This window comes from Lutra lutra, chromosome 8, assembly GCF_902655055.1.
Source record: "Lutra lutra chromosome 8, mLutLut1.2, whole genome shotgun sequence".
NCBI lineage: Eukaryota > Metazoa > Chordata > Mammalia > Carnivora > Mustelidae > Lutra > Lutra lutra.
The window spans coordinates 13,144,064-13,277,079 of NC_062285.1; the positions used below are offsets into that span (position 1 = coordinate 13,144,064).

Sequence of the window (133,016 nt, forward strand, 5' to 3'; positions counted from 1 at the left end):
AAAGGAAACTTTGACTTGAGAAACGCTTACTTAACAACTTACTTTCTCCCCCCTGGGACTTGGAAAGATCAGCCTCCAACTGGTTGCAATTTTAGGCAATGTTGGCCACAGTAAATCCGTTTTCCAGGCGGAGAGTCCCTTACTAGACCATCTCCCTGGTCGCCTGCAGCTGCGAGTGTCCAGGATCCTCTGGTGACAGCCTCCTCGTCCTCCACGGGAGAGCCCCGGGGAGGCCAGCTGCTGAAGTCACCCCGACTACGACAGCGTGGGGCCCTGAGGCCAGGCTGCTTCCTCGGGAGCCGAATGGCTTTATTTTATTTCAGTTCATGAATTCAATAAGGTTCCCGCTCAGGGGGCTTCCCACAGATTGCTTATTGAAAACTACCAGCTGCGCTCCTCCGCGAACGTGAGGGAAGCCGAAGGAGAGTGTAGAAGGATCACTTAGATGTCTCAGCCTCAGAATCGAAATATGTGGGAGGACACAGACATGAATGAGCATTCCTTAGAAAGCAAAGCAAGAAGGATGAATTGGCGACTTAACTTCCCTCGCATCGCATCCCTCCTTTGTCTCCTACCAATCGTAGAAAGCCCGATGCATGTAGTTACCGGGTCAGCCTCTAGATGGCAGTCAAGGAAAGGAAAGAGAAAATTCTCCCATCTAATGGGGGAGACCTGTAGAAAAGAATAAAGGCGGGATTCAAGCTACAAAACCCAGTATCATTTTTAAAAATACGGCATCATAAGAGCAAAGAGGTAAAATGCGTAAAAAAACTAGAACAGGGAATTCTTGCTTATAATACATATCCAGTTATTGAGGAGAGATCCCATTCAAATCTACTAGAACTCTAAAACCGGAGGAAATACAGAGCTTACTAGGGATACATGTTTGATACTTCACAGTTACATTGACAATATTTAGGCGTCACTTTATGCAATAAATGCCCTTCCGCTAGGTGACTCTGAAAGTCCCTCTAAACTCTAATATTCCCTGAAGATACTCCTGAAAACCATACGCAAGTCAGTTTTCACAACTTGATTTGCGTTTTCTGATGGGTTTTAATGCAGCCTTCTTGTTGATCTTTCTGCTTTGCCTAGCCATCTGTAACCCTCTGGAACTAGTATCTGAAATAAGATCTGTGATATTTCCTCCATCCATCCCTGTGTGGGAGAACCTGTTGGAGTCGGTCTCCTTCCTTGTTCTGTGGCTGCTCCAGACACTGTGCCCTTAAGACACAGACAAAGTAGGGCTTCCCCAGGTGCTGAGTGGACTGTGTTCATTGCGATGAGGGGTCTGTGTGCCACGGCTCCTTAAATGGGGCTGCAGATGTGCAAGGATGGGTCCCAGGAGGCTCAGATGCAGAGGGCGTGAGCGTCGGCTTGCTGCCCAGCCCCCCACCACCCACATCTACTTCCCCAGACTCCTGGAGTGCAGGTGGTGACGCTTGGTGGTGACAAGGCGCTAAGGCCAAATGGCTCTTGGAACCAACATCCAAAGAGAAGGAGGCAGACCTCCCATCCAAGGACAGCCAAAATCGAGACAACCCAACTGCAGTCATGGGATCTGGCAAACATAGGGTCAACTATCCAAAGGACCAACTTCCAGTTTATACGGATGAATTTCTTCCTGGCAGTGTGCCCACTTAAAATTTGACTGATATGGGGGAAAAAAAAAGTGTGCTTGACCATCCAAAGTGTTTATTATTGAAAATTCTTTTCTAAAAATAATTAAGGCTCTTTGTCACAAAGATGTAAATTCACAGGGTTGGAACAGACCCCAGAAATCACCTGGTCTACTCCAAACCTCCAGGCAGAGCCATTCTTTTTTTTTTTTTTTTTTTAAGATTTTATTTATTTGACAGAGAGAGAGAGAGAGATCACAAGTAGGCAGAGAGGCAGGTGGGAGGGGGGGAACAGCCTCCCCCCCCCCCCGAGCAGAGAGCCTGATGTGGGGCTCAATCCCAGGACCCTGGGATCATGACCTGAGCCTAAGGCAGAGGCTTAACCCACTGAGCCACCCAGGCGCCCCCGGGCAGAGCCATTTTTAAGCCAGGCCAAAACCAATTGTCCCGTGTTCCCCTGTCCTTTTCACCGGGTTTCCAGAGCAGATTCGACCGAAGTCTCTTGCTTCTTTTCCTTAACCCTTAGCACCTTCTTGTTAAAGCTCAACCGTGATTTAAGACAGATGTAGATTCAAACAGCGATGTGAGAGGAAGCAAGCTACCTTGCCTCTCAGATCTGTGCTTTCTGCGTTTGTAACATGAGTATTAGAATACACACCCATTAGAGGTGTTGCAAGGCTTGTATGAAATATATGTCGGCAACTACACATGTTGCTTGGCCATTAGCTAATCAATAAATATCTAGTTCCTTCTCTTCCTTCCTTCTGGTGGGGGAATGGCTGGGTTTTCCTAATAACAGTACTATTGAAATTTAATGGTCTGGGTGATAGGTCTGTTATCAAACGAACGAGACTGAGACAAGGTGAAAGTGATTTAAAGCTTTATTCTATGCCAAGCATTAGAAGTCAGACTGACCGGCCAGGGCCCCCTCCGAAGAGAGCGACCACCCCCAGTCTCACAGACTAACTTTTATAGAGCAAAAGCCTGGCCACACATAGGTGGCCAATGAGATTGTAACATAACATAGAAAGTCGCAAAGCCATGTTGGGCCCCATGCAGGTGGCCAATTGAATTACAATTTACCCTATAGTAGCTGTTTGAACTAACCTATCATTCTGGTCAGAATTGGCGCTCAAGTTTGGCGCCCAAAAGGCGGGGTTTACATTTTTTGGTGGTTAGGGAGACGTATGTGTACTTTTACTGATTGGATGTCTCCACCTGGCCTGACTTGTCCTTGTATTCTGGGCTCTGTTATTAGAAACTAGCCGACCATATTTTACTGCTTTCCCAGACTTGCTTCTAAGTAAGTTCCTCTGGGGGTGTGGGGGGCAGGGTCAGTTTAAGTTTTACTGCACAAACAACAAAATGGCTTTTTAACCAAGATGGAGTCACTCTGGCTAAATAGGTCCTTACACTGGGCATTACCAACATGGTGTCCCTGTGCCAGCCCACGTTGCAGATGTTCGATCCTGCGGGCTCCAAGCAGAGGGCTGTGTGATCCACCCATCCATTAGGTCAGGTCACAGTTGCAGCATTCTGGGGATTTAAAAATAAACTGTGGGCACACCCCTTTGCTCAGAGGGTCCCAGCAGCTGCGGGGACTCTCTCAATGCACCCCGGGTGTCAGGTCTGGGTTCTTCACAGCAACCAGCTTTGAGCGAGGTCCAGATGTACGATGTTCCCCACTGGGCCCCAGGGGAACCCCCTAGCGTCCCCCGCTCACCTGAACTGTCTTTCCTTCCAGCTGCAGGCCTTTAGGGAAGCCAGTCTTCTGTCTCCCACTTCCTCTACTAGAGAGGGAAAGACCACTGGGCAGCCCCTGGCAGAGTTCCAAGCTGCCCGGGGACAGTCCCAGCACAGTGCTCACTTCCCCATTCACTCCTTTCCAATCCCCTCCCTACAACAGCTGTCAAGCTTAGCAGATAACTCTGTAATGGTGGGGATATAATTATACTGAACCACACAGGATTTGGGACATACTTATTCTGAAAAAATGATATACTCTTTATTTGAATTTCCAATTTCATCAGACCCTGTTTCATCTGGCTGCCCTAGTCCTGACGCCCCCCACACTCTTTCCATACCCCAAGTGAGCAGTGAGAGGAAAGTCAGGGAGGCCGTGGAGAAGGAGAGGTGGTGGGATAACGTGACTCAGAGTGTGGCCAACTGTAGGGGGCTCGCTATTCTTTGATCCCCAGGACAAAGCATGCCCCTCCCTCTGAGTGTTAGAAGTTAAGAAAATATTTAGAGTTAAGGGGCGCCTGGGTGGCTCAGTGGGTTAAAGCCTCTGCCTTTGGCTCAGGTCATGATCCCAGGGTCCTGGGATCGAGCCCCACATTGGGCTCTCTGCTCAGCAGGGAGCCTGCTTCCCTTCCTCTCTCTCTGCCTGTTTCTCTACCTACTTATAATTTCTGTCTGTCAAAGAAATAAAATCTTTTTTTAAAAAAAGATTATATTTTTAAAAAAATGTAAATATGTCTTTCTACACTGATGGTCATCGTCCAGGGTCATCCCATTTTAAAGTGAAAGAAACAGAGGGAGGCACACCACCCTTCTGACTCCAAGATAATGCTTGCATTAAGCCTTGGAGCTCTCCGGGAACCATAAATGGTCACAGAATCAGAGTTAACAGGAGCTTAGAGGTCACCTGTGGGACCATCTCATGTTCCAGGTGAACAAGTCCAGGCCAGAGAAGCAATGAACTTGCTCTTGACCCCCAGAGCATTGTTCTCTCCAGGCTGCTGTATCAGGAAGACAGCAGGAAAGGAGGTCCAGACCATAGCTATGATCTGTAGCCCCTACATTTCCTGAGAACTCAGTCACCCTGAGCAGTTATGGGGTGGGGTATCACCAAGAAACAGTGTACTGGGCAGTAATGTCACCCGCAAATCTTGATCTCTTGAAGGTGGAACCCGGGGTTGTGAGAAGAGATGAAAGTCTTTGACTTTCAGGCATTCTCGAAGCCAAGGGTCTTGTGACTTAAAGGTGTAAGGCTTGTGTGCAATATTTATGACATGGCTTGTATACCCTCTTGTGAAATAATAGAAAATATATGTGTGTATTGGCCTTTGTGCTCCCCCCGCCCCTGCACCGGGTCCTAGCACAGGGCTCCTAAAACCCTAGTAAGGTTCTAAGTGATAAGAATACCCAGAGCATTTTTAGTTCTACTATTTGGTCTTTGACCCTGATTCCTGACATAGGACTTCTAAATCCCTTGTGATTCCCTGGGTGGTAGTGGTGACTTTTGTTCTAATGAGGTGACTCTTGATGGGCCCCTGGATGGGAGCTACTCACCAGAAAATCCAAACCATGTTTGGAAGCTTAGAACTTTCGGCCCCACACCCCCTCCCATTTTCCAGACAGGGGAGAGGGGCTGGAAATGGAGCTCATCGTCAATCATGCCTATGTGATGAAGCCTCCATAAAATCCCCAAAGTACAGGGTTCAGAGAGCTTCTGGAAGCTGGAAGAACAATGTGTCTGGCCAGGACATGGAAGCTCTCACCCTTTCCCACACACCTTACCCTATGCGTCTCTTCTGTCTGAACTTTCATCTGTATCCTTTACCATATCCTTTCATCATAAACAGGTGAATAGTCAGTAAACTGCTTCCCTGAGTTCTTTGAGCCATTATAGCAAGTTCACCAAACTCCAGGGAGGGTGTGTGGGAACCTCCAACCCATAGCCGGTCAGTCAGCAGCACAGGGGACCCCCGGATCTGTGACGGGTCTCTGAAGTGGGCAGACAGGAGAGTCCTGTGGGACTGAGCCCTCACCCTGTGGGATCTTACCCTGTGTCCGGGTGGATAGTGTCAGAACTGATTTAAACTGTGGGACACTCAACTCGTGTTACAGAATTGCTTGGAGTGGGGGAAAAAGAAAAACAAAACAAAACACCATGTGGTATCAGAGTATTGAGTGTGACAGTAATGTGAGAGTTAAGGAAAAATGCAGGAGGAAGCATTTTCATGTCTGCTAGCAATAGTCAGGGTCCCCTCAACCTTGAATTAGTCCCTAGAGGGGCTGAGCACTCTCCTGGTGGTGAACTTACTGTCCTGCCCATTTTAGGATGTTTGAGAGCATCTCTGCCTATTCAAAGCTGGTGGCAACCCCCTCCCACATGTGACAATGAAAAATGTCTCCAGATATTGCCAGATGTCCCCAGGGACCAAATCACCTCCCCACATAGCTAAGGAGCCTGGATCTACAGCACCAGACCCTGACGTCCCCAGGCTGGTGTCTGCAACTTTCCTGCCTCAGGTCCTTTAATCACCGACCCTACACACTGGGTCGAATCCCATCAAGGAGTGGGACAGTGATATTCTTCCGCCAACACTCAAGCCCAAATACTCCAGTTCCCAGGACCAACCCCCAGATGCGACTGATGAGACAAGATTCTCTCAATGGATGTGTCTGCGTACACCCCCAAAACTTTAAGCCGGCTTGCTTCCCTCTGGCTTCTGTTCCCCTTTAGCTCAGGTGACAGACTCCTTGCTCCAATCTGACCCGGCCTCTTACAGCTCCCCAGAGAGGCAGGGGTCCCTGGGGATTCAGATAGTTTCAGGACCCATCAAGACTACATTGTTCGGAGCGCCTGGGTGGCTCAGTGGGTTAAGCCGCTGCCTTCGGCTCAGGTCATGATCTCAGGGTCCTGGGATCGAGTCCCGCATCGGGCTCTCTGCTCGACAGGGAGCCTGCTTCCCTCTCTCTCTCTCTCTCTCCGCCTGCCTGCCTCTCTGTCTACTTGTGATCTCTCTCTGTCAAAATAAATAATAAATAAAATCTTTAAAAAAAAAAAAAAAAGACTACACTGTTCGCCCAGAAGTTCCCATTTCTGATCACCAGGTGAATGAATCCAGAAGAACCTTCCAAGCCTGTTTCTTAGCCTCTTCTCACTCAGAGCCAAGGAAGAGGAAAGCAGCTAGCAGAGGAAGAATGGGGGAGTAGAGCATGAAAGGAATCTTTGTGTTGTTCTGTGTTCCACCAAGACCCATTAAGGTGAGCAGTAACCCAGGCTAATGGGCCTTAGTCATGAAAGCAGTACTTGCCTGAGGACAGGGAAACTAAAAGAAAAATAAGCAGAGGTTTCGTGGAAAGTCCATGGATGAGAATAGATTCAGTGGATATGGTGCGAACTGTCTCCCAGGCCCTGTTTCTTTTCTCCTGGGTGGCAGGGGGAAGTCACACGCGGGCAGAAACCTGCCCCGTCCCCGCTGCAGGGGTTTTTGAGGGCCGCAGGCGGAGGCAGAGAGCAGGAAAGGGAAGGCGGCTGCCCCCAGCGGGGAGGGTGGGGCAAATCGGAACCTTGGAGTTGGTGAGATGGAACGTCTGTCGCCTGAAACAATTTGAAGATGTTTTTGCAGAGCTGGTGTACTTCGTTGGTGGTGGGAGACACAGAGCCTTTCTGACTCATACAAATTCTACCCGGGTTGGGTGACCTGATTGTTAAAAGAAATCTCAGTGAAGACAAACGAGAAAGTTCCAAGAGTTAATCACTCACAAGGCTCCCCAAGGGCCAGGCTGCCTGATGAGCACACACACTGTCTTGGCCTGATGGCCTCATTTGTCATAAAGCTCTGGAGCAAGAGCCACGACAATTTGATTTTAGATACGTCTGTCTGTTGACGGGAGCTCGAACAGTGAAGGGGTTTCCTGCGTCAGCAGCCACCACCTCAGGCCTTCAGAAATATGGCCGTTCCGTGGCCTGAGGAATGCAATCTGTCTTAGTTTGTCTGGGCTGCCCTAATAAGAGGAATGTAATCCAGATGGTCTAAACCATGCACATTTCTTTCTCACAGTCCTGGAAGCTAGGAAGTTCGAGACCGGAGCACGGACAGACTCAGTGCCTGAGGACAAGGACAACCGGCTTCCTGGATCACAGATGCTGTCTTATTTCCATGTCCTCATGCAGTAGACCAGGGAAAGAGTTCTCTGGGGTCTCTTTCACGAGAGTGCTGGTCCCATTCGTGAGGACCTCACAAAGGCCCCACATCTCAATATCACTGCATTGGGGATTTTAACAATTAAAATTGAGGATTTTAACAATGAATTTGGGGGGATCAAAATATTCAGTCCTTTGTACCATCCTACTTTTATTTCCACACACTGTCCTGAGTAAGGTCGGTCATCCTTGGGTACAAGGAAATGTCCATTAAATTTGGGGAGGCTACCAGAAGTATCCTGAAGGTTCAGATGTTTCTGATTTCTACGTCCACACCTGCACTGTGATGCAGAATCTAGGGAGAAGGCCTCCCTTCTTTCTGTCTTCAGAAAGGCTGTCCCTCCCCCTTCCCTTCCCCCACTCTTCTGTCCACACTAATGCTGCCCCCGTTCCTGACTGAGAGCCTTTGCTTGCTGGAACATTCCTCCTCCAGATAGCCCCAGGGTCACTCCCATAAATTCTGATTTTGTTCAATGAGGCCTCCTCTGGACACTCTTTCATCCGTTTCTCTCCCCTAATAGAACACAAGTTCAATAAGGGAACCAGTTTTTGTCTCTTTCATTCACTATTAGGACCATGCCTGGTACAGACTAAGTGTTAATAGACATTTGTTGTATGACTCAATGTCCTTCTGTCACTCAGTCATTGTTCCTTCGGATGACAGGATTCTGATAAAATTTCCTCTACCTACTTTCCCAAGGGCACCGCTGTTTCTCAAGAAAGGAAAATAAGTTACTACTACACAGGTGGAATTTTCTCTAATTTCCTGCACGGCTCTGGAGTGTTTTCTGTTTATCATATTTCCTCATCCTTTCATTAGAGAACCAGAAACTCAGTGCCTGAAGATATCAATTTACTCAGAAAGGGGGTCTTTTTATCTTTGACCAAAATTCCTCTCCTGACTGTTTGCATCTACACAGAACTCAAACACAGGCTCTATACGGTTGCTAAGATGCCAAGCTTATGGCGAATCTACTAGATGACTGATTCTGAACTTAAGCCATTGCTTGTTAGAAAAGGGAAGTGTCCAGCTTGCCTCAATATTTGATACCAGACTCAGTAGGAGGAAGAGAGCTGGTAGGCACCAAAACTGACATAAAACTAAAATTCATCATTAATGTCCATCACATGATATCTGAAACCACAGTTTTCTTACTAGGAGAAATGAAATGTAAATAGTTGAAGAAGTCATAAGAGTGAGCTGGTTCTAAAACTCCACCTGTGAGGAAAAGGGAGTGTTAGAAACATGATTATTGTGTTGCATTGAATAGTACTTTTTCTTTTTGTCAAGAAGACTGCCTACTCAAATTCTTTTTACCAGAAGAAAAAGAGAATATGCAGAGGGAGAGCTAAGAACAGAGAAGTCACTTGACTAGGTTTCCAGTGTCCTTGAGTAAAAAGATCTGCTCTCCGGAACTGGCTGTGTCCCTGTGGATATTTTCTTTAAAATCTGTGGGACTCTGGGGAATCCTCTTACACTGTTGGTGGGAATGCAGACTGGTTTACCCACTCTGGAAAACAGTATGGAGGTTTCTCAAGAAGTTAAAAATAGAACTACCCTACAACCCAGAAATTGCTCTGCTAGGTATTTACCCCGGTGATTCAAATGTAGCAGTCTGAAGTGCCACCTCTACCCCAGGGTTTATAGCAGGAATGTCCACAATAGCCAAACTAGGGAAAGGGCCCAGATGTTCATCAACAGAGGAATGGATAAAGAAGATGTGGTATATAGATATAGACATAAATATAGATAGATATAGATATAGATATATAATGGAATACTATGCAGCCATCAAAACCCCCAAATCTTGCCATTTGCAACAATGTGGATGGAACTGGAGGGTATATATGCTGAGTGAAATAAGTCAATCAGAGAAAGACAATTATCATATGATTTTACTGTATGTGGAATACAAGAAACAGTGCAGAGGATCATAGGGGAAGGGAGGGAAAACTGGGGAAAAAAATCAGAGAAGGAGACAAATCATGAGAGACTCTTAACTATAGGAAACAAAGTGAGGGCTGCTGAGGGGATGTGGGTGGGGGAATGGGGTAACTGGAGAATGGGCATTTAAGGAGGGCATGTGATATTATGAGCACTAGGTGTTATATGCAACTAACGGGTTACTGAACTCTACATCTGAAACTAATGATATACTATATCTTGTCTAATCGAATTTAAATTTTAAAAAATCTATGAGCCTCAGTTTCCTCATTTGTAAAATGTGGGGACTGGATCTCTAAGGTCCTCTTAAGTCTACAAGTTTTTATTCTGAATTTCTCTCTATCACTGATACTAGAACAACCTCCCCTTTCCCCAATGTGCACACGCGCACACACACACAACAGATGTTCTGCATCTCACCCCACTCCTCCTTGGATTCCTAGTCATCCTACAGAATTTGCAGACATCATTGGTTCTCACATGCTTACTGCAGTTTGGTGTCCCAGGCATGAATGCTGCAAGGTTTCCAGCTCTAGTTCACAGGAATAAGTCTGTCCCTACCATGTATATAGTTTAAGTCCTTCTTCACATTACCAATTCATTCACAATCCCCTCCCTTCCCAGTTTGGCTTCACTGTGTATAGCCCTCCCCACCTGGATAGGCAGAGAGGTGTAAGCAGTGAAACTCTGATGCTCGTCCTGGGAGGAGTGCCATCTGGTTGCCCTTTTTTTGAGGGCACCCGCAGAATGGCACCTACACTGGCCAATCAGTAACTGCAGCTCTCAGCATCATGACAGGGATTCTGCTGGAGCCTCCTTGAGGGTGGGTACTGTTATGCCCCAATAATGGGTCCGTGATTAAAGGAGCGAGACTGATATAAAGCGAAGGTTAAGCAAAGCTTTATTTCTCACCAAGCATCAAGAATCTAACCGAATATTCAGGGATGCACCTCTTACAAGAGAGGGCAACCCTTCTCTGTTTCACAGAGTAGCTTTTAAGGGCAAAGGCCATGTGGTCAGGCCTGGCCATGCACAGGTGGCCAATGAGATTGTAACACACACGGGAAACTCCACAGTGATGCTAGGTGACCAATTGATTTACAATTTACCCTAGTAGACATTTGAACCAGCCTATTACACCTTGATTAGGATTGGCGCCAAAAGGCTCCCAAAGGGTGGGGGTCCATACTCCTTGGTAGCTAGGGAGACAGTATGCAACCCCCCACTGATCAGATGTCTCCACCTGGCCTGACCCACCCTTGTATCTGGACTTTGTTACCTGGAGCTGGTTTCAGGGACTTGTTTTTAAGTAGGTCCCTTGGGGGAAGGGGAGCAGGAACAGTTTAAGGGTTAAACAATAAAGTTATTGTTTAACCTCAATGGAAGCCTCTGGCTAAAATAAAAATATAAAATAGGTCCTTACAGGTATCAATATTTTAGGAGAAGGTGCCAGACTAAGCTTCTAGGGAAACCACCTTGGAAACATGGAAGGTAAGATTTGCATCCCTAATCACAGAAATGGCTGTCATATGTTCTAACATGCAAAGAAAATGCCATCATGTAGGCCAAACTGGTGCGGCAGATCAGAGACATCCAAGGCTACAGGAAGCTCGTCTGAGAACCTCCTTTGTACTTCCTTTTTTCCCATTCCCAAATCCAATCTCAGTGCTATAGAGGCCAAGGGCAGGTAGCCCCAAGAAGGGCCACTTTGACATGAACATAATTTTGAATAAAAAGCAATCCAGACCTATCAGATTCAGGAAAAGCTCTTTACCTCCCCCCAACTGCCTGCTTGAACCACCAGGAAGAGAGCTATTAACAGAGATTCCTCTTTACCTAAGAAACTTATCTACATAGGAAGGCAAGCTTTGTTTGCCAAACATCTCCTCTCACCTTCTTGCTAATGGTCCATCTCCCCTTTGTATTCTCAGACCCTACCCCTCTCCTCAGCTCATATAAGCATGTTGCCTCTCTGTCCTTAGAATTTCCACGTCTGTGTTGATCCTCTGTACGTTCACTATTAAATCTGATTTTCTCCTGTAAATCTGTCTCATATCAATTTGATTCTTAGTGCAGCTAAAAGAACCTTGCAGAGTAGAGGAAATTCTTCCTTCCCAACAACCCTAAAAATGCTTGGAAACCTAAAGTCATTTCTGTACCAGCATATCAACACTAATGGCTAAACTCATACACACCAGCTAAATACTCTGTTGTATTTTCCAGAACCACTTACATTCACAGAACATTGAGGCATTTTCAGGAAAAGATACATTTTTCTCCTCTAGTAATTATATGTCATCCTAACCCCACATGCCTTCATGAACAAGATTTTATTTGGTTCCATAGAAATTCATTTCAAGAAACAAAACACTCAAGCACCTTGTATATATTCAAGCCACATTCATTCCCCTTTCACATCAGATTGGTCTATTAGAACTGGGTTTCTCAAACTTTAATGTAACTCGATATCACCTGAGATCATGTTCAGATGTGGATTCTGGTGGTGCCTGGGTGTCTCAGTGGGTTAAAGCCTCTGCCTTCGGCTCAGGTCATGATCTCAGGGTCCTGGGATCAAGCCCCGCATCAGGCTCTCTGCACAGCAGGGAGCCTGCTTCCTCCTCTCTCTCTGCCTGCCTCTCTGCCTACTTGTGATCTCTGTCAAATAAATAAAGAAAAATCTTTATTTAAAAAAAAAAAGATGTATATTCTGATTCCATGGGTCTGGGAGTGGGCACAAGATTCTGCATTTCTACCAAACTCCCAGATGATGTCGATGCTCTTGGTCCCTTGCTCTGCACAGAGAATAGTAGAGTCTGATTGTGCCTATGTAATTTGATGTGATCTTAGGTGTTAAAAAGAAAACCACAGGCCCACAAGAAATCACATAGGCCAAGTCACCAAACAGGGGTTTAATATTTAACAAAATAGCAGTTTCAATGTCTCGCAGACACGTAGTCTTACCAGTCCATCAGCAATTCTCTGCTTGACACCAATGAGGTCATCTGCCACATGGCCCCACCATCCCCCCCAGGAAGATGGAAGATGAGGTGATCTATATGACAAGACCCACAGCACCCCAAAGGTAAGTGACCTTACCTCAAACAAGCTTTTCTTTCCTTTGCTAATAACTTCCTTGCCCCATTCTCCCTCCTATAAAACACTTATCATTTTGTATAACTCCACAGAACCTCTTTGGTTGCTAGATGGGATGATGCCCAATTCCTGAATCACTTAATAAAACCATTTAGATCTCTAAATGTAATCTCTTGAATTATGTGTTTTAACATAGGTCTTGCCCAGTTGCTGTCAGTTTGGGTTAAGATCTTAGCACAAGTTTTGAGTGGTCCCCACTAACTAGTCTAATTGGCCAGTTAGCTAGAAATTGCTAATAGAGTCCTGTCAGGGAGGTCTTCATTTCTGGACATAAATGTGACCTTATCCAAACACCCAAGAGGAGAATGGGTTCAGCCCTGGTTCAGTGAGACCCCTTTGTCCACAGAGGTGCTCTGCCCTTGAAAGTGGTGAAAGCAGCCCCATCAGGAAGTAGGATGTTACAGAATTGACCTTCCCATAATTCATCCCAGATCTTCTCTCCAGCCTCTGATTTTTACTGAGACCCACAATCCTCAAAGAACACAAGCTCTCTTACCCCCAACCCACAGTAGCTGGAATTCAGAAATCCTTAAGGTGCCTAAGAGGCATGAGTTTAATTTTACTTGATTTATTTGGTTTTGAAATTTTTTGAAAGTTAAAATAATTTTAATTTCCTATGCCAGACAAAAGGAATCATTAGATATAAACCAGGGCAAACTCCTTGCTCCAAGAAGTAAGGAAAACTCAAAGAATGATGGCAATATATTAAAAGGATATAGGAGCTAGTTTGGGGCTTTCTATAGTAACCCCATTTCCTAGATTCTCTATTTGATGATTCGACATATGGGGCCTTTCTGACCCTGGAGGGACTGTCCCTCTGGGGGGTTAGCTAATCCCTAAAGATAGTCCTTGACTCGTCTTTTCACATGCAAACCAAGCATTCCAGAGCACAGACCCTAACCTCTTCCTCTATTGGGCTGCCATACTCGAGGTCATTCTTCCCCTGTCCTAATTATCACAGGACCAAGTATTAAACAACTAGGGACAGCCTCTTTGCCCCAGGACCTGCTGAAATTATTCAAAGTAGCCAATCTTAAGCCTGCCTACCCTTCTTCACCCATTCTATCCTATGGAAACTACAATAAAGGCCCCACATTTTCCCCTCACTTCCTCTGCCTCCTGACTGACCCTTGTGCTTCCCCATGTGAACCTGTGTAGCATGCTCTGCCTCTTGTTTCTAGGCATCTGTGCATATAAAAAATATCTTCCTGTATGACAGTCATTTTTGTGTGTGATGTTTTATATATCTGACTAAAGCCATCCTTAAAACACTTTCACTGGCCAAAGTGGGGACAATTTGAACATCATAGTAAGGAACGATAGTAATATATAACCCATTATATACACCCCATTTGTTCATATTGATAATAATGAATAAATGAACGAAGAAGTTATTGGGGAAAAGGGAAAGCTCTTCCTTACCTTAGAGTGCCAACCAATGAATGGAAAAGGGATGGGGAAATCAAAAATGCACTAACACTAAATGCTGAAGCTAGCGTGTGAAGGTCTGATAGGACCAGGGTATTGATATGGTCTCAAAGTATGTCCACATAAGCTGCCTTTTAATTAGTAACATTATAGAAGAGAAACAGGCAGATACCACCTTAACTCAGAAGGTTGTTTAAAACGGTAGACACTGATGAAGCAAGAGACCATAAGAAGCTTAGAAAAATCTACAAGAAAGGGTACATCAATAAGAACATTATAAAAAAATATGTATTTATTTATTTCAGAGAGAGAGAGCAAGAGGGAATGCCAAGCAGACCCCATGCTGAGCACAGAGCTTGATCTTACCACCCTGAGATTCATGACCTGAGCCTAAATCAAGAGTGGGATATTCAACCGACTCGGCCACTCAGGTGGCTCTCCATAAGGACTTTTTTTTTTTAATGGATTTCTATTTTTTTTAAAAGATTTTATTTACTTATTTGACAGACAGAGATCACAAGTAGGCAGAGAGACAAGCAGAGAGAGAGGAGGAAGCAAGCTCCCCGCAGAGCAGAAAGCCCGACACGGGGCTCGATCCCAGGACCCCGGGATCATGACCTGAGCTGAAGGCAGAGGCTTTAACCCACTGAGCCACCCAGGTGCCCCTCTCCATAAGAACTTTTAAACTAAACTTTCAAAAAGGGCAGAAAATCAAATTAAACAGAGGATCTCTTCCCCTGAAACTCTTGCTGGTTGAATGTTGATTCCCAAGGAAGTTGCAATAGGGTGGTATGAGCTAAAATTACTTGTCATTTGGGTAATTCTGTCATTTCCAAAATACTTGCCCAAGTATGATCTCACTTGACACTATTTTTCACAACAATTCTGGGATCAAGTTATTGTTATCTACTATTTTACATATGAGCAAACTAAACCCAGAGGCTAAGTGACTTGCTCAAGGTCCTAAAACAGAGCTGCGACCTGACGGGTGCTCTTGGCATCCCTCCCACACTGCACGGTCATTTGTACCCCCTAGCACCATCCCTGTCCTTTGAAAAATGCCAGTGACTCCACATTATAAAGGGAAGAGTCCTTGAGGGGGTAAGAAGAACATTTTCATATTTCTTTTGAATCTCATTTCGTACGTACACTTAACCTGGATCACTGTGCTCCTTTTGGTAAAATTCTGGAAAATAGAAACAAATTTCAGAAAAGTGAATTACATTAACAGAGTTGTGTGTATGTGTGTGTTGTGTATGTGTGTATCTGTGTGTGTGTGTTTTAATGCTTGTCAAGTGAAATGTGGAAGAGTAAAACACAAAAGAGATAAATTTCCATCCATCTGGAAAGGCCAAGGAGACAAATATCATTATCCCCTCCACCACCACTTCTGTCCTCGTGTGCACAAAAGTCTTCATCAGAGGTGTTTTCCACAGCTTCTGCTCCATGTACATGGAAAGAGTTGGTGGAAAATAAATACTCCTGGAATGCTATCTTAGTCTCTTCAGATTGCTGTAACAGAATACCGGAAACTGGGTTTACAAAAACAGAGACTTATTCCTCCCAGTTATGGAGGCTGGCAAATCCAAGATCAAGGCACCAGCAGATTTGGAAGGAGAATCACTTGCTCATAAATGGCCCTCTTCTCTTTGTCCTCACATGGCGGAAGGGACAGGGGAACTCTCTGAGGTCTCTTTCTTAAGGGCACTAATCTCACTTAGGAGAGTTTCATGCACATAACTTAATCACCTCCCAGGGGCCCACATCCAGAAATCATCACCCTGGGGATTAGGTTTCAACACGTGAATTTTGGTAAGACTCCATTCAGTCCACAGCAGATGATTTTCCTGGTTGTCCTCATGGTTCCTATCGATCACAGAGCCATCACTTGTTTTCCAGAATTCATACCTTGGTCTCTTTCATTTCTTTTAAACACTCTGTACTTGTAACTTTGAGAAATCCAAAAAACACCAGAAAAGCCAAAATAATCATTTAATAAACATCCTTAAGCCTATTTACCCAGAACAGACTACTGTTAAATTGTTGATATATCAATCTTTCTTTTTTATAAAAAAAAGTAAAATAAAATAACAATACCATAGATAAAACAAAAGTTCCTTTTGTTGTTCTCCAGCTAAACTTCCTTGCCTTCACCTACAAAAAGCAAATCTCGCATGAATTAATTTATAAAATATTGTACATACATATTTATGTGCTTAAACAGCATCTATTATTGTTTACTGTCCACTATTTTATCAAGAAAAGATAAAGAAGAATAAATCTTTGCAGTTCTGAAATCTTTCTGGCTAAAATTGAATTCTCTTATTTCTTCTCAACATAAATAAAACTCCATTAGGTGAGTAATGGTGATAATCACATGTGGGTGTTTGTATGAATTGTATATGTACTTACAATGTGTGTATATATTTATATATATTTATTTATTTATAATATATTGTATATTATAATCATATATTATGTATTGTATATTATGTTGTATATTATGCATATAAATCAATACCTTTGCTCTCTCTTTCCCCTGGGAACACCAATTTCTCTTCCTGTCTCCATAGATCTTTAATTCAGGACTCCCTGGCTACCTTCTTGAACTTTCTGCCTGTTAAAGCAAATAGATTCACCTGCTTCTGATAGTACGGTGCTGCACTTGGCCTCTGCTCCTGTATCCTTTTTCCCTAGTGTTATTGGAGACTCTAATTCTGTGACAGCATCTCCTACCACCAACTCTGGCCCACATCCCCCTCTGCACATGTCAATAGTATTGGTGCTCCCTGGAGGTTATCCCCAGTCGCCTTGCTAAATTAGTCCCCTGGTGCTGCTGAGGGACAGGTCTGACAGAGAAACAGACCCCTCTAATGTGCTCAGCTCTCTGCGTCTTCCTTCACAATCTGCCTTGAGAGTTTCAGATATCTGTGTTGACCTAAATAGGCCCATCACTTTTTCCAAGCTACCAATAGTCACATTCTCATGTGGATCCAAGGAACATAGAAAAGATCTTTAAAAGGTTTCAGAGAGAGGGGGGAAAAAAAAAAGGTTATATGCAAACCAGAAATCTGAATGGCATCAGATTTTTTAACAGCCAAACTCTGGAAGTTAGATTCTAAGCAATGCCTTCAAACTTCTGAGGGAAAAAAAAAACAAAAAACAAAAAAACTTTTCAATATAGAATTCTAAACTCAGCAAAACTGTGAATTAAATGTGAAGACCTCTTCAGACATGTAAAAGCTCAAAATTTACTCTTTTTAAAGAAGCTACCTATTATGAATCGGACGTTTGTATCCAACATCCCAAAATTCATCTTTGAAGCCCTAACTCCCCAGGGTCCTAGTACTTAGAGGTGAGACCTTTGGGAGGTGATTAGGTTTAGATGAGATCCTGAGGATGGAGTGCCCACAATGGGATTAGTGTAAGACCAGAGTGCCCTCTCTCCTGTGCTTTTTCTCTGTCTCTCTCCCCAACTCCTATGTCAGGACACAGTAAGAAGGCAGCCATAGACAAACCAAGAAGAGGGCCCTCACCGAGAACCAAATCTGCTAGCACCTTGATCTTGGATTTCCAACTTCCAGAATTATGAGAAATGAATGTTTGTTGTTTAAGCCACCCAGTCTATGGCATTTTATTATGGCAGTCCGAGATAAAACATTACCCCAGTACGTGCTCTACTGTGATGAGAGACTATGCCAAGAAAGAGGAAGATGGTGGCATTCAGGAGATAAGGAATCCATTCCAGGAAATAAGGCATGGAGTTCCCAAAGAGCTTTGGAGGGCTCCAGGACGGATGTGTACAGAGGACTGGACTATTTGAAAGGATTGACTATTTGAGAGGATTGACCAGGTAGAAACTGTTTTTGAGAAGCCTTTTATCGAGTTGCTCAAGTGTACTGTAAGACTTAACCAAGGAGGCAAAGAAACACATGCAATTATTTTTAACTGAGTCAATTATTAACTCCAAGAAAAACAAAAATTACATAAAAGATTAGCTTGACTTATATGAAATTGCCATTTTCGTAGGTCAAAATGAACAGATATTGAAAGACTTAACTTGACATAATCAGAGGGAATTACTCAGCTATCCAGAGATCAGCTTTAACTTATTTAAATTTTTGAAAAAAATCAACATGTTGATTTAAACAAAAATTGTGATATAACTATGTGGAGAATAGAAGGGAATAGAAAAATGACTCAAATCCCCAACCATCACGACTCAAAGTCAGAACAATGCATAATGTCTAAAATCTATGAATCAATAAGGAAAAAGCAGAAAATAAATTCAGAGGTTTTAACGTTTGAATATGAGTTGACTTTTTTTTAAATTTTTTTTTATTTTTTCAGCATAACAGTATTCATTATTTTTGCACCACACCCAGTGCTCCATGTAATCCGTGCCCTCTACAATACCCACCACCTGGTGCCCCCAACCTCCCACCCCCCACCCCCTCAAAATTCTCAGATCGTTTTTCAGAGTCCATAGTCTCTCATGGTTCACCTCCCCTTCCAATTTCCCTCAACTCCCTTCTCCTCTCCATCTCCCCTTGTCCTCCCTGCTATTTGTTATGCTCCACAAATAAGTGAAACCATATGATAATTGACTCTCTCTGCTTGACTTATTTCACTCAGCATCATCTCTTCCAGTCCCGTCCATGTTGCTACAAAACTTGGGTATTCATCCTTTCTTTTTTCTTTTCTTTTTTTTTTTTTTACAGCTTTATAAACATATATTTTTATCCCCAGGGGTACAGGTCTGCGAATCGCCAGGTTTACACACTTCACAGCAATGAGTTGACTTTTTAATTATGTGCATGTATTGCTGTGATCAAAATAGACTTTCTAAAAAGAAATGACCATCTCATAGTTGGGCTAAGATAAACACATCAGTACTTCCCACCACAGGACAGAAGAGGTTGTGTCTCACACACCAAGGGTCTCATGCTAGGAAGTTCAGAGGCAGGAGAGCACCCACAGCATCCCCACCCCACCCTGGGCTCAATTCCACAACCAGATTCAAGCCTCAGCCGCTCTGCTCCCCATCACAGCTTGGCCATAAACCAACAAAGTGGTTTTTCTATTGAATTGGGAGGGTTTCTCTTGAGTGACCAGAAGGTTCTCATAAGACCAGCATCTAACAGCTGACGTCAAGTGATATTTCATCTTAACTCCATCTCTGAATGAAAGATGCTTCCAACCTTTGGGGGAGATAGTTTGCTGTCATTCTGAAAATTGAAGAAGCTCATCGGTATGGTAGGGAGCTCCCCCCATTCATGGTTTCCCTTTCCGCTGTTTCAGTCCTCCATGGTCAACTCCGGTCTGGAAGCAGATGATCCTCCTCCTGAGGGATGATGGGAAGGTCACTAGTAGCCTGACACTACACTCTTCACCTCACTTCCTCTCATCACATAGGCATTTTATCATCTCACTTCATGCTGAGAAGGGTGAGTATAAGACGATAAGATATTTTGAAAGAGAGAGACTACGTTCACCTAACTTTCATTTCAGGATATTCTTATAATTGCTCTACTTTATTATCAGTTATTGTTAATAGCTCACCTTGACTAATTTATAAATTGAGCTTTATTACAGGTATGTATGTATATGAAAGAACACATGTATGGGAGCTTTGGTATTATCCTTGGTTTCAGGCATCTCCTGGGGTCTTAGAAAGTATCCTGCACAGATAACGGGGGACTACCCTAATGAATGATCTTCCTTTAAGTAATTCATGCATCATTCACCAGCAGAGGCAGGCTTTACCCCTTGTATAGGACACTAGGTTTCTGATGTATCTGGTGTAAGGTATGGAGACAGTAGACAGGTTTCCTTTGAGGAACTGGAAGGTGAGCTAGATGCGTATTGACCCAGATCAGTGTGCAAACCCTTTGCCCAGCCAGCAAGGTCTGCTTTCTGTCCCTGAGCCTACCACAGTGGTGTTGCTGCTCACCGCCCCTTTACGTCTGTGCTGCCTCCCTGGAGCTTCAATTTCCTCCTTCATAAAATGGTGATAATAATTGGAGCTACATCGTTTGGTTATTCCATCATTGAGTAATATATGGGCTGGATCCAGGAAGTGCTCAATAAACAGAAGCTACTTTTAAGTGAATCTTACTTTATAGAAGTTGAGAAAGAAAACAAACCTTAGGGAGACCATCCTCCCTAGATTGTAGGTGAAGAAATTGAAGGCTAGAGGTTTAAATGGTTCGCCCAGCACAACTAGCCCTAGAGTCGGATCCAGTGGCACCCAGTGCCACCTCTGCTTCTCCCCAAGCAGTGCCGCTCCTTCTCCATGAAGAGGCCTCTATTCCCTTCATGATGAAGGAGCATCCCTCCTCTGAAATCTGAGCATACCAACTACACCACTATGAGTAACTGAATTAATCTTTGTATATGCTTATGCATCTTTCCAGATGGATCCAAAGTTCCTTAAGAGTATGATGTGACATTAAGTCTATGTCTGATTACTTTTGTATCCTCCCACAGTGCCTAGGTAAGGCTGGCAGCTAAAAGGACATCAGTAACTTCTTCCTGTGCCTGAGAAAGTAAAGCTGTGAAATCATTCTGAGAGCAGAATCTGGTTCCTCCATTTCCTCAAGGTCATGGCTAGGCCCACTTCTCTATAATGGCATGTGCCATTTTGAAAGGTCTCTGTTTATTTGACACATTGAAACAACATGGAGATCATTTCCTTCCTTGGAAGCCAATATTGGTGGTTCTCTTCAGCTTTTTGTATTTATATTTCATGGCCGGTACCTCCACCACTAAGGGTCTGTGTCTTTCTTCTGGCCTTCACAGTGATGGTTGTAATACTAAATTTTCCAGAACTCCATTTTTAGAAACATTATTTCCAGTGTTACTTGCATGAACTTTCTTCACAGTCTTCTTATGTCCATGTCTTAAATTAAAAGAAGGAAGCTCAGAAGCCTACCAGATATTGGCATTTCCACATCTGTGCAGAGAGATAACATGACCAAGACAAAGGTTCAAGGGTACGTTTGTGGCAAACATGTGGAAGCCCCATGTACAGAAAGGCCAACTAAAGTGGCCAGAGGGGGCCACTGGCCAGACCTGGCCAATCTCCTTAAAACTTACTTGGATGATGAATTATTTTACCTCCTGGTCGAAAGCTATTTACCTGGGAAGAAAACATCTTATTATAGGGCCATGATTTCTCTATAACCATTTTTCAGCTGAAGTAAATAATTTACCATGGTGGTGCTTCTTTAAAACTATTATCTCAGCAAACTGCAGGGTGTTCAGTCCTCATATATGTAATGACAAGGCAGTAGAATGGAACGCTTTAGTGCATGGGCCCTCGCCAAACAAACCTGCATTCAACTCTTAGCTTCAATACTTATTTCTGGGGAGGGCTTGAAGGGTTATTTAATCTCTCAAAGATTCAGCTAATTCATCTATAAAATAGAAATATTAATACCATCTACCTCATAGAGTTGTGAGAACTAAAGGTGATATTAAGGCCATGACACAGTGTCCTACACACAGTGAGCATGGGACAGATGGCACCTATTGTGGTGATGGTAATGATGATGATGATGATTTTCTTTGCCTAAACAGAATGATACAACCTACCATCAGTAGGGCATGTTTCTAGCTATTGTGGTAGCAATGGTGAATCCCACTGAGTTATGGCCACCTTCCTTACCCAGTAACTACCCTTGTGCGTGTTCACAAGAGAATCACTGGCAGGAGTTGAAGAGTCAGTGACCCAACACAAGACAGCATACCTTCATGCTTAACTGCCATCCATTCTTTCTAACTTGAGTCCTATTTTGCTTACATCGCAAAGACACTTTTCTGTGGTAGACTGGATAAGCTATCATGGGATGATCAAACAGCTCTAGGTAAGGAGTACATGTATGCATCAGCTCCAGGCTTTATCCACTCCATTACAAGACAATTTTATTCAGTAAAAATATTGACCCACACAAAATATTCATTCCCTTTGACCTATATCTGTAAAATTGAGTCTAAAGAAATCAATACAAAGAAAAGAGTTGAATGCATGAAAATATTTCCAGCAGGAGTCCATTTATAATCATGAAGAACTTGTAAACAACATATAAACCTAACAGCAGAGAAGATTAAGGAAATTATGGAATATTGTTTGATGGAATTGTGTACAACCATTAAAATGGCTGCATAAAAAATGGAATAGTCGGGGTGCAAGATTAAGATGCAGAAATCAATTGTATTTCTCTACATTTGCAATGAACAATCCGAAAAAAATGAAACTTAAAAAAGTAACTCCATCAGAAACAAAGAAAGGATGTCCTTTACCACTCCTTTCCAACATCATACTGGAAGTCCAAGGTAATGTAATAAGATAAAAAAATAAATAAATAAATAAAATATGCAGGTTCAGCAGGAGAAAATAAAACTTTGTTTGTAGATGACATGATGGTCTTTGTAGAAAATACAGAAGAATCAATAACCAAAAAACTACTGAAGCTAATAAATAATTATAGCAAGGTTATAAGGCACACGATTAATATATAAAAGTCAGTTGCTTTCCTTTATATAAGCAACAAGCAAACGGAATTTGAAAATAAAAATAATGCCATTCACGTTAGCATCCTAAAAATGAAATTAATTAGATATAAATCTAACAATACATACAAAATCTATATAAGAAAAACTAGAAAACTCTGATTAAAGATGCCAAAGAATAAATAAATGGAGAGATATTCTATGTTCATGAACAAGAAAACTCAACATTGTCAAGATGTCTATTTTTCCCAACTTGATTTATGAAGTCAATGCCATCTCAGTCAAAATCTCAGTGAGTTATGTTGTGGATATTGATGAACTTATTCTAAACTTTATATGGACAGGCAAAAGATTCAGAATAGCCAACACAATATTGAAGGAGAAAAAAGTTGGAAGACTGTCACTACCTGACTTCAAGACTTACCATAAAGCTACAATTATCAAGACAGTGAAAGAATAAAAAAATAGATCAATGGAACAGAAGACAGAACACAGAAATAGATCCACATAACTACAGTCAACTGTTCTTTGACAAAGGAGTAAAGGCAATACAATGGAGTAAGGGTAGTTTTTTCAACAAATGATGCTGAAACAATTGGACATTCAATGCAAAAAAAAAAAAAAAAAGAATCTAGATCTGTGTCACATCCTTACACCTTTTACAAAAATTAACTCAAATGGATCACAGTCCTAAATGTGAAAGGCACAATTATAACACTAGGAAAAACTCTGGATGACCTTCAGTATGGTGATGACTTTTTAGTTACAACAGCAAAGGCCTAGTCCATGAAAGAAATCATTCATAAGATGGACCCCATCAGAATTAAAAACCTCTTCTCTAAGAAAGACACTGTCAAGAGAATAAAAAGACAATCCACAGACTGGGACAAAAATATCTGCAAAAGACACGATAAAGTATACGAAAAGAGTCCAACACCATATGTCATCACAAAATTGCAAATTACAATAACAATGAGATACTACTACATACTTATTATGAGAGCCAAAACTGGGAACACTGACAACACAAGATGTTGACAAAGATACAGAACAACAGTAACTAAGTATGATCCCAACTCTACGACATTCTGGAAAAGAAAAACTGTGAAGACAGTAAAAATACCTGTGCTTGCCAGGAGTTGCGGTTGGGGCATAGGGGGATGTGTAAACAGAACACAGAGGATTTGGAGGCAATGAAAATACTCTGCATGATACTATAATAAGAAATACATGTAATTAAACATCTTTACAAACCTACCCAATGTACAAGAGTGAATCCTAATATAAACTGGACTTTGGATAATTATGGGTGTTGATGTAGGTTCATAGATTATAACAAATATAACATTCTGATGTCAAACGTTGTTAGTGGGGGTGGCTGTGCATGTGGAGGAGTGTGAAGTTATTAGGACCCTCTCTACTTTCTGCTCAACTTTTCTGTGAACCTAAAACTACTCTAAATATAAAATCTATTAAAAACAATTTCTATTTACAATAGCTGGAAAGAATAAAATATTTAGGAATGAATCTAACAAAAGAAGTTAAAAAACTTACACTCTAAAAACTACAAAATATCATTGAAAGAAATTAAAGACAACTTACATAAGTGGAAAGACATTCCATGTTCATGGATTGGAAGACAATATCATTAAGACAGCAATACTGCCCAAATTCATGTATACATTCAGTGCAATCTCCAAATGCCTTTTTTTTTTCAGAAAGTAACAAAATGATTTTAAGATGGAAACGGATAGAACTCAAAATAGCCAAAACAATTTTGAAAAAGCAGAGCAGACTTGGAAGACTCACACTCACACTACCCAATTTCGAAATGAACCAGAAAGTTACAGCAATCAAGACAGTGCAGTACGGAATAAGGACAGATATAGAGATCAATGGAATAGAATTGAGAGCCCAGAAATAAACTCCAAGATCTACGGTCAACTCGTTTTCAAAAAAAAGTGCCAACACAATTCCATGGGGAAGACACAGTCTTTTTAACAAACAGTGCTTGGACAACTGGTAAATCACACATACAAACACACGCACAAAGGAAATCACACTCCTTCCTTAAACCGTACCCAAAATTAAGTCAAACTGAATGATAGGCCTAGATATAAGAGCTAGAACCATAAGACTCTCAAGAGAAAACATAGCTGTCAATCTTCATGACCTTGTGTTAAACAGGGATTTCTAAGGTATGACACCAAAGAAAAAAGTAAACTAGCCTTGTCAAAATTAAAAACTTTTGTGCTTCAAGGAACACCATCAAGAAAGCACTAGGATAACCCAGAAAATGGGAGAAAATATTTGCAAATCCTACATCTATTAGGGGACTTCTATCCAGCACACATCAAGAACTCAAATGAAAAATGAACAGACTGAACAGACGTTTCACCAAAGAAGGTAAACAGATGGCCAAAAACACATAAAAAGATACTTGACATCAGTAGCCATCCGGAAAACACAAATCAAAACTACAGGGAAGTACTGTTTCACACTGCTGGGATGACTAAAATCAAAAGATAAATAACACAGGACACCTGGGTGGCTCAGTGGGTTAAGTGTCTGCCTTTGGCTCCAGTCATGATCTCGGGGTTCTGGGATCTAGCCCTGCATCAGGCTCCCTGTTCATTCAAGAGTCTGCTTCTCCCTCTTCTTCTGCCCTGCTTGTGCTCGCTCTCTCTCTTGCTCTCTCTCTCCCCCACAGTCTTTCTGTCTCTCAAATAAATAAGTAAAATCTTAAAAAAAAAAAAAAAGATAAATAACATGTTCGCAAAGATAGGGAGAGAGTGGACCCTTCCTCCGCTGCTGGTAGGGACGAAAATGGTGCAGCTGCTTTGGAAAACAGGTGAAACAGACCTCCTGTGTGACCCAGCAACTACTCTGCAAGGTACTACCCAAGAGGAAGGAAAACACATGTTCATAAAAAAAAATGTGTGCACAAATATTCAGAAAGGCATTATTCATATCAGCCAAAAAGTGTGACGACCCCAAATGTCCAGCAACTGATGAATGGATGATAAAATGCGGTCTGTCCACTCAATGAAATATCACTCAACAATAATCAGGTATGAAGGACCCTCCCCAAGCTCCAATGTGATGAGGCGTACACATTTATTCCAAGTAAAAGAAACTGAGCACGAAAGGCCACATAGCATATGACTCCATTTGCATGAAATGCCCAGAATAGGCAAATAGAGAGAGATAGAAAGTAGAGCAGTGGTTGCCTGGACCTGGGGGAGCCAGGGGGACATGGGAGTGACCACTAATACATCCAGGGTTTCTTGTGGAGCAGTGAAATTTTCTAAAATTGATTGCAGTGACAGTGGCATAACTCGGGGAATATACTAAAAACCATTTAAATTGCACATTTAAAACCATGTGAAGTGGAATTATATTCAATGAAGCTGTTATTAAGCAAAGGAGATGTATCCTAAATTTTAAAAACATATAAATTACACTAATGATACAACAATTAATGTAAAAATTCGACAAAGCCCATGAGATAGAGGAAGAACGGAACACGTGGTGAAGTCTGAACGCTTTATAGCACTCAAGGGGAGGATTGTGGGTGTAGTTACTTCCAAGATTTTTTTTAAAATAATTGTTATTTTCAGATGGTCAGCAGGTGGGGGAAGAAGGGATAATATTTTCTTTTCTTTTCTTTTCTTTTAAGATTTTTTAAATTTATTCACTTGAGAGAAGCAAGAGAGAGAGCACAAGCAGGGGGAGCAGCAGGCAAAGGGAAAAGTAGACTCTCCACTGAGCAGAGAGCCTGACGTGGGGCTTGATCCTAGGATGCCTCCTAGGACTCTGAGATCATGACCTGAGCCAAAAGCAGCCACTTAACCAACTGAGCCACCCAGGACCCCTCTCATTTTCTTTTTATTATTCCAATAAAAATGGGCAGTAGCAGGCTGAAAAGCAGAAAAGGGGCCACTTCTGTCTCACTTCATGATTTACTTCCTCTTGGCACTCATCAGCTATGTTGGGCATCTACTTACCAAACCTTCCCCAAGCTGGCCTTCTTTGTTTCCTTTGTTTTTCTTCTTTCTTCATTCTTTCTTCATTCTCTTCTTTCTGCTAATCTGCCTGCCTTCCCTCAATAAGTGATTATTAAGTCTCTGCCATGAGGCAGGCCTTGTGCTTTGTCCTGACCTATAAAAATGGAGTTGGGGGGCGCCTGGGTGGCTCAGTGGGTTAAGCCGCTGCCTTCGGCTCAGGTCATGATCCCCAGGGTCCTGGGATTGAGACCCGCATCGGGCTCTCTGCTCAGCAGGGAGCCTGCTTCCCTTCCTCTCTCTGCCTGCCTCTCTGCCTACTTGTGATCTCTGTCTGTCAAATAAATAAAATCTTAAAAAAAAAAAAAATGGAGTTGGACATTCCCAGACCCACACCATCTACCTGAACACAGCCCTATGCCCCGGCCACACAGGATCATGACATGATCACATTCTTGTGCTTCTCCTATGCCAATGTCTTAATTTGGGATACACTTCTTTCCCTTTTTTAGCCTATCAAAGTCCTACTTGTCTTTTAAGGCATGACTTAAAAAAAAATCACCTCTTCCATGAAGTCCTCCCTGATTTCGCTAAGCAAAATTACTTCCTCCTGAATTTACATTCCTTCGTAAATTTGCTGATATCATTTGCTCTATCATTTTGTTATTTTTTATGAATATGTGTTCATAAAGCTTTATTAAATCATATATATTTGGGTCCTAATTTTTCTGGTTTTAATTTTGCCACTGTATTCCTGGCAAATTTTTTAAGTGATGTAAAGTCTTTTGAGATTCAGTTATCAGTTTGCTGTGACATAGCTAAGGTTATTTTTTCAATTTGAGTGCAGAGTTTCTATGACCCAGAATACTGTCTACCTTGGTGAATACTCCATGTGTACCTTTACCTTATGGTTCAGCATTTATTTTATTCTGTTTGGTATTATAATATGTTGTGCAACTGTCTTTGACTCTCATTAGGTATTAAATTCCTTGAAAGCGGTAACCTCATCTTATTGATTTTTTTTTTATTTTCCCAAACCTACCATAGTGCTGACACAGGAACTGCCCAGTAAATGTTTCTAGATTTTTCCTGCTATTTTATCTTTAATACTTTTTGCATGATTATTAAATGTGCCCCAATGCCAAACGTTTTTTAACATTTTAACATTTATTCCTGTTAAAAGGCACATGAACTGTGTTCTTACTTTTGAATGTTTTTAAAAAATAGAAATTGAAAAATTAAAAGCCCAAAAGGAAATTTCAATTTCTCAAAATTGTGTGCCACGTGAGAAATAGTTACTCCCTTTAGCTCGGGAAGCAACTGGCATAGAGGTGTCGGGGAATTGGAGAGAGGAGGAGATATTCAAATAATCACAAGGGAAGAAACAACCTGAGGTAAATGAAAGTACCGGCCAAGGATTTCTTGCAGGTGATCTCAATGTATATTCAACCATGTATCAGAGTCTACAGTGAAGCCTCTTACCAATTTGTGGACTACAGCAGCGGGGATAAAAGAGAGAGAGAATACGGCTTTTCCTTTGGCCTTTTGACAAGTCATCCAGGGCTAGAGTGACAGAGACTTCTCTCTCTCTCTCTCTCTCTCTCGCAGTAGGGGCAGTCCTGGGCTAGGTGCGGGGACCCCACTTGGTACCACACCAGAGACCGCAGGGTGAATCAGGGAAGCCCAAGTGCAGACAGCCCAGGCCGAGTGAGCACACTGCCACCTCCTGGTAGGAAGAGATAATGCAGATATCCGGTCCTGACCACAGTCACCCCGAAGCGACCAGCGACAGGGATCCCCAGGTGGCCGCCTGTGGGTTAGGCCCGTCTCCAAGGCACAGAGGCAGCAAACAACCCGGAAGCCTGGGTCTGCAGCTCTGAGGGGAGTCTTACCAACCACCCTTCGTGTGCTCTGAGGCACTATTCTAGACACTGAGACAAAGCAGGGAACGAAACAGACCAAATTCCTGCCCCCAGGGGTTTAAATTATAACGGGGAGACAGATAAACAAAATAAAAATGCAAATTATGGGGGCACCTGGGTGGCTCAGTGGGTTAAGCCTCTGCCTTCAGCTCAGGTCATGATCCCAGTGTCCTGGGATTGAGCCCCGCATGGGGCCCCGCATCGCCCCCCCCCCCCCCCCCCCCCCCCCCCCCCGCATCGGGCTCTGCTCAGCGGGGAGCCTGCTTCCTCCTCTCTCTTTGCCTGCCTCTCTGCCTACTTGTGATCTCTGTCAAAGAAATAAATAAAATTTTAAAAATTTTTAAAAATTAAAAAAAATGCAAATTATGGATGGGGAAGAAGGTACTAGTGCTTTGGGCAAAACAAAACTGGGGGCGGGGGACTAGAGACCGCTCTGGGGGGTGGAGCAGGAGGTGCTGCAATTTTAGTCAGGGGTCTGAGAAGGCCTCCTGCAGCCTGGAAGACACCGGCCCCTTCAGTGGCCCTGTGGAACAGCAGGCCTGCGGCTGGCATCCTCAGAGAGCAGGCAGGAGCTTGGGGCGGGGAGCGGTGGAGATCCACCTGGCCTCACGTAAGGATTTTTTTATTTTGCCCGCTGAGTTGGGCCCTTGGACAGTGATCTGACTTGCATCTTCCAAAGGTTCCCTCTGCCTGTGCCTTGTAAAGAAACTCTAGAGAGAATCAAGAGGCCAAGAGGAGGCTACGGTATTAAGGCAGAGGAGAATGGATCCCGCAGCATGGGGCCAGGGGCAGCAGCGGGTCAAGAGGAAGCCTGCAAGGTCAAGGAGCTAATCCTCCAAGAGGGTCCCGGATGCTTCATGGGGGGCTAGCAGGGCGCAGGTGCTCCAGAAAGCCCAGCAGTGGGCTGGGAGTAGGAGGATCAGTGCCCACCTGGGCCCAGAAGTCCCCGAGACCTAGATGAGAAGCTCTGCTAGGTTCTGACCAACTACCTAATCTAAACAAGCACTAGGCCTCTCTAAGCCTCATTTTCTTTATCTATAAAAAGGGGATCAGAGTTCACATCATCATGGTGTTTGGGGAACAAGTACATTATATAAGATAAAAGCATACTGTTGGCGCCCAGGAAATCATAGCATTCTTTAAAACAAACTCTCTCTTCGACCAACATGTCCTCATCATGCTCTCTCCTTGCAGGGCAGGAAGGGAAACCTGCCTTTGGGATCCAAAGGGGCAGACTGATGATGACTTCAGAAATGTAGCTTCACAGCCCTCCAGCTGCACGAGATCCCCCTGGGGAAACTCTTGCTAAGGAAAAAGCCCACTAACCCGAATGTCCCTGCCAACCAGAAGCTGAAGGGGATGCCCAGGTTGGGGGCGGGGGTGGGGAACGTGCCAGATGGGCCAATTTGTGCTCAGCCTATACTCACACTTGGGGCCTGAGCTTGTCGCACGGCAGTCAGCTAGACTTTTCCCAGACTTATTTTGAATCGAGTTTCACTACCTTAATACATTTTGCATGACATGCTGTGTACACTCTGACATAATTTCTTACTTAAAAGACAGAGATTCTACAGAGTTAGTAACAGCTCTGGAATTCTTCCCTTCTGTGGTTCCTTGCTCAGGTTCACACACTGAGCCTTGTGTGGCAAGCCACCAGGTCACCTTAACAAGTCTCCTCTCGAGCAAGGGGTGCTTTGGGTCTAAGGTCTGCCTTAGTAAGAGGTACATTCTGATGTCTCTTTCCTAAACAAAAAGGCTCCTGAGTGGATTTTGCTCCTGTTGTCTTCACAGAGAGGGATGGTGAGTTCTCACATTTAAAATCAGAGGCCCTGTCTCCCCATTCAGATGCTTTATTACATAAACAGCATTAGGTGCTGCATTATCTGATAACTTGGGGGAGAGAATGGGGGGTAGGTCCATTCCACGTGAGGCCACTTAAATGTGAGATCAAACTGTCCTAGTAAAAATGTACTAAAGCATGACAAGAGATCAAGAGATCACTTAAAATGGAAAAGAAAAAGAAGAAGAAAATACTCAGTAGTCACTTCTTGAGGATTCTAGGGAAGCTACTCACTTTTATTTAACTATGAATAAAGGGAAATCACTGAGTATTTATTCTGTATTCCTTATATAAACTGTCCCTTGAGGTAGCCAGATAAGGATGGTGAGGGAAGTTTCTAGAAGTATTGAGTCTAAGACAAAAAGAAGTCATGACTGCACACCGTCGTGTTCCAAATCCATGAGGACTTTGATGGATCTGAGCGATGACTATAGCTCACGAGAGCCAACCAGAAAGATGGGCTTCTGAAGGGTCTCACTCCACCTGTGAGGCATTCTCACCAAAATATCAAACCTGAATCTGATCAAAATTCTGAACCTAAGGGAGGAGTCAAGATGGTGGAGAAGTAGCAGGCTGAGACTACTTCGGGTAGCGGGAGATCAGCTAAATAGCTTATCTAAAGATTGCAAACACCTACAAATCCAACGGGAGATTGAAGAGAAGAAGAACAGCAATTCTAGAAACAGAAAATCAACCACTATCTGAAAGGTAGGACTGGCCGGAGAAGTGAATCCAAAGCGACGGGAAGATAGATCGCGGGGGGAGGGGCCGGCTCCCGGCAACCGGCGGAGCAACGGAGCACAAAACCAAGACTTTTAAAAGTCTGTTCCTCTGAGGGACATCGCTCCAGAAGCTTAACTGGGGTGAAGCCCAGGCGGGGTCAGCGCGGGCTCAGGTCCCGCAGGGTCGAAGAAGGATCGGGGGTGTCTGAGTGTCGCAGAGCTTACCGGTATTAGAACGGGGAAGCCGGCTACAGAGACAGAGCCGAGGAGTGAGCTCTCAGCTCAGGGTTGCCTTGAACCGGTCGCAGACTCGGTCAGCTCGGAGCGTGGCCGGAGGCCAGGGTGACGGGAGTCATTGGGCGCTGTTCTCTGAGGGCGCACTGAGGAGTGCGGCCCCGGGCTCTCGGCTCCTCCGGGCCGAAGACCAGGAGGCCGCCATCTTCATTCCCATCTTCCGGAACTCTACGGAAAGCGCTCAGGGAATAAAAGCTCCCGAAAGCAAACCCAGCAAACCCGAGCGGATTACTCAGCCCGGCCCGGGTAAGGGCGGTGTAACTCCGCCTGGGGCAAAGACGCTTGAGAATCACTACAACAGGCTCCTCCCCCAGAAGATCAACGGGAAACCCAGCCAGGACCAAGTTCACCTACCAAGGAGTGCAGTTTCAATACCAAGGAGAGGGGCAGAATTCCAGAGGAGAAGAAAGCAAAGCACGGAACTCATGGCTTTCTCCCCATGATTTTTTAGCCTTGCAGTTAATTTAATTTTTTTTCTTTTTTCTTTTTTTTCTTTTTCTCTTCTTCTGCTAAATTTTTTTAACTTTTACCGTTTTCTTTTTTAACATTTTTTAAATAGTTTATCTAATATATATATATATTTTTCCTCTTTTTATATTTTTTCTTTATCGGCTTTCTTTTTTTAATAGTTTCTTTTTTTTTTTTTTTCTTTCTGAACCCTTTTTTATCCCCTTTCTCCCCCGTCACGATTTGGGATCTCTTCTGATTTGGCTAAAGCATATTTTCCTGGGGTTGTTGCCACCCTTTTAGTATTTTACTTGCTCCTTCATATACTCTTATCTGGACAAAATGACAAGGCGGAAAAATTCACAACAAAAAAAAGAACAAGAAGCAGTACCAAAGGCTAGGGACCTAATCAATACAGACATTGGTAATATGTCAGATCTAGAGTTCAGAATGACGATTCTCAAGGTTCTAGCCGGGCTTGAAAAAGGCATGGGAGATATTAAAGCAACCCTCTCAGGAGATATAAAAGCCCTTTCTGGAGAAATAAAAGAACTAAAATCTAACCAAGTTGAAATCAAAAAAGCTATTAATGAGGTGCAATCAAAAATGGAGGCTCTCACTGCTAGGATAAATGAGGCAGAAGAAAGAATTAGCGATATAGAAGACCAAATGACAGAGAATAAAGAAGCTGAGCAAAAGAGGGACAAACAGCTACTGGACCACGAGGGGGAGAATTCAAGAGATAAGTGACACCATAAGACGAAACAACATTAGAATAATTGGGATTCCAGAAGAAGAGGAAACGGAGAGGGGAGCAGAAGGTATATTGGAGAGAATTATTGGAGAGAATTTCCCCAATATGGCAAAGGGAACAAGCATCAAAATCCAGGAGGTTCAGAGAACCCCCCTCAAAATCAATAAGAATAGGTCCACACCCCGTCACCTAGTAGTAAAATTGACAAGTCTTAGTGACAAAGAAAAGATCCTGAAAGCAGCCCGGGAAAAGAAGTCTGTAACGTACAATGGTAAAAATATTAGATTGGCAGCAGACTTATCCACAGAGACCTGGCAGGCCAGAAAGAGCCGGCATGATATATTCAGAGTACTAAATGAGAAAAACATGCAGCCAAGAATACTATATCCAGCTAGGCTATCATTGAAAATAGACGGAGAGATTAAAAGCTTCCAGGACAAACAAAAACTGAAAGAATTTGCAAACACCAAACCAGCTCTACAGGAAATATTGAAAGGGGTCCTCTAAGCAAAGAGAGACCCTCAAAGTAGTAGATCAGAAAGAAACAGAGACAATATACAATAACAGTCACCTTACAGGCAATACAATGGCACTAAATTCATATTTCTCAATACTTACCCTGAATGTTAATGGGCTAAATGCCCCAATCAAAAGACACAGGGTATCAGAATGGATAAAAAAACAAAACCCTTCTATATGTTGCCTACAAGAAACTCATCTTAAACCCGAAGACACCTCCAGGTTTAAAGTGAGGGGGTGGAAAAGAATCTACCATGCTAATGGACATCAGAAGAAAGCAGGAGTGGCAATCCTTATATCAGATCAATTAGATTTTAAGCCAAAGACTATAATAAGAGATGAGGAAGGACACTATATCATACTCAAAGGAACTATCCAACAAGAAGATCTAACAATTTTAAATATCTATGCCCCTAACGTGGGAGCAGCCAACTATATAAACCAATTAATAACAAAATCAAAGAAACACATCGACAAGAATACAATAATAGTAGAGGATTTTAACACTCCCCTCACTGAAATGGACAGATCATCCAAGCAAAAGATCAACAAGGAAATCAAGGCCTTAAATGACACACTGGACCAGATGGACATCACAGATATATTCAGAACATTTCATCCCAAAGCAACAGAATACACATTCTTCTCTAGTGCACATGGAACATTCTCCAGAATAGATCACATTCTTGGTCCTAAATCAAGTCTCAACCGGTATCAAAAGATTGGGATCATTCCCTGCATATTTTCAGACCACAATGCTCTAAAGCTAGAACTCAATCACAAGAGGAAATTTGGAAAGAACCCAAATACATGGAGACTAAACAGCATCCTTCTAAAGAATGAATGGGTCAACCAGGATATTAAAGAAGAATTGAAAATATTTATGGAAACAAATGATAATGAAAACACAACGGTTCAGAATCTGTGGGACACAACAAAGGCAGTCCTGAGAGGAAAATATATAGCGGTACAAGTCTTTCTCAAGAAAGAAGAAAGGTCTCAGGTACACAACCTAACCCTACACCTAAAGGAGCTGGAGAAAGAACAAGAAAGAAACCCTAAACCCAGCAGGAGAAGAGAAATCATAAAGATCAGAGCAGAAATCAATGAAATAGAAACCAAAAAAACAATAGAACAAATCAATGAAACTAGGAGCTGGTTCTTTGAAAGAATTAATAAGATTGATAAACCCCTGGCCAGACTTATCAAAAAGAAAAGAGAAAGGAAAATAAATAAAATCATGAATGAAAGAGGAGAGATCACAACGAACACCAAAGAAATACAGACAATTATAAGAACATACTATGAGCAACTCTACGCCAACAAATTTGACAATCTGGAAGAAATGGATGCATTCCTAGAGACATATAAACTACCACAACTGAACCAGGAAGAAATAGAAAGCCTCAACAGACCCATAACCAGTAAGGAGATTGAAACAGTCATCAAAAATCTCCAAACAAACAAAAGCCCAGGGCCAGACGGCTTCCCGGGGGAATGCTACCAAACATTTAAAGAAGAACTAATTCCTATTCTCCTGAAACTGTTCCAAAAAATAGAAATGGAAGGAAAACTTCCAAACTCATTCTATGAGGCCAGCATCACCTTGATCCCAAAACCAGACAAGTATCCCATCAAAAAAGAGAACTACAGACCAATATCCTTGATGAACACAGATGCAAAAATTCTCGCCAAAATACTAGCCAATAGGATTCAACAGTACATTAAAAGGATTATTCACCACGACCAAGTGGGATTTATTCCAGGGCTGCAAGGTTGGTTCAACATCCGCAAATCAATCAATGTGATACAACACATTAATAAAAGAAAGAACAAGAATCATATGATACTCTCCATAGATGCTGAAAAAGCATTTGACAAAGTACAGCATCCCTTCCTGATCAAAACTCTTCAAAGTGTAGGGATAGACGGCACATACCTCAATATTATCAAAGCCATCTATGAAAAACCCACCACAAATATCATTCTCAATGGAGAAAAACTCAAAGCTTTTCCGCTAAGGTCAGGAACATGGCAGGGATGTCCGTTATCACCACTGCTATTCAACATAGTACAAGAAGTCCTAGCCTCAGCAATCAGACAACAAAAGGAAATTAAAGGCATCCAAATCGGCAAAGAAGAAGTCAAACTATCACTCTTTGCAGATGATATGATACTATATGTGGAAAACCCAAAAGACTCCACTCCAAAACTGCTAGAACTTGTACAGGAATTCAGTAAAGTGTCAGGATATAAAATCAATGCACAGAAATCAGTTGGATTTCTCTACATCAACAACAAGACAGAAGAAAGAGAAATTAAGGAGTCCATCCTTAATTGCACCCAAAACTATAAGATACCTAGGAATAAACCTAACCAAAGAGACTAAGAATCTATACTCAGAAAACTATAAAGTACTCATGAAAGAAATTGAGGAAGACACAAAGAAATGGAAACATGTTCCATGCTCCTGGATTGGAAGAATAAATATTGTGAAAATGTCTATGCTACCTAAAGCAATCTACACATTTAATGCAATTCCTATCAAAGTACCATCCATTTTTTTCAAAGAAATGGAACAAATAATCCTAAAATTTATATGGAACCAGAAAAGACCTCGAATAGCCAAAGGAATATTGAAAAAGAAAGCCAAAGTTGGTGGCATCACAATTCCGGACTTCAAGCTCTATTACAAAGCTGTCATCATCAAGACAGCATGGTACTGGCACAAAAACAGACACATAGATCAATGGAACAGAATAGAGAGCCCAGAAATGGACCCTCAACTCTATGGTCAACTCATCTTCGACAAAGCAGGAAAGAATGTCCAATGGAACAAAGACAGCCTCTTCAATAAATGGTGTTGGGAAAATTGGACAGCCACATGCAGAAAAATGAAATTGGATCATTTCCTTACACCACACATGAAAACAGACTCAAAATGGATGAAGGATCTCAATGTGAGAAAGGAATCCATCAAAATCCTCGAGGAGAACACAGGCAGCAACCTCTTCGACCTCAGCCGCAGCAACATCTTCCTAGGAACATCGCCAAAAGCAAGGGAAGCAAGGGCAAAAATGAACTATTGGGATTTTATCAAGATCAAAAGCTTTTGCACAGCAAAGGAAACAGTGAACAAAACCAAAAGACAACTGACAGAATGGGAGAAGATATTTGCAAATGACATATCAGATAAAGGGCTAGTGTCCAAAATCTATAAAGAACTTAGCAAACTCAACACCCAAAGAACAAATAATCCAATCAAGAAATGGGCAGAGGACATGAACAGACATTTCTGCAAAGAAGACATCCAGATGGCCAACAGACACATGAAAAAGTGCTCCATATCACTCGGCATCAGGGAAATACAAATGAAAACCACCATGAGATATCACCTCACACCAGTCAGAATGGCTAAAATTAACAAGTCAGGAAATGACAGATGCTGGCGAGGATGTGGAGAAAGGGGAACCCTCCTACACTGTTGGTGGGAATGCAAGCTGGTGCAACCACTCTGGAAAACAGCATGGAGGTTCCTCAAAAGGTTGAAAATAGAACTACCCTATGACCCAGCAATTGCACTGCTGGGTATTTACCCTAAAGATACAAACGTAATGATACGAAGGGGCACGTGCACCCGAATGTTTATAGCAGCAATGTCTACAATAGCCAAACTATGGAAAGAACCTAGATGTCCATCAACAGACGAATGGATAAAGAAGATGTGGTATATATACACAATGGAATACTATGCAGCCATCAAAAGAAATGAAATCTTGCCATTTGCGACGACGTGGATGGAACTAGAGGGTATCATGCTTAGCGAAACAAGTCAATTGGAGAAAGACAACTATCATATGATCTCCTTGATATGAAGGAGAGGAGATGCAACATGGGGGGTTGAGGGGGTAGGAGAAGAGTAAATGAAACAAGATGGGATTGGGAGGGAGACAAACCATAAGTGACTCTTAATCTCACAAAACAAACTGAGGGTTGATGGGGGGAGGGCGTTGGGAGAGGGGGGTGGGGTTATGGATATTGGGGAGGGTATGTGCTATGGCGAGTGCTGTGAAGTGTGTAAACCTGGCGATTCGCAGACCTGTACCCCTGGGGATAAAAATATATGTTTATAAAAAATAAAAAAATTATAAAAAAAAAATTCTGGACCTAACCACCAATTTACAGAATACACATGAGACAAATAAAAAGATGTTATACATATCACCATAGCGGTGATAAAAATCAGCCCATGAGGAATTCCGCACAACAAATGTCCAGTCTCTGCAACAACGGCAGAAATTATCATGAGGGAGAGAAGAGAAGGATGTGGTGGTAGGAATGGGAAGGGGGCAGACAGAGAGAGAGAGGGAACGTACGGATTAAAAGAAGTTAAGAAACCTTTTTATTTAGATGGTGATTGGAACAACTTGTAAAATTTTAAACTTAGGAGACAGAGAAATGTACACATTCAGGATATCTGTTGACATTCAGCTATTATGGCTAATTTTTAAAATGTGATTATGGGATTATTGTTATTTTATTTTATTTACCTATTTTGGAGAAGACAGGCTGTGTGCAGCTGGTCTATGGTGTTACAAGTCAGGATGGTCACTATCTGAGTAGTGGCTGGAAGGGAGACTCCCGGGACCTGGTGACCTTGTATCTTCAATCTCCTTGCGGACTTAATTGAGTTTTAAGTTTGAGAAAATTTACAAGCTGTGCTTTGAGTGACGTTGTGCTCTTCTATATCTATATATTTTTGTTTTTATTCAATAAAAGTCTTTTCAAAAAAAATTGACCAGGAGTTAACAATTGTTCAAACTTGGTAACAGGTACATAGGAGTTTATTACAGAGTTATCTATGTTTCTGTTTTAGATTTTCTATCATAAACTAGAATCATTATAGCAACTAGACCAAAACTAAGATTCAACTCAAGCTTTATCTTGAAAACCCAAACTAACCCAACCCCAAAACAAGTTTGTCCAACATTTCACATAATGCAGGTTAAAATCGTATCCATGCACCAATTCTTAGAAGGAACAAAGTGAACCCTGAGTAGATCAATGACATCTTTGGCGGCACTGAGTTTCACAACGAATCTATAAACCGGGTCATGTTTTGTTCCCTTATGGTCTTCATCCACTTCCCTAGGGGCCTCCCCTAATCCTTCGATAGTAAACTCACACTCTGCCCCAGCATGGGGCATCATTCTTGGTGAGTGTCTTTCCTATGGTTGACTGTCCCAGTGCAGCCAGATCCTCATTTGTCAATGACTTTGCAGATGTTCTGAGCTGTTCTCCAGTATCTATTTCAACACTGTCATGAAATCCCACCTCTTTCGCAAGATTTGAAATTCACTATGCAGTAATATGCAGTCTGTTTGGGCTGTTGTCATTCAAGCTTACCACATGAATCAACACAGAAAGGGTGACCAATAAAACAGTGGCCAGAGACCAATTCTGCTTCTTCACTTTAGATTAGATTAAAAAACACAATATACAATATACTATATACAAATACTCTATATTTTATATACACAATATACTATACACAACATACGATATACTGTATACAATATACTATAATTTAGGAGGAAGAAATGGGGAGAGATGATTTAGCACTGACTGAGTGCCACTATGTGGTCAGCCCATTCGTGAATGTTTTTATGCTAGTTAACTTGGGCTTCCCTCAATAAACTGGAAGTGGGGCCTTTCAAATAGTGCAAAGTCCAGTAGCAAGAACTCCTGTGTCCGAAGGGTCAGAATCTATCACTCCTAACATAAGCAAGTGTTGAAGAATTTCCTGACATTTTTGAACCCTCCCAGAAGAGGCTTACATATCTCACATATCCCATATTATTTTAGTATATGTGCTGCCGAAGCGAGCACTCACATATCCCATATTAAACAAGTTAAGACGTTCTTCTTCGACCCTGCCAACCCCAGGAGTTACTCTTATCTACCTGTCCCTCGTGTCCTGTCTACCTCTCTCTTGATCCCCTTTTCCTCCCTCTAGCTTATCATCTTGCCTCCCCCCAAAAATAAAACAAAATCCTCCCCCTTCTTTTACATAGAGGGGTTCAGCTTGGGCCCAGCCTTGATCCTCAACCTGTGTTCCCCACTCATCACAACTCAAAGCACAAGATGACCCCACAGCCACCCAAATGTCTGTCCTTAGAGGGACATTCAGGAAACTGGGGTTTTTATCTGAGTTTTTCTTTTGTGGCCTTTGCCGACCAAAACTTCAGGATGTTCCTCCCAGACCCAGACAGCGTTCTCCCCAGGACAAACCCTGGCCAATACAGCTCTGTTCATGCTGAGTACAAGGAAAGAAAACTGAAAAGCTACTTTAACATAGGTTATCTCAGAATGGTGTAACTGTGAAAGCCTTGTACTTTCTTTTTTTGTGCTTATCTGTGTTGTTAAAATGGCCTGGAATATAAACCTCTATTTAAAGCATTTTATCTTTTTTTAAAAAGATTGCATGGAGCACGAGAAGTTAACATGTGTGTAATAATTCATGTGTGATTATACTTTGATTTCTGAATCAGAGACAGATCTTAATTCTGAATGCTAAGGTAAGGCATTCATGGAAAAGAGCTTTAAAACATTTTTTTTTAGGTTTCATGGTAATCATCTTTGAGAGATTTGAGAGATTATTCCAAGCACTGGAAACAACATATGATTGGATTTTTTAAGAGTCCATGAAAGTATAGGTTGACTTCCAGAAAACATAATGCCATGAGAAGTGTTAAAATCCTTCTTCCCAGAAATGTCTGGAGTGACCAAAGAAATATGATGAGCGTGAGCTAAAATGTCATCCCAAATGCCCCACATCTTATAGACTAAAGGAAGATGCCATGAGCTAACTAACAAGCATCCTTACTTTGAATACAAAATGGTGCCAAGCAGAAGCAGACCTTCTTCTGCATTATAAAGGCATTCCCGTACTTCACACCTGTCCATGAACACTAAAGGGATATCCCCATAAGTAATAACATTTGGGTGGTCTGCATTTATACTAACATATAGGACCTCCTGGTATAAGTTGATACAGTAATTTAAATAGTTTATGTTTAAATTTAATAATAAACCTCAATAAGAAACATGTTTGTGGGCACCTAGGTGGCTCAGTCATTAAGCATCCACCTTTGGCTCAGGTCATGAATCCAGGGTCCTGGGATGGAGCCCCTCTTCAGGCTCCCTGCTCTTTGGGAAGCCTGCTTCTCCCTCTCCCACTTCGCCTGCTTGTGTTCCTGCTCTTGCTGTCCCTCTCAGTCAAATAAATGAATAAATAAATAAATAAATAAATAAATAAAATCTTAAAAAAAGAAAAAAGAAGAAACACATTTGTACTTTATAGGACTAGAAAGTAAATATACAGGAGAGCCTGCATGGCTCAGTTAGTTAAGCATCTGCCTTTAGCTCAGGTCATGATCTCAGGGTCCTAGGATCTAGCCCCACATTGGGCTCCCTGCTCAATCAGGAGCCTGCTTCTCCCTCTCCCTTGGCCCAACCCCCACCACTCATGTGCTCTCTTTCTCTCTCTCAAATAAATAAACAGAATCTTTTTTTTAAAGTAAACATACAAATCTGCACTATTTACCTGATGGAAGTTATTGATAGGAACAATTAGAATAGAAATAGTAGCAGACTTAGAGGATGATTGTGGAGCTGACCAGAGCAAGAAGAAAAGAAAAAAAGTGAAGAATGAAAGAGCCAGGTTGGGCAGAGAGAAGGAGAGCAAAAAGGTATTACATAAGCACAGGGTAAAATCGTTGAGCGATGATCACATGTGGCTGAGCAAATTAAAGAGTAGTAACAATAAAAGCCAACATTTGTTGAACACTCACCATATGCCAGGTAGAATGTGAAATTCTGACTGTGTAATATTTAATCATCTTTGAAAAAGAAAAAAAAAAAGTAGGTGAGCTTCCTAACACTACTAGAATTAGACGGTTAGATGGGATATTTTGCAGAACTTTTCTCTAACTTCAAAATTCCAGAGATGGCTTTTAATGTATATGACATTCTGCTTCAGAACCTTGCATGGTGTCCGTACATTAAATAAAAAAATATGCCAGACTTTTTTTAAAGAAGACACTGAAACATTTTTAAATATTCTAAAGTCAGGATAAAATGGCCATATACTCACAAATTTTTGAAATCTCTCTCTTTCTTTAAAGATTTATTTATTTATTTTAGAGAGAGAGAGCATGCGTGCAAGCAGGAGAAGGGGCAGAAGGAGAAGAAAGGAGAGAGAGAATCTCAAGCAGACTTCCCACTGAGCGTGGAGCCTGACATGGAGCCCAATTCCACAACCCATGAGATCACAACCCATGCATGACCACCTGAGCTGAAATCAAGAGTCAAATGCTTAACCAGCTGAGCCACCCAGGTGCCCTTCTTGAAATCCCTTTCGAAATCACTCTTGAAAGTGAATGACATGCACTTAAAAAATAAAAACAGTAAAGAACAGGTCTTTCATGATGAAACAAACAAACAAAAGGTCCAATCTTATACCACAACCTTGCACCAAATTCAGATATAATGTCAGGAATGGAAAAGTGACTCCCTTTCCAGAGAAGAGTATGCAAAGTAGCAGCAAGTGGGAAAATTCTGGAAAACCCACAGTGCTGACAGGTCAGGGGCAGAAAGGGCATAGCTGGCTTCCAGCCTCTTTCCATGCTGGCAGGAAAGGGCTCAAGGCCCATACTTGGAAGAACGGCCAAATTTATCTTCCACTTTGGCCCAAGGAGAAAAAACTGAAGGGCCAAAGTGCAATCACCATTTTTACACTCCTGGCAGTGGAAGTAGCAGTGATTCAGGTAAGAGAGGAAAATACAGAACTATCTTTTTTTTTCACATGTGAATGTCTCTGTCATCTAACTGCTTAAAAAATCTACAGCAAAAGAAATTTTCCATCTCCCAGATGGAAGAGTAAGTGATAATACAATCATCATTCCTTGTATTTTCCTTTACCTTTGCATAGAAGAGTTATCTTGTGCTGCGTTTTTTAAAAATTTTATTCTAAATGTAGGTCTCTGATTTTTTTTAGATATTTTCTAAAAATTAGTCTATGAGGCATTATTAGCATAGAACTAATATGCGTTTACCATAGTGAAGAAAATATTTGTTATAAGAAAATAACAGCCCTTCCATACTCGTTTGTGGATCTCTCTGGGACTTTCTAGGACCTTTCTTACTGCTAATAGAATTAGATTTTGCTCTAGGCTCTGAAATGGGACAGAATGGTATATTAATTGAATGATCTCAGTGGCCATTCTGAATTTAAAGATGAACATTCACTTCTGTTCTATTTCCTACTCCAAATTTTGTCCAGCTATATTGCCCAACATAGCCTCTCAGAGTTTCTGCAATGAGGTTAAATAACAACACTAAAACATTTAAAATGAAATCAAATCTTCCAAATTAAATTAAAATATTCTAAAAATCATATATCGACATACTGTGATACTCCTAAATCCAATAAAAAAACCCTCCCATTGTTAATTTCCCATTGATATAATTAAGATATAAATCTCAAAAAATTAAAATCCAAAATCTTTTAGTTGAAGTCCCAAAGGACTAAAGTGTGAAAAAATTCTGCTGTCCCTGTGCATTACGAACCCAAGAAATTAAAGTCTCCAATTTCAGTTTAAAGTCTAAATAATCATTCTCCTCAACTGCTCATTTGCTCAATTTCAGTTAGATGAATTTTTCATGTCTTCATTCTTTAAGTAGCTGCAGCCTGGACTGTCTTTCTCTAGAGTGGCTGCAGTTCAGGACCTTAGATTTTGTCTGTTTGCTTGCCACACAGCTCAGCAGCCTCACTATGAAGGGTCTAAAGCATATAAAATTACACAGCAATTGTTTTTCACACCTACACATTAACAAAAATAAAACAATCCCCAAATCTTAGGATAGTTAACCCAAACAAAATTATTTTCCAAATCTCAGCAATTAGTGTCATCAAAAGTCATAATAGAAACTCAAAAGTATCTGAAAAATATTTTTCAACTTTACTAGTCAACCTATGTTGCTTGTCTGGGGCCCATGATCATAACCCCCAAAACGAGTTAGGATTGCCCAAGAATGTCCATAGCAGCGCACCTGGGTATCTGTTTGTTGGGCGACTGCGTTCGGCTCAGGTCATGATCCTGGAACCCCAGGATTGAGTACAGCAGGTTCACTGCTCAGTGAGGAGTCTGCTTCTCCTGCAGACCTCTTTCCTCTCATGCTCTCTCTCTCTCTCATTCGTTCTCTCTCTCTCTCAAATAAATAAATGAAATCTTTGAAAAAAAAAAGTTCATAACATTATGCATAACAGCCAAAAAAAAAAAAATGCAAACAATCCAGGGGTGCCTGGGTGGCTCAGTTGAGTACCCAACTCTTGCTTTCGGCTAAGGTCCTGGTCTCAGGGTCACTACACTGAGCTCTGCTAGGCTATGCACTCAGCAGGGAGTCTGCTTCTCTCCTTCCCCCTCTCCCTCTGCCCCTCCCCACTGCTGTCTCTCTCTTTCTCAAATAAATAAATAAATAAATAAAAGTCTAAAAATAAATGATATTATGCTGAGTGAAATAAGTCAAGCAGAGAGAGTCAATTATCATATGGTTTCGCTTTTTTTGTGGAGCACAACAAATAACACGGAGGACATGGGGAGATGGAGAGGAGAAGGGAGTTGAGGGAAATTGGAAGGGGAGGTGAACCATGAAAGACTATGGACTCTGAAAAACAACCTGAGGGTTTTGAAGGGGTGGGGGGGTGGGAGGGTGGGGGATGCTGGTGGTGGGTATTATGGAGGGCACGGATTGCATGGAGCACTGGGTGTGGTGCATAAACAATGAATTCTGTTACACTGGAAAGAAATTAAATTTAAAAAAAATAAAAAATAAAAATAAACAATCCAATGCCATCAACTGATGAATAGATAAACAAATGTAGCTCATCTATGCAATGAAAAATTATTCTGCTAAAAACTAATGGGAGTTGCTACATGCTACGATATGGATGAACCTTGAAAACATTATGCTGAAGTGAAAGATGTTAGTCACAAAGGCTACACACTGTATGATTCCGTTTACATGAACTATCCAGAATCGGCAAATCTGTAGAGATAAAAAGTAGATTAGTGATTACCAGGTGGTAGAGATGGAGAGAACCGTGACCGACTGCTAATAGATGTGGGCTTTCTTTTTGGTGTGATGGAAATATTCTGGAATTTGTTACTGGTTTTAGTTACTGGTAAACTGGCAATAGTGATAGTTAATATGCCAAAAATTACTGATATGCACATTTTTAAACCATGAATTTTATTTATATATATATTTATTCATTCATTCATTCATTCATTTTTAATTGAGGTGCCTGGGTGGCTCAGTCATGTTTAATTTCAATCATTTTATTTTTTTAATTTTAATGCCAGTGTAATTAACATAGTGTTAAATTAGTTTCAGGTGTACAAGATAGTGATTCAACATTTCTCAGTGCTCAAAATAGGGGCACTCTTTCTTTTCTTTTCTTTTCTTTTTTTTTATTTTATAAGTGCACTCTTAATCCCCTTCATCTATTTCACCCATCTCCCATCTGGTAACCATCTGATTGCTCTCTATAGTTCAGAGCCTGGTTTTTGTAAACGAGTCCTTTTATATCTCAATTTTTAAATCCCTTGGGAGAACATCTCAAAAGAAGTTAAATTTGATACTATGAGATTTACCACTTTTGTGGGACGAGGATGTGGTAGGGGCTGGGAGTCACTCATTTCTTTTCTCAGGGATTGTCATTTGAGATATTCATTTGACACATGTCATTTGAGATATTGTCTCTCTCTCTTTCTCTCTCTCTCTTTTTTTTTTCTTTAAACTAGTGAGGGAAGCAGTTGGCATCAGACCCTGAGAAGCAGCTCTTCCCGTTCAGTTTCCACTTCCCCTTGAGGGCCATCTTTCTGCTCGGTGTGGGCTCCCACGTGGTGACAGGGCCTGCACTCTCTCTCAGGAACCGGTGTTTTTGGTCCCGAGCCACAATGGAGACTGCCCCTTGTTGTGGAACATCTTAGGTCTATGAACCCAGCTTCCCAGGGAATGTTCATCCCCAGAACTATTTCAGCAGGAGAACCACTTTCAGCAAGTTCCTGAAATAAAGGGGCTTTTGGTGAAGTGCGCCTCTAGAGGCCTTGTGGGACAAATCCCTGTGTCATTTCTATTGGAGACCGCGCATCCTAGGGTTTGAGATGTTACAGGCTCTGGATGTCAAAGTGGGGAATGAATCTTAAAGACTCTTATAAACCATGCATATCCATGGCTTAGTCCCTTCATAGATTCCTCCCTTGGCTCTGAATTCAGTTCAAACACTATTAACTGGGGCACCTGGGTGGCTCAGTCGCTTATGCATTTGCCTTTGGCTCAGGTCAGGATCCCAGGGTCCTGGGATTGAGTCCCTGCTCAGCTGACCCCAGCTTCTCCCCCTCCCTTCCCCTCTGCCAGCTGCTCCACCTGCTTGTGCTCTCCCTCTGTCAAACAAATAAAATCTTAGCAAATACAATCTAAAGAAGAAAAAAAAGGCACAAAAAGACAGCAGCCAACCCACTCCTGCACAAGCCCTTTACTTGCACGCTAGTTATCAAGCTCATACACATGATTTAGCTGCATTAAATTCTTGCCCTGTGGACCTGGTTGAAAATCAGATTGTAAAAGTGCAAATAATTATCCCCAATCAAGATGCTCTTGTCCTTTTGAGTGAATCCTTACCTCAGATGCACTTGTTACTGAGGTTCTGATGGCCCCCTGTCTGCAGGCAGTGAGACCCTGTAAAGCTATTAAATACCAGTGTCATTCAAAATAAAACTGTCGTAATTCAAATTCTAAAGCCAGCCCCTGCTAGGCACCATGACCACCCACCATTAGTTCAAGACCAACATCTAAAACAACCATTTCCTTGGGTCAGAGTGGCCAAAAATTACAGTGACTCATCAAAGTCAAAATCTCAGGTTGCCTAAGACTTTAAGTGTTTGCCAGGGGCCATAAGAAGTTAGAAAGCAAAAAATTATTACAATCTCACTGCACAAAATAGGCCACTGCAAACTCCTAAGGACATAAATCCTCATGGCCTGGCTCTAGAGAAACCAGTCTGATCATCATTGTGTTCCTGATTCACAAACAGAAATGGATAGATTATCTGTAACTTCCTACATAACCCAAAGCCCTCAAACCTTAACCAAACACAAAGCTCTCTCTATATAATGATCTCAATGGCTTTAAAAATAAGCATCAAAATCCTACGCTCCAAAACAGAATATACAAAAATGATAATAACAACTGTCTTCAAGTGATTGGATGGCGAATGATTTCTATTTTCTAATTTTAATCTCCAAGATTTTTCTATAAAAGTTTCAATTATTTACACAATGAGAAAATTCCCTAACTGCCTCTGTGTCATGGAAGGGCCACATTTCCTGCTCTCACCTCCAGAAGCCAAGGGCTGATTAGAATTCTGACACTTCCTAGAAACTGCTGCAGCCTCCTGACATTGGAATGAGTCTGGATCTCACAGTTGTGTCACCGCTAGCCCAGGAGTCTCTATTTCTCCCATGAAGTTATGGGGTTTAACACAGAATCTCTGAAATTATAAGCAAAACAAAAATAAAGCAAAGTGACTAAATGTTTGGATTAGTCTTCAGATAGCCAGTAAGCTCACAAAAGCCTTGACTGTTTTCCAGAGAGAGTTGTAGAGAATAGAGAACAGGACACAGTTGTACCTTCACTAGCTGAACAAGTCCACAAGATGGGGCTATGATCATTTTCAATTTAGAATATTAGCTGAACTAGAAGAAATCTCAGCAGGCAATAAACAGATGTCTACTGTCATGGTGAAGTCTATAAAGATACATTTTAAAGTTAAAAAAATATTTGATCAGGGGTGCCTGGGTGGCTCAGTGGGTTAAAGTCTTGGCCTTCGGCTCAGGTCATGATCCCAGGGACCTGGGATGGAGTACCGCGTTAGGCTCTCTGCTCAGTGGGGAGCTTGCTTTCTCCTCTCCTTCTCTCTCTGCCTGCCTCTCTGCCTACTTGCGATCTCTGTCAAATAAATAAATAAATAAATCTTTTTTAAAAAGGGGGGATCCAGGTGGTGGGTATTAAGGAGGGCACGTATTGCACGGAGCACTGGGTGTGGTGCAAAAACAATGAATACTGTTACGCTGGAAAAAAAAAAAAGAACATAAAAAAATGTAAATAAAAAAAAAGCATTGAAGGTAATATAAGCAAGATTTCTATGACCAGAGTTCAAATAAAGCTCAAATGGTTTTGCAGCTTTCATTTAAGTATTTTTTTAAAGATTTTATTTTTTATTTTTTTATTTTTATTTTTATTTATTTTTTTTATTTTCAGCATAACAGTACTCATTGTTTTTGCACCACACCCAGTGCTCCATGCAATCCGTGCCCTCTCCAATACCACAACTGGGTCCCTGCTTCTCCCTCTCCTCTCTGCCTATGCTCTCACTATCTCTCTCTTTCAAAAACATAAATAAAATCTTAAAAAAAATCTTTCAGTGACATCCTATCATACTTAAAACACACATTTTTAAAGATAGCCTACAAAACACCCTGTATGATCTTGTTTACAATTTCATCTTCTACTATATATCCATATATTTGATTTTTTTCTATTTCTTTGTTACCTCAGATCTTTGCACTTTCCCCTTTTACTTTTGTGCTACAACTGAAGACTTTTTAAATAAGTCTTAAGATTCTTTTGATCAAACCAATATTTTAGATAACCTATCGGAGTTGTTTTCAAACCTTCATAAAAGTATGGCCAATTAAGGATGTATCCAAATTCTCTGGCCCAGATAATAAGCCATGTCTTCCATTGGGAGCCATGTAGGGACTTCCTGGAACCTGCAACCTGTAGAAATGTTTCATTTAGCCTCCTAAGATTCTGGCATTACTATTTCAACCGTCTAATGACAACATGAACATTGGTTCCCCCCAAATCCAAACTTGTTAACCCTAGCTCCCCTGATAAATTCTTGGGATTCTTTGCAAGCCTCCAGGCTTGCTGGAATGTACAGATTCAACCTCTTAGTGTTGAGGCTGTTTACACAGTCTAAATAGTGCAAATATGGAAGGATCTCTACATAGTACAGCTTAATGAGGCCTACTATTTCCCCTGCAGATTCAGTGTGGCCACTGCTGCCTTTCACTGACCAACCTTCAGAGCAGCAGTCCCCGGTTGCTTATTTCTTCCAATGGTGTTTGCCAAGGTCTCCACTTTAGTGGGATCTCCAGCAGACATTCCCATGCTGTGAGTCTTGTACTGTACTCTTAATGGGTCAACATGAGTCAAACAGATGCTCTGTAAGGGCCTCTCCTGCTCTTCTGAGATGATCTGGTGATGAGAGTAGCTGACTTTGATGGACAGCGATGGCACTGATGACTCCCCAGACTGTGGTATGGCCTTCTAGAGCTTGATAAAGAAAATAATAAAAATGTTATAGCTTTAATTTCCAAAATTAATTCTAAGGGTAACAGTGATGATAAGTAAATAAGATAAATTTAAATGACTGTCAATATAAGGAATTGTGCTGACCCGGGATCAATAAAGCATGGTTCTTGACTTCTCCCTCCTTTACTATCTTGCACAATGATTCACAAATTTTGGAGTGCATTTAAAAATCTGGGAAAGGTGGGAGTGACATCACCAAAATAATGATGTAGGAGACCTCCATCCCTTCACAAAGATCAATAATCAGAAAGCTACCCATGAACAAAAATGGCTCTGGAAGAGCTTAGGAGTCCTCTTAAGAAACCTTAGCGACACAGTGAAACAAAAAAACTTGAGAATAATTGCACAAGAAAAGAAGAACGTTTCATTTTGCCTGTATCATCTTCCCCCTCAAGCTAGCACTGCTCAGTGCCAAGAGTCCCCAACCAGAAAGAGTTTCACTTACCAGAAAAGGAAAAGCAGAGTGAGGGACCAGTATTCTCCATTCTTCTCCAGTATCCTGCAGTTCAGGATAATGCACAAAGATCCCAATTCAGTTTTACCCCACCCAGAGACCAACAAAAGTGAGATATTCAGAGATGGCTAGGAACAACAAGAAACATAATAGCTACTAATAGCAGCCACGGAGCAGGACCCACTGCAGTGAAGCCCAGCAGGTTTTGCCAGTGCAGAAATCAATCGCCAACTTAGCCTCCATGGAAATAAGTTTCACTAAATTTCACTAAGGTGAAAACCTGCAGTTTTCATCAGTTTTCAGGTATTGGCATTTGCTGAGACCCATTGTCGGAGTCTCTTCCCTCTAATTCCCCTCTCTGGATGCAAAAAGAGCCTGGAAACTGCACCAGCAGCCAGCCCAGGCCTCTGTTGTTGCACAAGTGTAAGATGCCAGTCCAGACCCTGAAGCTGACCCCACCACCATGTGTGCACTTGGGGCTAGCCCAACTACCTGTGCACTTGCACGCTGCAAGCCTGGCAAGCCTGACAATTGTCACTGGCCTCTGCTAAAGTGTGTAGGCCTTGGAGTAAGATTGTGGAGGCATAGGGGAGCACACCAACAGCCAGGGATTCTGTAATTGCTTGTGGGCCTGGATTAGACCCTGAATTCTGTCACTAGCCCCACCAGCTGTGCACCCACACATCCCAGGTTTGAATCCTATCAACAGTCTACTCTACTGTGCACCCATGGCAATACCCAACAGCCACAGTAGTGCATGCCAGTAAGCCTGTAGCTGGGCCTGTCCTTTGCTGCCTTCCATGACCCCACCACTGCATGATGTGCCCAACTGACACATGACATGACACAGGCAACTGAAGCTAGACTCTGCATCCAAGTATGCCACCACGAGCTCTGGCCACCACCACTACATGCCTGGTCCCTAGCCATTGTACCTGGAAGTGTCACTGAGGACCCCAACTACCCTTGAAGCCACTATGGACCCCTTGAATGCTTACCAAGGACAACAGTGTTGTCCATGCTATGGACCCTAGTCGCCTTAGCCAAAGAGAACCATGCCACCCACACCCCACACTAGGTGCCCTGCATCAGCATGCCCCCACTCTGAGGTCAAAGTCTTATATTACCCAAGTCAGGCCATAAAGTTTAGGTGACTACTTCAAATGCACAGACCTACAAAAGGCTATTGGAATTACAAAGAATTAGGAAAACATGACTCCACCAAAGGAATAGAGTAAACCTCCAGTAACTGGCCCCAAAGAAATGGAGATCCAAGAATTGCTCAACAAATAATTCAAAACAGTTGTTCTAAAGATGTTCAGGAAACTATTTAAAAAACACATATAAACAACTTAACAAAGTCAGGAAGACAATACAAGAGAAGAATGAAAAGTTCAACCAAGAGAAAACATTTTTTAAAAACACCAAACAGAAATTTTGGACCTGAAGAATACAGTAATTGAATAGTTCAATAGAGAGCTTCAGTATCAGACTTGACAAAACAGAATAAGGAATCAGTGACATAAAAGAGAGATTAACTGAAATTATCCAAATAGGGGAGCAAGAAGGAAAAAGAATGAAAAAGAATAAAGAAAACTTATGAAAATTATGGGGCACCATCAAAGCAAAGCAAAACAAAACAAAAACAATGTAAGGATCACTGGAGTCCCAGAAGGAGGAGAGAAAAATGTGGGAAAGAGCTTAGTTAAAGAAATAATGGCCGAGACTTCCCAAACCTGGGGGAGAGATTTGGAGATCCAAGTTAATGAAGGTAATAAGTCACCACAAAATTTCAACCCAAAATGATCTTCTATAAGATGCATTATAATGTAACTCACTAAATCAAAGACAAAGAAAGAATTTCAAAAGCAACAAGAGAAAAAAACTCTCTCATACAAGGTAAGCCCCATAAGGCTACAGCAGATTTCTGAGCAGGGACCTTGCAGGCCAGGAGAGAATGGAATGATATATTCAAAATCCTGTGAGAAAGAAACTGCCAACCAAGAATACTTAATCTGGCAAAGTTGCCTTCAGAAAGGAAGGCAAAATGAAGACTTTCCCCCCAAAAAGGAAGGTGATGGAGCTTACTACCAGTAGAACTGCCTTCCAAGAAATGCTGAAAGGAGTACTTGAAACTGAAGTGAAAGGATGATAATTAGAAACATGAAAACACATGAAAATTCACAACACTGGTATGTTAACAATTTAACTCTAGTTTAACAGTTAAAGGACAAAAGTTTTTTTTGTTTATTTGTTTTTTTAAAGATTTTATTTATTTATTTGACAGAGAGAGATCACAAGTAGATGGAGAGGCAGGGAGAGAGAGAAAGAGGGAAGCAGGACCCCTGCCGAGCAAAGAACCCGATGCGGGACTCGATCCCAGGACCCTGAGATCATGACCTGAGCCGAAGGCAGCGGCTTAACCCACTGAGCCACCCAGGCGCCCAAGGACAAAAGTTTTTAAAAATAACTACAGGTATGTATCGCCTGGAGCACTGGGTCTGGTGCATAGACAGTGAATCTTGGAACACTGAAAAAAAGTAAAATAAAATAAAAAACTATAGCTACAATGATTTATTAATGGATGCGCAATATAAAAAGAAATAAACTGTGACATCAAAAATATAAAAGGGTAGTATATAATATAAAATATATATATACACTATATGATATATGCAGTATATAATATAAAATATTATATATTTATATATATTTATGTTTATAATATAAAAATATAAAAGGGAGTAAAAGGGTAGAGTTTTCATGTGATTGAAGTTTAATTGTTATCAGTATGAAATAGACCACTATACATATAAGATGTTTCATGTAAGCCTCATGGTAACCAAAAAGCAGAAACCTACAATAGATTCACAAATGATACGTGGAAGAGAATCAAAGTGTACCACTACAGAAAATCATCAATTCAGAACAGAAGGCAGTCAAAGAGGAAGAAAGGTATAAGGGAACTATAAAACAGCTAGAAAACAATGAGATGGCATAAGTAAATCTTTACCTATTAATAATTACTGTAAATGAAAATGCACTGATTTCTCCCAGGAAAAAAACACAGAGTGGCTGAACAGATAAAATATATAAGACCCCCATATATGCTGCCTACAAAAGACTCACCTCAGCTTTAATACACATAGGCTAAAAGTGAATGGATGGAAAAAGCTATTCCATGCAAGTGAAAACCGAAAGAGAGCAGGAGTAGCTTTACTTACATTAGACAAAAGAGACTTTAAGCCAAAAATAGTTAAAAAAAAAAAAAAGACAAAGAAGGCCATTATAGAATGATGCAAGAGTCAACTGATCAAGAAGATACCACAATCATAAATACATATATGCATCTTACACGAGAGAACCGAAATATACTAAGCAAATACAACTAGATCTGAAGAGTGGGATGCCTGGCTGGCACAGGTGGTAGAGGATCCAGATTTGGGTTTTGGCTTAGGTCATGATCAATGTCATGAGATGGAGCCCCACATCATGTTCTGCACTCAATGCAGAGTCTTCTCAAGACTCCCTGTCCTGGGGGGAAAACAATTTACCATGCTAATGGACATCAAAAGAAAGCTGGGGTGGCAATCCTTATATCAGATCAATTAGATTTTAAGCCAAAGACTATAATAAGAGATGAGGAAGGACACTATATCATGCTCAAAGGGTCTGTCCAACAAGAAGATCTAACAATTTTAAATATCTATGCCCCTAACATAGGAACAGCCAACTATGTAAACCAATTAATAAAATCAAAGAAACACATTGACAATAATACAATAATAATAGGAGACTTTAACACCCCCCTCACTGAAATGGACAGATCATCCAAGCAAAAGATCAACAAGGAAATAAAGGCCTTAAATGACACACTGGACCAGATGGACCTCACAGATGAATTCAGAACATTCCATCCCAAAGAAACAGAATACACATTCTTCTCTAGTGCACATGGAACATTCTCCAGAATAGATCACATCCTGGGTCATAAATCAGGTCTCAACCCGTATCAAAAGATTGGGATAATTCCCTGCACATTTTCAGACCACAATTCTCTGAAGCTAAAATTCAATCACAAGAGGAAATTTGGAAAGAATCCAAATACATGGAGACTAAACAGTATCCTTCTAAAGAATGAATGGGTCAAGAAGGAAATGGAAGAAGAATTGAAAAATTCAAGGAAACAAATGATAATGAAAACACAATGGTTCAAAATCTATGGGACACAGCAAAGGCAGTCCTGAGAGGAAAATATATAGCGATACAAGCCTTTCTCAAGAAAAAAGAAAGATCTCAAATATACAACCTAATCCTACACCTAAAGGAGCTGGAAAAAGAACAAGAAAGAAACCCTAAACACAGCAGGAGAAGAGTAATCATAAAGATCAGAGCAGAAATCAATGAAATAGAAACCAAAAAAACAATAGAACAAATCAACGAAACTAGGAGCTGGTTCTTTGAAAGAATTAATAAGATGGATAAACCCCTGGCCAGACTTATCAAAAAGAAAAGAGAAAGGACCCAAATAAATAAAATCATAAATGAAAAAGGAGAGATCACAACCAACACCAAAGAAATTCAAACAATTATAAGAACAGATTATGAGAAACTCTACACCCACAAATTTGACAATCTGGAAGAAATGAATGCATTCCTAGAGACATATAAACTACCACAACTGAACCAGGAAGAAATAGAAAACCTGAACAGACCCATAACCAGCAAGGAGATTGAAACAGTCGCCAAAAATCTCCAAAGAAACAAAATCCCAGGGCCAGACAGCTGTCCAGGGGAATTCTACTAAACATTTAAAGAATAATTAATTCCTGTTCTCCTGAAACAGTTCCAAAAAAATAGAAATGGAAGGAAAACTTCCAAACTCATTTTATGATGCCAGCATCACCTTGATCCCAAAACCAGACAAGGATCCCATCAAAAAAGAGAATTACAGACCAATATCCTTGATGAACACAGATGAGAAAATTCTCACCAAAATACTAGCCAATAGGATCCAGCAGTATATTAAAAGGATTATTCACCATGACCAAGTGGGATTTATTCCAGGGCTGCAAGTTTGGTTCAACATCTACAAATCAATCAATGTGATGCAATACATTAATAAAAGAAAGGACAAGAACCATATGATACTCTCAATAGATGCTGAAAAAGCATTTGACAAAGTACAGCATCTCTTCCTGATCAAAACTCTTCAAAGTGTAGGGATAGAGGGTACATACCTAAGTATCATCAAAGCCATCTATGAAAATCCCACAGCAAATATCATTCTCAATGGAGAAAAACTGAGAGCTTTTCCGCTAAGGTCGGGAACACGGCAGGGATGTCCATTATCACCACTACTATTCAACATAGTACTAGAAGTCCTAGCCTCAGCAATCAGACAATAAAAAGAAATTAAAGGCATCCAAATTGGCAAAGAAGTCAAACTATCACTCTGTGAAGATGATATGATACTATATGTAGAAAACCCAAAAGACTCCACTCCAAATCTGCTAGAACTTGTATAGGAATTCAGTAAAGTATCAGGATATAAAATCAGTTGCATTTCTTTACACCAACAAGACAGAAGAAAGAGAAATTAAGGAGTCAATCCCACTTACAATTGCACCCCAAATCATAAGATACCTAGGAATAAACCTAACCAAAGAGATGAAGAATCTAAACTCAGAAAACTATAAAGTATGCATGAAAGAAATCGAGGAAGACACAAAGAAATGGAAAAATATTCCATGCTCATGGATTGGAAGAACAAATATTGTGAAAATGTCTATGCTACCTCAAGCAATCTACACATTTAATGCAATCCCTATCAAAATACCATCCATTTTTTTTTTCAAAGAAATGGAACAAATAATCCTAAAATTTATATGGAACCAGAAAAGACCTCAAATAGCCAAAGGAATATTGAAAAAGAAAGCCAAAGTTGGTGGCATCACGATTCCACACTTCAAGCTCTATTGCAAAGCTGTCATCATCGAGACAGTATGGTACTGGCACTAAAACAAACACATAGATCAATGGAACAGAATAGGGAGCCCAGAAATAGACCCTCAATTCTATGGTCAACTAATCTTCGACAAAGCAGGAAAGAATGTCCACCGGAAAAAAGACAGCCTCTTCAACAAACGGTGTAGAAAAATAGGATAGCCACATGCAGAAAAATGAAACTGGACCATTTCCTTACACCACACATGAAAATAGACTCACAATGGATGAAGGACCTCAATGTGAGAAAGGAATCCATCCAAATCCTTGAGGAGAACAGAGGCAGCAACCTCTTCGACCTCAGCTGTAGCAACTTCTTCCTAGGAACATCGCCATAGGCAAGGGAAGCAACAGCAAAATTGAACTATTGGGACTTCATCAAGATCAAAAGCTTTTGCACAGCAAAGGAAAGAGTCAACAAAACCAAAAGACAACTGACAGAATGGGAGAAAATATTTGCAAAGGACATATCAGATAAAGGGCTAGTATCCAAAATCTATAAAGAACTTAGCAAACAACACCCAAAGAACAAATAATCCAATCAAGAAATGGACAGAGGACATGATCAGACATTTCTGCAATGAAGACATCCAGATGGCCAACAGACACATGAAAAAATGCTCCACATCACTCGGCATCAGGGAAATACAAATCAAAACCACAATGAGATACCACCTCACACCAGTTAGAATGGCTGAAATTAACAAGTCAGGAAATGACAGATGCTGGCAAGGATGTGGAGAAAGGGGAACCTTATTACACTGTTGGTGGGAATGCAAGCTGGTGCAACCACTCTGGAAAACAGCGTGGAGGTTTCTCAAAAAGTTGAAAATAGAGCTACCTTACAACCCAGGAATTGCACTACTGGGTATTTACCCTAAAGACACAAACGTAGTGATCGGAGGGGCATGTGCACCCGAATGTTTATAGCAGCAATGTCCACAATAGCCAAACAATGGGAAGATCCTAGATGTCCATCCACAGATGGATAGATAAGGAAGATGTGGTATATATATACAATGGACTACTACGTAGCATCAAAAGTAATGAAATCTTGCCATTTGCGACGACGTGGATGGAACTAGAGGGTATTATGGTGAGGGAAATAAGTCAATTGGAGAAAGACAACTATCATATGATCTCCCTGATATGAAGAAGTAGAGATGCATCATGGGGGGTTTGGGGGGTAGGAAAAGAATAAATGAAACAAGATGGGATCTGGGGGGAGATAAACATAAGAGACTCTTAATGTCACAAAACAAACTGAGGGGGCTAGGGGGAGGGGGGTAGGGAGAGGGTGGTGGGGTTATGGACATTGGGGAGGGTATGTGCTAATGTGAGTGCTGTGAAGTGTGTAAACCTGGCGATTCACAGACTTGTACCCTGGGCTAATAATACATTATATGTTTATTTAAAAAAATAAAAAGACTCCCTGTCCCCTCTGCCTTTGCCCCTACCCCATGCTCTCTCTCTAAAATAAATAAATCTTTAAAAAATGTCTGAAGAGAGAAACAGACAAAACAATCAGAGTAGAAGACTTTAATACCCTATTTTCAATAGTAGATAAACCATCCAGTTAGAAAATCAACAAATGAATAAATTTTGGGGTAAAATGGGCAATAATAAATACCAGAGCAGAAATAATAAAACAGAGACCAGAAAAATAACAGGTAAGATTAACAAAACTAAACCAGGGGTGCCTGAGTGGCTCAGTGGGTTAAGCTTCTGCCTTCTGTTCAGATCATGATCCCGGAGTCCTGGGATCGAGCCCTGCATCAGGCTCTATGCTTGGCAGGGAGCCTGCTCCCCCCATCCAGCTCTCTGCCTGCTTCTCTGCCTGCTTGTGAAGTCTCTCTGTCAAATAAATAAAAATAAGAATAAAATAAAAATAAAAAACTAAATAAAAGTTTGGCTACACTAAGACTAAAAGAGAAGTCTCAAATAAAATCAGAAATGATTTTCTATTTCTTCCTGATTCAGTTTTAAAAGATTATATGTTCCTAGGATTTTATCCATTTCTTCTAGGTTGTCCAATTTGTTGGCATATAATTTTTCACAGTATTCTCTTATAATACTTTGTATTTCTGTGGTATCCATTGTTACTTCTCTTCTTCCATTTCTGTTTTTGTTTATTTGGGTCCTTTCTCTTTTTTTCTTGGTCACAAAATACCTCAAATAGACATAGCAATCTTGAGAAAGAAAAACAAAGCTGGAGATATCACCATTCCAGATTTCCATAATCAAAACATTATAGTACTGTCACAAAAATAGACACACAGATCAGTGGAACAGAAGAGAGCTCCAACATAGACCTATACTCATTAGTCAATTAACCTATGACAAAGGAGGCAAGACTAAAAAATGGGGAAAAGACAGTCTCTTTTATAAATGATATAGGAAAACAGGACAGCTATATAAAAGAATAAAAATGGACCACTTTCTAAAACCATACACAAAAATAAACTCAGAATGGCTTAAAGTCCTAGATATGAGACCTGAAACCATAAAAATCGTAGAAAAGAACACAGGCAGTAATTTCTCTGATATCATTCATATCAACATTTTTTTAGATATGTTTTCAATATGTTCCCTAGGGCAAGGGAAACAAAAGCAAAAATAGACTATGTCAAAATAAAGAGATTTTGCACAGCAAAGTAAACCATAAACAAAACAAGAAGACAACCTACAGAATAAGAGAAGATATTTCCAAGAGACATATCCAATAAAGGGTTAGTATATCATAATTAATGATTAACTAATAATTAATAATTAATATCTAATAATAATACATAAAGAACTTCTATGACTTAACACTTTAAAAAATGCCAGTTTAAAAAATGGGTAAAAGACCCAAAAAGGACTTTTTCAAAGAATACATACAGATGACCAAAGAGCCTGAAATGATGCTCAACATCACCCATCACCAGGGAAATGCAAATCAAAATGACAATGATTTATCATCTTAAACTTGTCAGAATTGGTACAATCAAAAACACAAGGAATAACAAGTGTTGTCAAGGATGTGAAGAAAAGGGAATTCTTGGGTAGTGTTGGTGAGAGTGCACATTGGTACAGACACTGTTGAAAACAATATGGAGGTTCCACCAAAAATTAAAAATAAAAATACCATATGACCCAATAATTCCTCTGCTATATATCCAAGAAAATGAAAACACTAATTTTGAAAAGACATATACATCCCTATATTTATTGCAGCACTATTGACAATAGCCAAGATATGAAAGCATCCTAAATTTCTATCAATAGACAAATGGATAAGGAGGAAGTAGAAAACGGAACAAACTGAGGGTTTTAGAGGAGAGGTGGGTGGGGGATGGTGATAGGTATTAAGGAGGACACTGGGTGTTACACACAAACAATGAATTATGGAATACTACATCAAAAACTAATGATGTACTGTATGGTGACTAACACAACATAATAGGAAGGAAGGAAGGAAGGACAGACAAGAAAAGAAAAGAATGAAAGAAAAAAGGAAGGAAGGAAGGAAGGAAAGAAAGAAAAAAAGGAAGAAAGAAAGAGAGGGAGGGAGGGAGGAAAGAAAAGAGGAAGGAAGGGAGGGAAGGAGGGAGAAAGAAAGGGAGGGAGGAAGAAAGAAAGGCAGAAAATGGAATTTTATGCAGCCTTAAAAAGGATGAGATCCTGCCATATGCAACAAAATGGATGGACCTGGATGGTATTATGCACAGTGAATTAAGTCATACTGAGAAAGACAAATGTGGGATCTACAAAACTCAAATGAATAAACAGACCAAATGCAGAATCAGACCTATAAATACAGAGGATAACCTGATGGCTGCCAGGGGAGTAGGAGTGAAGGGATGGGCAGAAACGTATGAAGGGGAGTGGAAGATATAGACTTCTAGCTATGGAACAAATCAGTCATGGAAATAAAAGCCACAACATAGGGAATATAGTCAATGTTATTGTAATAATATTGTAGAGTGAATCATGGAAGTTACAGGGGCACCAAGGTGACTTGATCAGTTAAGCATCTGTTTTCCCCTCAGATCATGATCTCAGGGTCCTGGGATTGAGACCTGCATTGGGCTCCCTTACTCAGCAGGGAGTCTCCTTCCCTCTCTCCCTTTGCCCCTCCCTCCTGGCTTGTGCTCTCTCTCTCTCTCTCAAATAAATAAATAATGTTTTCTTTTTTAAGTGGTTTAAAAAAAAAACATGGTAGCTACACTTGTGGTGAGTATAGCATAACATATAGAGAAATTGAATGACTATATTGCGCACCTGAAACTAATGGAACATTGTGTTAACTCTACTCAACCAGAAAAAAACAATTAAATAAAATCAGAAATGCAAAAGGAGACATAACTGACACCACGACTATACAAATATCATAAAAGATTACTGTGAACCATTACATGGCAATAATTGGAAACCAAAAAGAAATATATAAATTTGTAGAAACATATAACCTGTAAAGACTGAATCATGAAGAAATAGAAAATATGAACAGACCAATAATGCGTAAAGTCATTGAATCATTAATCAAAAACCTCTCAATGACAGGACCAGATAATTATATTGGTTGAATTCTACCAAACATTAAAGAAGCATTAACGACAATCCTTATCAAACTCTTCCAAAAAATTGAAGAGGAAGGAACATTCCCAAATTCATTTTACATGGCCAACACTGCCCTGATACCAAAGCCAGATAAGGACACTACAAGGAAAAACAAAACAAAACAAAACAAAGAAACCAAAAAGCCACAGACCAATATCCTCTCTGAACATAGGTGAAAAATTCTCAATAAATATTAGCAAACCAAATTCAAATCACAATAAAAGTACCATACACTATGATCAGGCAGGATTCATCCTTGTGATACAGGGTTGGTTCAACACATACAAATCAATAAAAAACATAATAATAAGAAGAATAGGTAAAAAGAACATCTTTAATAGAATAAAAGATAAAAATCATATGATAATCTCAGTAGATGCATAAAAAGCAATTGACAGAATTCAACATCCATTCATGATAAACTACCTCAACAAATTAGATAAAGAAACATACCTCAACATAATAATAAAAGCCATATGGGATAAGCACCCATATATCATACTCAATGAAGAAAGCTTGACAGCTTTTCTCCAAGCTCAGGAACAAGACAAGGATGCCCACTCTCACCACACCGACTGCAATCAGGCAAGAAAAAAAAAAACCCCAAAGTTTTCTAAATCAGAAAGGAAAAAGTAAGTTATCTCTGTTTGCAGATGACATGATTTTATATACAGAAAATCCAAAACATTCCACCAAAAAACTGTTAGATGTAACTAACAAATTCAGGAAAGTTGCAGGATACAATATCAACATACTGATATCAGTAGTGTTTCTATACAATAACAACAAATTATCTGAAAAAGAAATGAAAAATCCCACTTACAATAACATCAAGCACAATAAAATACTTAGAAATATAATTAACTAAGGAGGTGAAAAGATTGTGAATAGCCAAAGCAATCCTGAGAAAGAACAAAGCTGGAGACATCATACTTTCTTATTTTAAACTATATGTAGTAATAGAGCTTTAGTAATCACACAGTATAGTATTGTCATAAAAACGGGCATTTAAATGGAAGAGAAAAGAGTCCCCAGAAATAAACCCCTACACTTAGCGTCAGCTAACTTTAACAAAACATCAAGAATATACAATAGGGAAAAATGGTCTCTTCAATAAATGATACTGGGAAAACTGGATATCCATATGCAAAAGAATGGAACTAGACTCATTTCATCATACACAAAAGTCAACTCAAAATACATTGAGGACTTGAAGGTAAGACCTGAAACAACAAAATTCTTGGAAGGAAATATAAGAGGTAAGCTCTTTAATGTCTTGGCAATTACTTTTTTTTTTTTTTTGATACCAAAAGCAAAGGCAACAAATGAAAAATACATGTATGGGACTGCATCACACTAAAAATCTCTGTGCAAGGGAGCCTGGCTAGCTTGGTCTGTAGAGCATGCAACTCTTGATCTTGGGGTTGTAGGTTTGAGCCCCATTTGGGGTGTAGAGATTACTTAAAAATAAAATATTTTCTAAAAAATTAAAAAAGAAAAAGCTCTATGCAGCAGAGAAAACCACAACAAAAGCAAAAGGCAAGCTATGAAACAAGACAAGGATGTCCATTCACCACCTTTATTCCACATATTATTGGAAGTTCTCCCCACAGCAATCAGACAACAAAAACATATAAAAGGTATCCAAATTGGTAAGGGAGAAGTAAAACATTCACTATTGGGGGATGACGTGATACTATATATAGAAAACCAAAAAGACTCCCCACAAAACTGCTAGCACTGATAAACAAATTCAGTAAAGTTGCAGGATACAAAATTAATGCACAAAAACCTGTTGTATTTCTATACACCAAAAATAAAGCAACAGAAAGAGAAATTTAAAAACAATCCCATTTACAGCTGCAACAAAAACAAGAAGATACCTAGAAATAAACCAAAGAGATGAAAGGTCTGTACTCTGAAAACTATAAAAAACTGATGAAAGAAACTGAAGATGACACAAAGAGATGGAAAGACATTCCATGCTCATGGATTGGAAGAAAAAATATTGTTAAAATGCCTTTGATACCCAAGACAATCTACACATTTAACACAATCCTATCAAAAAAACAGTAGTATTATTCACAGAACCAGAACAAACAGGTCTAAAATTTGTATGAGATCACAAAAGACCTCAAATAACTAATGCAATCTTGAAAAAGAAAAGCAAATCTGGAGGCGTCACAATTCTGAAATGCAAGTTTTATTACAAAGCTGTAGTAATCCAAACAGTATGGTACTGGCACAAAAATAGACACAGAGATCAACTGAACAGAGTAGAAAACACAGAAATAAACCCACAGTTGTATGGCCAATTAAATTATTTCTGACAATTCAGGAAAGAATACCAATGGGTAAAAGTCCTTTCAACAAATGGTGTTGGGAAAACTGACAGCAACATGCAAAAGAATGAAATTAGACTACTTTCTTTCAACATACACAGAAATAAATTCAAATTCAAAATGGATTAAAGACCTAAATGTGAGACCCAAAACCACAAAAATCATAGAAAAGAGCAAAGACAGTAATTCCTCTGGCATTGGCTATTGCAACTTTTTTTTCTAGATAGGTCCCTGAAACAAGGGAAACAAAAGCAAAAATAAACTATGGGAACTACATCAAAATAAAAGGCATCTGTGCAGTGACAGAAACAATCAACAGAACTAAATGGCAAACTATGGAATAGGAGAAATTTACAAATAACACAGCTAATAAAGGGTTGACATACCTAATAAAGGGTTAGAATCCAAAATCTATAAAGAACTTACAAAGTTGAACACACACAAAATGAATAATCTAATTTTAAAATGTGCAGAAGACACAGACATTTTTCCAAAGAAGACTTACAGATGGTCAACACACACATTTGAAAAGATGCTCATTATCATATATCATCAGGGAAATGCAAATCAAAGCTACAATGAGATATCACCTCATACCTGTCAGAATGGCTAAAATAAAAAACACCAGATATCAGGAGTGGTGAGGATGTGGAAAAAAAGGAACTCTTGCAATGTTGGTGGTGGGAATGCAAACTGGTACAGTCAGTGTGGAAAACATTATGGAGGTTCCTCAAAAAGTTAAAAATAGAAATACCCTACAATCTAGTAATTGCACTACTGGGGTTTTTCTTGCGGGGGGGGGGGGGTTGTTCTTGTTTTTGTTTTTGCACTACTGAGTTTTTAACCAAAGATTACAAAAACACTAATTCAAAGGGATCCATGCACCCCTATATTTACTGCAGAATTACTTAACAACAGCCAAGATATGGAAGCAACCCAAGTGACCATTGATAGATGAATGGATAAAGAAGATGTGGTATAGGGGGCACCTGGGTGGCTCAGTGGTTAAAGCCTCTGCCTTCAGCTCAGGTCATGATCTCAGGGTCCTGGGATCGAGCCCCACATCGGGCTCTCTGCTCACAGCAGGGAGCCTGCCTCCTCCTCCTCTCTCTCTCTGCCTGCCTCTCTGCCTACTCATGATCTGTCTGTCAAATAAAAAAAAAAAAAATCTTAAAAAAAAAAGAAGATGTGGTATATATAAAACGGAATATTTTTCAGCCATTAAAAAAAAGAACAAACGTGGTTAAAACTAGATAGTATAAGGGTGTATAGAGGGAGAAGGAGCAAGATGGCAGAGGAGGAGGGACCTAAATATCATCAGGTCCCAGGAGTTCAGCTAGATAGTTATGAAATCATTCTGAACACCTACAAACTCAACAGGAGATCAAAGAGAAGAGCAACAATTCTAGGAACAGAAGAGCAACCACTTTCTGGAAGGTAGGATGTATGGGGAAGTGAATCCGAGGTTATATACAGGAAGATAGACTGTGGGGGGAGGGGCCGGCTCCCAGCAAGTGGTGGAGCAACAGAGCACAAAATCAGAACTTTTAGAAGTCAGCTCCACTGAGGGACCTCACACCAGAGGCTAAGCAGAAGTTAGAGCCCTCGCAGGAACAGTGTGGTCACAGAAAGACCAGGGGTGTCTGAGTGTGGCAGAGCTCCCAGGTATCAGAGCAGGGAAGCTGGCAGCAGAGAAGGAGCTGAGGAGGGTGCTCTCAGCTCGGGGTTACCTTAAACTATGATCTCAAAGAGCAGGGACCCCTCAAATGGCTGATCCGGCGAGACACACCTTCGCCTTCTGGGAGGAACAGCATGGCAAGAATGTGCTGGGATTGAAGACTCCAAACACAGCCCTGCGCTAGAGATAGAAATGCTCAGACACAGGCTGGATGAACTTAGAGTGCAGCCGGAGACCAGGGAGATGGGAGAGATTGACTGCTTTTCTCTCGGGGCGCACTGAGAAGTGGGGCCCTGAGCTCTTGGCTCCTCCAGCCAGAGATTGGGAGACCAGCATCATTATTGCCATCCTCCAAAGCTCTACATAAAGCGATCGGGGAACAAAATTTCCTGAGACCAAACCTGAGCAGATTAGTTAGCTTGGCCCCTGGCAAAGGCAGTGCAATTCCGCCTCAGGCAAAGACATTTGAGAATCACGGCTACAGGCCCCTCCCGCAGAAGATCAGCAAGAACATCCAGCCAAGACCATGTTAACAGATCCATGAGAACTGCAGAACTCCAGAGCTAGGGAATGCAACACATAGAATTCATGGCTTTTCCCCCATGATTCTTTAGTCTTTCAAAGTTAAATATTTTTAATTTTTTTTCTTCTTATTTGGTTTTTAAAATTTTTCCTCTTTCCTATTTTAACCCTTTTAAACTATTTTATCTTATCAATACCTTTTTTAAAAATCTTTTTTAATTTTCATTGTTATATTCTATCCCTTCATTGTATTTAACCTTACTTTTTGTATACATATAGGCTTTTCTTTCTTCTGGGATACAGTTTCTTCTAACAGATCAAAATATACCTTAAATCTAGTCCATGGCTTTGTTTTAGTCTCCAGCCTGCTCACATTCTTTTCTCTTTTTTTTTTTAACCAACTTATCTTATCAATTCCTTTTTTTTTAAATCACTCAACATCAGGGAAATATAAATCAAAACCTCACACCAGTCAGAATGGCTAAAATTAACAAGTCAGGAAATGGCAGATGCTGACGAGGATGTGGAGGAAGGGGAACCTTCCTACACTGTTGTTGGGAATTACAGCTGGTGCAAACACTATGGAAAACAACATGGAGGTTCCTCAAAAAGTGGAAAATAGAGCTACCCTATGACCGAGCAATCACAGTACTGGGTATTTACCCTAAAGATACAAATGTAGTGATCAGAAGGGGCACGTGCATCTGAATGTTTATAGCAGCAATGTCTACAATAGCCAAAAGATGGAAAGAACCTAGATGTCCATCAACAGATGAATTTATAAAGAAGATGTGGTATATATTATATATTATATATATATATTGTTCTGAGAGAATTAAGTCAATCAGAGAAAGACAATAATCATATGATATGAAGAAGTTGAGAGGCAGGGCAGGGGGTCATGGGGGGTAGGGAGGGAAAAAAGAAACAAGGTGGGATTGGGAGGGAGACAAACCATAAGAGACTCTTAATCTCAGGAAACAAACAGGGTTGCTGGGGGGTGGAGGGGAGGGATAGGGTAGCTTGGTTATGGACATTGGGGAGGGTATGTGCTATGGTGAGTGCTGTGAATTACGTAAGACAGATGATTCCCAGACCTGTACCCCTGAAGCAAATAATACATTATATGTAAAACAAAACAAAACAAAACCAAAAAAACTAGAGAATGTAAAGCTAAGTGAAATAAGCCAGTCAGAGAAATACAAATACCATATGATTTTACTCATATTTGGACTTAAGAAACAAAACAAATGAACAAAGAGGGAAAAAAGAGAGAGACAGACAAACCAAGAAACAGACTCTTAACTGGAGAAAAGAAATTGATGGCTACCAGAGGGGAGGTCGGTGGGGAGATGGGTGAAATAGGTGATGGGAATTTAAGAGGGACCTTGTGATGAGCACTGGGTGATTACATTTTTTTTAAAAAAAAGACAACCTATGAAATGGGGAAAACATATTTTCAAACCATAATCAATAAGTCGTTAATATCTAAAATATGCAAGGAACTCATGCAACTCAATAGATAGCTAGATAACCTAATTGAAATATGGTCAAAAGACCTGAACATTTTTCCAAGATAAAAACACATACATGAAAACATGCTCAACATCACTAATCACCAGAGCAACAAAATCAAAACTATAGTGAGAAATAACTTTATACTCGTTAGAATGTCTAGTACCAAAGGAAAAAAAAAAAAAAACCCAAGAGGTACCAAATGCTGCTGAGAATATGGAGGAAAGGAACCCTAATATACACTTGGTGGGAATGTAAACTGGTACAGCTACCACTGAAAACCGTATGGAGGTTCCTCAAGAAATTAAAAATAGAATTACCATAGGATCCATGAGTCCCACTTCTGGTATATGTATCCAAAGAAAATTAAATTATCTCAAAAAGATATCTATTCACCTATGTTCACAGCAGTATTCACAACAGCCAAGGTACAGGAAAAAGCCCGTTTTCATTGATGGATGAATGGATAAAGTAAATATATATATATATATGAATGGAAATTAGCCTTTGAAGTAAGGAAATCCTACCATTTGCAAGAACATGAATAGACTCGGAAGGCATTATGCTAAATAAAGCAAGCAAGAGAAAGATAAATACTTCATGATATCGTGTATATGTGGAATCTACAAAAGTTTTTTTTTTTTTAAGTTGAACTCATAGAATCAGAGCAGAATGGTTGTTGCAGAGGCTGGAGAGTGGGGAAAATGTGTAGAGGTTGAGAGAAGGACATAAGCTTTTAGTTATAACATGAATATGGTTTGAAGATCTAATGTGTAACATGGTGGCTATAGTTGATAATTCTGTGTTGTATAATTGAAATTTGCTAAGAAACTAAAACAACTGTTCTCACTAAATAAATAAATAAATATGTGGGGGGTAGAATGCATTAATTAACTAGATTGTGAGAATCCTTTCACAATGTATACGTATATCAACCCGTCACACTGCACATTTTATTTTATTTTTTTAGAGTTTTTGTTTGAATTCTAGTCAGTTAACATGCAGTGCAATATTGATTTCAGGAGTAGAATTCAGTGATTTATCACTTACATACAACACCCAGTGCTCATCACAACAAGTGCTCTCTTTAATACCCATCATCCATCTAGCCCATCCCCTACGCACCTCCCTCCATCACCACTGTGTTTGTTCTCTATAGTTAAGGGTCTCTTATGGTTTGAGGTGCACCTGGGTGGCTCAGTCGGTTAAGTAACTGGCTTCAGCTCCAGTCATGATCTCAGGGTCCTGGGATGGAGTACCACATTGGGCTCCCTGCCCAGCAGGGAGCCTGGTTCTCCTTGTCCCTCTGCCTCCTTCCCTCTGCTCATGCTCTGTCTCTCTCTCTCAAAGAAAGAAATAAAATCTTTAATTTAAAAAAAAGAGTCTCTTATGGTTTGGTTCCCTCTCTTCTTTCCCCTCCCATATGTTCATCTGTTTTGTTTCCTAAATTCCACATATGAGTGAAATCATATGGTTTCATTTGTCTTTTTCTGACTGACTTATTTTGCTTAGCATAATACACACTAGTTCCATCCACATCTGTGCAAAAGGTAAGATTTTATTCTTTTTAATGACTGAGTAATATTCCATTATACATACATACTACATCTTCTCTATCCATTCATCAGGCAATGGACATTTGGGTTCTTTCCATAGTTTGCCTATTGTTGATAAAGCTGCTATAAACATCAGGAGAACTATACCTCTTCGAATCTGTAGTTTTGTATCCTTTGGGTAAATAACAAGTAGTACAATTGCTGGATCATAGGGTAGTTCTACTTTTAACTTTCTGAGGTAACTCCATACTGTTTTCCAGAGTAGCTGCACCAGTTTTCATTCCCACCAAAAGTGCAAGGGGGTTCCCCTTTCTCCACATCCTTGCCAACACCTGTTATTTTGTCTGTTGTTAATTTTAGCCATTCTGGCAGGTATGAGGTGGTATCTCACTGTGGTTTTGATTTGCATTTCCTTGATGGTGAATGATGTTGAATATCTTTTCATATGTCTGTTAGCCATGCAGATGTCTCTGTAAAGGTGTCTATTCATATCTTCCTCCCATTTCTTAACTGGATTATTTGTTTTCTGGGTGTTGAGTTTGGTAAGTTCCTTATAGATTTTGGATACTAACCCTTTATCAGATATGCCATTTGCAAATATCTTCTCCCATTCCATAGGCTGCCTTTTAGTTTCATAGTTTCCTTCACTGTGCACAAGCTTTTTATCTTGATGAAGTCCCAACAGTTCATTTTTGGTTTTGTTTACCTTGCCTCTGGTGATGTGTCTAGTAAGAAGCTGCTCTGGCCAAGATCGAAGAGGTTCCTGCCTATGTTCTTCTCCAGGGGTTTGATGGTTTCCTATTTCATATTTCAGTCCTTCAACCATTTTGAATTAACTTTCATATATGGCATAAGAAAGTGCTCCAGTTTCATTCTTCTGCATGTTGTTATCCAGTTTTTCCAAACCATTTGTTGAATATCCATTGGATATTCTTTCCTGCATTATTGAAGCTTAGTTGACCACGTAGTTGTAGATCCATTTCTGGGTTTTCTCTTCTGTTCCATTGATCAACATATCTGTTTTTGTGCCAGTAGTATACAGTCTTCATGACTACAGTTCTGTAATATAGCTTGATATCTGGAATCATGATGCCTCAAGCTTTCCTTTTCCTTGTTCAGGAGTGCTTTGGCTACTCAAGGTCTTTTGTGGTTTCATATGCATTTTAGGATTGTTTGTTCTAGTTCTATGAAAAACACAGGTGGCATTTTGATAGGGATTGTGTTAAATTTGTAGATTGTTTTTGGTAGCATAGACATTTTAACAACATTTGTTCCAATCCACGAGCATGGAATGTTTTTCCAATTCTTTTTGTCTTCTTCAATTTCTTGCATTAAGTGTTCTGTAGTTTTCTGAATACAGACATTTTACCTCTTTGTTTAGGTTTATTCCTAAGTATCTAATTATGTTTTACGCAATTGAAAATCATATCAATTCCTTGATTTCTTTTTCTGCTGCTTCATTATTGGTGTATAGAAATACCACAGATTTCTGTATATTGATTTTATGTCCTGTGCCTTTGCTGAATTCAAGTATTAGTTCTTGCAATTTTTTTAATGGAGTCTTCCAGGTTTTCTACATAGGGTATCATGTCATCTGCAAATAGTGAAAGCTTGATTTCTTCCTTGACAATTTGGATGCATTTTATTTCTTTTTGTTGTCTGATTGCTGAGGCTAAGACTGCTAGTACTGTGTTAAATAGTAATGGTGAGAGTAGATATCCATCTTGTTCCTGACCATAGGGGGAAAGCTCAGTTTTTCCCAATTCAGGATGATATTAGCTGTGGGTCTTTCTTATATGACTTTTATGACATTATGGTTGGTTCCATCTATCTCTACTTTGTTGAGGGTTTTTATCAAGAACAGATGCTGTATTTTGTCAAGTGTTTTTTCTGCCTCCATTTAGAGGATCATATGGTTCTTATCCTTTTATTAATGTGGTGTATCACACTGATTTGTGAATATTGAACCACTCCTGCAACATAGGAACAAAACCCACTTGATCATGGTCAATACTTCTTTTAATGTATAATTCAATTTGATTTGCTAGTCATGTTCATCAGAGACACTGGCCTGTAGTTCTCCTTTTTAGTGGGGTGTTTGTCTGGCTTTCATATTGTACATTTTACAGCTAAAAATTAAAAAAAAAAAAAAGAACAAAAATGTAGTCATTCCCATTGTCTGATCAGTGGTCCCTAACCTTAACCTTTATTTCTTTTTAAAAGCAGATCCTTGGGCGCCTCGATGGCTCAGTCATTGAGCATCTGCCTTCAGCTCAGGTCATGATCCCAAGGTCCTGGAATCAAGTCCCACGTTAGGCTCCCCACTCTGCGGGAAGCCCACTTCTCCTTCTCCCACTCCCCGTGCTTGTGTTCCCCCTCTCACTGTGTCTGTCTCTGTCAAATAAATATATAAAACCTTAAAAAAGAAAACCCTCAGTTAATGAATAAAAAAACCCATATTCTCAAATAATGAAAAACTAATTATTTTAATAGATTTTTTAAAGACCCAAAGAAAATGTATTTAAAAATGCAATTACCCCAATTTAAATTCCTAAGGCTAGGTCAGACAGCAGACTGGATATGGCAGAGGTGAAAATTAACTAGGAAAAATAGAAGAAATAATTGAGAATATAAGGAAAGAGACCTCAAAACAACCATGGAAACATGAAGAAGAGGTTAAGAGATATGAAGTTTAGATAAGAAAGTCTAAATATGTTTTGAGACACCAAATCATAGACTCAAAAAGCCAAATGAAATTTATTATGCTGTTAAGGAGGATATAGTACATCATAAGTTTTTGTTGTAGTGTTCAATGATTTCTTAGTTGCAGATAATACCCAGTGCTCATCCCTACATGTGCCCACCTTAATACCCATCACCAAGTTACTCCCTCATTTGTTTCCCGGAGTCCAGAGTCTCTCATAGTTTGTCTCCCTCTCCGATTTCATCCCATTCCATTTTCCCTCCCTTCCCTGTGGTCTTCAACTCTATTCTTTATGTTCCACATATGAGTGAAACCATATGGTAATTGTCTTTCTCTGCCTGACTGATTTCACTTAGCACAATCCCCTCCAGTTCCATCTATGTCAATGCAATGGTGGGTATTCATCCTTTCTGATGGCTGAGTAATATTCCATTGTATATATAAACCACGTCTTCTTTATCCATTCATCTGTTGAAGGGCATCTTGGTTCCTTCCGCTGTTTGGCTATTATGGACATTGCAGCTATGAACATTGGGGTGCTGTGCCCCTTCTTTTTACTACATCCTTATCTTTGGGGTAAAGACCTAATAGTGCAATTGCTGGGCCATAGGGTAGCTCTACTTTTAATGTCTTGAGGAACCTCCACAGTTTTCCAGAGTGGTTGTACCAGCTTGCATTTCCATCAACAGCACAAGAGGATTCCCCTTTCTCCTCAACCTCACCGCTTGTTTCCTATCTTGTTAATCTTGGCCATTCTAACCAGTGAAAGGTGGCATCTCATTGTCATTTTGATTTGAATTTCCCTGACGGCTAGTGAAGTTGAATATTTTTACATGTGTCTGTTAGCCATTTGGATGTCTTCTTTGCAGAAGTGTCTGTTCATGTCTTCTGCCCATTTCCTGACTGGATTGTTTGTTTTTTGGGTGTTGAATTTGAGAAATTCTTTATAGATCTAGAATATCAGTCCTTTATCCAAAATGTCATTTGCAAATATCTTCTATTCTGTTTATTTCCTCTTAGTTTTGTTGACTGTTTTCCTTTGCTGTGCAAAAACTTATCTTGATGGAAGTCCCAAAAGTTCATTTTGCTTCTGTTTCCCCTACCTTTAGAGAGGCATCCTGAAAGAAGTTGTGGCCAGTGTCAAAGAGGTTACTGCCTATGTTCTCCTCTAGGATTCGGATGGATTCCTCTCACGTTGAGGTCTTTCATCCATTTTATCTTTGCATATGGTGTAATAGAATGGTCTAGTTTCATTCTTCTGCATGTGGTTGTAGAGTTTCCCCAGCACCATTTATTGAAGAAACAATCTTTTTTCCATTGGATGTTCTTTCTTGCTTTGTCGAAGATTAGTTGAATGTAGAGTCCATTTCTGGGCTCTCTATTCTGTTCCATTGATCTGTGTGTCTGTTTTTGTGCCAATACCATACTGTCTTGATGACTGTGGCTCTGTAATATAGCTTGAAGTCAGGCATTGTGATGCCTGTTTTGGTTTTCTTTTTCAACATTCTTTTGGCTATTTGGGTCTTTTCTGGTTGCACACAGATTTTAGAATTATTTGTTTTAGCTCTGTGAAAAATGTCTATGGTATTTTGATAGGGATTGTATTGAAAGTGTAAATTGTGCTCTGGGCAGCATAGACATTTTAAGGATGTTTATTTTTCCAATCCATGAGTATGGGATGTGATTTCATCTCCTCAATTTCCTTCATAAGTGTTCTGTAGTTTCTAGAGTACAGATCCTTTGCCTCTTTGGTTAGGCTTATTCCTAGGTATATCGTGGTTTTTGGAGCTGTTGTAAATGCAATTCTAATTATGGAACATTATTAAGATAAATAATGAGACATCCAAATCTAAACACATAAGAGCATACCTGCAGTAAACGAAAAAGAAAAAGTTTTTTTTTTCTCCCCATGAGTAAAATCTTTAAAGTAAGCAAAAATTGTGGGGAAAAGGAGCAGAGTTGGGAACAGATTATGTTCAAAGAAGAAACAGGTAGACACCTGACTTCTAAAGAGCAATTATGAAAGACAAAGGGCAGTGGAATGACATTTTCTGTATGATCAAAGAAAATAACTCTTCACCTAGGATTCTCGATGCAGTGAAAATGTATATCAAGAGTAAGAGAAAATAAAGACATTTACTTATTTTTAAAAAATTTGTACTCATTTTTAAGAGAGTGAGAGAAGAGGAGAGAAAGAGGGAGCACAAGTGGTGGGGAGGGGTAGACAGAGTGGAAGAAGACTCCAGGCTGAGCAGTGAGCCTGAAGTGGGACTCGATTCCAGGACCCTGGGATCATGACCTGAGCCAAAGCCAGACATTTAATCAACTGAGCCATCCAGGTGCCCAATAAAGACATTTTTAAATAGAGGTTCATTACCTGGCAGTTCTCACTCATGAAAATTTTAAAATATGTACATAAACAAACAGAAGAAAAATAATCCAAAATAGAAATTCTGAGATGTCAGAAGAGAGGAAAAAAGTTAAATATATAGTTCAATTTAAATGAACATTGAGACTATCATATGAAAGTTATAAAAATGTCGATTATTTTTTAAAGATACAAGACAGAAAACACAAAGCAACAATACACATAAGTTTGAAGCCAAGTAAATTGAGTTAAATGTATTCAAAATCCCTTGTATTAACATTGTCCATGGACAGGAGAAAATCCTCACTAAGATATTAGCATATCAATAGTAGCAATGTATGAAACGAATGAAATCACAACTTAATTCAGTTTACCTGAGAAATGCAAGGTTGGTTTAACCTGAGCACATAATGTAATTCACCACACTGACAAATTATTAAAAAAATTATCTCAATATATGCAAAATAAACATTCATTCATTCAACATTCATCCATGATAAAACTTAGAAAAGTAGTAGTATAAGGGATCTGTTAATATAATTATAAAATAAAGACCCTAGGTGACCCCATAATAAATGCTCTTTGGTCTTCTCACCTTTTATAATCCTTTTCCCTTAAGTCTAGCCAAGGTCTGTGACTTGACTCTAGCCATTAGAACATGGCAACTGTAAAGGAATTTTGCAGATGTAATTAATTATTAATTTCAAGTCAATCAAAAAGGGATTATTCTATGTAAGCCTGATTGAAGCAGGTGAAATCCTTACAAGACGACTGAGCCCTCTCTGCAAGGAAATTCTTCTTACTGGCCTCACAAAGTAAAAAGCCATATTGGAGAGGTCTACCTCACAAAGAAAAAAGAACAGCCTTGCTATAGACTGAATATTTCTGTCCCCCCGGCTCCCAAATTAGTGTGTTAAATCTTAGTGTTCAATGTAATTGTATTTGGAGGTGGAGACTTTGGGAAGTGATTACTCATGAAGGTGGAACCCTCATGAATGGGATTAGTGCCCTCATAAAGGAGTCCTGAGAGAGCTCCCATGGCCCTGTGCAGTACAAAGAAACAGGAGGAAGACCACCATCCATGAACCAGGAAGCAGATCCTCACTGGACACTGAATCTGCCAGTGCCTTGAATTTGGACTTCCCAGCCTCCAGAACTGTGAGAAACACTATAATAAGATAGTTTAGCAAGATAGGTAAATCTAAGCTCAATATGAAAAATAATTTTATTTCTATAACCTAGAACAGGAAGTGAAATTGACTTTTTAAAATAATATTTATGGTAGGATTAAAAGTATCAAATAACTGGGAATAAATCTAAAAAATATCTGCAAGACCTTTATAGGAAATTTTTTAAACATCAAGAGTTAATCAATTAAAATCGTGTTTGGAAAACTCAGTATTATGAGAGAGAAAACACAAGCAGGGGGAGCAGCAGGCAGAGGGAGAAGCAGGCTCCCCAATGAGCTAGGAGCCCAATGCAAGACTCAATCCCAGAACCCTGGGATCATGGCCTGAGCCACCCAGGCATCCGTGATCTGAATTTTATCATAAGGAAACATAAGACAAACCTGCACTGAAAGACATCCTACATTACTGGAATTAACTCTTCAAAAGATTAAAAGTCATGAAAATCCAGGAAAGACTGACTAAAGAACTGTTCAAAACTGAAAGAGACTAAGAGACACAACATCTGAATTAAATATATGGCTCTGAACAGGACCTTCCTTGCTGTAAAGGATATGACCCTGCAATTGCACTACTGGGTATTTACCCCAAAGATACAGATGTAGTGAAAAGAAGGGCCATCTGTAACCCAATGTTTATAGCAGCAATGGCCATGGTTGCCAAACTGTGGAAAGAACCAAGATGCCCTTCAACGGATGAATGGATAAGGAAGATGTGGTCCATATACACTATGGAGTATTATGCCTCCAGCAGAAAGGATGAATACCCAACTTTTGTAGCAACATGGATGGGACTTGAAGAGATTATGCTGAGTGAAATAAGTCAAGCAGAGAGAGTCGATTATCATATGGTTTCACTTATTTGTGGAGCATAACAAATAGCATGGAGGACATGGGGAGTTAGGAGAAGGGAGTTGAGGGAAATTGGAAGGGGAGGTGAACCATGAGAGACTATGGACTCTGAAAAACAATCTGAAGGGTTCGAAGAGGTCGGGGGGTGGGAGTTTGGGGGAACCAGGTGGTGGGTAGTAGAGAGGGCACGGATTGCATGGAGCACTGGGTGTGGTACAAAAACAATGAATACTGTTATGCTGAAAATAAATTTAAAAAATGATTTAAAAAAAAGGATATTACAGACAAGTGACAAAACTTTAAAAAAAGCATGAGGATTAAATGATTAAATGATCTACAATACTTCATTCTTAATGAAAAGTTAGTAAAAAAACAAAGTTGAAGCCTTATGAGTGTTAGGAAGAATAAAAAATATCTAATACAACTACAATATAAAATACAAGATTACTTTTAAATATATTTTGCTCACGGTTCCCCACTGAGGTAATTGCTATTGTGGATAAATATCAGAGCTTCTGTTTTTCTCATTACAAGATGATAACAGAGCCCGCCCGTGAACAATCATATAGGACAAACTGAAAAATCAAACAGGCAATTTTCAGAGTTGAACATAAGAACGCACAGAAGGAAATCCTAGTTTTCTATCAATATTGTCTGCTTTTTAGTGGAGGGGATATGTAAGCTGATATCTGAAGGACAGGGAAGAAGTGTGCTAGGTAGAGGGAAGACGCATATACAAAGAACATACACAGAGAGTGAGGAAGAACACTTGCGGAATTGCAAGTATTCGACACTGAAGAGTTGCGAGAGCAAAGCAGCAGAGTAGGGTAAATGTTAGCGACAGAGAAGGCTGAAAAATGTGTCAAGAACCAAACTGATTTGGGTGTTTTTATACCATGTATGGAGCTTGGAATTTTACCCAATGGCAAAAGATAAATCAATGACAAAATCAATGACTGGAGATTTAAATGTCACCTGTCAAGTGACAGCTATTTGAACTATAATTGGTTAACTAAGTATTACCTAAGACAAGACTGCTTTTTTTTTTCTTTCTTTCTTTTTTTAATTTTGGTTTTATATCATTAGCAGAAACAAGGATTTGAGAAAGCCCACAACTTGACAGTTCCAGGGGGACAGCAGAAGTGAAGGAAGATTACAGCTTGAAATAACAGATAAATAGGCACTTGGAGATTTTTTTTTTAAAAAAAGTCTGAAACACGATGACTAAATGAGGAATAAGTATGTTCCTCATTATGTTTATGTTTTACATTTTTATTAGATATATATTAAAATTTTTAACATAGTACCTATTATCCAAACAATGGAAAGCAATGCCATTTACCATTCATAGTTTATTTCAGAAATCAATGACCATCTTAATTCAGAAATTTGGCAACATACCTTCTTCTACTTCTCTAGATATATTTTTTTCCAACTCCTGCTGCATTTGAAATAAGTCAAATATTATTTATAATGTTCAAGTTAAACAAGAGACATTATTGTAGGAATTATATAGAGCTTAAAATGTGAACTTAAAATAACACTATTAGAGACTAAACCTAAGTTAGGGATTGCTTAAATAGAAAGATAATCACATAAATAAAATAAATCCCGACTTATTTTAATCTTAGGTAACAGAAGAAATACATGTAACGCTATTTAGATAAATCTGATAAAAAGTACAATTAATATTGTTCTATTAAATATAGATAACTTCTGGAAGAAGAGGAATATGGCAGAGGCATAGGGGACCATAGTTCTGTTCAGTCCCTAGAATTCAGCTAGATAGCTTTCAAATCATTCTAAACACCTGTGAACTCAACCTGGGATCTAAGAAAAGAACTGTTATAATTCTACAAATAGAAAAGTGACCATGTTCTGCAAGGTAGGAGGTGTGGCATGGAGAAGTGATTCAAAGTGATATATGGGAAGATAAACTGTTGGGGGGGGCATAAACCGCCTATAAGAAAGTGATAAAGCGGTGGCATGCAAACTGGAACTTTTATAAGTCTAATCCGGTGAGGGAGATCCCTGCTTGAAAAGCACTCAGGTGAAGATGTAGGTCAGAATACTAGATAGAACTGCCTGATCTCAGGATCCCCGAGGTCACAGAAAGAATGGGGTGCCTGAGTATGGGAGAGTTCCCAAGTGTTTCAGCAGGGAAGCCAGCTGCAAAGAGCAGAGGAGGGGCTTTCAGCTCAGTGTTGCCATTAACCACAAACCCCAGCCCGCTGGGTAACTGCTCTTAGAGTAGGGGCCCAACACACAGGAAAGCCAGGGCAAGACCTCCCTCCCTCCCCCTGGAGGAGCAGCATGAATGCATGCCACAGGAGACTGCCAAGTTTGGAAACTCCAAAGGGGGTTGCATGGCTGAAATAAAAATGCTAAAAGGTTGGGCATGCCGAGAGTGCATACAGAAACCAGGGAGACAAGAGTGATTGACAGATTTTCTGTGAGGGCACACTGAAGAGTGGAGGGTGCCCGCTTTCAGCTCTAGGGCTGGACACAGGGAGGCTCACATTTTCATTCTAATCCTCTCAAGTGGTGCAGAAAACCGTCAGGGAACAAAAGCCACAAAGAGGAATCTGGAAGCCCTTACTTAGTCTGGCCCCCTGGCAAGGGCAGTGCAATACCACCAGAGCAAAGACCTCCCAGAATCAGCTCAACTCAAAGGCCCCTCCCCCAGAAAATCAGCAAGAACTTCCAGCTAGGATCAAGTTTAAGCAGAATCAAGTTTAAGAGAACTGCAAAACTCTAGTGCTGGGGGAAAATACTATATAGAACTCATGGCTCCTTAATCTTTCAAGTTTAATTTTCTTTTTCTTTTTCCATTTCAACCAATTTCTCATTTTATCAACTCGGGTTTTTTAAACGTTTGTTAATTTTAATTTTTATAGTTACATTCTACCCTTTCATAGTCTTTAACTTTATTTTTGCATATATATTTTTTTTCTTTCTTTACAATTTTGGGATGTAGTTTCCTCCAGCAAACAGACCAAAATATACCCAGAATCTAGTGTATTGCTCTGTTCTCATCACCTGTCTGATTATATTCTCTCTCCTTTTAAATTTTAATTAATTAATTAATTAATTTTGGTTTTTGGTCTCTTCTGATTGGTTTAAGATTATATTTCTCTGGGGTTGTTGTTATTTTAGTATTTTGTTCTCTCATTTTCTATTCTTCTCTAGACAGAATGACTAGATGGAAAAACTCACCTGAAATAAGAGAACAGGAGGTACTAATGACTGTCAGGGACCTAATTAGTATGGATATAAGTAAGATGGCAGAATTAGAGTTTGGAATAACAACTATAAAAATACTAGCTGGGCTTTAACAAAGCACAAAAGACACCGGAGAATCTCTTTCTACAGAAATAAAAGAACAAAAATATTACCAAGTTGAAATCAAAAGGTTATTAAGGAGATGCAATAAAAAAAATGGAGGCTCTACATCTGGAAACAGTATGGAGGTTCCTCAAGAATTTAAAAATATGACCCAGTAATTGTACTGCAAGGTATTTACCCCAAAGATGCAAACATATTGATCTGCAGGGGCACCTGGACACCAATGTTTATGGAAACAATCTCCACAATAGCCAAACTGTAGAAACGGCCCAAATGTCCATCAACAGATGAATGGATAAAGAAGATGTGGTGTATATATAAATACAATGGAATATTACAAAGCCATCAAAAAGGATGAACTCTTACAATTTACATTGATGTGGATGGAAATGGAGGGCACTATACGGAGAGAAATAAGTCAATCACAAAAAGACAGTTATCATATTGTTTCATACATATGGGGAATGTTAGAAACAGTACATAGAATCATAAGGGAAGGGAAAGAACACTAAATAGAAGAAATCAAAGAGGGAGACAAATCATGAGAGACTCTTAACTATAGGAAAAAAAACAGACTTTGCTGAAGGGGAGGTGGGATAGGGTAGGGGTAATTGGATGATGGGCATGAAGGAGGGCATGTGATGTGTAGAGCACTGGGTATTATATACAACTGACAACTCTAGACAGAATGACTAGATGGAAAAACTCACTATATCTGAAACTGATATATAATGTATCAGCTAATTGAATAGAAATTTTAAAAAATTCATCACATACATAATGGTTAATGGTGAAATAAAACACTACTTATCTTTTACAGACTTACTGAGCTATAATTAACTAATAAATATTAACTATTTCAAATTTAAAAAATTGGAGGCTCTAACTGCTAGGATAAATGACACAGAAAGGAGAAGTAGTGACATAGAAGACAAAATGATGGAGAATAAAGAAGTTGAGAAAAGAGAGAGATAAACAATTACTGGATCACGAGGGGAGAATTCAAGAGATAAGTGGTGACACCATAAAGCAAAACAATATTAGAATAACTGAGATCCCAGAAGAGGAGGGAAGGAGGTGTGGTAGAAGTTATATCTGAGAAATTATAGCAGAGAACCTCTGTAATCCGGGGAAGGAAAAAGGCATTCAAATCCAGGAGGCACAGAGAACCCCCTTCAACATCAATAAGAATAGGCCATCACCTCGACATATAGTAGTGAAGCTTGCAAATTTCAGAGACAAAGAGAAAATCCAGAAAGCAGCCCAGGACATGCCAGAAAGGACTGGCATGGTATAGTCAGGGTGCTAAACCAGAACAATATGCAGCCAAGAATACTTTATTCAGCAAGGCTGTCATTCAAAATAGAAGGAGATGGCCCTTCTTTTCACTACATCTGTATCTTTGGGTAAATACCCAGTAGTGCAATTGCAGGGTCATAGGGAAGTTCTATTTTTAATTTCTTGAGGAATCTCCACACTGTTCTCCAAAGTGGCTGCACCAACTTGCATTCCCACCAACAGTGTAAGAGGGTTCCCCTTTCTCCACATCCCCTCCAACACATGTTGTTTCCTGTCTTGCTAATTTTGGCCTTTCTAAGTGGTGTAAGATGGTATCTCAATGTGGTTTTAATTTGAATCTCCCTGATGGCTAGTGATGATGAACATTTTTTCATGTGTCTGATAGCCGTTTGTATGTCTTCATTGGAGAAGTGTCTGTTCATATCTTCTGCCCATTTTTTGATATGATATTCTGCTTTGTGTGTCTTGAGTTTGAGGAGTTCTTTATAGATCCTGGATATCAACCTTTTGTCTGTACTGTCATTTGCAAATATCTTCTCCCATTCCGTGGGTTGCCTCTTTGTTTTGTTGACTGTTTCCTTTGCTGTGCAGAAGCTTTTGATTTTGATGAAGTCCCAAAAGTTCATCTTCGCTTTTGTTTTCTTTGCCTTTGGAGACATATCTTGAAAGAAGTTGCTGTGGCTGATATCAAAGAGGTTACTGCCTATGTTCTCCTTTAGGATTCTGATGGATTCCTGTCTCGTGTCGAGGTCTTTTAACCATTTTGAGTTTATCTTTGTGTACCGTGTAAGAGAATGGTCGAGTTTCATTCTTCTACATATAGCTGTCCAGTTTTCCCAGCACCATTCATTGAAGAGACTGCCTTTTTTCCACTGTATATTTTTTCCTGTTTTGTTGAAGATTATTTGACCATAGAGTTGAGGGTCCATATCTGGGCTCTTACTCTGTTCCACTGTGTCTGTTTTTATGCCAGTACCATGCTGTCTTGGTGATCACAGTTTTGTAGTAAAGCTTGAAATCAGGTAACGTGATGCCCCCAGTTTTATTTTTGTTTTTCAATATTTCCTTAGCGATTTGGGGTCTCTTCTGATTCCATACAAATTTTAGGATTATTTGCTCCAGCTCTTTGAAAAATACTGGTGGAATTTTGATCAGAATGGCATTAAAAGTATAGATTGCTCTAGGCAGTATAGACATCTTAACAATGTTTATTCTTCTGATCCAAGGGCATGGAATGGTCTTCCATCTTTTTGTGTCTTGTTCAGTTTCTTTCATGAGTCCTGTAGTTCCTCGAGTACAGATCCTTTACCTCTTTGGTTATGTTTATTCCCAGGTATCTTATGGTTCTTGGTGCTATAGTAAATGGAATCGATTCTCTAATTTCCCTTTCTGTATTTTCATTGTTAGTGTATAAGAAAGCCACTGATTTCTGTACATTGACTTTGTATCCTGCCATGTTGCTGAATTGTTGTATGAGTTCTAGTAGTTTGGGGTGGAGTCTTTTGGGTTTTCCATATAAAGAATCATGTCATCTGCGAAGAGAGAGACTTTGACTTCTTCGTTGCCAATTTGGATACTTTTATTTCTCTTTGTTGTCTGATTGCTGTTGCTAGGACTTCTAATACTATGTTGAACAAGAGTGGTGAGAGTGGGCATCCTTGTCGTGTTCCTGATCTTAACGGGAAGGCTGCAAGCTTTTTCCCAATGAGGATGATATTTGCTGTGGATCTTTCATAGATAGATTTTATGAAGTTCAGGAATGTTCCCTCTATCTCTATACTTTGAAGCGTTTTAATCAGGAATGGATGCTGGATTTTGTCAAATGCTTTTTCTGCATCAATTGAGAGGACCATGTGGTTCTTCTCTCTTCTCTTATTAATTTGTTTTATCACATTGATTGATTTGCGAATATTGAACCATCCTTGTAGCCCAGGAATGAATCCCACCTGGTCATGGTGGATAATCTTTTTAATGTGCTGTTGGATCCTATTTGGTAGGATCTTGTTGAGAATCTTAGCATCCATATTCATCAGTGATATTGGTCTGAAATTCTCCTTTTTGGTAGGATCTTTGCCTGGTTTGGGGATCAAGGTAATGCTGACTTCATAAAAAGAGTCGGGAAATATTCCTTCTGCTTCAATTTTTTGAAACAGCTTCAGGAGAATAGGTGTTATTTGTTCTTTGAAAGTTTGGTAGAATTCCCCAGGGAATCCATCAGGTCCTGGGCTCTTGTTTTTTGGGAGGTTTTTGATCACTGCTTCAATCTCGTTACTAGATATTGGTCTATTCAGGTTGTCAATTTCTTCCTGGTTCAATTTTGGGAGTATTTAAAAAAAATACAAGGAGAGATAAAGAGTTTCCAGGACAAACAGAAACTAAAAAATTTGTGACCACCAAATCAGCCCTGCAAGAAATACTAAAGAGGATCCTTTAAGCAAAGAGAGCCCCAAAGTGAGATAGACCAGAAAGGAACTGAGACAATATACAGAAACAATGACATTACAGGTATTACAATGGCACTCAGTTCATATCTTTCGATAATTACCCTGAAAGTCAATGGGCCACATTCCCCAATCAAAAGACATAGGGTATCAGATTTGATAAAAAAGCAAGACCCTTCAATATGCTATCTGCAAGAGACTCATTTTAGACCCAGGGACACCTCCAGATTGAAAGTGAGGGGATGGAAAACCATTTACCATTCTAATGGACATCAAAAGAAAGCCGGGATGGTAATCCTTCTATCAGACAAATTAGATTTTAGGCCAAAGGCCATCATAAGAGATTTGGAAAGACACTATCATAATTAAAGGGTCTCTCCAAAAAGAAGATCCAACAATTGTCATGATTTATGCCCCTAACATGGGAGCAGCCAATTACATAAGCTAACTAATAACAAAATTAAAGAAACACATTGAGCATGATACAATAAATAGTAGGGGACTTTTACACCTCACTCACTGCAATGGACAGGTCATCTAAGCAGAAGATCAACAAGGACACAAGGGCTTTGAATGACACAGTGGACCAGATGGACTTCACAGATATATTCAGAGCATTCCATCCCAAAGCCACAGAATACATATTCTTCTCCAGTGCACATGGAGCTTTCTCCAGAAGAGATCACATACTGGATCACAAATCAGGTCTCAACCAGTACCAAAAGTTTGGGATCATTCCCTGCATATTTCCAGACCACAGTCCCTTCAAACTTGAACACAACCACAAGAGGAAATTTGGGAAGATCTCAAATACACGGAGGCTAAAGAGCATCTGACTAAAGAATGAATGGGTCAACCAGGAAATTAACAAACAAGTAAAAGAATTCATGGAAACAAAGGAAAATGAAAACACAACCATTCAAAATCTTTGGGATGCAGCCAAGGCAGTCCTGAAGAGGGAAGTATAGAGCAATACAAGCCTTTCTCAAGAAACAAGAAAGGTCCTAAATACACAACCTAACCTTCCCCCTAAAGGAGCTGGAGAAGCAACAGCAAAGAAAGCCTAAATCCAGCAGGAGAAGAGAATTAATATGACCAGAGCAGAAATCAATGAAATAGAAACGGAAAGTACAGTAGAACACAGCAACAAAACTAGGATCTGGCTCTTTGAAAGAAGTAATAGGATTGATAAACCCCTGGCCAGACTTTGCAGGAAAAAAAAAGAGAGAAAGGACACAAATTAATAAAATCATGAATGAAAGAAGAGAGATCACAACCAACACCAAGGAAACACAAACAATTTTAAGAACGTATAATGAACAACTATTTGCCAACAAATTAGGCAATCTGGAAGAAATGGTAACAGAAAAACCTGAACAGACCCATAACCAGCAAGGAAACTGAAGCAGTCATCAAAAATCTCCCAACAAACAAAACTCCAGGGCCAGATGGCTTCCCTGGAGAGTTCCACCAAACATTTAAAGAGGAATTAACACCTATTCTTCTGAAGCTGTCTCAAAAAATAAAAATGGATGGAAAACTTCCAAACTCTTTCTATGAGGCCAGCATTACCTTGATCCCAAAACCCCCAGAAAAAGGAGAATTACAGACCAATACTGCTGATAAATACGGATGCAAAAATTCTCACCAAGACAGTAGCCAACAGGAACCAACAGTACATTAAAAGGATTATTCACCATGACCAAGTGGGACTTATTCCTGGTCTTCAAGGGTGGTTCAACATCCACAAATCAATCAGTGTGACACAATACGTTAATAAAAGAAAGGACAAGAACCATATGATACTCTCAATAGATTCAGAAAAACCATCTGACAAAGTACAGCATCCCTTCTTCATTAAAACTCTTCATGGTGCAGGGATAGAGGGAACATACCTAAATATCATAAAAGCCATCTACAAAAAGCCCACAGCGAGTATCATTTTCAATGGGGAAAAACTGAGAGCTTCACCCCTAAGGTCAGGAACATGGCAGGGATGGCTACTCTCATCACTGTTGTTCAACATAGTACTAGAAGTCCTAGCCTCAGCAATCAGACAACAAAAAGAAATAAAAGCATCTGAATCAGCAAGAAGTCAAACTCTCACTCTTTGCAGATGATGTGATATTCTATGTGGAAAACCCAAAAGACTCCACTCAAAAATTGTTAGAAGTCCTAGAGGAATTCAGCAAAGTGGCAGGATATAAAATCAATGCACAGAAATCAGTTGCATTTCTATACATCAACAATGAGATAGAAGAAAGAGAAATTAAGGAGTCAAACCCATTTACAATCGCACCAAAAACCTTTAAGATACCTAGGAATAAACCCAAACAAAGAGGCAAGTGATCAATACTCTGAAAACAATAGAACACTCGAGAGAAACTGAGGAAGACACAAAGAAATGGAAAAACCTTCCATGCTCATGGATTGGAAGAACAAATTCTGTTAAAATGTCTATGCCTCCCAGAGCAATCTATACATTCAACACAATCCCTATCAAAATACCATCAACATTTTTTCAGAGCTGGTACAAATAATCCTAAGATTTGTATGGAACCAGGAAAGACCTCAAATAGCCAAAGGAATGTTGAAAAAGGAAACCAAAGCTAGTGGATCACAATTCCGGAGTTCAAGCTCTATGACAAAGCTGTCATCATCAAGACAGTATGGTATAGGCACAAAAACAGACACATAGGTCAATGGAACAGAATAGAGAGCCCAGAAATGGAGCCTCAACTCTATGGTCAACTAATCTGTGACAAAGCAGGAAAGAATGTCCAATGTAACAAAAGACAGTCATTCCAACAAATGGTGTTGGGAAAACTGGACAGCCACAAGCAGAAAAATGAAACTGGACCATCTTCTTACACCACACATAAAAATAAGATTCGGGGCGCCTGGGTGGCTCAGTGGGTTAAGGCCTCTGCCTTCAGCTCAGGTCATGATCCCAGGTCCTGGGATCGAGCCCCGCATCGGGCTCTCTGCTCAGCAGGGAGCCTGCTTCCTCCCCTCTCTCTCTCTGCCTGCCTCTCTGCCTACTTGTGATCTCTCTCTCATTCTGTAAAATAAATAAAATCTTTTAAAAAAAATAAGATTCAAAATGGATCTAAGATCTACATGTGAGACAGGAACCCATCAAAATCCTAGAAGACATAGGAGTCAAGATGGCGGAGAAGTAGCAGGCTGAGACTACTTCGTGTAGCGGGAGATCAGCTAAATAGCTTACCTAAAGATTGCAAACACCTACAAATCCAACGGGAGATTGAAGAGAAGAAGAACAGCAATTCCAGAAACAGAAAATCAACCACTTTCTGCAAGGTAGGACTGGCGGAGAAGTGAATCCAAAGCGACGAGAAGATAGACCGTGGGGGGAGGGGCCGGCTCCCGGCGAGCGGCGGAGCAACGGAGCAAAATCAGGACTTTTAAAAGTCTGTTCCGCTGAGGGACATCGCTCCAGAGGCTTAACTGGGGTGAAGCCCAGGTGGGGTAAGCGCGGCCTCAGGTCCCGCAGGGTCGCAGAAGGATCGGGGGTGTCTCAGTGTCGCAGAGCTTACCGGTATTAGAACGGGGAAGCCGGCTGCAGAGACAGAGCCGAGGAGTGACTCTCAGCTCAGGGTTGCCTGGAACCGGTCGCGGGCTCGGTCAGCTCGGAGCGCGGCCGGAGGCCAGGGTGACGGGAGTCATTTGGCGCTGTTCTCTGAGGGCGCACTGAGGAGTGGGGCCCCGGGCTCTCGGCTCCTCCGGGCCGGAGACCGGGAGGCCACCATCTTTATTCCCGTCCTCCGGACTCTACGGAAAGCGCTCAGGGAACAAAAGCTCCCGAAAGCGAACCCGAGCGGATGACTCAGCGCGGCCCCAGGTAAGGGCGGTGCAACTCCGCCTGGGGAAAAGACGCTTGAGAATCACTACAACGGGCCCCTCCCCCAGAAGATCAACGGGAAACCCAGCCAGGACCAAGTTCACCTACCAAGGAGAACGGCGGAATTCCAGAGGAGAAGAAAGCAAAGCATGGAACTCATGGCTTTCTCCCCATGATTTTTTAGCCTTGCAGTTAATTTAATATTTTTTTCTTTTTCAATTTTTTTTTTCTTTTTCTCTTCTTCTGCTAAATTTTTTTTTAACTTTTACCGTTTTCTTTTTTTTAACGTTTTTTAAATAGTTTATCTAATATATATATATATTTTTTCCTCTTTTTATATTTTTTCTTTATCGGCTTTCTTTTTTTTAATAGTTTTTTTTTTCTTTCTTTCTGAACCCCTTTTTATCCCCTTTCTCCCCCCTCACAATTCAGGATCTCTTCTGATTTGGCTAAAGCATATTTTCCTGGGGTTGTTGCCACCCTTTTAGTATTTTACTTGCTCCTTCATAAACTCTTATCTGGACAAAATGACAAGGCGGAAAAATTCACAACAAAAAAAAGAACAAGAGGCAATACCAAAGGCTAGGGACCTAATCAATACAGACATTGGTAATATGTCAGATATAGAGTTCAGAATGATGATTCTCAAGGTTCTAGCCGGGCTTGAAAAAGGCATGGAAGATATTAAAGCAACCCTCTCGGGAGATATAAAAGCCCTTTCTGGAGAAATAAAAGAACTAAAATCTAACCAAGTTGAAATCAAAAAAGCTATTAATGAGGTGCAATCAAAAATGGAGGCTCTCACTGCTAGGATAAATGAGGCAGAAGAAAGAATTAGCGATATAGAAGACCAAATGACAGAGAATAAAGAAGCTGAGCAAAAGAGGGACAAACAGCTACTGGACCACGAGGGGAGAATTCGAGAGATAAGTGACACCATAAGACGAAACAACATTAGAATAATTGGGATTCCAGAAGAAGAGGAAACGGAGAGGGGAGCAGAAGGTATATTGGAGAGAATTATTGGAGAGAATTTCCCCAATATGGAAAAGGGAACAAGCATCAAAATCCAGGAGGTTCAGAGAAGCCCCCTCAAGATCAATAAGAATAGGTCTACACCCCGTCACCTAATAGTAAAATTGACAAGTCTTAGTGACAAAGAAAAGATCCTGAAAGCAGCCCGGGAAAAGAAGTCTGTAACGTACAATGGTAAAAATATTAGATTGGCAGCAGACTTATCCACAGAGACCTGGCAGGCCAGAAAGAGCCGGCATGATATATTCAGAGTACTAAATGAGAAAAACATGCAGCCAAGAATACTATATCCAGCTAGGCTATCATTGAAAATAGACGGAGAGATTAAAAGCTTCCAGGACAAACAAAAACTGAAAGAATTTGCAAATACCAAACCAGCTCTACAGGAAATATTGAAAGGGGTCCTCTAAGCAAAGAGAGACCCTCAAAGTAGATCAGAAAGAAACAGAGACAATATACAATAACAGTCACCTTACAGGCAATACAATGGCACTAAATTCATATCTCTCAATACTTACCCTGAATGTTAATGGGCTAAATGCCCCAATCAAAAGACACAGGGTATCAGAATGGATAAAAAAACAAAAACCATCTATATGTTGCCTACAAGAAACTCATCTTACACCTGAAGACACCTCCAGGTTTAAAGTGAGGGGGTGGAAAAGAATTTACCATGCTAATGGACATCAGAAGAAAGCAGGAGTGGCAATCCTTATATCAGATCAATTAGATTTTAAGCCAAAGATTATAATAAGAGATGAGGAAGGACACTATATCATACTCAAAGGAACTGTCCAACAAGAAGATCTAACAATTATAAATATCTATGCCCCTAACGTGGGAGCAGCCAACTATATAAACCAATTAATAACAAAATCAAAGAAACACATCGACAAGAATACAATAATAGTAGGGGATTTTAACACTCCCCTCACTGAAATGGACAGATCATCCAAGCAAAAGATCAACAAGGAAATCAAGGCCTTAAATGACACACTGGACCAGATGGACATCACAGATATATTCAGAACATTTCATCCCAAAGCAACAGAATACACATTCTTCTCTAGTGCACATGGAACATTCTCCAGAATAGATCACATTCTTGGTCCTAAATCAGGTCTCAACCGGTATCAAAAGATTGGGATCATTCCCTGCATATTTTCAGACCACAATGCTCTAAAGCTAGAACTCAATAACAAGAGGAAATTTGGAAAGAACCCAAATACATGGAGACTAAACAGCATCCTTCTAAAGAATGAATGGGTCAACCAGGAAATCAAAGAAGAATTGAAAAAATTTATGGAAACAAATGATAATGAAAACACAACAGTTCAGAATCTGTGGGACACAACAAAGGCAGTCATGAGAGGAAAATATATAGCGGTACAAGCCTTTCTCAAGAAACAAGAAAGGTCTCAGGTACACAACCTAACCCTACACCTAAAGGAGCTGGAGAAAGAACAAGAAAGAAACCCTAAACTCAGCAGGAGAAGAGAAATCATAAAGATCAGAGCAGAAATCAATGAAATAGAAACCAAAAAAACAATAGAACAAATCAACGAAACTAGGAGCTGGTTCTTTGAAAGAATTAATAAGATTGATAAACCCCTGGCCAGACTTATCAAAAAGAAAAGAGAGAGGACCCAAATAAATAAAATCATGAATGAAAGAGGAGAGATCACAACGAACACCAAAGAAATACAGACAATTATAAGAACATACTATGAGCAACTCTACGCCAACAAATTTGACAATCTGGAAGAAATGGATGCATTCCTAGAGACATATAAACTACCACAACTGAACCAGGAAGAAATAGAAAGCCTGAACAGACCCATAACCAGTAAGGAGATTGAAACAGTCATCAAAAATCTCCAAACAAACAAAAGCCCAGGGCCAGACGGCTTCCCGGGGGAATTCTACCAAACATTTAAAGAAGAACTAATTCCTATTCTCCTGAAACTGTTCCAAAAAATAGCAATAGAAGGAAAACTTCCAAACTCATTTTATGAGGCCAGCATCACCTTGATCCCAAAACCAGACAAGGATCCCAACAAAAAAGAGAACTACAGACCAATATCCTTGATGAACACAGATGCAAAAATTCTCGCCAAAATACTAGCCAATAGGATTCAACAGTACGTTAAAATGATTATTCACCACGACCAAGTGGGATTTATTCCAGGGCTGCAAGGCTGGTTCAACATCCGCAAATCAATCAATGTGATACAACACATTAATAAAAGAAAGAACAAGAACCATATGATACTCTCCATAGATGCTGAAAAAGCATTTGACAAAGTACAGCATCCCTTCCTGATCAAAACTCTTCAAAGTGTAGGGATAGATGGCACATACCTCAATATTATCAAAGCCATCTATGAAAAACCCACCGCAAATATCATTCTCAATGGAGAAAAACTGAAAGCTTTTCCGCTAAGGTCAGGAACACGGCAGGGATGTCCGTTATCACCACTGCTATTCAACATAGTACTAGAAGTCCTAGCCTCAGCAATCAGACAACAAAAGGAAATTAAAGGCATCCAAATCGGCAAAGAAGAAGTCAAACTATCACTCTTCGCAGATGATATGATACTCTATGTGGAAAACCCAAAAGACTCCACTCCAAAACTGCTAGAACTTGTACAGGAATTCAGTAACGTGTCAGGAAATAAAATCAATGCACAGAAATCAGTTGCATTTCTCTACACCAACAACAAGACAGAAGAAAGAGAAATTAAGGAGTCCATCCCATTTACAATTGCACCCAAAACTATAAGATACCTAGGAATAAACCTAACCAAAGAGACTAAGAATCTATACACAGAAAACTATAAAGTACTCATGAAAGAAATTGAGGAAGACACAAAGAAATGGAAAAATGTTCCATGCTCCTGGATTGGAAGAATAAATATTGTGAAAATGTCTATGCTACCTAAAGCAATCTACACATTTAATGCAATTCCTATCAAAGTACCATCCATTTTTTTCAAAGAAATGGAACAAATAATCCTAAAATTTATATGGAACCAGAAAAGACCTCGAATAGCCAAAGGAATATTGAAAAAGAAAGCCAAAGTTGGTGGCATCACAATTCCGGACTTCAAGCTCTATTACAAAGCTGTCATCATCAAGACAGCATGGTACTGGCACAAAAACAGACACATAGATCAATGGAACAGAATAGAGAGCCCAGAAATGGACCCTCAACTCTATGGTCAACTCATCTTCGACAAAGCAGGAAAGAATGTCCAATGGAACAAAGACAGCCTCTTCAATAAATGGTGTTGGGAAAATTGGACAGCCACATGCAGAAAAATGAAATTGGATCATTTCCTTACACCACACACGAAAATAGACTCAAAATGGATGAAGGATCTCAATGTGAGAAAGGAATCCATCAAAATCCTCGAGGAGAACACAGGCAGCAACCTCTTCGACGTCAGCCGCAGCAACATCTTCCTAGGAACATCACCAAAGGCAAGGGAAGCAAGGGCAAAAATGAACTTTTGGGATTTTATCAAGATCAAAAGCTTTTGCACAGCAAAGGAAACAGTGAACAAAACCAAAAGACAACTGACAGAATGGGAGAAGATATTTGCAAATGACATATCAGATAAAGGGCTAGTGTCCAAAATCTATAAAGAACTTAGCAAACTCAACACCCAAAGAACAAATAATCCAATCAAGAAATGGGCAGAGGACATGAACAGACATTTCTGCAAAGAAGACATCCAGATGGCCAACAGACACATGAAAAAGTGCTCCATATCACTCGGCATCAGGGAAATACAAATCAAAACCACCATGAGATATCACCTCACACCAGTCAGAATGGCTAAAATTAACAAGTCAGGAAATGACAGATGCTGGCGAGGATGCGGAGAAAGGGGAACCCTCCTACACTGTTGGTGGGAATGCAAGCTGGTGCAACCACTCTGGAAAACAGCATGGAGGTTCCTCAAAATGTTGAAAATAGAACTACCCTATGACCCTGCAATTGCACTGCTGGGTATTTACCCTAAAGATACAAACATAGTGATCCGAAGGGGCACATGCACCCGAATGTTTATAGCAGCAATGTCTACAATAGCCAAACTATGGAAAGAACCTAGATGTCCATCTACAGACGAATGGATAAAGAAGATGTGGTATATATACACAATGGAATACTATGCAGCCATCAAAAGAAATGAAATCTTGCCATTTGCGACGACGTGGATGGAACTAGAGGGTATCATGCTTAGCGAAATAAGTCAATCGGAGAAAGACAACTATCATATGATCTCCCTGATATGAGGGAGAGGAGATGCAACATGGGGGGTCGAGGGGGTAGGAGAAGAGTAAATGAAACAAGATGGGATTGGGAGGGAGACAAACCATAAGTGACTCTTAATCTCACAAAACAAACTGAGGGTTGATGGGGGGAGGGGGTTTGGAGAGGGGATGGGGTTATGGATATCGGGGAGGGTGTGTGCTATGGTGAGTGTTGTGAAGTGTGTAAACCTGGCGATTCGCAGACCTGTACCCCTGGGGATAAAAATATATGTTTATAAAGCTGTAAAAAAAAAAAAAAAAAAAAAAGAAAGAAAGGATGAATCCCCAAGTTTTGTAGCAACATGGACGGGACTGGAAGAGATGATGCTGAGTGAAATAAGTCAAGTAGAGAGAGTCAATTATCATATGGTTTCACTTATTTGTGGAGCATAACAAATAGCATGGAGGACAAGGGGAGATGGAGAGGAGAAGGGAGTTGAGGGAAATTGGAAGGGGAGGTGAACCATGAGAGACTATGGACTCTGAAAAACGATCTGAGAATTTTGAAGGGGTGGGGGGTGGGAGGTTGGGGGCACCAGGTGGTGGGTATTGTAGAGGGCACGGATTGCATGGAGCACTGGGTGTGGTGCAAAAATAATGAATACTGTTATGCTGAAAAAAATAAAAAAATTATATAAAAAAAAAAATCCTAGAAGACAACACAGGTTGTATTCTCTCTGACTTTGGCCAAAGCAACTTCTTGCTAGACACGTCTGCAAAGGCAAGGGAAACAAAGACTTCATTAAGATAAAAAGGTTTTGCATAGCAAAGGAAGCAACTGACAACACTAAAAGATGACCTACAGAATGGAAAGTGATATTTGCAATTGACATATCAGATAAGGGGCTAGTATCCAAAATATATAAAGAACTTGTCAAACTCAACACCCAAAGAACAAACAATCTTGTCAAGAAATGGGTAGGAGAAATGAACAGACATTTCTCCAAAGAAGACACACAAATGGGCAACAGATATGAAAAAAATGCTCCACATCACTTGGCATCAGGGAAATAAATACAAATCAAAAGCACAATGAGATACTACCTCACACCTGTCAGAATGGCTAAAATGAAAAAGTCAGGAAACAACAGATGTTGTCAGGCATGCAGAGAAAGCAGAAGCCTCTTACACTGTTGGTGGGAATGTAAGCTGTTACAGCCACTCTGGATAACAGTATGGTGGTTCCTCAAAGAGCTGAGAATAGAGCTACCCAATGACCTAGCAATTGTACTACTATGGATTTACCCCAAAGATATAAATATATTGATTCAAAGGGGCACCTGTACCCCAATGTTTATACCAGCAATTTTATTGATTTATTTATTTGAGACAGAATGAAAGATAGAGAGCACAAGTAGGGGAAGAGGCAGAGGGGGAGGAAATAGCAGACTCCCCACTTAGCAGACAGCCTGAAGTGGGGCTCTATCCCAGGACCGAGGAATCATGAGCTAAGCTGAAAGTAGTCACTTAACCAACTAAGCCACCCAGGCGACCCTCAGTACCCTGCATTAGACTGCTTTTTGGGCATTCAATGAGAGGGTACCTTTTATGAGAAAGGTCTATGTAAGAAAATTCTAGATGGGAATACTTGTAATACACAGCTGACCCTTGACCAACATGGGTTTGAATGGTGCTGGTCTATTCTACTTACACATGGACTTTTTTTGATACTGTATTTTAGTGTATATTCTCTTATGTTTTTCTTAATAACATTTTTTCTCTAGCTTTATTGTGAGAATATAGTATATAATACATGTAATGTACAAAACCTGTGTTAATGAACTATTTATGTTATCAGTAAGGCTTCTAGTCACCAGAAGGCTATTAGTAGTTTAGTTTTTTAGATTCCATGCAGAAGTGAAATCATATGGTATATGCCTTTCTCTGTGTTATTTCACTTAGCATAATACTAGGTCTACTAATGTTGTCACAAATGGCACGATCCTATTCTTTTTTATAGCTGAATAAATATTTCATTGTATATATATCACAAATCTTCTTTATCTATTCATCTATTGATGGACACTGAGGTTGCTTCCATATTTTGGTTATTGTAAATAATGTTTCAAAAAACATAGGAGTGTACGGTGTAAGAGAATGGTATACAAATTCTACATATAGTGACCCAGTTTTCCCAGCACCATTTATTGAAGAGACTGTCTTTTTTCCACTGTATATTTTTTCCCGTTTTGTCGAAGATTAACTGACCATAGAGTTGAGGGTCCATATCTGGGCTCTCTACTCTGTTCCACTGGTCTCTGTGTCTGTTTTTATGCCAGTACCATGCTGTTTTGGTGATCACAGCTTTGTAGTAAAGCTTGAAATCAGGTAACGTGATGCCCCCAGTTTTATTTTTGTTTTTCAACATTTCCTTAGCGATTTGTGGTCTCTTCTGGTTCCATACAAATTTTTGGATTATTTGCTCCAGCTCTTTGAAGAATACCGGTGAAGTTTTGATTGGAATGGCATTAAAAGTATAGATTGCTCTAGGCAGTATAGACATTTTAACAATGTTTATTCTTCCGATCCAAGAGCATGGGATGGTCTGCCATCTTTTTGTGTCTTCTTCAATTTCTTTTATGAGTGTTCTGTAGTTCCTTGAGTACAGATCCTTTACCTCTTTGGTTATGTTTATTCCCAGGTATCTTATGGTTCTTGGTGCTATAGTAAATGGAATCGATTCTCTAATTTCCCTTTCTGTATTTTCATTGTTAGTACAGCAACTTCTTTCAAGATATGTCTCCAAAGGCAAAGGAAACAAAAGCCAAAATAAACTTTTGGGACTTCATCAAAATCAAAAGCTTCTGCACAGCAAAGGAAACAGTCAAGAAAACAAAGAGGCAACCCACGGAATGGGAGAAGATATTTGCAAATGACAGTACAGACAAAAGATTGATATCCAGAATCTATAAAGAACTCCTCAAACTCAACACACACAAAACAGATAATCATATCAAAAAATGGGCAGAAGATATGAACAGACACTTCTCCAACGAAGACATACAAATGGCTATCAGACACATGAAAAAATGTTCATCATCACTAGCCATCAGGGAGATTCAAATTAAAGCCACATTGAGATACCACCTTATACCAGTTAGAATGGCCAAAATTAGCAAGACAGGAAACAACATGTGTTGGAGGGGATGTGGAGAAAGGGGAACCCTCTTACACTGTTGGTGGGAATGCAAGTTGGTGCAGCCTCTTTGGAAAATAGTGTGGAGATTCCTCAAGAAATTAAAAATAGAACTTCCCTATGACCCTGCAATTGCACTACTGGGTATTTACCCCAAAGATACAGATGTAGTGAAGAGAAGGGCCATCTGTACCCCAATGTTTATAGCAGCAATGGCCACGGTTGCCAAACTGTGGAAAGAACCAAGATGCCCTTCAACAGACGAATGGATAAGGAAGATGTGGTCCATATACACTATGGAGTATTATGCCTCCAGCAGAAAGGATGAATACCCAACTTTTGTAGCAACATGGACAGGACTGGAAGAGATTATGCTGAGTGAAATAAGTCAAGCAGAGAGAGTCAATTATCATATGGTTTCACTTATTTGTGGAGCATAACAAATAGCATGGAGGACATGGGGAGTTAGGAGAAGGGAGTTGGGGTAAATTGGAAGTGGAGGTGAACCATGAGAGACTATGGACTCTGAAAAACAATCTGAAGGGTTTGAAGAGGTGGGGGGGTGGGAGTTTGGGGGAACCAGGTGGTGGGTATTAGAGAGGGCAGGGATTGCATGGAGCACTGGGTGTGGTACAAAAACAATGAATACTGTTATGCTGAAAATTTAAAAAAAATGATTAAAAAAAAAACATAGGAGTGCATATAACTTTTCAAATTAGTGTTTTCATTTTCTTTGGGTAAATTCCCAGTAGTGGAATTACTGAATTGTACTGCATTTCTATTTTTAATTTTTTGAGGAATCATAACACTTTTTGACAATAACAGTATATTCAGGCTTTATAAAATTAATAATCTGACAACATTAGTAGACAGCCTTGTAAAATTAATAACTCAATACAACTTGATGGGAGAAACTTTTATTGAAGCAATTTTATAATACCATTAATAAATTCTATGTAAAATATAAAACACTTTTTTATATGACATGACTTAAGGAATTACCAAAGTAATGTTACTATCTTTTCATCAAAACTTTTCCTAAATATTTACTTCTGTGACCTTTATTTCCATGTGAGAACTGTGTTTAGATGGTAGAAATAGCTTGAAGTCCACTAATAAGGAGAATGCATTTGCATTTATACTTTTCCATTTATGAAAAAAAATAGGAGGGTAAGAAAATTATACACAGAAAAACAATGTACAATGTGTCAGCAAATTTTAATTCAAAGAATTATTAACTAGAAGGATTTTCTCATAACTGTTAGTTTTCAAACTATGGCTCATAGAAATCTAAGGTTCCACTGGGACACAGCAGGATTGAAGGAGAAGGAAGTCTACAGGTGTAGTCTCATCTCTCCTTTAGCTAAACAGATCTACTTGTCTCTGTTTTATAAAATACAGTTTAATGCAAAAAAAAAAAAAAGTTAAGTTCTATTCTTTGGAAAAAAAAATTTTTTTCCCCAGAGGTATAAAATTCACTAACTTAGTCAAAGTCCCTAATTTTACATAAGAGATAAAAAGGCCTCAGAGAGATTGTAGTTTGCCTGAGGTCAAAAAACTACCTAGTTGTAGGCCAGGAATGTGTTTTAGGTCTTACTGAGCCTAGAGTTTTATGCCAGTTACTTCTTAATATTCAGGAAAAATACATGCATTTTTAACTAGAACTCAGAGAAAATGAATATAAAACTTTGTCATGTGGCTCAGTAAAGTTAAAGCATTGGGCAGAAAACAGCTTTCTAACTGAACTATAAAATTTTACAGTCATGAACAAAAATAAAGGAAGAGAATTTATCTTAACTCCTATTAGTAACAGTCAATATACTCAATTTATAAGCACAAATTTTTTTAACTTGAAGGGACAGAGAACTTGAAGAAGAAAATCTTTAATTGAACCAAAGAACCTGAAACTGAGGAAATTCTTCCTTGAAAGAATTATTCATTTCCTTCAAATAAAACTTGGTTTATCAAAATCAATCAACAAATGAGTTACCTATGTTGTGAGTTATTTATAGCAAAATTTAAAAACACTGAACAGATTTCTCTTTGCCATCTAGCCTCTCCATTAGTTCATATGTACAAAAGACACGATTAACTTTAATTATAAATTAAATCCACTCAGAAATTATAGGTAAACCTTTATTTCCATGTGAGAACATTTCTCTACCTTCTTCATGACAGGAAAGGAGATTTACCTAGTGGGTGAATTTGGGAAAAGGCACTAAGCAGTGCCTACGTGCTTCCAAATCTCTTCTTTGAAAAGCTATGCCTGCCATAGTAACATGAATTGAGGTCTGCTTTCATCTTTGTGGGATGGGCATCAAACATCTGTTCGTTCCATTTACAACTGTGTGGAAGTGCCTAATTTGAAATAAAGTATTAGGAAGTCGGCTGTGGCTACATACCTAAGCCACATCCTCCATTTTCTTAGTATGTATGTAAAGTCACTAAGCTTATCTCCAGCTGCCTGATTCCTGTGTTCTCAACTCAGAAAAAGAAGAGCAATGTCATCTGCCACCTACTCCACCACAGTTCCAACAAGAAAAATGATCAGACAATCCTTAGAAATGGTTTCTTCTTCCTTGACTTTATACCTAACATTCATTATTCAAAGCAACATACTTCAAAGAGGGAAAAAAACTGAAAAGAACAATTTCAGAAATAAACACAGAAAGTCAGACAAAATGAGGAGATAGAGGAATATGTCCCAAATGAAAGAACAATACAACACTTCAGTAAAATAACTAAATGAAACAGAGATAAGTAATCTACCTGACAAAGAGTTCAAAGAAATGGTCATAAAAATGCTCAGCAAACTTGGGAGAAGAATGGATGGATTCAGTGAGAACTTCAACAAAGAGAAAATATAAAGAAGAACCAATCTGAGCTGAAAAATACAATAACTGAAATGAAAAATACACCAGTGGGAATCAACAGCAGATTAAAAGCTGCAGATGAACAGATCAGTGATCTATAGGACAGGGTAGCAGAAGTCATCCAAGCCAAAAAACAAAAAGATAAAAGAATTTTTAAAATGAGGACAGGTTAAGGGACCTCCTAGGATCAAGCCCCACACCTGGCCCCATGCTCAGGGAGTCTGCTTCTCCCTCTCTCTGTGGCCCTCCCCTCCCATCTGTGTTCTCTCTTGCTTGCTCTCAAAAATAGATTAAAAGAAAGAAAGGAAAAAAGAAAGAAAGAAGAAAGAAAGACAAGGCCATAACTAGAAATAAGAAAATTATGAAAGAAAGAGTTTTATCGGTAAAAGCAAATATACAATAAAAGTAATAGATCAATCACTTTTATAAAGCCAGTATGAATGTTAAAAGACAAAAGTAGTAAAAAAAAAAAGAATCCTGTATTTGCTTGATTTAGCAATTTAGAAAATGCTCTACAATTGCTCAGCAGGACATTTTGTAAAAATTGAAATAGAAGTGTTATAAGTTATAAAATGCTATAAGTTATAAGTTATAAGTTATAAATGTTATAAGTTATAAAAATGCTCCAAGTAAGACAACATTTAAGGATGTACTCTCAGGTGAGAAAATGACAACAATTACAGCTGAAAAAGTAAAATTAATCTCTTTAGCATTACAAGTTTATTTAATTCATAAAAAGGACTTATCATGGGTTCTTTTAAATAATAAATATCCATATGTGATTAAGTGTTTGGATTCTTATTGTTCACTTACTTATATATAGGGGTGGGAAAAATGGGTAACAGCAAACTTTAAAATTGTTATGAACCATTGCCAACCAGGAAATTAGTCAAAGCATCTAAGTACAGATTTCATTAGTGAGCAATAATAGTTACTTTCTAAAATCAAATTTAGAGGTAGGTTTTCAAGAAATGTAAAATGTGTCAGTTTTGGGGTGCCTGGGTAACTCAGTCAAGTGTATGACTCTTGTTTTCGGCTCAGGTTATGATCTTAGGGTTGTGAGACTGGGCCCCATGTAGGGTTCCACACTTGGCAGGAAGTCTGCTTGAGAATCTCACACTCTCTCGCCCTCTTGTACACTCTCTCTCTAAAATAAATAAAATCTTGAAAAAATAATAAAATATGTCAGTTTAGTTATATTTATTGAATAAAGGTTATAATACGTATCTCTTGAAAGTAAGAGCTCCAGGATCTAAGAAAAAAAAATCAAAATTTGTCTCATTTCTTTATTAGCACAAATAATTATGACTTTTACTTACTTAGTGTGTATTAGTTAGCTAAACAACTCAGAATTTTACCAAATTCAAAACAAAAATTATATCAGGAATCTGAAACCCAAGGAAAAAAAGGAAAGATAATATAACTAACCTTGGTCAAGAAAGTCTCGAAGTCATTACTTGAACGCCGTGAGTTTGAGGTACGAATCACCACGTTTTCTCTTAGAGCAACATTTCTATTGAATAGTGAACTGTTTAAGTGAATAGTTAACATTTCTACCATAAGGCAGATCAAGGGCTGGCCTCATATTAATAGTGTCAAGCAAAGTTTGCTTCTGCTGCTTCTCCACCAGAAGTTTGGTACTGGTCTCTGCCAGCCTCTCACTAGTCCTGTTCAATTACAAAACACAATGCTTAGTATTTCATTTCTCCCCAAATCAGTCCTAAATTACTTGCATTTTTTTAAGTTTCCATAATAGTAAACAGAATGTGCCATTAAATAGTGTTTTAACATGGCAAATGTGACAGAGCACACCTATTATGTATAATTATAGGTTTAAAACTGTTCTAAAGAAGTACATATATTTCTAGGGTTCCTAACTAACAAGTAATTCAAATTAAGGAGGGAGAGAAATGGCTATCAGTGATGTCCATGGCTTAACAGGTAACACCTGCTGCCTTCTGGAATGGCTGTACTTAAAAGATTCTTGGGGATGCCACGACACATACTTATATTTAGTAAACCAGTTTAGAGCTGCAAAAATAAACCATCCTGGGGGGTCTGGGTGGCTCAGTCAGTTAACCATCTGCCTTCAGCTCAGGTCAGGACCCCACAGTCCTGGAATTGAGCCCCACACTGGGCTCCCTGCTCCGCGGGAAGCCTGCTTTTCCCTCACCCTCTGCCTGCTGCTCCCCCTGCTTGTGCTCACTTGCTCTCTGTCAAATAAATATACAAAATCTTTAAGGGAAAATAAAAATTTAAAAAATCCCTCAGAGACATTTTTCAAGCATTGGCTTTCACCACTCTTGTACATTTCACACATTACCTCAGAGAGATTGAGCATTTGGCACTGAGGAATAATTTAGACGAACAATTGCTAGAGGACAAGTAGATGGCAGAGTTGTGATCAGAAAGAACTGAAACAGCTCCAGAGGCAATTATAACACAGGTTATAACACAGATGCCAGGGTACTGGAGGTGGAATCTGCCCTTTCTGTCTTGACCTTTTGGGTTAAAGATGCACTCTTCCAAAAATAAACTAACATTAATAAATAAATATTAATAAACTCATTTCTATTTAGGGTAATTCTGACAATTTTATAATAATAGGCTGTCTAAATTATAAACCTTCAAACAATTAGTTTAAAGACTAGGAGATCAGATTAACTGAAAATATTCAGGGGAAAAAATAAAATAATTTAAAACCAAAAAAAAAGAGAAATGCAAACTGTCTTGGACTAACATTTCAACATTAAGTTCATTTACAAACATCATTTTTCAAAATTATACTATCTACTTGGCTTTCATTTACTACTAATCTCATGAATGTGGCTCCATAAAAATTATGGTTTAGAGGCAAATTAATAAGCTACCTCTACTTTCTATGATTGTTTTAACTTACTTGTTCAGTTCATTTGTCAATGACATTCGATGTGTTACTTCTTCTAGGTAGAGGTGCTTGTATCTGCCCAATTCTGTTTTAGTAAGATCTTGAGAATTTTTCATTTTGGATAATTCAAATTCCAGCTCTTTAATTCTGAGTTCCATTTGACTTCTTACTGAAGCCTTATTATTTTCTCTTAAAACTGTGCTAAGCTTTCTTGAAATGCTACTTGTGTCTAAAGCAAATTAAAAGCATAGTTTTAAAATTGTTACAACCTGGGTAATTACAGTATATTTCTTTCTTTTAGTTTTGTGTTACTGAATTAGAGAGCAATTTTTTTTTTCAACCCACTGAGCCACCCAGTCACCCCATTAAGATTTATTTATTTAGTTTAGAGAGGAAGAGGAAGGGGGAGGTGCAGGGGGAGGGAGAGAGAATCCTCAAAGAGACTCCCCACTGAGCATAGAGCCCGACAAGGGACTGGATCCCAGGACCTAGAGAGCAATTTTTAAAGTGAAAAAAAAAAAAGCTGAAATGTAAAATATTTATCGTTAATGTGAAACTGAATTAAATGTGAATAATGTTCATTCTTACATTAGAACTCAGGCAATCTGATAATTCAAAGAATAATAAAATCATTTAAATTATTTAAAAGTGAACAATACCACTTAAGAATAATCGAAGTACATGGGGTGCCTGGCTGACTCAGTCATCTGAGCGCCTGACTCTGGGTTTCTGCTCTGATAGTGATCTCAGGGTCGGTCCTGGGATAAAGCCCTGTGTCCTACTCAGCATGAAGTATGCCTGGAATTTTCTCTCTACCTGTCCATCCCCCACTCGTGCTTTCCAAATAAATAAATAAAATATTTGATATAAAAAAAGGAATAATCCAAGTATGGTACCATTTCTTTTATGTAGACATGCCCAGAGCCCAAACAAGCAACCGACTGAGCCACCCACGTACCCCATGGTAAAAATTTTTAAAGCACAATTTTTTCTTTTCCTCTCAATAACCTTGTTGTATACTAAATAGTCTTAAAAAATAAAATGACTTTCTACTGTGAATCATTCTGAATGATCAATTTAGTGTGAATAATGATGAAAACTGAAATTTTTAAAGGGAAGGAACAAATGCTTCCAGAAATTTACCAAATTGCTATAAAGGAAGTAGAGGAAAACTCTACACTGCATATAACCAAAATGTAATTTGCAGTGAAATGAATTAAAGCATTTTATAGATGAATAAATTAACCTCTAAAAATAGATCAACTTCTTTTAATTTTTCTATGTTCAATCTTGTTCTGTCTTCAAAATCCCATTTATATTGTTCTATTTTACTGAATTCTACCACGTTGACTTCTACACAACTTCTGAGGTTACTACCTGTTCCAACTTCTTTTTATTCTTCTCTAGTTTCTCATATGTTGTCTGTATTTCTTTCATAGATGATAATTCCTGAGTAAGAACCTGGTTTTTTGAAGACACAGTTTCCAGTTTTGCTGTAAGATCATCAACCTGCATGAATAAAATAATACAGTTTGGAAGTAGAGTGAAAGAGTCTAATGCAAAACTAAGACACCAATTTTTTTTTAAAGATGTTAAATCTCTGCACCAAACATGGGGCTTGAACTCACACCCCCAAGATCAAGAGTCACATACGTTACTGACTGCTCCAGGCAGGTGCTCAGATTTTAAAATAAATTCATTTTCAACAAAATGTTATCTATATTGTAGTACAGTCTTGGAATGTGGAACCTCAAATAACTCAGAAAATCAAGAACAAAATTCAAACCACCAGGAGTTTCTAAAATCGATCTCTGCTGTCATCCTCTTTGCCACACATTTGTATTTGATTTTTATACTTTTATTTTTCTATGATTGTTTCAGATTTTTCCTCCATAAAATAACTGTAAGTCATGTCTTAGTAGAAAGTCTCTGAACCCTTCCCTCATCTTAACACTCCATAATTTTTTTAAAGATTTTATTTATTTATTTGAGAGGGAGAGAGAGCAAGACAGCAAGAGCACAAGAGTAGGGAGAGGGAGAAGCAGACTCCCCACTGATCAGGAAACCCAGCATGGGGCTCAATCCCAGCATCCCAGGATCACAACCCAAGCCAAAGGCACTTAACTGAGCCACCCAGGTGCCCCTGTACTCCATAATTTTTTTTTTATTTTTTTAAATTTTTTTATTTTTTCAGCATAACAGTATTCATTATTTTTGCACCACACCCAGTGCTCCATGCAATCTGTGCCCTCCACAATACCCACCACCTGGTGCCCCAACCTCCCACCCCCCACCCCTTCAAAATTCCCAGATCGTTTTTCAGAGTCCATAGTCTCTCATGGTTCACCTCCCCTTCCAATTTCCCTCAACTCCCCTCTCCATCTCCCCTTGTCCTCCATGCTATTTGTTATGCTCCACAAATAAGTGAAACCATATGATAATTGACTCTCTCTGCTTGACTTATTTCACTCAGCATAATCTCTTCCAGTCCCGTCCATGTTGCTACAAAACTTGGGTATTCATCCTTTCTTTCTTTCTTTCTTTCTTTCTTTTTTTTACAGCTTTATAAACATATATTTTTATCCCCAGGGGTACAGGTATGCGAATTGCCAGGTTTACACACTTCACAACCATAGCACATACCCTCCCCAATATCCATAACCCCACCCCCTCTCCCAACCCCCTCCCCCCATCAACCCTCAGTTTGTTTTGTGAGATTAAGAGTCACTTATGGTTTGTCTCCCTCCCAATCCCATCTTGTTTCATTTACTCTTCTCCTACCCCCTCAACCCCCCATGTTGCATCTCCTCTCCCTCATATCAGGGAGATCATATGATAGTTGTCTTTCTCCGATTGACTTATTTCGCTAAGCATGATACCCTCTAGTTCCATCCACGTCGTCGCAAATGGCAAGATTTCATTTCTTTTGATGGCTGCATAGTATTCCATTGTGTATATATACCACATCTTCTTTATCCATTCGTCTGTAGATGGACATCTAGGTTCTTTCCATATGTACTCCATAATTTTTAAAGAAGTTTTAGGAATACCATATAGACTTATGTAGGTCTGAGCCAATAAATGCTTACCAAAATAAGACTTTGAAAATAAGACTCTAATTAATGAATCTATAAATACTAATTCTAATGCCATCAGCCTTTTTCTGAATTACAAATGTTTTATGCTAATTTGAATTGCATTCTGAGGAGAAATGATTCACAAGGTTAAGAAATCACATCTCTCAATGAAAAACTTTAGTGGGGAAAAAAATTTAGTGAGGTGATCCATATATTTTTGGACCAAAAAAAAAAAAATTCCTTAACACGACAGTGTTACAATCCTTTGTTACTTCCCACAAAATAAGAGAATATACTAAACAATGAAAACAACCAAAAAAACTTGCTGGAGTTTCACTGATGCTGAGTTGGGAAGAACTCCTCTCCTTTAGATATGACTGGAAAGACAAGTGGATGTGGTGGTTTTATAAATCGACACTTCTCCCATGACAATCCCTCCCCTTCATATGTGCTGGCCTTAGTAACTGGTTCCTAGTGAACAGAATATGGCAGAGCTGCTGAGTGATTTTTAAGGCGAGGTTAGAAAATGTGATATAGCTCCCATCTGACTTTCTTCTTCTAGGAAGCCTCACCCTTAGAATCCAGCTGTTGTGGGAAAGCCCAGGCTACCTAGTGAGTCTTCATGCAAATATGCCAGCTGAGACTGCCCTAGCTAACATCCTAGCCGAAAGCCAGCCTCAACAGCCAAACATGTGCATGAACAAGGTTTTAGATGATTCTAGTTCCCAGCTTCCAGTCATCCCAGGTGATGCCAAATGAAGAAGAAATGAGTTGGCCTTACTCAGCCCTGTCCAAAGATTTGTGAACAAGATAATGCTGTTTTGAGCCACTAGGTTTTGAGATGGTTTATTATACAGCAGTAAATAACTGGCACAGATACTGATATTAAAATGCGGTGCTGCCATTAGAAAAGAAAACAAAAAAAAAACTAAAACTAAACCTTCTTTGAACCAGGAGGTGGGTGGAACCTGAAAGAATCATAAGAGTGAGAAGTAGAGTAAGAATGAAAACCAAAAGGGCTTCCAAGAGACTGTTAGTGGAAACCTGATGGCCCTTGAAGAGGCTTACAGCAAAGGCTTCCAGACAGGTGAAGAAAATGACACTAGAGGGAAAAGGAACTCGTGCCACAAACCACTTGAAAGTAAAACTGATAAGAGAGATAAGCTAAAGAAAGACTATTCAATATGAAGGAACCAGGACTTACTGGATTCATCTATCTGTTCCTCCTTTACAGCCTCTCTACATGCTGTATTGTCAAATAACGCTAAAATAAAGAAATGGCTTCTGGGTTAAAAGCAAATCCAGGAAGACATGGCCTATGGATGAAGCCAAAACTATAAACCCTTTATTAAGATTTCAGAAGGATTTGAGGTATACCTCAAATTTCTTTCTTTTTTTTTAATTTTTTTAAATGATTTAATTTTTTATTTGAGAGAGAGAGAGAGCGAGCGAGCATGAGAGGAGAGAGATCAGCGGGAAACTCAGACTCCCTGCCAAGCAGGGAGTCCGATGCGGGACTCGATCCCAGGACTCCAGGACCATGACCTGAGCCGAAGGCAGTTGCTCAACCAACTGAGCCACCCAGGTGCCCCATACCTCAAATTTCTTTAAGGATCTTAAGAGTATGAGAATTTTAAAGGCATTGTCAAATGAGAGCTTCGCAGGAAACCCCCAATCCAGCCAAAGTATGCTCGAGCCAAAGGCTTAACAGTTATTCCTGACTTCTTAATTTCTGTCACACCTGGCATCCAATGTGGTAGCAAATTCCTTTGCCTCCATCCTTTCCAATTATCCCTAATCCAATCACTTCCCAGCTCCCTGATCTCCCAGCACTGGGTCTAAACCATCATTCTTTTTGGGCTGATCTACAGCAGGAGGTTCTTAACTGGTCCCTTACGTGCCCTCTTGCACTTGGTCCTTAGCCCGTTCTCCCCAGAGCTGCAAGGGTAATCCTTTTAAAAGACGGATTAAATTATCTCACTCCGCTGTGGCTTCTCCAGCCCATTAGAATAAAGCCAACTTCCTTCCATGGCCTACAGGGCTCCAAATGACCTGCCCCTTGCTTACCCCAGACCCTAACGCTGTCTCACCCTCCCGCTGGCTCACTCGGTTGCACCCAAGCATGCAACCTTCCCATCCCGAGGGCGCACCGAGCGTGCACTCACCCCAGGACTTGGCCTGTGTGGTCCATTGCCTTGGACTGCACTTCGGATAGGCTCTTGGCTCATAGTCTGTCCTCTTTTGGGTCTCTTCCCGTGTGACGGAGTCAGAGAGGCAGTCTCGGACCACCCAGCTAGAGAAGCATTTATATCTCTCTCTAACCCAGTGGTTCTCAGTTCTGGTTGTACAGTAGACCTACCTAAGGAGCTTAAAAATCCAGTTGCCCAAGCTGTACTCCAGAGCAACTAAAATAGAATCTATCCAGGTGGGATGAAGGCTTCAGCATTTCTTAAAGCTCCCAGGTGCTGGGAGGCCTGGGTGGCTCAGTAGGTTAAGCGTCTGCCTTTGGCTCAGGTCATGATCCCAGGGTCATGGGACGGAGTCCCACATGGGGCTCCTCGCTCAGCAGGGAGCCTGCTTCCCCCCTGCCTGCTGCTCCCCCTGCTTGTGTGTGCTCTCCCTTTCTGTCTTGACAAATAAATAAAATCTTTGAAAGAGAAAAGCTCCCAGGTGTTTCCAGTGTTGAGCCAAGCTGCAACCCCACTGCTTGGACTCCTGACCTTGTTTCATTTTTCTTCATAGCACTTATTGCATAATTACTTACTACATAGCACTATGCATTTGTTCGTTTTCTGGAATTTGCTCTGGTGTTAAAAGGCTTCCTGTTTTTCATTCACTGCTAACACGTGAGGACCTAGGACAGTTTCTTGCAAATTACAGGAATTCTTTTTTTTTTAAGATTTTATTTATTTATTTGACAGACAGAGATCACAAGTAGGCAGAGAGGCAGGCAGAAAGAGGAAGGGAAGCAGGCTCCCTGCTGAGCAGAGAGCCCGATGCGGGGCCCGATTCCAGGACTCTGGGATCGTGACCCGAGCCGAAGGCAGAGGCTTTAACCCACTGAACCACACAGGCACCCCACATTACAGGAATTCTTAATTAATTTCATAAAAAGGCATTCCCCCCCCACTTCCAAGACAGAAAGAAGATAGCATCAGAAATAAGAAAATAGTCCTTTCCAAGAAACAAAGTTTGACTTTATGCTATTTTTTTTAGCTTTGAGTGCAAAAATATTGCGATGTGATGTTATGTGTCATTTGATTATTTTCCTTTAGATATGTTTCTAACATGGGAGTCCATATTTAACACTGCAAGAGAAGTAGAACTAAAAAGCAGCTTGTTCAGTTACTTCATTTTTAATGCCATATCAAAAATGGCAGCAACATTCACTACTATTTTTTACTAAACCTGAGACCATCTCCCAAGATGCCAAGAGGAGCTCAGAAGACCAGACCCCACTCCTCACACTATACAAAGCCGAGGGCTTAGAGCCAGGTACGAGTGATGGCTGGGTGTTGGAGGGCTCTGCCACATCTTTCCAGTAGCCAAACATCTGGCAGTATTCTTTCTGTTGGTCCTGGGGAAGTGGGGGTAGTACTTTTGGTGAGAGGGAGGAGGCAAGAGAAATGGATATATTCCTTCTGAGTACACAGTTATCTAGGAAGAAAAGCACATTCCTCACCATCTTGAAGGGGAAGAAGCAGGTATCACAGGTGAACAAGGCCTAGTACTGGTTTTCCTTAGTCTGTTAAATAAAAAAGAAACTTCCCCTCCCGCTCCCGCCAGCAGAGAGTTGAATGGATAAAGCTGTCTGCATGGAGTTTTATCCTCTAACATGTGTGATATCTCATGTCAAGAGAAAGCCCAGTCAGAAGACATGAACAGACATTTCTCCAAAGAAAACGCACAGAAGGCCAACAGATACATCAAAAGACGCTTAGCATAACTCACCATCAGGGAAATGTAAATCAAGAACACAAAAAATATCACTTCACACCTCTGAGAATGACTAAAACAAACAAACAAAAAACCACAAGAAACAAGTGTTGTCGAGGATGTGGAGGAAAAGGAGTCCTCGTGCACTGTTGGTGGGAATGCAAGCTGGTGCAGCCACTGTGGAAAACAGATGGCGGGTCTTCAAAAAATTAAAGATAGACCTACCTACCATATGATTATATACATAAAGAGTACAAAAACACTAGTTCAAAAAGACACATGCACCCCTATATTTATTGCAGCATTATTTACAAGAGCCAAAATATGGAAGCCAAAACTCAGTAACAATATTTCCATTCCATTATGACGCCAGAACACATGGAGCCTCTTTGTCTCAGAATCTATGCACCTGAGGGAGCTCTGTCCTCATGGTTGCAAACCACAGGGACCAGGGAAACAGCCACATATGCTGTAGAAGGTCCACTGCCTTCTATTAGAGAAATACCTACAGCCACAGTTATGTGACCGCCATTGCTTCATCACGGCCAACTGTTTGAGTCTCCTGATTTGTTTAATTGTCTTTTGTTAACGAATATTCATATTATATTGTTCCCAGCCTCCAGCTTTTTATCATGACAAAAAATGCTACATTTGGGGCGCCTGGGTGGCTCAGTGGGTTAAGCCGCTGCCTTCGGCTCAGGTCATGATCCCAGGTCCTGGGTTCGAGCCCCACATCGGGCTTTCTGCTCAGCAGGGAGCCTGCTTCCTCCTCTCTCTCTGCCTGCCTCTCTGCCTACTTGTGATTTCTCTCTGTCAAATAAATAAAATCTTTAAAAAAATGCTACATTTCTCCTATAATTGTCAAATTCTGCAAGATGGGAATATTTTCTTTTTAAATCTTATTTTACAGATGAAGAAAAGAGAGAGACACGGGGAAATGAAAGAACGTGCTAAGCTCACGCATGTAGTAAGGGGAAAAGGCAAAATTCTAATCCAGAGCCTGTATTTCTTTTCTACCTTTTGTTGTCTTCCTGCCAAAAAAGGGGAAATACACTAACCTTTATTTAATAGATTAAGTAAGATGTTGGAGGAGTGCTGCTGTGTGCCCACCAGCAGCTTCACTACCATTTGTAAACATTATTTTCTAAGCTCAGCTCATGTTTATTTTTGTGCTTTTTAATTTACATTGCTGTTACATATGATCTTTCCTATGTATCATCTACAGCACAATTAAAATGATAAAAAATCTTGGTACCAGTATAAAGATGTGTGGGTAAAAATCTAAAGAAATGTTCTTAAATGTTTAAAAATTTTATAAACTTTTAAAAATTTATAAATTTAAAAATTTTTATAATTTTATAAAATTTTATACATTTTTAAAATTTTTTAAATGTAAAAATTTTTAAATATTTAAAAATGTTCTTAAATGTTTAAAATTTTTGACCTATTCCAACATGGCTGAGGAAAGGAGAGATTGGAATGGTGATGTGGGAACCCATGGAGAGCATATCTCAGTTCGTTCACATAGTGGCCTCCATGACAATCATTTATCTGGCACCGCTTTTCTAGGAACTGCCCTTTACCCAAAACTCATGGTTATGGTGGGAGGCACTATGACCCCACTTTTGGGACACAGTTGGTTGGTCCAAGAGTGATCACTTGAGCCAAGAGATTGTTCTGGAGGTAATTCATTTCCTGGCCAAGGAAAGTTGGTCTATAAGTAGGCACATGACTCAGGCTAAGCCATTCAGTGTCTTTTTCTCAGAATCTTAGAACTGGAATTGGCAATCTATTGAAATTTAGATTTATGCCTGTTAGGACTTCTAGAAAAAAAAAAAAAAAAAAAAGGAAGCCAAGGCAGACAGAAAAACAGATGAGCCACAAAAATCTTGGTGGCATTCAAGGCTTGGTCCCAGATCTTCCTGAGGCCCAACTAGACCCCAGACCTTCTAGAAGCTATGTTGCCTTGTAAGACTCTATAGTGTACATTTAACAAATTATTTTTTAAGCACTTTTAAAAACAATTTTTTTTCACATTTACCTGACAGAGTTCTGATTTCTTTGTCAGTGAATCAGCAGTTAGTGCTATAAAATCACAGGGCAACTAAGGGTGTCTGAGTGGCTCAGTTGGGTGAATGTCTGACTCTTAATTTCAGCTCAGGTCATGAGCTTGTTTCAGGGTCAGGTCCCACAGTAGGCTCCACGCTCAGTGCAGAGTCTGCTGGAGATTCTCTCCCTTTCTCTCCCTCTGCCCCTTCCCCCGATCATGCTAAGTAAATAAATAAATATTTTTTTAAAGGAAGATTACAAAGCAGCTATCAAGATAGAACTGTTTCTCTGATAGGCACTGAAAGCTTCTTCATGTAACTTCCTGTTTCATATAAAATAAAAGAGGTAGACAAGATAACTGCCTAGCTCATCAGTTTTTTTGTCTTGTTTTGTTTTTGTTTGGTTGGTTTTTTTTTTTTTTTTTTTTTTTTTGATAGGGCAAGAAAGAGAAAGAGAGGAATTGGAGGAGGGCACAGGGAAAGGGAAAGAGTCTTTTTTAAAAAAAAGATTTTATTTACTTATTTGACAGAGAGAGAGAGAGAGCAAGAGAAGGAACACAGCAGGGGGAGTGGGAGAAGGAGAAACAGCTTCCTGCTGAGTAGTGAGCCCCGTGCAGGGCTCAATCCTAGGACCCTGGGATCATGACCTGAGCCAAAGGCAGATGCTTAACCAACTGAGCCACCCAGCACTTCAAAAAGGGAGAGAATCTTAAGGAGGCTCCACACCCAGTGCAGAGCAGGACTTAATCTCAAAACCCTAAGACCATAAATGGAGGCAAAATCAAGAGTTGGATGTTTAGGGGCGCCTGGGTGGCTCTGTCATTAAGCATTTGCCTTCAGCTGGGGTCAGGATATCAGGGTCCTGGGATCGGGCTCCCCACTCAGCAGGAAGCCTGCTTCTCCCTCTCACTCCCCCTGCTTGTGTTTCCTCTCTCACTTTGTCTCTCTCTGTCAAATAAATAAATGAAATCTTAAAAAAAAAAAGAGTTGGATGTTTAACCCACTGAGCCACCCAGAAACCCCCATCCTTATTAGTTCTAAAATTCTTTAGGTCTCATGTTAAAGACGTCAATGGTAATTCATAAATTTTTGAAAGTCCTAAAAATAGGATTTTCCTATTGAACATAACTGTCAAAAATGGAGGTCTTAGCTGACTTAGTTCCAATAGTGAAATCAGACCAACTGCTTCAGAATATTCTTTATGGGTTAGTTAACGAATTTGTGTTAATGACAAATTGTTATTACCTCTCAGATGTGATTTGTGAAATCTACGTTATAGTCTATACTTTTTAGATGCTAAAAATACATAGAAATGTTGCATACATTCCAAGAAAGCAAAATTCAATCTCTATCATTTTATTTCTGTATGGCTTTTAATTTAAAATTGCTGCTCAGCTCAAGATCCAATTCATATTTATTTTCATTTTAAAGTCTGGCTCATTTTTCATTTCACACCAGTGGTTCACTTTATTATGAATATTTTCTTCACTGTGACTTAGTACTATATATTATATATATACATATATATATATATATATATAATTAAAGTAATGATTACCAAAATTTTGACAAGTATGGAAAATAGTAGTTAATGTTTTCCATCTGCTACATGGTATGTTCCCCAAAGAACCACTGATCCTACAGAATAAGGAAACACCTACACAAGTACATGACAGAAATATAAATGTCTAATGAGTTTATTTTGATCATTTACTTACACATTTTTATAAATGTTACCATATGTTTTTGAAATTACCCATTATCACAATTAGTGCCTGAATGCTGTCACTTCCAGAGCTTCACTCTGGAAAGCATTTTAAAATTGTAATTATTTTATTCCTATAAAATAGATCATCCATTATTTCTAAATATCTAATTGCTAAAATTCAACTTAAGAGCTCTGAAATCTATTCCTTACAACAGCTTTCGCAGTGTTGTTGCAAAATCTTTTGTTTGTTTGGCAGATTTGAGTTCTTTCAAGAGTCAAAATCTGTATCTAATGACTTCAAATTCAGACTGCAAATGGCAGAAAGGAAAGGCAGAATGCTTCATACCTTCCATCTGCAGACCTGGAAAGAAAGCGCTGCAGATTACCCGTGTTCCAGGAGCTCACCACAGAGTGTGAGGACCCATCTGTCCCGGCACTACCCAGCCTTCCCAGGGACTGTGCTGGGGCAAGACAGCTCAGTCACGGCAACACAGGAATGCCTAAGAAACTCTTCCTAGATTGAGTCCATTTCACCGAATGGCACAAAAAAGAGAGCTCAGAAAGGCATATCCAATCGCTTCAGGTATTATAAATACCTGGCATAGTTCTTTTGTTGTGCATTGGGCATTTATTGAGTTTGTACAAAGTGCTGGCACTATCTTACACTCCTTAGAAGCAGGTGCCCTAGTTGCCCCCCATTTAACTTGCCCCCAGGTTACGCACCCAAGATGTTGCCTAGCTGGGAGGTGAACACAGACGTCTCACTGTCGAGCTCATACCACTGACCCGTGCACGATGCTACTTCTGAATAAATGAATGTGAGGGGCTAGATTTATTGGTAAAAATGACACAAACATGACTTCCTGTCTTCTTGCCCTAGGTTATATTATGAGGGGTTTAACTAAGCAGATTTCTAGCCTGACATTTTTTTAGTCTTTTTTTCCCTCTTTTTCTTCTTCCTTTTTTTTCTTTTTAATTTTATTTGAGAAAGAGAGAGAGAGAGAGCATGAGCTGGGGGAAGGGCAGAGGGAGAAACAGGCTCCCCACCGAGCAGGGAGCCCAATGTGAGACTCAATCCCAGAACCCTGGGATCATGACCTGAGCCGAAGGCAGATGCTCAACCGACTGAGCCACTCAGGTGCCCCTATTTCTTTCGTCTTATATTAATGTTTACAGACTCTGGTGTATCACAGTTAGTATTGCATGTGCAAACTCCACACAATAAAATTTTTTAAAAAATAGGAATTGAATCACATAGCTGTCCCATTTGCAGTACTGGCAAAATGAGTGTCAAAGAAACTGTTCGGAAAAAAAAAAAAAGAATCTGCTCTCAAACTGCTAAGTCAGAAATGAACCCCACGAGGGGCGCCTGGGTGGCTCAGTGGGTTAAGCCTCTGCCTTTGGCTCGGGTCATGATCTCGGGGTCCTGGGACCAAGCCCTGTGTCGGGCTCTTGGCTCGGCAGGGCACTTGCTTCCCCCTCTCTCCCTGCCTACTTGGGATCTCTCTCTCTGTCAAATAAATAAAATCTTAAAAGAAAGAAAGAAAAAGAAAAGAAAAGAAAAGAAAAGAAAAGAAAAGAAAAGAAAAGAAAAGAAAAGAAAGAAAGAAAGAAAGAAAGAAACCCCACGGAGTCAGGAGCTCCTAAAGACAGGCAAAACTGTGAACATAGGTGCATGTACACATTTTCCCTGAGAAGAGGTCACATGGCCTTTATCAGATATTCACATCCTAAAACATGAAGACCTACTGCACTAAAATCTCTTAAAATGTGAAACTGACTTCCCACATTACTTTCTTACCTAGGAAAAATGTTAATCCATAAAAGAAAACCTTGCCTGTGCTATATTTTTCATGGTAATGTAATAACTTGGTACTGTGATCTACTCAAAAGCAAAATCAGAGAAAAACTGAAAATGTTTGCCATCAGGTTTACAATGAACTACTATGTTAAAAGAGGAAGCAACATTAAGTTATACAGTGTTGTATCAATACATGGGCGGGTCTCTGAGTAATCTTTCCTTCACTTATTCCCAAAGGGACAAGAACACACGGTTCTGTTCTGTTTACAATATCTCCTTATGAGGGTCACAGCACTGAATTCCCATCTCAGAGATTATCCTTCTTCAGCTTCCACATTTGAGTTCAAGTGCATTGTCACAACAGGAATTAAAACCTTCAACTGTATGCTGATGATAAAATGCAATCACTTGACATCTTTGATAAAAAGCACCTGGGGTGTATTTGAATGTCCTGAGAATCCTCCATCCCATTTTGTAGCATGGAGCAGGGAATGTAAGAAGGAAGAGAACTGATGTAGAATGTAACCAATGAGAGAAAACTAAAGCTTACCCACAGCACATATTCCCCTTACTATACAAACACATTACAGAGCAAAGAGATAAAATCATCTTACCCAATCCTGCTATCTCTTCTCTTTATGCAGCAAGTATCAACAAGATGAGTGCACGTCATCTACAGTGTAATAAGGGAACTGCTTTTGAATCGTACAACATGTGCTTTTACTGATTTTTATGTTACAGAGAGTTAGGAATTTAATCTTTTTTCTCTGTCTCTTTTTCTTTTCTTTTCTTTTTCTTTTCTTTTCTTTTTTTTTTTTTTTTTTTTTTTTTTTTTTGTGAGAAAGATAGAGTCTGCACATGGGCATGGGCGTCCAAGCAAAGGGAAGGATCGGGGCCGGGTTAGAGGGAGAGAATTTTAAGCAGACTCAGCACTGAGCTCTGAGCCCTAGGTAGGATTCAATCTCATGACCCTGAACCATGACCTAAGCCAAAATCTAGAGTCCGACTCCTAACTGACGGAGATATCTGGGCACCCCAAGGAATTTAACCTGTTCTAGGAGTTAACAAACATAAAGATTCCATCCTTTGAGTTGCAGGAAACAAAAACAGAATTCACAGTCTTGTTAGATTATCACTATACAATTGAAGTGTTTGAGTCTAGACCTGTCCATGCACTCCAGTAAGATCAATGACATTCATGTGGTATCCAGTAATTGTTGTGCTTGCTCTTGTTTTGTTTTTGTTTTTGTTTTTTTGCTTTAGATTTACTTATTTATCTGGGAGAGAGAGAGAGAATGCTCACATGAGTCGGGGGTGGGAACTGAGGGAGAAGGAGACAGAATCTCAAGCGGACGCCAGCTGAGCATGAAACCCGACTAGGGACTCCATCTCATGACCCTGAGATCATGACCTGAGCCGAAATCAAGAGTCAACAATCAATGAGCTGAGCCACAGAGATGCCCCAAGTGTGCTTTAATCTTGATAATGGATGAAAGGAGTTTCCTCCTTCTTTTGCAAAAGAAAGGAACTCTATGGCAGTCTATAAAAGGAAAGTTGGTTTTTTTTTCCCCCAAACTGGACTAAAATATTTCGTCCCAAATATGCATTTAATATTTGTTGAGCATCAGCATAAAAAGAGATAGAATTATATATAGAAATACTTAACGATGTATCCCTGAAAATCATTGATGATCTTGCTTTGGACACTTATTCCAGATGTCCAGAAACAGTCTTAGGGCATTAAAATGACATTGATGAACAATCCAAGACTTATGTTTCTTTCCTATACTGTTAACCCAACAACACCAAGCTCAAGCTTCAGATAGAGCGAAGCCAAATGCCTAGCAAATCAAGTAAGTCACTAGCATAGTGATTGTGTACAGTAGAAATGTCAGTCTTAATCCAAAAGCAAAGACAACGGAGGGTCGGGAGGGGAGTCTAATCCACAAACAAAAGTGGCTGATAGGAAAAACAGGCAGAGCATCAATAGCAACCCAGAGCCAATTAAATCTTGGGCCAAGAGTCCATTGAGGCTCATGATAAAATAGTCAAAGAATTACCTCTATCTTTATTGTAGAAACAGACATTTGAATTAGGGCTCCCCTGACCAAAAAAACACAATCATACATCTTCTTTTGAGAATTTAAGCCCAGTGCACATCCACAATCTTTGAATACAGCCCCTATTACCAATGGAAATCACAGCAGAAATCTACCAGCTATTTTCATAATTCCCAGATTTCACTCAATTTCACACTGATAAATGTTTTGAAATTTTACACTCCATTTTCTCTCATGGTCATTTTGCATTCTTAATCACCTCTCCAGAAACTGTGTTTCTTTAAATTAGGCATTCTAATAAAAGTGTATAAAAACATATACCTGAACACACATCTTGTTCTTCCTTGGATTTTCTCTCAGCCTCTGAACCTGCAAATTTTTAATAATTTCCTTAGAGCTTCTTTTTATCACATTGTCCATAACAACAAGACACCCGATATTCTTTCCTTTGTAACTTTCCTCAAATTCAATGGCATGATGTGTGAACTTGATTGACGGAAAGGGAATAGGATATAGAATAAATCTTTTTAAAGATTATATTTGTTTATTTGTCAGAGAGAGAGAGAGCGAGCACAGGCAGGGGGAGAAGCAGAGGGAGAGGGAGAAGCAGGCTTTCTGCTGAACAGGATGCCCAGCTCCAGGCTCGAAACCAGGACCCTGGGATCATGAACTGAGCCAAAGTCAGACACTTAACTGACTGAGCACCCCCAGGCATCCCAGGGGAATAGGGTATTGTGAAGTTTATTTTATTTTTTTTAATTTCTAGATTATTAATCAAGTTATTTATTTTAATTCTCAAGTTGTTATTATTATTATTATTATTATTATTATTTTAGGCAAAGTTATGGTTTTTTTCCAAAGTTATCGGCAAATTAACTTGAATCCTCCCAAATATTTCATGGCAATATAGGGCTGAGGTAAAAGCTCTTTATCTCTGCACTGGAAGAGACAAACACTCTTCCAGCTTCCCCCGACCCCAAATCCCTATAAATGACAGGGGGAAATAATTAAAATCTAGAGCAGTGCCGGAAAGCAAGAGAGTAGAAAAAGTTCCGAGGCATTTCTGAGAGAGAGAGAGGTAGGAATGGCTGAGGGAAAAGCCATGGCAAAAACACACAGAAGGAACTGCTGTGGGAAGGAATGCTCTGCAATTTCCAAACTCAGAGAAGATGCTTGCGAGGTGGATGCTGGATGCACGGACCCTCCCTCCTGCTGCAGAGACCCTCTTCCCCATTGTCGAGGAGCAAGTCGCGGAGGCATCCGCTCCAGGCTGGAGAAGTGAGCGTAGATAGCTAAGTTGCCCCTTGCAACTGGTGTCACTCAGGTAGAGCAAAGTGGTCCCTTCCAAGGGTATGCTTGCCTAGCATGTTTCATCCAGCAACCCGTCCTGTTCCTTCTCCCCATCATGGGAGACATACCTCGACAAGTACAGTACCCAAACCCAAAACTGCCAAATGCAGGAGGGAAATCAGCATTATATCAGTATCATGTACCAAACCTCATTATCACAATGAATACTGGAGGGGAAAATGCTTAATAGAGCAAACAAAATGAGGCTTTAAAAGAAGTGAAACTATGATCCACAGGAAAACATCATCACTCTGAAAAAAGAATAGGTATTATAAAAATGTAACTTTATATCTTAAAAATTAAAAAAATATTTTATTATTACAGTAAAACTCAGTATATCTGCTGAATGATAGAATGGACACAAGGGAAGAGCAAGTTAATAAGCTGATCACCCAGCCCTAAAGGCAGCGCAACACAATGAATGGGTGGGAAATACGACATAAAAGTTGAGGTGTGAGAGGGGCGCCTGGTGGCTCCGTTGGTTAAGCGTCTTGATTTCCTCTCAGGTCGTGATTTCACAGTCGTGAGATGGAGCCCTGCCTCGGCTCCACACTCAACACAGAGTCTGCCTGAGATTTTCTCTCTCCCTTTCCCTCTGCCTCTCCCCACTGCTCCCTCTCTCCCCGTCTCCCTCAAATAAATAAATCTTAAAAAAAAAAAAAAAGAATCCCAGGTGCCCCCAAGATTTTATTTTTAAGCAATCTCTACACCCAACATGGGACTTGAATTCACAACCCCAAGATCAAGAGTCCCATGCTCCACGGCCTGAGCCAACCAGGCACCCCATGTCCTTTTTTTTAATGACAGATGACCTACAAGAACAACAGCAACAGCAACAACAAAATATCAGGTTGATAGCAAAGCTCTCATCGGCAAAAATAAATGCCAAAAGATAGCAGGAAACTATCTTTCACATACCTAAAGTAAAGAACTCATAACCTAGAATTCTATGCAGAATAAATGACCAAAGAAGGAAGATAATGCAATATATATCCAAGTATGAAAAAAATGAGAGTTTACTCCTCACTGACATTTGTAAAGGAACTGCTGAAGACTATGCATCAGCCGTAAAACTGATTCAAAGAATGAAGGAGGAAATTCAATGGTGAGTAAGTTCATTTGGCTAAGCCAAATGAAGTACTGAGTGTGAAAAAAAAAAAAAAAACCAAACACAGTATGGGGTGCCTGGGTGACTCAGTTCGCTAAGCGTCTAACTCTTGATTTTGGCTCAGGTCATGATCTCAGGGTCCTGGGATCAGGTGCCACACTCAGCAGGGAGCCTGCTGGATGATTACGTCTCTCCCTCTGCCTCTTCCCCCCGCCTGATTTTCTCTCTCTCTCTCTCTCTAAAATAAAAATAAATAAATCTTAAAAGGAAAAAAAAATAACAACAGTGGGGTGCCTGGGTGGCTCAGTGGGTTAAAGCCTCTGCCTTCAGCTCAGGTCGTGATCCCAGGGTCCTGGGATCGAGCCCCGCATCGGGCTCTCTGCGCAGCAGGGAGCCAGCTTCCCCTTCTCTCTCTCTCTGCCTGCCTCTCTGCCTGCTTGTGATCTCTCTCTGTCAAATAAATAAATAAAATCTTTAAAAAAGATAACAACAGCAATTTTCATAGATGTGTTTAAAAATTGGAAAATTCTAGATGACAATACTAGGAAAGCTGAGAGCAGGGTGTTTCAACTTGAAATAAAAGATTACAAATATTTTCACTGCTTTTGGAAGAGAACAGTTAGTAATTAACCTTGGAACTTGTTGGAGAGGGGCACTTGGGTGGCTTAGTTGGTTAAGAGCCCAACTCTTGGTTTTAGCTCAGGTCACAATCTCAGGATCATCAGCTTGAGCCCCAGAGTCAGACTCCCTACTCAGCGAGGAGTCTGCTTCTCTCCTTCTGCCCCTCCCCCTGTATGCATGCTCTCTTCCCCAACAAATAAACAAAAAAATCTTAAAATAAAAAGAAAGAACTTGTTGGAGAAATATAAAACTAAGATACATGTTGAAAATTTAAGAGTAACTTTTAAAACAAACCATGAGAATTAAGAAAAATATACTACTCCAACAAAAGGAGCAAGAATAAAAGTAGAAAAAGCAAGTAGGGATAAACCTTGGTAAAAAGATGACATAAGGAAGGACAAATTCTAAGGAAATTAATAAATTTTTGAAAATTTATCTTTAGAACACTACCCATCAAAACCTATAGGGTCATTAATCCGGTATGTAAGTGAAAAGTCATAGTTTTATATGTACTTATTATAATACAAGAAGCAGTCAACTTAAATCTGAAAAAAGAATTTAAAAAGTTGGAAGGAGGAAATAAAAGTAAGGGTAGAAATTAAAGAAATTATGATAAAAGAATTTTAAAATAGAGTTAAACTGCAAAATCAAAACCTGCTTTTCTTAAAAGAGCAGTACATTTAAAAAGCTTTAAAAGCCTTCCTAAGGAAAAAAGAGAGTAGACACAGATTAGTATTAAGAATAGAAAAAGGTTCAGAAGTACAGATAAAGAATAGATTTTTTTTTAATTTTTAAAAATGTTTGAAAATGTTATGGCAATTTAAAAATTAGTGACAAACATGTTTTTAGAAACATTATCAAGTTGGCTGAAGAAGAAATTTAACACCTGATTCACCCAATACTGTCAAAGAAATTGAATTGGTTGGTAAAAATTTCCATCTCTTAAATGCACTAGACCCAGATAAGTCAGAGGAGGGATTTAACAATCTTCTAAGAAACAGGTTATTTCTGGTCTGTGGGGGAGAAGGCAGAGTAGGAGGGTCCTAAGCTTGTCTCCTCCCACGAATGCAACTAGGTAACACTCACAGCAGTGCAAATCACCCAGAAAATGACCTAAGACTTACAGAAGAAAGAGAAGATGTCACATTGAAGAAAGTTAGGAAGGGTGAAGTCACAGCAGACAAAGTCTAGGAGCTAAATGGACTGTGGACATGCTTGGTGGAGAGGGAGCTGGCAGTGCAGAGAAGCATAAAAAACAGACTTTCACATTGGGGAGCCACAAATGGGAATGACAAATCTCCAAAACATTTGCCTTTGAAAGAGAGAGAGGACGAATTTCATGAGTTCTTATAACTAGAGGGACTTAAAGCCTGGAATCTAAAAACTGGCAGGCTCGGCTCTAAGAGAGTCAAAGGGTCCAGGAAAGCAGAGTCCCCATCCTTTAAAAGACCCCATAAAGCTAACAGCAGAAAATTTGCAGGCCAGAGGGAGTGACATGATATATTCAAAGTGCTGAGAGGGGAAAAGAATGCAGTTAAGAATATTCTGTCCAGCAAGATTATCATTCAGAACAGAAGGAGAGACAAAGAGTTTTCCAGACAGGGGCACCTGGGTGGCTTGGTCGGCTAAGCTTCCAACTCTTGATGTCAGCTCAGGTCTTGATCTCACGGTTATGAGTTCAAGCCCCTCACTGGACTCCATGCTGGGTGTGGAGCCTACTTAAAAAAAAGAATTTCCCAGACAAACAAAAATTAAAGCTGTCAAAAAAACAATAGAACAAATCAACGAAACTAGGAGCTGGTTCTTTGAAAGAATAAGATTGATAAACCCCTGGCCAGACTTATCAAAAAGAAAAGAGAAAGGACCCAAATAAATAAAATCATGAATGAAAAAGGAGAGATCACAACGAACACCAAAGAAATACAGACAATTATAAGAACATACTATGAGCAACTCTACGCCAACAAATTTGACAATCTGGAAGAAATGGATGCATTCCTAGAGACATATAAACTACCACAACTGAACCAGGAAGAAATAGAAAGCCTCAACAGACCCATAACCAGTAAGGAGATTGAAACAGTCATCAAAAATCTCCAAACAAACAAAAGCCCAGGGCCAGACGGCTTCCCGAGGGAATTCTACCAAACATTAAAGAAGAACTAATTCCTATTCTCCTGAAACTGTTCCAAAAAATAGAAATAGAAGGAAAACTTCCAAACTCATTTTATGAGGCCAGCATCACCTTGATCCCAAAACCAGACAAGGATCCCAACAAAAAAGAGAACTATAGACCAATATCCTTGATGAACACAGATGCAAAAATTCTCGCCAAAATACTAGCCAATAGGATTCAACAGTACATTAAAAGGATTATTCACCACGACCAAGTGGGATTTATTCCAGGGCTGCAAGGTTGGTTCAACATCCGCAAATCAATCAATGTGATACAACACATTAATAAAAGAAAGAACAAGAATCATATGATACTCTCCATAGATGCTGGAAAAGCATTTGACAAAGTACAGCATCCCTTCCTGATCAAAACTCTTCAAAGTGTAGGGATAGATGGCACATACCTCAATATTATCAAAGCCATTTATGAAAAACCCACCGCAAATATCATTCTCAATGGAGAAAAACTGAAAGCTTTTCCACTAAGGTCAGGAACACGGCAGGGATGTCCGTTATCACCACTGCTATTCAACATAGTACTAGAAGTCCTAGCCTCAGCAATCAGACAACAAAAGGAAATTAAAGGCATCCAAATCGGCAAAGAAGAAGTCAAACTATCACTCTTCGCAGATGATATGATACTATATGTGGAAAACCCAAAAGACTCCACTCCAAAACTGCTAGAACTTGTACAGGAATTCAGTAAAGTGTCAGGATATAAAATCAATGCACAGAAATCAGTTGCATTTCTCTACACCAACAACAAGACAGAAGAAAGAGAAATTAAGGAGTCCATCCCATTTACAATTGCACCCAAAACTATAAGATACCTAGGAATAAACCTAACCAAAGAGACTAAGAATCTATACTCAGAAAACTATAAAGTACTCATGAAAGAAATTGAGGAAGACACAAAGAAATGGAAAAATGTTCCATGCTCCTGGATTGGAAGAATAAATATTGTGAAAATATCTATGCTACCTAAAGCAATCTACACATTTAATGCAATTCCTATCAAAGTACCATCCATTTTTTTTTTCAAAGAAATGGAACAAATAATCCTAAAATTTATATGGAACCAGAAAAGACCTCGAATAGCCAAAGCAATATTGAAAAAGAAAGCCAAAGTTGGTGGCATCACAATTCCGGACTTCAAGCTCTATTACAAAGCTGTTATCATCAAGACAGCATGGTACTGGCACAAAAACAGACACATAGATCAATGGAACAGAATAGAGAGCCCAGAAATAGACCCTCAACTCTATGGTCAACTCATCTTCGACAAAGCAGGAAAGAATGTCCAGTGGAAAAAAGACAGCCTCTTCAATAAATGGTGTTGGGACAATTGGACAGCCACATGCAGAAAAATGAAATTGGATCATTTCCTTACACCACACACGAAAATAGACTCAAAATGGATGAAGGATCTCAATGTGAGAAAGGAATCCATCAAAATCCTCGAGGAGAACACAGGCAGCAACCTCTTCGACGTCAGCCGCAGCAACATCTTCCTAGGAACATCACCAAAGGCAAGGGAAGCAAGGGCAAAAATGAACTATTGGGATTTTATCAAGATCAAAAGCTTTTGCACAGCAAAGGAAACAGTTCACAAAACCAAAAGACAACTGACAGAATGGGAGAAGATATTTGCAAATGACATATCAGATAAAGGGCTAGTGTTCAAAATCTATAAAGAACTTAGCAAACTCAACACCCAAAGAACAAATAATCCAATCAAGAAATGGGCAGAGGACATGAACAGACATTTCTGCAAAGAAGACATCCAGATGGCCAACAGACACATGAAAAAGTGCTCCATATCACTCGGCATCAGGGAAATACAAATCAAAACCACCATGAGATATCACCTCACACCAGTCAGAATGGCTAAAATTAACAAGTCAGGAAATGACAGATGCTGGCGAGGATGCGGAGAAAGGGGAACCCTCCTACACTGTTGGTGGGAATGCAAGCTGGTGCAACCACTCTGGAAAACAGCATGGAGGTTCCTCAAAATGTTGAAAATAGAACTACCCTATGACCCTGCAATTGCACTGCTGGGTATTTACCCTAAAGATACAAACGTAGTGATCCGAAGGGGCATGTGCACCCGAATGTTTATAGCAGCAATGTCTACAATAGCCAAACTATGGAAAGAACCTAGATGTCCATCTACAGACGAATGGATAAAGAAGATGTGGTATATATACACAATGGAATACTATGCAGCCATCAAAAGAAATGAAATCTTGCCATTTGCGACGACGTGGATGGAACTAGAGGGTATCATGCTTAGCGAAATAAGTCAATCGGAGAAAGACAACTATCATATGATCTCCCTGATATGAGGGAGAGGAGATGCAACATGGGGGGTTGAGGGGGTAGGAGAAGAGTAAATGAAACAAGATGGGATTGGGAGGGAGACAAACCATAAGTGACTCAATCTCACAAAACAAACTGAGGGTTGATGGGGGGAGGGGGTTGGGAGAGGGGGTGGGGTTATGGATATTGGGGAGGGTATGTGCTATGGTGAATGTTGTGAAGTGTGTAAACCTGGCGATTCGCAGACCTGTACCCCTGGGGATAAAAATATATGTTTATAAAGCTGTAAAAAAAAAAAAAAAGAAAAGAAAAAAGAAAGGATGAATACCCAAGTTTTGTAGCAACATGGACGGGACTGGAAGAGATGATGCTGAGTGAAATAAGTCAAGCAGAGAGAGTCAATTATCATATGGTTTCACTTATTTGTGGAGCATAACAAATAGCATGGAGGACAAGGGGAGATGGAGAGGAGAAGGGAGTTGAGGGAAATTCGAAGGGGAGGTGAACCATGAGAGACTATGGACTCTGAAAAACGATCTGAGAATTTTGAAGGGGCGGGGGGTGGGAGGTTGGGGGCACCAGGTGGTGGGTATTGTAGAGGGCACGGATTGCATGGAGCACTGGGTGTGGTGCAAAAAATAATGAATATTGTTATGCTGAAAAAAAATAAAAATTTAAATTTAAAAAAAAAAAAATTAAAGCTGTCATACCACTAAACCAGCCCTGCAAGAAATACTATAAGGGACTCTTTGAATGAGAAGGAAAGACCATAAGACAGAATATGTATGAAAAGTAAAAACACAAAAGCAGTAAAAATAAGAATTTTTGTAAAAATCAGTCAAGAGATTCATAAAATAAAAGGATGTAGAATATGACCCCACATACCTAAAATGTGGAGGGAGAGGAGAAAAACATGGGTTTTAACTTAAGCAACCATCAAATCTGCTAGATGTAGAAGATGTTATATATCAATGTAATGGTAATCACAAATCAAAAACCACTAATCAATATGCAAAAAATAAAGAGAAAAGAATCCAAGAATATCACTAAAGAAAGCCAACAAATCAGGAAAGACAGCAAGAGAGGAAAAGATCAAAGAAAATCTATAGAAGCAACCATAAAACAAGCAACAAAATGGCAATCGATATGTATCTATCAATACTTCCTTTGAATAAAAACAAACTAAAGCCTCCAACCAAATGACATATGGTGCATAGAGACCCAGCTGTATGCTGCCTACAAAAGATTCAATTCAGACCAAAAAACACCTGCAGATTTAAAGTGAGGAGATGGAGAAACATTTATCATACAAATGGATGTCAAAAGAAAGCCACAGTAGTAATAGTTAAATCAGACAAAACAGACTTTATTTTTTTTATTTTAATTTTTTCAGACAAAACAGACTTTAAAACAGAGATTGTAACAGACAAAGAAGGACACTGTATAATAAAAGTGACAATCCAACAAGAGGACATAACAACTATAAATATTTATGCACTCAAATACATAAATCTATTAATAAAAACATAAAGGAAATAATTGATAGTAATATAATAATAGAAGGGGACTTTAACACCTTACATGCATCGATGGGTGGATAATCCAAGCAGAAAATCAACAAGGAAACAGTGGCTTTGAACGACACACTGGAGCAGATGGATTTAATAGACATTCAGAACATTCCATCCTAAAACAGCAGAATACCACATTCTTTTCAAGTGTACATAGAACTTTCTCCAGAATAGATCACACATTAGGCCACAAAACAGGTCTCAACAAATTCAAAAAAATATGTCATACCATGTGTTGTTTCTGACCACAATGCTATGAAACTAGAAATCAACCACAAGAAAAAATTTGGAAAGAGCACAAATACATGGAGTGTTGGAGGCTACGGCATGGTTGGAGTCGAGGATCAAACCAGGCCCTGACTTGTGTCTCCTTCAAAGTCCGGGCACCTTGACAAGGTTAAGGATGGGAAAGTTGAGTAACACTGAGAAAGGGTCTCTGCTATATGTCGTGCACTCGCCTACGTGACTTCCCACACACTCTCCCTACAGAAGGGAACAATGTGGTCAGGGTCATGAGTTCTGAGTTGGTCCTTGTTGTTCCTGTACCTCCCATAACCCACTCCCTGGTTGATTGTCTTGCTAATGGCTTTAGCCGAGACAAACTGGCATCACGAAGTTTGCTTGTAATTAATGTAAACTTGCTATAGGACCTTACGGTCATCTGACTAGATACTGATGTATTTCTCCTTCTATTGTGGTCTGCCTTATAAATGCTTATAAGATGTGGAATAAAATCAGCACTGTTGGACATCCTCCTCAGTGTCCCTCCTGCCCCCATCTCTTTGTCTCTTAATTTCTTTTCACCATCCTCTTACCCTCACATTTTCCTGGTCAATTTGTCACGCCAGCCAAGGCAATGGAGGTCAAATTACATGCTACTAAACAATGAATGGGTCAATGAAGAAATAAAAGAAGAAATAAAAAATTACATAGAAAAAAATGAAAATCAAAACACAATGATGCAAAATCTTTGGAGTGCAGCAAAAGTGGTTCTAAGAAGAAAGTTCATAGCAATAGAGGTCTGACTCAATGAGCAGGAAAAAATCCCAAATAAACAATCTAACTTGTACCTAAAGGATCTAGAAAAAAGACAAAACAACATTCAAACCCAGCAAAAGGGAGGAAATAATAAAGATCAGAACAGAAATAAATATATAGAAACTAAAAGGAACAAAAGAACAGGTCAATGAAACCAGCAGGTGATTCTTTGAAAAGGTCAACAAAATAAAAAACTTCTAGCCAGACTCATCAAAAAAAGAAAGAAAGAGAGAGAGAAAGAAACCAAATAAACAAAATCACTAATGAAAGAAATAACAATGAACACCACAGAAATACAAATAATTTTAACAGAGTATTATGAAAGCCTATATGCCAACAAATTCAACAATCTAGAAGAAATGGATAAATTCCTAGAAACATATAAAAACAAAACTGAAACAAGAAGAAATAGATAATTTGATCAGACCAATTACCAGCAGTGAAATTGAATCAATAATCAAAAAACTTCCAAAAAAACAAAAGGACCAGACAGCTTCATAGACAAATTCTACCAAACATTTAAAGCTGAGTTAATACCTATTCTTCTCAAACTATTTCAAAAAATAGAAGGGAAGGAAAACTTCTAAATTCATTCTAATGAAGCTGGTATCACCCTGATACCAAAACCAGATAAAGACACTACAAAAAAGAGAAACACAGGCCAGGATCTCTCATGAAAATAGATGCAAAAGTCCTTAACAAAATATTAACAAACTGAATCCAACAGTACATTAATAAAAAAAAAATCATATGCATAATCAAGTGGGATATTCCCAGGATGCAAGGTGGTTCAATAGTCCCAAAACAATCAACATGATATGTCACATCGTTGAGAGAAAGGATGAAAACCATATGATCATTTCAATAGATGCAGAAAAAACACATAACAGAGTACAACATCCATGCATGATAAAAACTCCCTATAGAGTAGGTCTCCAGGAACATAAACTCACTATAATAAAGGGCTTATGTGAAATGTAGAAAATCCTAAAGACTCCACCAAAAAACTACCAGAACTGATACATGAATTCAGTAAAGCTGCAGGATGTAAAATCAATGTGCAGAAACCTGCTGCATTTCTGTAAGTCAAGAGTGAAGCAGCTCAAAGAGAACTTAAGAAAACAATCCCATTCACATTCTAAGAATAAACTTAACCAAAGAGGTGAAAGACCTCTGAAATAGAAAGAAATAGAAAGGCATTCCATGTTCATGGATTGGAAGAAAAAATATTATTATAATGTCTATATACAGAAACAGAGTCTTAACTCTGAAAACAAACTGATGATAACCAGAGGGGAGGTGGGTGGGGGAGGATGGGTGAAAATGGTGATGGGTATTAAAGAGTACACTTACCATGATGGAAATAGAAAGGCATCCATGCTCATGGATTGGAAGAAAAAATATTATTATAATGTCTATATACCCAAAGCAATCTACAGATGTAATGCAATCTCTACCAAAATATCAACAGCATTTTTCACAGAACTAGAACAAACAATCCTCAAATCTGTATGGAACCACAAAAGACCCACAAAAGAAATAAAAAATTACATAGAAATAAGTGAAAATCAAAACACAATGATCCAAAATCTTTGGGGTGCAGCAAAAGTGGTTCTAAGAAGGAAGTTCATAGCAATAGAGGCCTGACTCAATGAGCATGAAAAAATCCCAAATAAACAATCTAACTTGTACCTAAAGGATCTAGAAAAAAGACAAAACAAATTGTTTTGAATAATCAAATTGTTGTTGAATAATCAAAGCAATCTTGAAAAAGGAAAACAAAACTTGAGGCATGACAATTTCAGATTCCAAGTTACATTATAAAGTGGTAGTAATTAAAACAGTATGGTACTGGCATAAAAAAAGACACATAGATCAATGGAATAGAGTAGGAAACTCAGAAATAAATCCATAACCATATGATGAATTAATCTTCAATAAAAGAGGAATGAATATACAGTGGAGGAAATACAGTATCTTCAATAAATGGTGCTGGGAAAACTAGACAGTTACATACAAAAAAAATGAAAACTGGGTTACTTCTTTTCACCATCCATAAAAATAAACTCAAAATGGATTAAAGACCTAAATGTGAGACCTGAGACCATAAAAATCCTTGAAGAGAGCAAAGGTAGTAGCTTCTCTGACATTGGCTGTAGCAACACTTTTCTAGGTATGTCACCTGATGCAAGGGAAATAAGAGTAAAAGTAAACTATTGGGACAACATCAAAATAAAAAGCTTCTGTACAGTAAAGGAAATAATCAACAAAACTAAAAAGCAACCTACAGAATGGGAGAAGATATTTGCAAATGACCTATCTGATAAAGGGTTAGTATCTGAAATATATAAAGATACATAAATATCTTTATATATATGTAAAGATATAAATATCAAAGATATATAAAGATAAAATATAAAGATATATAAATATAAAGATAAACATATATAAATACAAAAGATATGTAAGTATAAAAATATAAATATATATAAATATAAAAATATATAAAGATACAACTCCATACCCAAAAAAAAATAATAATCTGATTAAAAAATGGGCAGAGGGGGTGCCTGGGTGGCTCAGTGGGTTAAGCCGCTGCCTTCGGCTCAGGTCATGATCTCAGGGTTCTGGGATCGAGTCCCACATCGGGCTCTCTGCTCAGCAAGAAGCCTGCTTCCCTCTCTCTCTCTCTCTGCCTGCCTCTCCGTCTACTTGTGATCTCTCTCTGTCAAATAAATAAATAAAATCTTAAAAAAAAAAATGGGCAGAGGACATTAACACACATTTCTCCAAAGAAGGCATCCAGAGGGCAGACAGACACATGAAAAGATGCTCATTATCATGTATCATCAGGGAAATGCAAATCAAACGACAATGAGATGTCACCTCATATCTGTCAGAATGACTAAAATCAAAAACACAAGAAACAAGTGTTAAGAAGGATGTGGAGAAAAAGAAACCTCTGCACTGTTGGTGGGAATGCAAACTGGCGCAGCCACCATGCAAAAGAGCATGGAGGTGCCTCAAAAAAAATTAACAATAGAACTACCCATGATCCGGTAATTGTATTACTGGGTATTTCTCCCAAAATACAAAAACACTGATTCAGAAGGATACATGCATCCCTCCTGCTTGTTAGAGCATCGTTTACAATAGCCAAGTAAGGAACCAGCCCAATGTCTATCGACAGATGAATGGGTAAAGAAGTGATACACAGACACACATACACGCGCGCACACACACACACACACACACACACACACACACACACACACATAATGGAATATTATTCAGTTATAAGAAAGAATGAAATCTTGCTGTTTGCAATGGCATGGATGGAGCTAGAGAGTCTAATGGTGAGCAAAGCCAAAGAAGGCCATCAGAGAAAGACAAATACCATGCGATCTCACTCATATGTGGAATTTAAGAAACAAAAACCAGCGAAGGGAAAAAAAGAGCAAGAGAGAAAGAAACCAGGAAACAGAGGGTTTCTTTTTTTTTTTTTTAAGATTTTATTTATTTGACAGACAGACACAGTGAGAGAGGGAACACAAGCAGGGGGAGTGGGAGAGGGAAAAGCAGACTTCCATCCCAATGCGGGGCTCAATCTCAGAACCCTGGGATCATGACCTGAGCTGAAGGCAGACGCTTAATGACTAAGCCACCCAGGCGCCCCTAGAAACAGAGTCTTAACTCTGAGAACTGATGATAACCAGAGGGGAGGTGGGGGGGGAGATGGGTGAAACTGGTGATGGGTATTAAAGAGTACACTTACCATGATGGAAAAATAAAATAAAGGGGGGGGCAGGTTACTTCTGTCTCATATAAACTTTTGCAGAGAATAGAAAGAAATCCATTCTTATAAGGCTCGTATAACACTGTTACCCAAATTGGACAATAAAAGAAAATTAGAGGCCAATCTCACCTCAACATGAATGTAGTAATGCTATATAAACTTTAATAAAACGAAACTGCATTATATTCTGACATTTAGGGTTTTCAAGCATTTTTTCAAGATTAAAAAACAGTAATAATACCATTTGCCACATGCATAGAAGGAGAGACTCCCTATATTCTTCCCAATAGATTAACACACATGATTTGATGAAAATTTAACTCATTCATGAAAAAAATACTTTATAGCAAACTTTCCTTACCTCCATAAAGGTATAAAACTAAAACAAACAAGAAGTCCCACTCAATGATGAAAATATTTCTAACAATAGTCCTTATTGAATTTCATGTGTTTTAAATAATTTCACATGTTTTAAATAATTTAATCCTAAGAACCCTGATAGCAAGGTATTATCTTCTCCATTTGACAAATGGAAACTGTGACAGAGAGAGGTTAAGTAACTTGCCCAAAACACACAGGTAGTAAGAAGTTGAGCTGGGCGGTGAACCCAAGCGTATCAGCCTCAAAGTCCATACTTTTAACTAGGATGCCAGAATTCCTTGAAAAATATCCAAAACAGCTTCATTTCCACTCCCGTGTAGACCACATACTCCTTGATTGAGTGTGTATTCTGTCTAGTCCTGTTTGAGCAGAATTTATGTGGGCCCTAGAACTTGTGTCTTAGGGTCACTTTCCACTGGGGTCCCCACATCCATTTCAGCTGTAGAGTCATTCTCAGCAGATTCCTGAACAGAATCTGTTCTTCATGCTCCTGAAGCCTATGCCCCTCAGGGCCTATAATGAGGTTCAATACTTCTGCCATGGTCTCTCCCCCAAAAAACTAACCTTAATCGGCTTTTGGATTTTCTATAGTCTTAAGAAGTTACTTGACTTCAATGGGATGCAGAAGATCTTCCCTTTCTCACATTGTTTTCTGTGGTAGAGATCTATGACCAAGCTCTTCCAGGATACATTTCCCTACTCTTTTAAGAAGGTTCCCTTAATTTTACAAATCTTATCCTGCCCCTCACAGTGATCCCTTTTCTTATCAAAAACCTGCCAGCAGTCCTGTTTGGTGAGACTGAGTGTTCTCCCTTCATTATTTCCCCTTGGTTTAGGGCTCAGACATTGCTTTGTTAACATAGTCTTCCATTTTTGTTTTAGGAAGGTTCCCACAGGACAGAAATATAAAGCCAGGGAGTTACTGAATGATCAAAACCACCCACAGTTTACCGAATCTTGCCCACCTTTGTCTCCATTGGAAAAATTCATACTCTCCCAGTAGCCATCGGGCCCAGGTCAATCGATTTGGTCCCTCCTAGTTCCTTGTAGTACTTCTCCTCTTTCCTGTGTTTCTCTTTGGAGAAGATTTAACTCAAGAAATTCTTGGTCCCCTAGGACCCAAGAGATACAAAAATCTTTACCTAAATAACTTTATTGCTTCGAGACTGACTTAATAATACATGAAAGGGTCTAATTTAATTGTCCTTGTTCTAGACTTAAAAGTCTGTTCAGATTTTTTGTAACCACTCTGACTAGCTCTCCTGCTCTTCAAGGGAAAATCTCCAAGGGCACTTGCAGTTACTCAGTTATCTCCTGGATTTGTGCTCCCTCTAGGGGCATTAGTCTGGTTTTCTCTGTTATATTTTTTAAGACTCTAGTCACTCTCTCTAACCTATTAATTTTTAATTATTCCCTGTCCCTTTAAAGTCCCCTGTCAAGTCTGGTTATTGTTGCTGTGTTTTCCTTTCTGTATGTTGACTACAGCCTTCAAGATCTCTACTTCCCTGTTCTGTCTAATTTGTTCTCCCAAATTCCAGCAATTCCTTTAAGGAAATCTCTATTTTTCTTTCTCTCAAGCATTCTCCAGCTTGTCTTCTGCTATTTCCCAAGCCATATTTTTGGGCATCACTATACTAAAGAAAATGAGAGATTCACCTTACTATATAAAAAGGAATTTAATGAAGGTCAATGATAAAGTAACTACTTCAAAGTTTTACCATCAGCATTGTGAACCCCAAGTCCATAAAGACCTGAGTTCTCTTGCTTCCAAGAAGGCAAATCCCAAATGCATAAGTACTTATCAACCTTCTGTTTGTGTCACAGTTGCTGATGTCCCATGGGACCAAGTAAGTCACATTGCCAATGTGGGAGGGAACCACGAAAAGTAAAAAATACTGGGAGCCATGATTCATTGGAGACCATTAGTATAAAAGTCTACCACTCTACCATTATGTGTACATGCATTTTAACCATATGTTTCTTGGGGCACCTGGGTAACTCAGCCAGTTAAATATTTACTCTTGATTTTGGCTCAGGTCATGATCTCAGGGTTGTGAGATGGAGCCCCAAGTCAGGCTCCACACTAGGCATGGAGTATACTTGGGATTCTTTCTCCCTCTTCTTCTGTTCCTTCTCTCTCCCTCTCACCAAAAAAAAAAAAAATTTTTTTTCTTCCCCAACACTACATTCATGATCAGTTCTTACTGCTGTCCCTTTTCAGTTTCTTTCTTAACTATTCATCTCTCAGTTTTACAGCCTCTTCTCAATGGCCAATCAATTTTTTAAACCTTTAGATTTCAATCTAGAAAAAGGAAAACTGAGTGACTTCATAACACTCTGTGATAGATTATTATAAAAGTTAGGAGGAAAGCTATACTGTTTTAATTTCAACAAGGAGCAAAGGAAAAGGTAAAAGGCTTAAGATAGGGCAGTGAAAAGTCGCAAAATGATACCTGGTGTTTCAGAACACAGGCATCTGAGCAGACGTACAGGATCTACAGAATACACTTCAGCCATTATTATTTCTGCCGTATTTGAACTTTATAATTTCTAGAGCTGTGGAAAGACAAGCAGTAGCACCTAAGTTATGACTAACCTTAGAGTGTCCTCTGAACAACAAAAACAAGAGGTCCTCCTTGTCTCTGAGGGGCTCATACTCAAGTGTAGGAAACAGATTAACCAGTAACTAAAATACGCAGTTAAAAGAGAAGCATCTCATGCATAGTAATGGGCAAAAATTTTTTTTAAATAAAAAATAATGGGCAACTGCCCTTTATTTATACCAAACTCAGTTTGGCTAACCTGAGAGAATGAGACTTACAAAAGGAGAAATGGGGGGAAGAGAAAAAAATGGGAAAAAAATGGGGCTGCTTGAAAGGACTGGGGAACAGAAGGAAATGGAGTCCACATAGCGATAAGAGGTAAAGAAAAGGTAATGCTTTGCCTGTTTAATTTTACCTAGACTGAAGATGGATAAGAAGTAGCCTAGATAAAATTTTAGGTCCTAAACTATATTCTTGAATTCCCAATACCCACCCCCTTCTCATCCAGAAGGCACTTTACAAAGTATGGAGAATCCAATCCTGACAAAGTAGACACCATTCTCAGATTAAAGGCCAGAGTGTTGTGTGAATTGAAAGGAAGCAACTTAAGAGACTTGTCACTTAAGACATGTGACTCTAGGCCATGTTCTGGCTGTACTGGATATAGTCTAGAGCTCCAAAACCAATATGAAAAGCTTTCACAACTCAAATATAGCAGATGAGCTCATTTTATTTTATTTTATTTTTTAAAGATTTTTTATTTATTTATTTGACAGAGAGAGAGATCACAAGTAGACGGAGAGGCAGGCAGAGAGAGAGAGAGAGAGAGGGAAGCAGGCTTCTTGCTGAGCAGAGAGCCCGATGCAGGACTCGATCCCAGGACCCTGAGATCATGACCTGAGCCGAAGGCAGCGGCTTAACCCACTGAGCCACCCAGGCGCCCAGATGAGCTCATTTTAAAAATGTCAAATTCCTTTTATGAAATGATACAGAAAAACTGGTGGGGAATAACTATTAGTGATATTTTTTATTGACCTTCTAAACCCATATAAACATTAGTAATCTACATAACTAGATTAGTAAAATTAAATAATCTAGAATTAGTAAACTAGAATGAAGAAACAGTAAAATCAAATCTCGAGGTACATATTTTTCTATAGAATTTAGTACTTCACGGTGGCTGATTTATGAGCAATTGTAGAAGTTTAGGGGTTGTGTTTTGAGAATGAAAAAAAAAAAAAAACCACGCTGATGTTGTGCTAAAGAAATACCATAAAGATGGGCAGTAAAAGGCCCTGGTTTTGCACAACAGAGTACTTGTGAACACCCTCCCTCTAACATTTCATCCTAAATGTTTAGGACAAGAGCTGCGCCATTCTCGCCATAATCTAGATATGGTTTAACAAATGGAATTCTCAAATCGGTTCCTCTTCTTTAAAATATTGTTAAAGATATCTTCCTCAAAGTCTTGGACTTGATATTCTTAGAATCTGGAGATTTCGTTAAAACGCGGTATCTCCGCACTTAAAAACACAACCACAATCAATGCTAAGTGACCGCCAACCACGGACAACACGGCGACCAATTTTCCTGATTCTAGGACCCGCTCACCACCCGCCTGCCTTTGGTCGCCTGCACGTTAAAAGGTAGGGGAGGACTTTCATGAAAATGGTGACATGAACACAGGGGTCCCTCCATCCTGGGAACTGTGGAACAGACCAAAGATAAACACTCACTTTTCATTCTACATGTTGCCTTCTAACTTTTTACGAGGAGAATGTTTATGTTCGGTTTGATAAAAATAATAAATTCAGTGTACCAGGCTCACCTTACCCAAGAACTGTGTTACTGGATGATCCCCGAAAGGCTAGAACGTGTGTGTGTGTGTGTGCGTG

At 39.6% G+C, this 133,016-nt stretch overlaps 1 long non-coding RNA gene across 3 annotated transcripts; it reads right to left on the reverse strand.

Moving 5' to 3' along the window:
• Nucleotides 1–40,985: 40,985 nt before the first annotated feature.
• Nucleotides 40,986–101,092, reverse strand: LOC125107708 (uncharacterized). Of its 3 annotated transcripts, XR_007129638.1 has the most exons (5): nt 100,929–101,026; nt 99,599–99,815; nt 98,128–98,366; nt 48,310–48,564; nt 40,986–41,000 (listed from the first exon to the last, which is right to left on the reverse strand). It is a non-coding gene; the product is annotated as an uncharacterized LOC125107708 (long non-coding RNA). The 3 variants fall into 3 exon arrangements; XR_007129640.1 differs by lacking the exons at nt 40,986–41,000; nt 100,929–101,026 and adding an exon at nt 101,048–101,092 and having other exon boundaries at nt 48,410–48,564; XR_007129639.1 differs by lacking the exon at nt 40,986–41,000 and having other exon boundaries at nt 48,410–48,564; nt 100,833–100,953.
• Between the last annotated feature and the right edge of the window lie 31,924 nt (nt 101,093–133,016).